At 40.0% G+C, this 139,897-nt stretch overlaps 11 protein-coding genes across 27 annotated transcripts in view; 7 read left to right on the top strand and 4 right to left on the bottom strand.

Annotated features, from left to right (window-relative positions):
• Positions 1-624, bottom strand: part of LOC147319287 (uncharacterized) — a 3,512-nt gene extending 2,888 nt beyond the window's left edge. The window contains exon 1 of the mRNA XM_086311784.1: positions 43-624. Coding sequence (XP_086167910.1) covers positions 43-333 — 291 coding nt within the window. The 5' untranslated portion in view covers positions 334-624. The remainder of the gene's footprint in view (positions 1-42) is intronic.
• Positions 625-997: 373 nt separating this feature from the next.
• Positions 998-3,588, top strand: LOC147319286 (uncharacterized). Its single transcript, XM_086311783.1, has 4 exons — positions 998-1,478; positions 1,681-1,735; positions 2,069-2,186; positions 2,327-3,588. The coding sequence occupies exons 1-4, from the start codon at positions 1,182-1,184 to the stop codon at positions 2,358-2,360; spliced, it is 504 nt and encodes a 167-aa protein (XP_086167909.1). The 5' UTR covers positions 998-1,181; the 3' UTR covers positions 2,361-3,588.
• A 3,576-nt stretch (positions 3,589-7,164) lies between these two features.
• Positions 7,165-11,729, top strand: them4 (thioesterase superfamily member 4). The gene is made up of 6 exons (XM_086311782.1): positions 7,165-7,597; positions 9,306-9,498; positions 9,608-9,770; positions 10,003-10,113; positions 10,623-10,747; positions 10,882-11,729. The coding sequence occupies exons 1-6, from the start codon at positions 7,484-7,486 to the stop codon at positions 10,923-10,925; spliced, it is 750 nt and encodes a 249-aa protein (XP_086167908.1). The 5' UTR covers positions 7,165-7,483; the 3' UTR covers positions 10,926-11,729.
• Positions 11,730-16,493: 4,764 nt separating this feature from the next.
• Positions 16,494-36,905, top strand: rorc (RAR-related orphan receptor C). 2 transcript variants are annotated; one of them, XM_086311780.1, is made up of 13 exons: positions 16,494-16,756; positions 16,866-16,994; positions 21,477-21,506; positions 30,701-30,786; positions 32,012-32,153; positions 32,249-32,599; positions 32,690-32,791; positions 32,880-33,001; positions 33,439-33,571; positions 33,673-33,780; positions 33,861-33,971; positions 35,094-35,203; positions 35,344-36,905. In XM_086311780.1, exons 2-13 carry the CDS (start codon positions 16,943-16,945, stop codon positions 35,506-35,508), a joined length of 1,512 nt encoding a protein of 503 aa, XP_086167906.1. In that variant the 5' UTR covers positions 16,494-16,756; positions 16,866-16,942; the 3' UTR covers positions 35,509-36,905. The 2 variants fall into 2 exon arrangements, with proteins under 2 accessions (XP_086167906.1, XP_086167907.1); XM_086311781.1 differs by lacking the exons at positions 16,494-16,756; positions 16,866-16,994; positions 21,477-21,506 and adding an exon at positions 23,071-23,095.
• A 7,136-nt stretch (positions 36,906-44,041) lies between these two features.
• On the top strand, positions 44,042-49,612 carry ecm1b (extracellular matrix protein 1b). 2 transcript variants are annotated; one of them, XM_086311777.1, is made up of 11 exons: positions 44,042-44,302; positions 44,805-44,861; positions 45,298-45,333; positions 45,461-45,499; positions 46,044-46,067; positions 46,165-46,445; positions 47,145-47,353; positions 48,008-48,290; positions 48,378-48,571; positions 48,759-48,846; positions 49,000-49,612. In XM_086311777.1, exons 1-11 carry the CDS (start codon positions 44,233-44,235, stop codon positions 49,180-49,182), a joined length of 1,464 nt encoding a protein of 487 aa, XP_086167903.1. In that variant the 5' UTR covers positions 44,042-44,232; the 3' UTR covers positions 49,183-49,612. The 2 variants fall into 2 exon arrangements, with proteins under 2 accessions (XP_086167903.1, XP_086167904.1); XM_086311778.1 differs by lacking the exon at positions 46,044-46,067 and having other exon boundaries at positions 44,043-44,302.
• A 2,911-nt stretch (positions 49,613-52,523) lies between these two features.
• LOC147319282 (phosphatidylinositol 4-phosphate 5-kinase type-1 alpha-like) lies at positions 52,524-65,969 on the top strand. Of its 3 annotated transcripts, none has more exons than XM_086311776.1 (16): positions 52,524-52,659; positions 55,979-56,013; positions 56,591-56,677; positions 56,924-57,054; positions 57,148-57,265; positions 57,750-57,902; positions 58,039-58,338; positions 59,763-59,998; positions 60,108-60,191; positions 60,312-60,360; positions 60,465-60,549; positions 60,641-60,811; positions 61,458-61,590; positions 61,671-61,733; positions 61,858-61,957; positions 62,036-65,969. In XM_086311776.1, exons 1-16 carry the CDS (start codon positions 52,614-52,616, stop codon positions 62,036-62,038), a joined length of 1,794 nt encoding a protein of 597 aa, XP_086167902.1. In that variant the 5' UTR covers positions 52,524-52,613; the 3' UTR covers positions 62,039-65,969. The 3 variants fall into 3 exon arrangements, with proteins under 3 accessions (XP_086167902.1, XP_086167901.1, XP_086167900.1); XM_086311775.1 differs by lacking the exon at positions 52,524-52,659 and adding an exon at positions 53,096-53,172; XM_086311774.1 differs by lacking the exon at positions 52,524-52,659 and adding an exon at positions 53,316-54,481.
• A 1,508-nt stretch (positions 65,970-67,477) lies between these two features.
• Positions 67,478-73,114, top strand: LOC147319281 (26S proteasome non-ATPase regulatory subunit 4-like). The gene is made up of 10 exons (XM_086311773.1): positions 67,478-67,632; positions 68,513-68,653; positions 68,738-68,852; positions 69,944-70,030; positions 70,561-70,629; positions 70,716-70,931; positions 71,731-71,839; positions 71,945-72,082; positions 72,512-72,567; positions 72,666-73,114. Exons 1-10 carry the CDS (start codon positions 67,607-67,609, stop codon positions 72,834-72,836), a joined length of 1,128 nt encoding a protein of 375 aa, XP_086167899.1. The 5' UTR covers positions 67,478-67,606; the 3' UTR covers positions 72,837-73,114.
• An 843-nt stretch (positions 73,115-73,957) lies between these two features.
• Positions 73,958-85,804, top strand: znf687a (zinc finger protein 687a). 3 transcript variants are annotated; one of them, XM_086311759.1, is made up of 11 exons: positions 73,960-74,127; positions 76,362-78,310; positions 79,797-80,052; positions 80,143-80,306; positions 80,418-80,602; positions 80,710-80,886; positions 80,975-81,137; positions 81,241-81,465; positions 82,228-82,340; positions 83,763-83,865; positions 83,945-85,804. In XM_086311759.1, the coding sequence occupies exons 2-11, from the start codon at positions 76,367-76,369 to the stop codon at positions 84,575-84,577; spliced, it is 3,963 nt and encodes a 1,320-aa protein (XP_086167885.1). In that variant the 5' UTR covers positions 73,960-74,127; positions 76,362-76,366; the 3' UTR covers positions 84,578-85,804. The 3 variants fall into 3 exon arrangements, with proteins under 3 accessions (XP_086167883.1, XP_086167885.1, XP_086167884.1); XM_086311757.1 differs by having other exon boundaries at positions 73,958-74,127; positions 79,797-80,306; XM_086311758.1 differs by lacking the exon at positions 73,960-74,127 and adding an exon at positions 74,151-74,293 and having other exon boundaries at positions 79,797-80,306.
• Positions 85,805-86,784: 980 nt separating this feature from the next.
• Positions 86,785-106,066, bottom strand: riiad1 (regulatory subunit of type II PKA R-subunit domain containing 1). Of its 9 annotated transcripts, none has more exons than XM_086311760.1 (32): positions 105,389-106,066; positions 105,231-105,307; positions 104,328-104,359; positions 100,254-100,280; positions 99,406-99,480; positions 99,182-99,243; positions 98,575-98,596; positions 97,137-97,185; positions 96,083-96,224; positions 95,731-95,808; positions 95,439-95,632; positions 95,227-95,360; positions 94,710-94,828; positions 94,492-94,613; positions 94,029-94,134; positions 93,689-93,904; positions 93,439-93,609; positions 93,173-93,313; positions 92,949-92,998; positions 91,652-91,772; positions 91,445-91,563; positions 91,213-91,354; positions 90,923-91,116; positions 90,508-90,598; positions 90,222-90,342; positions 89,815-89,996; positions 89,149-89,298; positions 88,932-89,074; positions 88,349-88,485; positions 88,127-88,224; positions 87,523-87,676; positions 86,785-87,237 (listed from the first exon to the last, which is right to left on the bottom strand). In XM_086311760.1, the coding sequence occupies exons 1-32, from the start codon at positions 105,470-105,472 to the stop codon at positions 87,155-87,157; spliced, it is 3,636 nt and encodes a 1,211-aa protein (XP_086167886.1). In that variant the 5' UTR covers positions 105,473-106,066; the 3' UTR covers positions 86,785-87,154. The 9 variants fall into 9 exon arrangements, with proteins under 9 accessions (XP_086167886.1, XP_086167887.1, XP_086167890.1 ...); XM_086311761.1 differs by lacking the exon at positions 105,389-106,066 and adding an exon at positions 103,328-103,371 and having other exon boundaries at positions 105,231-105,305; XM_086311764.1 differs by lacking the exon at positions 105,389-106,066 and adding an exon at positions 103,328-103,371 and having other exon boundaries at positions 100,254-100,373; positions 105,231-105,272.
• A 133-nt stretch (positions 106,067-106,199) lies between these two features.
• il6r (interleukin 6 receptor) lies at positions 106,200-115,842 on the bottom strand. Of its 3 annotated transcripts, none has more exons than XM_086311771.1 (11): positions 115,544-115,842; positions 112,830-113,462; positions 111,681-111,804; positions 111,108-111,286; positions 110,836-111,005; positions 110,559-110,703; positions 109,665-109,837; positions 109,427-109,565; positions 108,411-108,449; positions 107,896-108,001; positions 106,200-107,756 (listed from the first exon to the last, which is right to left on the bottom strand). In XM_086311771.1, the coding sequence occupies exons 1-11, from the start codon at positions 115,749-115,751 to the stop codon at positions 107,495-107,497; spliced, it is 2,178 nt and encodes a 725-aa protein (XP_086167897.1). In that variant the 5' UTR covers positions 115,752-115,842; the 3' UTR covers positions 106,200-107,494. The 3 variants fall into 3 exon arrangements, with proteins under 3 accessions (XP_086167897.1, XP_086167896.1, XP_086167898.1); XM_086311770.1 differs by having other exon boundaries at positions 109,427-109,568; positions 115,544-115,840; XM_086311772.1 differs by lacking the exon at positions 108,411-108,449 and having other exon boundaries at positions 109,427-109,568; positions 115,544-115,841.
• A 391-nt stretch (positions 115,843-116,233) lies between these two features.
• atp8b2 (ATPase phospholipid transporting 8B2) lies at positions 116,234-139,271 on the bottom strand. Its single transcript, XM_086311755.1, has 29 exons — positions 138,354-139,271; positions 134,411-134,469; positions 134,199-134,312; positions 132,927-133,025; positions 132,788-132,849; positions 132,583-132,655; positions 132,147-132,217; positions 131,954-132,033; positions 131,308-131,466; positions 131,141-131,229; positions 130,750-130,946; positions 128,972-129,092; positions 128,800-128,887; positions 128,674-128,708; positions 128,427-128,586; positions 128,125-128,313; positions 127,066-127,181; positions 126,636-126,800; positions 126,133-126,244; positions 125,489-125,594; positions 124,432-124,690; positions 124,092-124,275; positions 121,630-121,853; positions 121,460-121,543; positions 120,784-121,029; positions 119,496-119,634; positions 119,036-119,166; positions 117,638-118,240; positions 116,234-117,496 (listed from the first exon to the last, which is right to left on the bottom strand). Exons 1-29 carry the CDS (start codon positions 138,463-138,465, stop codon positions 117,398-117,400), a joined length of 4,176 nt encoding a protein of 1,391 aa, XP_086167881.1. The 5' UTR covers positions 138,466-139,271; the 3' UTR covers positions 116,234-117,397.
• Between the last annotated feature and the right edge of the window lie 626 nt (positions 139,272-139,897).

Raw genomic sequence — 139,897 nt, 5'->3', positions numbered from 1 at the left:
TACAACTGTGTGAACCTAATAATTATAAATATTTCTACTCACCAGGTCTCCCTGGCAGGATTTCGCATCTCCCTTTGACTTGTCCCCGTCGGTCTGGAGCTCGTTCACCTCCTCCTCCAGCGCTTTATGCGCAGTGCTGGCCTTTTCCAGCATGTTCTGCTTCTCTGCCTTATCGTTCTGATATTCTCCCAGCACATCATAGGCAACCCGCAGTCTGACATCCTGAAACTTGAACTGCTTCTCGTATTTTTCGTGCTCACCTTTCCGCAGTTTCATGATCCCCACTAAAGCGACCGACACCACTATGGTCGCAGGTAGCAAAAATGACTTCATTGTTTGCCCGGCGTTGAGAGCCTTCCTTTACTGTGGAAAGTGAAGAGCGGATCTTCTTACAGAGCGGCCTCTTCGACGTTCACGAGCAAAGTTGCTCTGTGCGTGACCCTGGCAACACCGTGAATGAATTAGTGAGTCACCTGCTGTTACCTGGATTGGACTTTAATCATTGTGGTTGTTCCTGAGCTCGTCAGTAAACACGCCCTCTCCTAGCATGCCGTGTCTAAAGATAGACAGGTTGGGCCTGTTGGCTTTGAGCAAACTGGTTTGCCATAATAGGCATGTGGTCATGCATGTAGGCCTGTATACACACACACACACACACACACACGCACACACACACGTATATAAATTAGTAGGCCAAATAATAACCTCCATAATTCAAAAAAATATGTACGAAGGTAAACGCACATATAGTTCTGTAGAAAATATAGTGAACTGCCTTTCTTTAAAATAAATAAATAAATATGTGTGTGTGTGTGTGTGTGTGTGTGTGTGTGTGTGTGTGTGTGTGTGTGTGTGTGTGTGTGTGTGCTATGTTGAAAGCAAACAGCAGGTGTTAGGCCTATAAGAGAAAGGCTCGAGATAGGCTGATCATGATGCAAATACATCCCAAGTGTTTGTTTAAGTGACTGCCAACAAGAGCAAGCGAGAGAGAGGGAGTGCCACAGGAGGAAACAGGTGGTTTGTCACGCCCATCCAGTTCAGCAGGTAACGCAGCCTGCAAGTTTCCCGTCACACCGGCGGACTGGTAAGGAGACGCGTGCGCAAGGTCGGAGACCTGGGATGAACAAGTGACCCTCAAGAGTTCTTCATCGTGTATCCCGTGTCTCCCCGTCGAAACCAAGATGAAGCTGGCGATGGCGTTAGTTGGCCTGAGTGTTGTTGTGATGGGTGTCTTGATTTTCCAGGTCGTGCATCAGGAATTCCGCCTGAGTCACTTAAAATTCCGCTTAGTGGAGAACTCGGCGCAGGTTACCAGGAAAGAGCAAGGCATAGTCGAACTGAAAGCCAAAATCTCCGAGCTGCAGAAATCGCTGGACGACGTCAACACAAAGGTGGAACAACTGAAAAAGAAAAAGGCAGAAATTGAAAAGTCATCGGAGGACGCGGGTAAAAGTCTGGCGGCCTGTACCACGGAGAAGGCAAGGCTCGCGGGCGCACACACGCACACAATTGCACTTCGACTCTCCACATGCTCGTGCAGTCTAAACATTAACAAAAAGAAAAAAAGAAAATGATCATGTGACTAACTGTAATACATTTAAGTATTTGCTTGATTGTCTCTATTTGAGCTTCATTCCGCAGTAAACCGTAACTGCTGACTTCCACTTGTTTTCGCATTAGGAGAAGGCGGAGAAGACGAGGGATAGTACAACTGGGGAAATAGATAAACTCAAAGGTAAGCCAGCTTTCTGTTTAAGTTCTGCTTTGTTGTTATGAGCTCTGGACTGACAGATCTACAAATATGTTTGCTTCTATACAATGATATGGATCACATAGGAGAATAAGACAAGCATTTCTCTGTTTGCATTTTTAAATGCACTGGGTGTCGTCCCCCCCAATTGTCTACAAAAGCAGAAAAAGAACTGTTTCATTTTTACATTCCTTTATGAAAAACCTGTAAAACCAGCTGTTGCAACACTGAGCCACACGGGCTTACTTGGAACGCAAAGCTACCAGTTTCAAATAATACATTTACACTCTCATATGTTATTATCTTTTATTGTCTCAGACAATCATGAAGCGGCTAAAAGTAAAGCCCAGGAGAACATTCAGAGCTTGAAAGAGGAGATTTTTAATAGAGATAAAGCAGTCTGTGCCTTTCTTGATACAACCAAGGACAAAGGACGGTAAGATTTTAATCACCAGCATGCATCGTCAATAATAAATTGGATTACCATAGATCACTACTGGGGGCTACTGTACAAGTCTATTTAACACGCCTCTATTGCAAAACTGAAAACTGTCTTTTGATTTCTTGATTTTTCAGGAAGTTGTGTGAAAATCTTCAACAATCACAGTGAAGTCACCTCAGAACTGTTCAACAATGACTACCAACTTTTTCAGAAAAATATTTGTGCATCCAAGTTTTGTATCACCTCTAAGGTTATTATGGAATAATAACAAAAAAAGAAAAGAAATTCTGTGCATTCACTCAGAGAACAAGTATACAGACATGTGGAATAGAGAAATAGAATTCATTTCATATCATAAGAAGGCAATGAAGGTTGTATTTGTAATGTATAATGTGGGGATCATCCGACAAAAATTCTATGTGCTCAAAATGTTGCGCCTAATATGATGATATAACAATAGAAATAAGCAATGTAAATAATAGAAATAACTATTTGGTTAGTTATAGGGAAAGATTATGGTTTGGTTAAAGTGACCCTCGTATCAACGTTTGCCACGTCTGTCTGAGCGTTCTGTGACAGTGTGTTCGAGCTGAAATAACCCCTGCAGAAGCTGTTTAACTGCTATGGTTGGGTACCTGATGTGAAACACTGTAGTGTCTCCTTTTATCATATTATGTTTTACTATTTTTTAGTTATTCTTTCGAATGTAATAAAAAATAGCAAACGTTCACTTATTATTGTAACAATGTACAACACTTTCATTTTAGCTCAGGCAGTAATGAAAAAGCGACCTTGCAGTTATTTTGCACTGGTTTTATGATCGTGGAAACAATATTTTTGCTAAAATAGTTCCTGTAATTTCTTGTAGTAAAATAAACCAGATAGTTTTTTTAAAGGACACACGGACCCAGATTTTATTCAGTTTCTGTTTGGTTTTTATAAATTTGATGTACTATTAATGCTTTGGGCCATAAACAGCAGACCTTTAAGCAGTCTAGAAAATAGATGCAATGTGTGTAAAAGTGTAAAAGCATTGTATATATCAGTTAATACGACTCTGAATATAAAGGAAGCCAAAATGATAAAACATTTTAGATTTAAGAGGCAAAACCTAAATTATCACGTCTGTTCAAATTAATGCTCCTTTAACTCCCCCTAGTGCAGAACCTAGGTTAAGACAGAGCATGTTACTGATATTGTGCTGATACAACTGAGGAAACACTTTCTTACAGGGGATCTTGTTTGGAGGAAACTATTAAAAGTACAATCTGAGTACACTGAACTTGTTACAAAACGTCTTGTATGAAATTAGATTGCCAAAAGCATTTATTGTGGGTTTAATGAGTGCTGTATGGATGTACAATTACTAAATAAAGCGTTTTGTGTTCCTAAAGTTCCTATAAGTTAACAAGCGCAACCTTATTATTGCTCATTTCTAAATATTGTTTTACCTTTACCTTTGCGTTCATGCAGTTCCCTTTACCGCCTTCAGCTAATCTGCAGGCAAGATGCCTTTCCTTATGGTTTCATGATAAGATAAGATAAGATAAGATAAGATAGAACTTTATTAATCCCTCGGGTGGGTTCCTCTGGGAAATTCGACTTGTATAGCCTTGTATTGAAAATAACCTGTATTTGTAAAGTATATAACGACACTGAATCAATTACAAACATATGATAATCACAAATTATTATTATAAATAATGCATTAATATTCTAAATGTTTTGTTTTGCTGTTGTTGTTCTTTTGAAAGTTGTTACAGAAATAATTGCTACCTCTCCTTCAACCTCCACCCACTTGCAAACTTTTAAAATGTCATCTTATTATCTTTTTTATTAATATCCGAATAGCTAATCATTTGGCACCAACTCAAAACATTCTGGCATGTAAACATTTAAATGACCTGCTCAAGTTAGAACTGAGCATCAGAATGAAGAAGGAAAGTGATTTAAATGACTCTGAAGGTGGCAGGGTTGTTGGTCCCAGACAGGCAGGTGTGAGTATTTCAGAAGCTGCTGAGCTGCACTCTTAGAAGGGATGTGTTAAAATTGACACATCATGTGTTAAATTTTAACACATGTGCTGCATCATATTAGGGACAACACATGATGTGTCAGTTTTAACACAATTAATGTGTCTGCTCCTTTAACACATCTTCTGTGTTAAAAAATGTAAACACAAGGATGTGTTATTTTGACACAAAGATGTGTTAAAATGTGTACATTTCAATTGTTTTTTTAAAAAAGGAGAAAAAAGATGGGTATATATTATACATTTATTGAATTCCATTTTTTATTTGGCATATTATAAATCATTACAAACTGAATGAACAACAGCTGTCAGAATCTTTTCAATTAAAATGTTTTAAATTAAATTTTAGCCAAAGCTATATCACAATTTCTACTTGACAAAATCAAACAAAATTCATATCCGACTAGCTTTCTATCTCTCTAGATCATTAAAATGTCAAAAAAATTGAAAAAAGGGCAATCATATATATATATATATATATATATATATATAATGTTCTGATATAATCCAGACAATACATGAATTAAAAATTTTAAAGGTAACAATTGTCATCTTCAACAAATTGTCAACATTTAACAAATGTGCAGTTGCATGCGAACAGAAAAACATACATTTTGGCGAATATAGCATCCAGGTTATACAATTTTGTACCTTGGGTTTAAATACGAAAATCAAAAATTTCAGCCAATCAGTTCATATTGTCTGTCCTTTCCACTGCATAGGTATAAAAATGGTCAGTCCTGATAAGCAGTGTATTTGACAAAGATGCCAAATGAGGTTTCTCACCTCTGTGAACAGAGACTCTCTACATTTTGGACAGGTGAACATTTTACTTGCATCCTTTAATCTGTGCAATCAGCTCCAGTACTTTGGTTTTCCTTTGGGTGGACAGCGGCAGGTCATAGACAAACTCAAAGAAGGTGAAGACGGAGCCAAGTGGTGCTGGATAGGACAAGTTACATACCCAGTACAGTTTGAAAAGCTTATCCACAGCACACGTCAGGCCATCATTCAGAGAAATGGTTACTCTGTCATTCTTAGCAACAATGATGTACTGCCTGGTTGCCCTCTTTAGATCACCGATGCATATCAGCTGGGGTTGGTGTGTTGTGGATGATGCTTCAGGATCACTGCAAAGCGATGCAATACTTGTTCCAGGCTTGGAGATGGGGAAGATAAAGATAGATTTTTAGAGAAGTATTCAGTGAGGTGTAGACAAATGCTTTCCTCAGGTAAACCGTAAGAACTTTACTGAATACATACCAGTGCAAAAAAAGGCTGCAACGACTGGCACCAACTGGTGGGAGTAGGTGTGTTAACACACGGCGGGGGGGGGGGGGGGGGGGGTGTTCTTGTTTCCAGGGCAGCAACTGATTTGAGCTTCGGAATGATACTGGCTTCCCATTTTCGCAAAAAGAGGTCCACCTTTCCTCCTGTAAGATTGCCAAACTCCAAGTCCAGCTTATGGAAATAAAAGAAGTGTTTAAGTTTAAAATGAAGCATTAAATACATTAAATCAAAAGTACATTCTGTCCATTTGGTAGCTGTATGGCTAAAATCAAACTTTACAGTATCACATTTCTGTTACCCATTCCACATCAAGCTTACCTACACAGTGAAACATAACAATTTACTTGGAGTGGTATTTGAATACAAGTCCATTACTCCTTAATTTTAGCTATGATTTGGGTTCCATCAGACCCTGAGGAAAAATTAGGACTTTTTAGTTGATGTGATATTGTTTTACCTTTACCTTTGCGTTCATGCAGTTCCCTTTACCGGCTTCAGCTAATCTCCAACATGCTGGGATTTTCCCACACAAACTATTTCCAGTGTTTACAGAGAATAGTCTTAAGAAGAGAAAAGATTAGCCCTTTATTGTCACTGTACACGTACATCAAAATATCACGCAAGCAGCAGTTCTCTGAGTGAAAATGTCTTGTTTATGCCAGAGGTCAGAGCAGACTGACCAGGCTGCTTGACCATACTGGGCTTCACAACCCTCAGCTAAGAACAGGACACCGAGGCTACAATTTGAACCAAAAATAGAACGATAAAAGACCTGGTAAATGGTGCTTGGTGTGATGAGTCTTGATGTCTGCTGTAGCATTTCAATGATGTGGTCAGAATTTGGTGTTAACTACATGAAAGTTTGGATCAATGAAAGCATGGATTCAAACTGCCTTGTGTCAATGCTTCGGATTGGCGATTGTGGTGAAATGTTTATTGGGATACTTTCTTGTCCCATTTTGGGTGCCTTAATACCATCTCTTTGTGACTAAAGTGTAACCATCTTCTGAAGGCTGCTTCCAGCAGCATAATGCACTATGTCACAAAGTTCAAGTCATCTTTGTACTCAAATGGCCTCCACAGACACCGGAGATCAATCCAATAAAGCACCTTTGGGATGTGGTAGGACAGTAACAGTTGCAGATAGTAAACTATTATCTATTATCTTGTCTCTTACGTTTAGATTTTTATTTGCACATTACTTTTTAAAATTGCGTTGCATTAGCTAAGTTAACAATATAGATTAAAAACTTTATATGTGCTATACCAGAAATAAGTTCCAAATATTGCAATATGCGTAAGTAAAGAAAGTTATATTTCTAATAAAATAAATGTTACGTACTTTAATCTCTAAGCTTTATGAGTAAAAAAGCTACAGAAAAATAATAATATATAATAATAACTCTATTAATTTTTTTATTGTCTAATCCCCATGTGATCTAAGTCTCTCTTATAAAACTATTTACTTGTTTTCTACAAATGTATAAAGTTTTTTTTTTTTAACTTAATCACTATTAAACTTAAACTTAATCAACCATTAAAATCTGTCTTTTTGTCTCGGAAAAGTTAGAAAAAATAATGGTGGTTACCACGGGAACAGAAAAAAAGTTCTATTTGACACCCAATCATATTGGAATCTGTACGGCACGTGACTGTACCCAAACGACGCAACGGCAGAACTCCCTCACGCCGGAAGTTTACAGCCTGATCTTGACAAATGAAAGTCACCGGTAAAATAATAGCAGTGACACCCGCCATAGGACGTATTCCTATTCTGTGGAACATAAACACGAGTCAAAGATGGTTAAGTCGCTTTTATTTTAAAACAGACCAGTGTTTACTGCAGCGACCGTAGTGTGTTTGGGCGCTAACTGACGAAAGCATTTGCCAGCTAACTCTCAACGACCAGTTACAGGATCATTTATCTACCTCAGAATATAGAAGATATCACCGCGGGGACAGTTTACAGATGGCAAGGAGACTGGGTCGAATACTCAGGGGCTTTCAGAGCCTCGGTTCACTCGCATTCATGAAGTCTGAACTCAGCAACCTCCCTGCCAGCGTTTCATTGAAGAGTATGGTGGTAGGTAGATCTGTGAGCCGTATTTTATGAAATACTTTTTCATGCTGTATGTGAGTTGTTTGCCGTGTCATGTTCTCCTCACTCCTGCCAGATGTTTCTCCAGTGTTGTGACTGTACAGCTAAAAAACCAAAACAAAACACATGGCCAGCGTGAGAGTTTGTTAGCTTGTCGCAAAAACAACAACAACAAACGAACACATTTATATAAGATGACTATAACGTAGTGATTACAACTTAAAATAGCAGGCCATGTCACTACAACACGACCACAGAGGTCAACATCATCACAGATAACATAAGAAACACTTTATCGAAGAGTTGGAAAATGATTTTGTTAGCACAATTAAAAATGAAGTTCATTCAGTTCTTTTTCTTTTTGTGTTCTGCTTTGTTTTTGCCCTCCATCTCCCCTATATAACGTTTTAAGAAAAACAATAAAAAGAAAGTGAAAAATGAAGTTCATTATGACAAACATGTAAACAGTAACAAATAATAGTGTTGTAGCTAAATATAATAACATACAATCATGTGAAGAAGGTTTTCCGTACTTCTTCCTGTTAAAAAGTACTACTAAAATCTACGTCCTGACTGTTTCCATAGGAATTAGGTATTCGAGTTTATATGAGTTAGAATTTATAAGATCATAATAATCTCCACATTTACATCAAGAAACTTATCCTGTTCTAACTCTTTACTCTTTGTGCTAACAACTAGTTGGCAATAAGGTCATTTACAATAGCAGAATGTCTCTATGCATGCAAGTGTACATATGCACCTCAAACACACAGGCATACAAACAGAATTAGGAGGGTAAGTATCAGTCAAATTCTCCTAATGGAAGTAAGACAACAGATTTATTCGATTTTAAATTATCAGCAATTCCTAAGATCTTTATAAAGGCAGACGTTTTGGCATTTTGCTGGTTAGGAGTATCCAGTCTTCCCAGGAGTTGACATCACAACAAATTCTCCCCAAGGTCAGATTGTGCAATGCTCAGAGAAATTGCAACATCTCAGACTCTACAGGCTTCAGTTATAATGATAAATATTAAAGTTCATAACAGTGCAGTTAGAAAATGGCAAATAGGGTTTGCTTGGAAGGGCTGCCAAGTGAATGTCTCTTCCTTATAAAAAAGAGTTTGGCTGCATGGCTCAGGTTAGCAAAGTACCACCTGAACAAACATATCAGGAAAAATGTCCCTTTGACAGATGAGACCAAAGTGGAGGTGTTTGGTAAAAACGAAACAGAGCATATGAATACAAACACCTCAAACCCACAGTGGTGGAGCGGTGATGATTTGGGCTTGCTTTTCAGCCACAGGAGCTGGGTACCTTGCAGTACCCGTATTAACAATTCAAATGTGAGGACATTTGTCTGACAGCAAAAGTGGAGCTGACATTGAGTCATGCAACAAGACAATGATTTCAAACACAACAACAGTAAATCTACAACAGAATGGCTGAAAAAGAAAAGAATCAAGGTGCTGCATTGGTTTGCCAATATCAAATATAATAAATATAATATCCAATATCAAAATATAGCTATTTTAATACTTTTCGCTCATTTGGAAAATGTTTTCATGACCCCCGTTGACTTAATAGAACCACAAATATTAAAGCAGCATCCATATGGTATCTATATGAGACATCCACACTTTGTCATTACCCTTTCGCTACTAACAGACATTGTAATTCATTTCTCTGTTTAGCGAGCGCTTCCATCACTCTTTTCATCCAACCCCCGGGACTTCAGTCTTCCTAACTCCTCATGGGGCACAGAAATGAGGCAGCTGTATGAACATTATAACAGCCAATGTGAGGCAGTGACAGATGGAGGAGAGGAACAGGGTGGACTATGGAACAGACTGCCAAGCTACAATCGTTCTCTGAAGTATGCTGCAGGTAAATATACAGACCCAAAAGTTTACCTGAAATAAGAACAAGAGAATTTCCAAAAGCTCCAAAAGCTTAACGTGGCTGCTGAATGTTCACTTGTGTTCTTTCCCATCAGGTGGAGTATACCTTAGCAAAATAATCCAGGCAAAAGCTCGTCTTTTCACCCGCAACATCAGAGACCCGGGGGCAGCATTTGAGTACGTTGTCTTTGCTAACAAAAAGGAGCAAAGGTGTGTGTGCATTTTCCAGGCTGGACACCTTCTGGAGGGACCACCAGGGTGAGATAACACACTCCTGTCCAAGCTTATCGAAGTCTGTGCTTTTCACGTTGTTATACTCCATTCTCTTTGTCATCCTCTCAGCCAGCAGCTTTCCAGTAAACCCAAAGTGGCAGAAATAAATGGGAAAAAATAAAGGAAGACTTGTGAATTTTTAGCTAGACTTAACTCTAAATGTTCCGTCAAATCTCATAAGTTTTACTGTCTCATGTACCAATGTCTGTGCTTCCAGAAATGTCCACGGGGGGGCGATAGCCACTATGATTGATACCGTGACAGGAACTCATGCTTGTGTGCATTCTGGACCTGTTATGACTGCCAACCTCAACATCAACTACCGCAGGTACAAGAACAAAAATCAGCAAATTGTACATGATAAGAATATTTATTGAACATGTAGCACACCTTACAGAAATATGAGGATTAAACTGTTTAGTATATTAAAGGAAAAAAATGTTAGATGTTTTCATGTGTGTTGTCCTGCTTGTTAACATGGAGCATATTTAGCTGCTGGGCAGGGTTTATGGAAGTGTCACTGAGGCGGTCATGCAGAAGTCATGAAGGTTTCTCCCTGCTCCAAGTCAGTATAATGAAGATCGACTCTGAATGATGTCACATAGATAATTCATTGTGGAAATTAAATATGCAGCATCGGTGTCACCGAGTCAGCCCAAACGGTTCACTTTCTTTGGTCAAGCACGGACCAACAGACATTTTCTCGGCTGCCCAGTTGTTCTGTTTAACACATAGCAAAATATGAATAATTACACATATAATTAACACAAAGTAACACCTCTTAGTGCACTACTTTGATCATTTACTGTGAGTTTGATCATTTTGTCTTGTTCCAAGTCCCATCCCGCTGGGAAGTACAGTGTTGATCGAATCCTCTCTGGATAAGAAGGAAGGCAGGAAAACGTTAGTTTCGTGTAAAGTGACCAGTGCTGACGGCGCCAGATTGCACACAGAAGCAACAGGTAAAGCAACAGGTTTTCCCCCTCCCACACACACACACACACACACACACACACATACAAAATCTCAGATGGACATGTTACTGTGAAAGCTGCTGGTAAGTGGTACATCTGCTTGTCTGTTTTCTTCTCTGCAGCACTGTTTGTGTCAATCGGCGTCAGCCAACTAATGAAAGGGTGACACGAACACGCCAGCCAGCCATCTATGAAGAAGGAGACTTCAGAAACAGTGTGCATTTTTTTTGTTTTGTCTAAGTGGGCCATTAGTTTTTTTTTTAATTAAAAGGATGTACATATTTTATAGGTGATAGAAGGAAACTCTTATATTAAATAAAAAAGTTAACCTTCTATTTATACTACTAATATGTTGCATTTGATCTGATACTTAGCTCTACTTGACTGCTGCTCCTTCATGTTACTAACTCATGAACAAATTTACTGAACTAATTCAGAAGTATTGATGGTATTGATGCAGTATTGATGGTTTTAATTAAGACTGCTGTATTTGAGAACAATGTTATTGATTTAAATGTACTGTTCATTTATTTATCATTTTATTTTCTCCAAAAAAGCCTTTTCTATTGGTATTGCGTTGCTCATGCAGGTGGTGTGTTTGTCAGAGTTAAATAATCTGCATTGAGAAATAAAACGTTTTTTGGGGATACTTTGAAACTGATGATCTTTACATTTGAGTAGATACCGTCAGACTTAATCTTGAAATAATTCTGTGGTAATCTGCTGAACTTAATGATATTCATAGGTTAATACTATTAATAGTAAACACTGTGTAGTAAATGTTGAAAGGTTTAATTAAGGGATACTGAAATATATGTGATACAACATCAGCTTACTACTTTTTGTCAGTAAATCACACAACTGAAGGACGAATGGGTTCTAAATTTATTCTTGAAGTTTTGTGCCCCTTACATCACAAATGTTACACAGTTTTGTTTTTCATGTGTGGGTTGTAAACTGTTACCCCCCGTGTGGTGGTTGTGGTTTTATTTGAATGTGGGGTGTGAATTTGCATGCCATGAGAAATTATGACATACAATGAAGGCATGAGGACTTCAAACCCAAAATCGTCACGACAACTGGCTGTTTTTTACACGAGCTGGTTATTCTCGTTCACTCTGACACTTTGAACGCGTTTCTACATTCAGAAACGGCTGACGGATGCCGCAGTATGCCATAATAAGTAACACAGTCCACATCACAGAGATCAGTGCTGCTCTAGCAGCCACTGCAGACCACAGTTCTACAAAACATGACACCTGAGAGTATGTAGAGTACTGTTTTTGATTAAACCCATACTGTACTGACTATAGGTTGAGGACAACATACCTCCCGAATAGGCTGGCATCTTGTAACTGAGGAGCAATTACAAAATGACTCCAAAACATAAAAATATTATATGTGGGATTAGTTTTTTTTAGGGAGGTAGCAGGTTCACTTTATATATATATATATATATATATATATATATATATATATATATATATATATATATATATATATATATATATGTACGATGACTACCTGACCTTTCAGAGCTAAGTTAAAGTCATAATGCACCATGTCCAACCAGCAATATATAAGAGCAAAGCCTTCCTGCTTGTAACTTTACATAGACTTTCAAATGGCTTGCTGAGACCATGACATCAAATGTGAATGTTCATTATGCAGTGCAACCCAATTAAAAAGTATTAGTTTAGCTATATTTTCATTTCAGATTAGTTTTTACCTTATAGTTGTTTTGTCACATTTAAAGTCACATGAAAAACAAAGATTGTATTGGTGTCTGTGTAGCCCTGTTAAAAAGCAGAGTACACCCCATAATTCATCGTCTTGTAGAATCAACTACAATAACCTGAAGTATTTATTCTCTTCTTGCTTTTGTCAGTCTCTCACGTCATGGTGGAGGAATTTTGGCTCACTCTTGTTAACAGTGTTCCTTTAGTTCATTAAGGCTCATTCATGCACACCTCTCTTAAGGTCTCACTACAACATTTCAGTCTTGTTCAAGCCTGGACTTTGACTCGGCTGTTGCAGCACCTTGATTATTTTTCTTTTTTCAGTCATTCTGTTTTGCTGCTGTGGATCTTTCTCCTGTCGCATGATCAAATTCCATCCAAGCGTTAGCTGTTGGACACATTGGGATTGGAATAAGATAACACAAAGATAAGAATCTGGATGGCCCCTATACTCTTTTGCCTGGAAGACTTGCAGTTTAATATTTAACATCTTGATTTCTCAGTCCACAGGCTGATTTTCCACTATCCCACACTCCACCTTAAATGAGCTCAGCCCTGGGGAAGGTACAGATGGTTTTCTTTGCGTGGTACTTGTTTGTCTTTGTCCTGTCTTCCTCCCCTCACCTTCAACCAGTGAAAGATGATGGCTGCTGTCCCTCTCTGAGCCTGGTTCTGCTGGAGGTTTCTTCCTGTTAAAAGGGAGTTTTTCCTTCCCACTGTTGCCAAGTGCCTACTCATAGGGGGGTCATCTGATTGTAGGATCTTTACCTTACAATGTAAAGCGCCCGGAGGTGACTGTTGTTGTGATTTAGTGCTATATAAATAATAATATTAATATAAATGAAATAAAACTGTACATAATTTAATTTTTGTAAGCAATGATAAAGTATGGTTTTCAGAAATGTTCTATATGTGGCTCTATAATATAGTGGTTTGCACATTTGCCAAACAAGCAAAAGATTCCTGGTTTAATCCTGGGAGGAGACTGGGTTGCATCAGAAAGGGCATCAGGTGCAAGAATATGCTGAATGACCCCTTGCGAATTAGAGTGCAGCCTTCCTGGGCTCATGCAGTGATTTCCACTACAGATTTGTGTGTCTATGTGTTTTTAAAATTCAGTGCTGCTCAAGGGTCTGAACATCGCAGTCAGTCTATTAAGAGAGCGTAAAGAGATTTATAAATGTGTGTGTATATATATATATACACACACACATATATATGAAGAACCACAGGTCATGAAATCTTAAAAATTCTTGGTCATTTAGGAGAATATTTTTAAACCTTTAAACAGAGTGCCTCTGTTGTAAAGAGGTTTTATGCACAACTGCAAAAAGTGACTGTTTAAAGTTAATATGAGAATAATTATTTTCAAGAAATTTTTTTTTCTGTTCTGCTTTTTAGTAGATCCTGTCAAGTAAGTTTTTATGCAGCAGTCAATTAGTGGTTTAAGGTCTACAAGCCATACAGACTTTCAACTGCCTTTAACTTTAGTTCTCACACAGTTTGGTCGAATGTGTGGTTTCTGAGTGTATGGGCTCATCACAGTACAGGCCTGGTGGTCTTTTCAGGGCCCCTCATAGCTTTAACCTCAGTAAAATTGAGATGGAAATGCTACCAAAGTTTTTTAAAACCTTAATGGTGTGTGAGCATCTGTGTGTTTGTGTGTACGTGTGTATGTATGAGTGAGTACAGGACAAGTGAGCACTAGCAGTGTTTTTTTTTCCTTTCCCCTGAAGAGCCATGTGGTCAAGTTGGGTATGAGGAAGCGGGTGGAGGTGTTTCCACTTTCAGTTAAAACCACCTGCAGCATGCTCTGTCCAGTAGCATTTTAGTCTTCAGTGCTTTTTTTTTGAGGGGCCACAGTTTCACAATCCCACGGCCTTGTCATGAAATGTTTTGGTAGCTCTGAAGAGGATTCAGTGTTTTAGTTCTCTAGTTCACAGGTAGATTCTCAAATACTTAGACATTAACACATTTTCTCATAATTTAGTTTCTGTACACCTCCAACAATAGATTTTAGATCAAAGGTCAGTTCAGTTTTTATCTTCAATAAATAAAAAGCATGGCCCTGTTGGGTTGAGATCAGGTCATCAGGACATGGCCACTGAAGAATATCCCACTTCTGTGCTTGGAGAAACTCTTAGGGATGTTTCCTGGAAAAGTCTAATCTGGAAGTGGCTTGCAACTTGTGAAGCTGTTTTTCTTAATTATGGAAAGAATATTTTGATCATCCAGTCTTTCAGGCTTCTTGGTATTACTGAGCTGACAATGCATACCTGCTGTTTGAGAAGGAACCGGAGTTTTGATTTGGACAGCTAAAGATTTTTTTGTTTGTCCTCTTTTACTCGCATGGCATCTCTTTGTTCCAATGAACAGCTATCAAAGCTAACAAAATGACTTCAACACATGGGATCAACTCCAGATCCTGCTGAATCTGTTCATGGAATGACAAGGAACAGGCCTCACCTGGCCATGCAACTGCTGGTCAGTCAATTACCCCGTTGCTTTTGAGGCAAATGGGGGACTGTGTATAAAAATAAACAATTAATTCAAAATTGCAGTTAAACCCCTTCAGTTAAAGTGTGCACATCGATCTAATCTTGATTGTTTGATTCAAAATAATCCCCTGTGGTGGAGCACAGAGGCAAAACTAAAAAAAAAAAAAAAAAAAAAGAACAGTACAAAATTAAACCAAAAACAAACAAATCAAAATCCAAAACCTTAAGCATGTAAATATGCTTTGTATTGTTCTTTGCTGCAGTTATTAGCAACATTTGAAATGAAAATACTCACTTTCTCACAGGTTAGCTAGCCAACACATCACTTAACTGTTTTTACAGCATGTGTGTTTGTTTGTTAGTTAAAGCGAGCCATGCAGCATTCACTCCCTCACTGCACCTCTGAATTATTTTTTTTAAGTACTTTTAGCATAAAAGAATCAGAATCAGAGTCAACTTTAAACACAGGAACTTTAACCCTAACAGCCTTTGAGACTTGTAATCTGTAAATGCTGGTAAAAGTGAAAGGACTTGATAAGACCCTGAAGTGATTCTTGGTGATTTAGATGAACTCCAGTGTTTTGAGTGAGTGTTGGATTATGAGGATTATGATTTATTATTGCGAGTTAATTTTTGTAGTAAAATGATTTTAAAATATAGCTGAACAAATGATTAGTAGTTTGACACACAATTATTTATTTATTTATTTTGATAATTAATATTATTAATAATATTAATAATTAGCAGCTCAGTTGTTGTGTACATAGTAGTTCAACTTAGTTGTTAAAGTAGTTAGAACAAATTATAATTGACTGCTCAAAGACATGCTGATCTAAGGACATACTAAGATTTTTTTTATTGACGTTTAAAAACATTGTTGTCGTGAAAGAAATACGTCCTTACGAAGAATGAAAAGTGTCACTATCACGTGGCAAACATTAAATCAAGATAAGATTTTGCAGCCCGGGTTCATATGAGTTGTCTGCTACAGGCTACTTGAGTAAATGCACTCGGTTACAGTCTGTTTCCCTCCTGACATGCATGTGTCTGCACCATGTCTGCAACCACTGTACGAGCCATGTCTTAGAGGATTTACCACAATGATGTAAACCGAGAAGACGTATCGATTATTCATCGTTTTCTTTTTGTCCTCCCACCCGTGTTAAAATGGGGCATAAAATAACCCTTCCGTGTATGCCATACTGTATGGGCAGGGCCCTACGAGTAATTCTAACAAAAATGACACCAACCCACGAAAAGGGATTTTTAATTTAAGGATGTTCCATTTCCATACAGACTGAAATCTAACTCTCCACCGTGCATTTTATTTTCTCGATTGGTGTGGCGGAAATTTGTGGCAGCAACATGGGATTATATTTCTCAACCGAGCACTTCAAAGCAAAACCCGATCCGGTGCTATTACGTAAGAGCCGGTGACATAACTCTCTCCAGCCTGGGACGGCTAGGGCGCACTGTGAGCGCAAGGGGAGGGGGGTGGCGGGCGCGCGGCCGGCCGGTCCAGCTGCACTCTCCGCACTGCTGCTGCCACAGGGGGGAACGGGATTATTTCAAAAACAACCACACAAGAGGAGGAGTGCTGTTGAATAAGGGACCCTGACACACAGAGAGAGAGAAAGAAAGAAGCCAAGGAAGATGACTGCCGATTTTGGGGAGCCACTGTGAAGACTCTTGAAGGAGGCGAGATGGCAGTGCACGTTTTCAAATGCCTGCGCCGGCCTGGGCGCTAGAGCGACCAACAGGTAGTATGAGTCTCGAGTTTTGCTTCGTTTCTTTCTGAGCACTGCAGTGTCAGCAGATAGATTTGAAAACTGACTGACCTTACAGGACTTTGTGGTTTGTGTGCGCCAGAGTGCGTGAGTGAGAGAGCGAGTGAGTGAGGGGAGAGTGTGTGCAGGCCCACCTACTGGTGTTTTGACAGGAGAGTTATGGAATATGAAGAGCCCGACGTGCCCTCCGCTGACACCCCCATCAAGAGAGGTGAGATTTTCCCTCTCCAGGTTACATTTACACTGTGGCAGGTGCAGGAAAACTGAACTTTAAAGTCACAGCAAGAAAAATACAATTTGTTTGACTAGTTTCAGCTCACTAAACAGTGTGCCTTGACATTTTATGCCCTCATGTCCCTCGCTTATTTCCCAGCATGCCTTTGTGTGCCCACTCACTCCCATCCCCTCCTTTCCTCCTCACTTTTATCTCATCCTGTTGGCCTCTAGTGCACCAGCTGACTCCCTATCTCTCCCTCTCTGTTCACTCTTAACTTCTCCCCCTTCACTCTCATCCATCTTTACCCTAGTAAACCTCCTCATCCCTTTAACTGGGGTATGGTTAAGGTGCTGTGAGTGTGTAAGAATGGCAGTAAGCCGGAGTAATCCATGGGAATTAGCTCTAATTTTTGCCTCTATTACTGGCCAATGCCTTTCTGTTCAAAGCCTCTCCCAGGCCATAATCAAACTATTGGCAGTGACTGGAGATAAGACTGTCTCTCTGTCACAGAAACCCATAGCACACCTTTCCTACAGGATAGCAACACAGCTTGTCTGAAGTGCTGCAAAATGTATTTGTGTGTGTATGTGTGTGCCTCCATTTAATGCATGTAAGAGGCAAAGCAAATAAATAGGTTCTTATTTCTAAAGAGGTGAAACAATAATGAGGCCTGTCCCCTTTTCTCCAGTAAATGTAGGAGGATCATAGCAGCAACAGTTTACATTCAAAGTCCTGAACTTTGTATTTTACCTTTGAAAATTTCACCACACTGCTGATATAGTTTTTGGTTTTCTTGACTTAAGTTTTTCGATATTTGCCACTAACATTGACAGATTGATACTTTTATCTACCCCCCTAAACTCCCCCAGAAACATAACATAAACAATTTGCTGGTTACCCTAGATTACCTTTAGACCGCAATGCCAACAGTTTTAATTTGGAACCATTAGTGATTTAATAGTATTATGTAACCATTAGAAAGAAAGCGACCAGCAGGCAGGTCAGAGAGGAAACAGGCACAATTTAGTGTCCATTATAGATGTATTATAGATGCCCAATTATAATTTAAAATGGGTTTTGTTTATGTTGCAAAGTGTCAATGGTAATCAAGGGAGGAAAATAGGGTAAGATTAAAAGTGAAAAAAGAAATGCCAGTATCAACAGGGACACTGAAATGGCTCTTAAAAGTTTTATGTCCTTCTGTTCTTCTTCTTCTTCCGGTTTTTATTTGCAAGTGACAATACAAACAAATAATTCCAGAGTGGTTTCCTTTGGAGATAGCTTGCCTTGGGTAAGTTAAAGTCATGTCGTGCAGAATTTAGTGTAAAAATGACAACGTTTGGGGTAAATTTGTTAAAATGATGCACAGCTGAAGCTTGAACATTATGTGCAGGATACCTAATGCATCTGGCCCTGGAGCTGATGCTTTATTCAGGTTAAACTAGAGTGTGGTTGCACTGTTTTATTTTCATATTTAGTTTCCGTACTGCTGAGACGGCTCTTCTTGACTTGATGAGAGTCTTGGTTTTAGCGGCTGTTGTGGGCGTCACTCACTTTTCTCAAGCAGTAGTTTTAGTCTTGCTCCACATTTGGGGTTTTTTCTCCTGTCTGTACAGTATAGGAAAAGAGAAAAACAAAACAAAACAATCTCCTGTTCATTATCCAATAAACGCCCATTTGTGGTGTTCCCCAGGGACCTATTGTAGGTCCGATTAATTTCACCGTAAATCATTCTGCAGCCATTTCTGAACCAAAAACTGTCTTCACAGCAATGACAGTATATTATTCTTTTAACCAAAATGCATCTGGCCTTCTTCAGCCGTCTGCTATTTTCTTGGAAATCAATGCAGACAAGTCAAGAAATACTTTCTGTTCTAAAAGAACACTAGCCTTGCAGCCGTCCTACTGATGTTTTCAGAAACTCTTTGAAGCCAACATGTTCAGATGACTCTTTTTACAGAGAGATTATCCACAATTTGTGACACTGTGAGTGCTACTCCTTTTTTTGTCACTCTATACCTTACTTTTCTTAAACTCCTGCAAAGGTTTGCTTCACCAAATTGGCAGCGACATTTATTTACAGACTTGTGGTGAATTACTTACGGTGTACTTCTGAGCTACACGACTGTCCTAAAATTTTCAGCTGTGTAGATGTTTTGGGTTTAAGATTTTAGAGAAACTGCACGTGTTGGCACATTCTTCTTGAAACCTGGCGAACAGCTTAACCATCCAAATCAGACTTGCTTTTAACTTGATTTGTACATATTTCTTTTTGTTTCAGCATCTAGCATATATTCCTTTTCATATTTTATAGTTGTTATGGTACTATATGTTGTAATTTTTTTACTTGTTTTAGTAATCTTCTTCTCAAATGTATGCTTTTCTTTTGCTTACTGATTAAGCATTCTACCTAAACCTAATTTTTAAAAAGCCCTTTTTTAATCTTGTTTACTGTATTTGGCACCGGTCTTGGATGTTCACATGTTTTGTATGTTTTCTGTGCTAGATGGGTCGTGGTTTCTATTCAGACAAAATCGTCGCCTCCTCTCTGGGTTCAGTGGTCTTCGGTGCTGTTATGTAACACAGCAACTGTCACTTCAGCAGTGAGCTTAGATGTCAGTGCAGAGAGTGAGATTTTGCCTGATGGGTGGTGTTGATTTTTGTGCCTCCGCTGTCACTTTTGGGTGTGTGTAGATGGTTCATGGCCTGGCTAACAGGTGTGCCTTGCTAAATATGTACATGCTGTGTCACATTTAGTTTTCACAGGTGCCATCGACCGCATGTTTATTTAATTCTGCTGCAGCAATATTTTAAGCATTTAATACCATTGGTGACACATTTCAGGAATAACAGCGGTGCAAATAGTTGGCGTCAATTCTCGCTCATTTTCGATCAGCGTATCGGGGTTCAGCATTTTATTTATTTTTTAAAATCAGATTAGTCGGCCTTAAAATCGTCTCCGTAAGGCGAGAAGCTGCTGTGCGTTTCTGTAAATGACTATTCAAGGAACGCAGGGGAAAGCATTGATGTAACACTAATGTAAAAAACACTGAAAAAAATTCAGGCCGTCCTCATTTGGAAATGATGCTCTAATAAATGTAGCTGATTTTTTGTGTGTAATTAATCAGCCTTTTCTTAATCGATCACCTTTAAAACAGTTGCTCTGTGAGTGTTGAAATTTTCTTTTCATTTTCCGTGCGTGCACTGCTGCGCTTTCATTCCATATATTCTGCTTATGAAGCAAAACTGATTTGATGAGGGTAGGAAAACAGAGGAAACCACAAAGGGCCTGATCTGGCGCCAGACAAAGACCGGCTAGCTCTACGTCTTCCATTGATACTTATCTGCCCTGCATTCAAACCTCTGTCTAACACACACAGCCTCTCACACGCAAATACACAGAGAAAACGCACACATACCCTCACACACATGCGTATACATACACCCACAGCAGTAAACCCCCTGCTTAAGAACTGACCCTTAGTCGCTCTAGCTGCACTTCAGACTTTCTCACAATTGCGGTCACAAAGGCAGACAAGAAAGAGGACCTATTGCTTCACAGACACCCACCTTCCTCTACCTTTATGTCCTGTGTGTGCGTGCGCTGAAACACCACACAAACATATCATAGACCCACACTAGTGTAAATAGGAATCCTCTAATTTAGCCTCTCCGCTCTCACTGAGGCTTCTTATCTGTCCACATGCTATTGTACACTAGAAAAGAAGCCAAAGAAAGTGCTGCCTACTGCAAACCCCGTATCAAACTGCCATTTAGGAGCTGACAATGGCTACAGTGTAATTTTATGCCGGTTTTACTTTCCCTCTCATTTCAGTCTATTTGAAAGTCAGGATTTTACTTGTTGTTACAGTAGTAACATGCTCATTTGGATATTTGATTATGATTGGTGAGTATGATATGTATTTGAATATCAAACGTGCTTTTGTAATCCATTCATTGCACTACGAATAGCTCCTGTGTAGGTTTCAGTGGTATTTAAATTGTTCGCTTAAGTAAAAGTAGAGATACCGCACTCTAAACATGATCACTTCTTTTTTTAGTAGCAGATGTAAAGGGAACAATAAGTTAAGGTATCAAAGGTATTCATCGAGCAATCAAAGATTGTCTCATCTAACTTTTGTGATGGGGTTAGCTGTCATTTGTAACTCTTTTTTCTTAAAATGTTATACTGTACAACATTTATCTCAAAAATGAAGTAAATCCGATGCCTAATTTATTTTCCAGTGGCTATCACATTTTCAATTCAAAGAGATGGAAAACTCTATTGGTAAATGTTTACTCCTGGATTCAATATGAAGCTTAGATGCCACTGTGTAACGCCCACCATGTATTCATATGAGTATACAGCAGGTTGAGTTTCTTTCACTAAAATGCGCTTTAGGATGCTCGTACAAAGCATAGACTCACAAAGTTGTTTAGTTTGAATCCACTAACTACCCTTTTTCCTCCCTTTAGGAGGTGCCGTGTCCAAGAAGAGTCATTTGAGTAAGTTGTCTACATTTGTGTGTGTGTGTGTGCAGTAATAACTTTGCTTGTGTTTGTGCTAGATATTTGTGCATGCAATGTGGTTAACTTCATAGTTAGTGAACATGCAGCATGCACCTGTACAGCAAAACACACATACACACAGTAGTGTCGACGGGGACGGGGCCATTAGTGACACACTCGGCGCGCGGCGTGTCGCACCTGTGCTACCCCCCTCGCACAAACACACTCGCAGACAAACAGTGATGAAAATACCAACCACTTTGGCATCTGAATGCAGATGAAAGCGATAACATCTCGTCTTTTTTTAACTTTTTTGGTTTAACACCTTCTGCCACAACTTTAGCACACCTGTGTATGTTATCGAGAGTGAAGGTGCTGTGTGTAACACACCACCGACCTTCATATTAGGTGGCGTGATGATAAACCAACTGAGACTAAATAATAATGGTTTTCATTCATCACACGTACCCAAAACCAGAGAAGACAAGAAAGGAAGGGCAACGTTTGGGGGTCTTCTGTGGTTCTGTGTGGCGGGATGGAAGTGGAGGGAAATATGAGTGGAGAATGAAGAAGCTGTGGTGGATTGCAGCTGCAAGTGTTTACTTAAACACAGCACTGAAGACATAAAATAGTCTGAAATACATTTTTCAGTTAAGTTGAAGAGCTCACATAAAAAAATAACAGATCTCAAAATACGTACCTTTTTTTTAGCTACATCATCCGAACAATTTTTAATAAAATGCAAACTTAACATTGAACACATGCAGCATAATAATTAATTAAGGTAATGTTTAACTCGCTGTACTTTTGAAACCTAATTGCTAATTGTATGAAAATGATAAATATGTAGATTTTACTTGGAGCATTTTCAGTGGAGGAGATCTGTAAGCTAAACTCAGATAACCTGAATCAAGTGTGTAAATATGCTACATGGAGAATAAATAATTCTTTAAAATGATTTTCTCTCTCTCATATACATATATATATGCATTATTTGAAAATATCTGAAATCTCCAAACTGAGTTTCCCAATAACAGAAATGTAAGTTTGTGTGACTTACATATTTTTTTTAAGTTCATCTCCAGTGATTCCTGTCTGCTGGTTTGACTTAAACTCTCTCATGGACAGTCTCAAAGGTGCCAGACATTATAAAGCATTTTTTGACATATGATACAGAGTGAGGGGGTGAAGGATAACAACAAAGGTATAAAGAAAAAGTACCTTGAGAAAAACGACAGGGCAGGGGACGGTCCCCCCTTCTTTGTCTTGATCTCTCTCTCTCTCTCTCTCACACACACACACACACACACACACACACACACACAATCATGCACACGCAAACAAGGAAGGTGAGGCGGTGACTGACACTCAAAAGTCTGAATATGTATGCTGAAGCTGCAGTGAGCACCCGACCCAGCTTGATAAAGGACGAGCAAAAAAAGGAGCAAGATTAAAAGATATAGGTGGTTCCAAAAAACGAGTGTGTGTCAAAAGAAAGACTATTCTTAGACAAAGTGAGAGGACAAGTGAGTTTGTGAAAGTGGGACAAACGTCTGACACAAGTGGAGGAGTGAGGATGATGCGAGGTAGGGATGAAGCTCTTCAGCGTGTGTGTGTGTGTGTGGGCACTTCAATCAAAGATATTTTTTATCAATTAAATCAGTTACGTGCTTTTTGATGACGTTTTTCTCCAAGCCTCCCATATTTCAAACTTTACGATTATAAGGTAACGTTGCGACTGATGCCTCTGATGGTGCGCGAAATCGGTATCGTTCGATAATAACGTCACCTTTTGGTTAAAAGTAGCTGTGTCTTTTTAAACCTTCACCAAGTCACCCTGAAATATCTGTGCTTTCATGCAGACTCAGACACCTGTGGCTTCAAACACATCAACTTTCTCAGGGTGTGTCATTAAGCTTTTTGTTCAGGTTTGCACTTTAGTTTCTGGTGTAATACTTCGTTGAACAGGAAAACGCCGCTCAAGTTTCAAGTGCCTTTATATTTCACAATTTTTTCTCGTGTGCTAACTAGAATTTTACAGCTTTACAAGTTTTATTGAATCCCACCGACGGATGTTTTTAGCAGCATTGTAGAAAGCATGAAAACACACACGTGTGTTCCTGTGCTTATGGTTTTCAGCGAGTAAAGATTATCTAATCTGTTTTGAGTCCCTCCATTGGCTGAATTTTGAGTACCTTCACAGTGATTGATGTGTTTCAGTTTTACGGTTTGGCAATATGACTCAATTTTGAGCTCTCTTTGATGATTTTAAGATTTGAATCATGTCTCAGATATTTCTGCCCTCTGATACTCCCACATATACAGTATACCTCAGGCTAGGCTAATTCTGTAGAGTGAAAAGGTTGTATAAAAATGTATATTTCTGGAAATAATACCCATTCATAACATTGTAGTAACACCTTTTGTCAAGTCAAGTTTCCATTGTAAGTAATTCTTTTAATGAAGCCAGTGATTGGTGGAAGATCAGTGTGACCAGGTTATAATTCACACACACACACACACACACACACACACACACACACACACACACACACACACACACACACACACACACACACACACACACACACACACACATATATATTATATATATATCATAATCAATCATCATAGTCTTGCACTTGAGTGCGGAAAACAGGATGTTTCACTACCGCAGTGCGTTGCTTTTAAATGGACCGACTCCAAGCACGTACAGGATGCAGAGGAAATGCTAAAAGTGTGATACTGAAAATGATTTCTCACACAAATAAGTCCCAGATTACCTGAATAAAAATGGACAAAATACACAAAGAGGTGACAAGGGAGAAAAGGCAAAGGGAACAATGAAAATTGATTAATTTGTTTTTGCTGCGTACACACTTTTGCCGTTGCAACTTGCAAACACTTATAGACACACCAGCACACGCAAGCACAAACACGCATACACAGATGCGCAGCTGCTTTTTAGATGGCGGCTAGATGCAGCATATCTCTGCCCTGCAGCTGTGCTGTGGATACTGCCTGTGTGAACAAAACGAGAGCAGCCTCTGATGAAAAATAACTAACTAAATATATTTGTGTTATGACCACAGCTGGGAGACAATGAATTATCTCTGGTGTTACACACTTGATTCCATCAGGCGCACTTGAGATGGCTTTGTTGCTGTGTTTGGGGGGATTCCTGTGTAGATTGTTACACAGTTTCTTTATCAGAAAGGATTTCCTTGTTCCTCTGGGTGCAGAAGCCTGCAAAAGCACTTCCAAAGCAGCAGAAGCGGTTGGCTACAGATCAAAGCAGACATGAAAATGGCAGGTGACACATTCCCCCCCAAAATTTGGTAAATGAAATACACAAGTCGAGCTGATTCATACCCTTTGCTACTGTCAAAACATTACCTCTTTCAGACACCTCCGAATTCAGGAGCAACTTCAAAGTCAAATATGTGAAATCTGATGCTAATTGGTGTTCAGATCTGCTTTGAAAAATTCCTCAGATAATCATCTCTCAGTAGGTTTTTCCATCTGTTTTTTGTTATTGCAAATTAATGAAACTCAGCGAAGGAGTTCTTGCATTTATTAAACGACCACAGTCTGGCTCTGAAACCTAAAAATACATTAGCAGTGAACTATTTCTGAGTGAAAATGTTTAGTCCAAAAAAGCTGACGTGAAATGCTTCTTATTAAACCGCTCTCTGGCACTAGGTTTTACTTTATTTCCCCTTTTTTAAAATTAATTTTATTCAGTTGCTGCTTATTTTGTGTTTTCTTGTAACTCTTGGTTTCTTTTAATGGAAAAAAAAGTAACCTGACTTTTTATTGTTATTTGTTTGGATTTGCGCTGCAAAGTATTGTATGGTATGATGTGTAGCAAAACATTCATCTTTTATCTAATGTATTTAAATGCAGTACTACACATGCAGTTATTTGTTTAAAAATAAAAAGCTGTGACAATCTGCTTTTTTTTTGTCATTTAAAAATAGTTTTAAATGCAGCAGAAAAATAGTGGTTTTAAGCTAAAGTTCCAAAAGTCTCAAATTTTACTTCAGGACGACCTTAAATTAAAATCATTAAGTGTGTTTTTATGTATTAGAGATAATAACAGTACAAATAAAATTGAATTTAATTCGCCATGAGTCATATTAAAGTAAGCGGTTAAAGAATTTGTCTTCACTGGTGTTGTAAACTCAAAAAATGATCCTACATTAGGTACAGCCCTCCTGTGCTGAGTGTTAATGTGCTGTATGAAGATAAAGAGTCTGTGCAAGTGTGTTTGTTTGTGGATGCAGTCTGTATACAAAGCTTGTTTGCACTTTTGCTTGCGTATGTCTCAAAGGTAAGCTTCCGTCAGAGGAAAGATTGAGGGTTTTTTTGTCCGTTTACAGTTCATAGAACAAGCTGCTGACAAGGTAATTTCAGGCACAGAGAAGAAAGTGTCTGGTTAAACGCTGCAACAGTGGAGCTGGTACAGTTTTCACCCGTGAGTCTGTCTGCCTGTACGTATCATCATGGTAAAATGGGATTCTTTGCCCATAGCGTCACAACCGTGAGAGACACGGTCTCAGAACTGGCGTCTTTGTGAGGTCAAACTGAAGGCCGAGTTCAGAGATTTGGGGCAGTCCGATGTACTAGTTTGCTGATAGCGGCGATGTGAAAAAGGACGTGAGTTTCCACGATAAACCCCTGTCAAAAAGTCTTTTTAAATACCTGCAGTGACAGCGGTGCCGTTAGTGTTTTGACTTTACGAGTCCGTTTTTCTGTCTGTGTCACAGCGTCGTGATTGAAAACCTTTACAGGTGAGAGTGCAGTTCAGAAGAAAGGCCTCGATTGATGGTGGTTGTAGTCTGACTCATGAGTGCTGACTAAAGGGAACTAAGAGTCGAGGGGCTAATCCCCATTGTCCCTCTTTTAGAACAATTTTATATCACAGGTGTTCTGATCCCATCATAAAACTGGTGCTGGTTTGCATCAGTATTCACACACACACACACACACACACACACACACACACACACACACACACACACACACACTTGTGCTCAGTTTGACTTAAACGTTGTGAGAGGACTAATTAATCTTTTTTTGATTTGAAATCCAGGAATAAAAAACTGTCCTTGATCTTTTCTTAATCCTTTTTATTTTTTCTAAATGATTTTGAAAACGTTCCTCATTTTGCAGTTTGCTTTATAGCTTTGTAAATGTTTGAGGGTTTATTAATTTCAGCACATTTAACCTCATCATTATTTTTTTTTTTTTTTGCTTTTTCAGTTTCCCTAAAAAGAGATTTAATGCTTGCACCATTATTATTTTCCTTAATGACTGATATTTATTATCCAAATTTCACTGAAAAGCCATTACAACGTCATCTCTGCTTACAGCTCTAAATGAAAGCCTATATATTATATTATTATATTTAATATATGATTTTTTTTTTACTTTGACAGCAATCCTGCTTTGTCATTTAAGTTCTCAGTGAAAGATCTCAATACTGTTTTAAAGATCATCAGATCATCTCTGTGTGGCGGCATTTAGGTGTACAGTGCACTGTGTGCGGAAGCGTGGGAGGTGGCACGCTGTTGTTTGTACTGACAAATCAAAATATCTCCACCACTAGTGTACTTAAACCCCTACACTTGCCAACAGCATGTGTCAGGCAGTTTTGAATAACTTTTCAGGCGAACGGTTTTTGTGTAAATGATCTCATTTCATTGTTCCTCAATCATTAAGTGGTTGGTATAGGATTAGTTTCGCACTGTATGTCGTCACTTGTAGGTTGTGATTGCTTACGTAAGGTGTTGGCAGCCATGACTATCAAAAGAGACTTTTTTGAGTGGAAAAATCTGTGTGGACTGCAGAAACATGTTTAAAAGTCTCTATCAATATGAGTTTATTAGCATTACTGCATGTGATTACTGTGCAGTGGGAATTTATAACTGTCTAGCACTTAAGCTTTGCATTGTCATTAGCATACTGTCATGTTTATGTTGCAGTTATGAACTATAAAGCCTTCAATGACTAGAATGACTCATTTTTCAATGTGTTTTATTGCCACTAAAACAGAACAAATCTGAAATGGAGGAAGAAAACATCTACTCGCCTGCTGAGGCCTACTTTAAAATAGAAGAACTGCGCTTTGAGTTCTTCTGTGTTTGCGCACATTAATCAAATGAAAAGAAAAGGAAACCTACACTCACAAAATATAATGAAAGAAATAACACCATACCCGCTGCAAAAACAGTAAAAGTAAAGCAAATAGTACCAGTTTAATTCTGACTAAACTTCGGTTACATATTAAACACTGCTAATTACTTTTATTTTAAAAAATTTGGACTCCACAACTAGGAGGACTCAGGTCATGACATTTATGTGTTTAGGGTGCTAGGTGATAGACAAAGACTAGGTATTAAAACATTTATTTTTTTATTGGGTCTATTGGCTGCGCCGTGTTTTTACAGCTGGAGAATGTAAAGAATCGCTAACAGCACTGATAAATAAAAAAACAAAATGCCAAAAAAAAATTAAAAGTCAGATCAAACTGAAAAAGGTTACTGTTGCACCCAAAGGCCTTGTGGTTGCTTCACTGTTGCCAGTTGTGACAGCATTTTAGCAGTTTTCTTTTTAACGTACATGTATTTGTAAAATCTTATTCAGTAGCGCAGATTCCCAACAACAGTTGCCTCAAACCGCTTTATATTGCAAGGCAAAGACCAAAAACCATTAGAGAGAAACCCAGATAATCACAAAACCCCCGTGTGAGCAAGCACTTGTTGAAGGCGGGAAGGAAAAACTCCCTTTTAACAGGAAGAAACCTCCGGCAGGGCCAAGATCAGGCAGGCGCAGCCATCTGCAGCGACTGGTGAAGGGTGATGGCAAAGAAAAGAAGAGAAGGAGACAGGACAAAAGGCAAAATAACTATAGTTTAATTCTGTATTAGCATCTGTTGTAGCGACCCCTAAAGGGAATGATCAAAAGAAAAAGATGAAGACAGTCATCTAGTTTTTAATAAGGCCATTGAGAGTCACTGGAGCTTAAACAGATCAAACTGAAAAAGGTTACTATTGCACCCAAAGGCCTTGCTGTTGTTTCACTGATGCCAGTTATGACAGCATTTTGGCATTTTTCTATTTAACAAACATGTATTTGTAAATCAAGCGCTGTGTTTAGCTACAATGCGCACCAGACGCAATCGCTCGTGACGGAAAAAGACACAAATGGAAGAAATAATGGTAGCTCAGTATTTTTATCACTCTATCTCACACAACCATACAACCATGCAAGCACGCACACCAGGAGATGCTGGGTTTGATTGGTCTGTGCCTGTGGCTGGAGATAACCAGGTGAGACAAAAATGGCTATAATCTGCTGATAGAGGGCTGTTCGGTGGCTGCCTGGCGTTTATTTCTGTTTGGCAGTCGGGCTTTTAAAGGCAGATTGATTCTTGTTTCTGTGTGGCACCAATAAAGATGTCACAGTTGTGTTGGGCTCATTTAAGGTGAGCGCAGGTACGACTACATGGAAAGCTGTTGGAGGAGCGGTGTGCGTGATTGCCATGAGTTTGAGTGTGAGATTGCATGTGTGAGATTGCATGTGTGAACAGCGAAAAGCTTGTGGGCCACGGTGGATTTCCTGTTGTTTGAGGTTGACAATCAGAACTGAAATAACTAAAAAAGCAGAGACCACTGATGTTCTCTCTGACTATCCAGCACTACCAACAGGAACACAATTTTAGTCACAGCTCGGTCTCTTTTCTTCGTTCTTTTTTTTTTTACATGTGATATTCAGCTGGCGGCGAAAGGCTGCTGGTCAAGCTTAATGGTTAATTTAAAGGGACAGATTAATGTGAAATGTTAAGCATCAGAGTTAAACTGGTGAAATATTCTTATCATGGTCAATCATGAGGTTAATCAGACAGTTCCATTAGTAGAAGCTGCAGTCTTATCAGATTTGTGGCTCTATTATTTTCAGCTCGATTGTAAATGCCTTTGCTCTGTGTCTATATTTATTTTATCTCAGACTGGCTGTTCTCAGAAACCTTCTAGTGATCCCTGTGGCACCAAATAAAGAGGGCACACACTGACACACTAACACACACTCGTGAAAACAAATCTGACACAGTTATGCACGGAAACGTAAATACTCCCGTATATTGTCAAGTTGCAGCTATAAGAGCTTGTCTCGAAGAATGCAGTCACACTTTCTAATGAGAGACGATGGCGGGAAGAGATAGCCGCCTGCATTATTTTAGGTTATTTGAGGCTGGAAATGCCTCTGCATCACCACACGGCATAATGCGAAAGAAAAAAAGCCCACTTCCTCATGAGCTTCTCAAAAATATTTTTGTCAAGGATCCGTGATACAATTCATCTTTTTTAATGAATCAAATGACATCTGATTGTGACAGAAATCGCCACTAATCAAAAGACTGGGGGGGTGTGAGAGTTTCACAGTGCAGTGGCATGGGGGGAGGTGAGAGGGGATGGCCATTACTGGCAGTGATGAAGGAGAGCGCATTACTGGCAGCGATGTCCTTTATGAGCGAGATAGAGAAGGATTCACAAAGAAAGAAATGACATGAAAGCAGGAAAGTCAGAGTGAAAGAGAAGTCACGCAACCACTTGAAAGCACTCTGAGGTTGACACCTTCATATTCGCCGCTTTTCTCCATTTGCAAATATTCCATGTCCTCAGAAGTCTCTCGGCTTATTGCATTTGAAGGTATTTTGTTCATTATTATTAAGGCAAGAGGTGCTTGAGAGGAAAATACCTTTGGTCTACTATGGTCACACAACAACTGATAGATGCTTAAGGGAAAGTACAGAATAAAGCAAAAGTTGTGGGAATCACTTTGCAGTTGAATTGTTTAGATAAAAATGTGCAGTGTCATTAGAATGACAGTTGGTATAGTTTTACTTACACTGCGATGAGCTCTGTGCTGCAAATGTTATAAAGGAATGATTAAAAATGCTTGCTTTTAATATTAATAACAGACTCGTTTATTCTGCTATTTTGTTTTGTTTTGTTTCCATCTGTACTGTAGATGTGTGTGCATATACAAAGTCTGAACTATTGAGCTGACATTAGAGCAACAAAGGTCACATTAAACTACACTGATCAAACGTAAGAACTGTATTTTATTTTCTATAAAGTTAAAGTTTGGATTTAACAAACTTTTTCTCTCCTTCTGTGTTTGTTCAGCCCAGATTGAAGTTATCCCATGTAAAATCTGTGGTGATAAGTCCTCTGGAGTTCATTATGGAGTCATCACTTGTGAGGGCTGCAAGGTGAGATGGGCCACAACAACCTCATTTCCACATCATTCTGATCCTGACCTCATATCACTCCACTCATTATGAACCTACAGCCAGAAGCCTTTAAGGTTTATGCCATAGCTGCCTTAAATTAACAATGTCTGTAATTTACAAAAAAATCCGTTTTTATATTTCTGTAATGATTCATCCATCAGTATGTGCAAGCTCTTTGATCAAAATTATATTTTTAATGCAAAAATATAATGAATGTTGTCATCCATGAATTTTAAAATGACCTTTATTACAAATAAGCAGAAAGGAAATGCATGTTCTTATTTTGTGATGAAGATGTCAAATTACAGTTTTTAACTTCCTAAACAGAAAGATTCGTTTTTGCAGTTGAACATTACTCTTGATTAACTTCTGACTTTCAGTGTGCCGCGCCACATTTGGATATAAAATCATGAATTCAGTCATTTGAGCTTTTTAAAATTTCTAATACATTTTTGTTTTTATAACACTTGGTTTAAATAATTTGTCAAGCAATGTGCAGGAAACAGGAAACACTTAGCTATGTTAGCATAAAACAAATCTAGTTATCAGTGTCTCTTAAGCGTAATAATTTAATATGTATTCATGTTTTATGTTTAACTCATTAAAAAGTGTCTTGAAAATTTAGCCATGTGAATCTACAGAGTTACTTTTCTCATCCAGGTGCTTTTATTTTTGAAGTTCTTGCTAGCAGGCTAACTGGTTTCAATCAATGAACATTTCATCTGTTTTTCTACAAGAAAGCAAGTCGATATTTCCCAATACTCTAGTTCCTAGAAGAATTCCTTTGACAATTGGTGACCAATAAATTTTCCCAATAGGAAAAAAAAATCTGGGACTGTTGTGCAGGGCCGCACCAAAAAACTGTTGAGCAAAACGGAGGTAATCTTATCGGTGCGGCCCTCCACAGCAGTCCCAGTTTCTCACTAACCTTTCACTATTACAGTTGGACTGTTGAATAGCAAGTTTTAGCTTATTTTAGATATTTTGTATCACTTATACCTGACAGATTACAGGAAATATGAGTTATACTGATTTAATTTAGAACTTGTCAGATGATAATAAAATATTTTGGCCACCAGAGAACATTTCTGCTCATTAACAAGAGCAAATAAAAATGTTTCTCTTCTGACTTTTATGTGTAACTCAAAAATCACTATTTCCCAGTCAAAAATTGAGCTTTTGTTTGACTCTTCTAATCCCTCAGGGATTTTTCCGGCGCAGCCAGCTGCCTACCGTATCTTACTCCTGCTCCAGGCAAAGTAACTGCCAGATCGACCGGGCCAGCCGCAACCGCTGCCAGCACTGCCGTCTACAGAAGTGCCTGGCCCAGGGCATGAGCAGAGATGGTGAGAGAAAGCACACATGCACTGACAGGCAGACAAATCTATTTACTGTTAATTCGCAGCAGCTGCTTAGTCATTTGTTGATTGTTTATTTCCAGCGGTGAAGTTTGGACGGATGTCCAAGCGTCAGCGCGACTCTCTGATCGCTGAAGTGGAAAGGCACCGGCAGCAGCAGCAACAGCAGCTTCAGGGAGACGCCCAGACCGTGTTGTCCTACCCCACCAAGAACCGCCAGGACCGCTCCCCCCAGCTTCTTCAGCCCATGGCCCCGACCTACTCATACAGCGGAGATGCCGAACTGTTGACCTACGCCGCTGATATTCACCCTTACCTGATGTGCTCCCCGAACGACTCACAGGTGCCTGCTATGATCTACCGCACCTCTGGGATCTCTCCCACCTCAAGATCCCAAGGGAGGGGAGACAACGCCGGTCATGCTGATATAAGAGGTGAGGCTCAGATGTGGGAACTTCACCATGCAGGACGAATCCTCCTTTCTTTGTTACTTATTTGTCTCTCTTCTCTGTTCTTTATGCAAGGATTTGACTCCAGGCAGTCGTCTCATGATATGATGGGGATTCATCCTTATAGTGGTCTGGAGGATCCATACAGCCTGTATCCTCACTCCCTGCGAAACATAGGTGAGCAAATGAGCACAGTGAGCCAAACTAAACATGTAATTTTCTCATATTTATAGTATTCATAAGTGCGTCTTCTTCCTTTTTTTAGATGAACTGTGTGCCAGCATTGTGCGTTCCCACAGAGAGACCAGTCAGTACAGAGTGGAAGAGCTCCAAGCTCTCAGGTGGAAACTCTTCAGCAGAGAGGAGATCCAAGCATACCAGAGCAAAGTATGTGCACTGTTTTCTCTTCATTTTTTATTTTTATTTTTTAATTTTGCGATTTCTCCTTCATGTGTGTGAGCTTACTCAGACAGTCTCAAAACAAAACATGTCATTTCACATGCTTTACGTCTGAGGCTAGTTTTGTTTGATGAATCAAACAGGAAACTGAGAAAACGTCTTTCATCGCTTCCCCCTCCTCTTCTTTCTTTGATCTTTTTTTTTCAGTTGATCAGAGAGAAAACAGCAGGGTAAATTGAGTGATAAAATACAGAAACTTGAGCAGCAGACTGAATTGTTGGGACACTGAGGATGAGTTTTTGTGAGACGAGTGAAATGTTTTGCCCTTTAGAGCCCATTTTAAACAATCTATGGTGAAAGAAAAGGATTAATGAGAAACAAACTGAGCGAAGCAAACTGAGCTTCTGTCTGACTCTCTTTCCCAGTCAGTAGATGAGATGTGGCAGCACTGCGCTATCCGACTTACTGATGCCGTCCAGTTCGTGGTGGAGTTTGCAAAACACATCCCGGGTTTCCGTATGCTGAGCCAGAACGACCAGATCGCCCTTTTAAAGACTGGTGATTTTCCCTTTTCTAGAAGGATGTGCTTAAAACACAATATATATAACTGAACAGGTTTGATCTTACTCTCTTCTGACCTGCCTTCCTACTCTTTTCAGGCTCCATGGAGGTGGTTCTGGTCAGAATGAGCCGGTTCTTTAACACAGAGAACAACACTGTGTTCTTTGATGGGAAGTTTGCTGGAACTGAGGTCTTCAAATCTTTGGGTGAGGATTTATCTGAAGGTGTGAAACCGTCTATCTAAACACCATAACTTATCAATGCTCAGTGGTTTCTTGTCTTGCAGCTTGTGGTGATTTAATCGCAGCAGTATTTGACTTCGCACATGGCATGTGTGCCCTAAAGCTGACTGAGCAACAGATTGCTCTCTTCAGTGCCCTGGTGCTCATCAACGCAGGTAAGCCCAGCTCAGTCTGTCTCACTCGTACTGCGTTCATTTTAAGCACATCAGGAAGGAAGCGGTCTTTTCTTTTCTCGTCCTCCATGATGGCGGCACATGGTGCGGTCTTGGGTTCGGCCTTTATGTGTTCATTTGGCGTTCTCCCTGTGCCTGTGGGGACTTTGTCTTGATACTCTGACTTCTTCTCAAAGACATGACTGTTAGGCTTAATTGGCAATGGCGTCTATGAGTTAGTGTCATAAGTACCTTGAACTGGAAATGCAGTTACAAAAATGGGTGGATGGATGTCATAGATGAATAAGCTTGACCTTACTGTCAGATGTGCATGAATAAATCTTGTAGGTTTATCATATTACTGCCCAAATATAGATGACAGATATGTTTTGTGTCTGTGTCTTATCCAGTTTGCCTCTTTTCCATTTTGTCTTGTGTAATTTTAATTCATTCTGTCCCATTAAGTTAACCTTTCTGCCCCCTAGTGGCCGTGAAGAGACATAGTTCAGTTAATAGGCCGCAGTGAATGAAGATGAACTGATGAATGAAGGAAAAGACACAGAAAAGGAAAAAACAAGAAAGACAAAGAACACTTTCCAAAAAGTGTTCTTAGGTGTTGTTGGGAAGGTGCGACAATGTTTCTGGCCTTTGAATGAAGTCCTTTCCTGTCTCGTTGTTGTTGCGTGAATTTTAAACTGAAATTAAAAGGAATCAAAGAGAATATTTTAACAATGGACATTCAGAATAAGGGCGTGATAAATATCTGGATCCTATCACCTCATCGCTTCAGTCCTTATTTTTACTGCTGTGCTTTATGGGTTCCGCTGAAGATTTTAATGTCATTATATGTCTAAAGTATAGAATTGAAACAAACTTCTGAATGTATTTGTTAAAAAACTCTTTTATGATTTCAACCCTGCTATTTTTGCCTGCCAAAATTGACTAAAGTTCACTGCTGAGAGCATCAGCCTGCTGCCAGGGACTTAACTTCCATGCAGCAAGTAATGCTGTCTAGCCTGTTCTGCAAAATGCTTTACTTTATGATTTTTGTTATGTTTTTCACCTTTAAAGGGAGCAACCTGAAAAAAACTCAATCCTTCTTTCATAAAACATCTTTGTGTTCAGATCGTCCGTGTCTGGAGGACAGGAGCAAAGTTCAAAGAGTTCAAAGAAGCGTGGAGTCGGGACTGACACACATTTTGCACCGAGACAATCAAGAAAGTTTGATTCACAAGGTAAATATCAGTCACCTGGGTGTTCAAACACTAAAAGGCTTGTATGCTCCATGTTTCATATCTGTGAGTACGCGTAAGATCGCAGGCTTTCCTCGCTGCTGTAGAAAGCTGACGGCTAAATGTGTGTGTCCTCCCTGCAGCTGTACCAGAAGATGGGGGTGTTGCGCTCGCTGTGCAGTCTGCACATGGAGAAGCTTCACTGGTTTAGTCAGCGGTACCCGCTCACAGCTCACTCTCTGTTTCCTCCGCTCTACAAGGAGCTGTTCGCATCAGAGGCAGAGCTTCTGCCGGGGACCACTCACTGATGATCTACGGGAATATGCAAAAACAGTCGCGCACCAACGTACAGAGACTCCTATTAGTTTGAGTCTCATTACTTTCTGGCAGATTCTATTTTTCTAATAATAAAAAACACACAATAATTGTAGCGTGTGTTAAGTGTTATATGACTTCCAGCAGAGCTTTTCTTTGTTAGATGATGTCAAGAAGAATTTTTTTTTTTTTTTTTGATAGCTTAAAATTATTTTGATGATGCCAGAGAAACATATTTTGATGTTCTTCGAGAGCACATTGTCGGTGGAGTAAGAGCTTCATTTTCTCTCAGGTTGTGCTGTTGTGATTCTGTCCAGTTGTAGCTTCTGTGTGTCACGGTGTCTTTCAGACATACAAATTCAAAAAGGCAGGCCACTGTTCATCATTAGTTCGAACTTTTAAGTGTTAGTCCACAGAAAGTCTGTCTTTCAAGCAGAAAACACCAAACTTCAGAGGGATTCAAATGTGACTTTATAAAGTTTGTATCTTCACCTTGTAGTGATTTCAAGAGGTTTCTTGCTTGACTTTGTCAAAAAATAAATAAAATTTGCGCTATATAAGTTAAAGCTAAAGCCAACCAATGTGCTTTCAACAAACTTTGCAAGACAAACAACAATATCAAGCACTAAAAGCAACCATATGCAACTACAGATGTTGGTCTAAAAACAGAAATCCACTTTGTCTTTAGCTTCCATACTCATAATAGGGTTTAAGTTTTGCAATGCTCCTTAAGGATCATGCAATGCCCTGTTGAGCCTGTGCATGCTAGCTTGCACAAATTACATCCTGTTCCTGTTTCTTCTCGGTTGTTTTTGCCCTCAGGAGTATTTAATGCAACACTGGCTTAATGCACCTGGAAGCTGAGAAAGTCAATCATCTTGTCTCTTCACATCAGCAGTTTCAGTCACACCCGCCGGCCATGAAGAGCGGAAAGTGTCATTTAGATGCTGAATACTAAATTAAAAACTTGCCTCTTTGCGTCTGTATGTCTCCAGAGAAGTTTCTCCTCCTCAGGCTGGTGTCTGTCATAGACTGACCAATAAATACTACAAGGGCAGCAGTACCACTGAAATGGTTCCCTTTAAATGAATCCTCACATGCTTTTATATTGTGTGAGCTGTTGCATTAAGTGTAGAGATAATACAAAAAGGTGCAAGCGTGTAAAGTAGAAATCTCTTCCCGTGTGTGCTAACTCTTCCTTCTTTTCCCCAGATGAACTTGTTTTGTTTTCTCTACATATCTTTGAATAGAGCGGCGGGTGAATGAGAAATGTCGAGATGTTTCTGCATTAAGTATGTCTGTATGTAATCATCTCTGTCCCTGGAACAGCTGGCATTTCCCTCAAGATAATTTGCTGTAAACCTTCTAATAAACTGCTGAAGCTGTGACACCAAGCAGATGTTTCACTTTATTTGACTGCTTGTGAAATCACCATAAATATTTATGCAAGGCTGAGACAAGGAAGAAAAATTAACCGAATTATAGGGAAATCCCTATCAAGTCAAACACCAAAGTTTATTTGTTGCAGTCAAAGCTCTATAGCGAATATACTGAATTTGCAGCTGCAGCAAAACAGAGGAAATATTAGTCATTGTGGGTGACTACCAGTGGTCTGTGGAAAGGTTTTTTGAGGTTGTCACACATCGACACACGCACACAACGGTTGCTAGCCAAGTTAGAGAGGAAGCAAATTAAAAGCTTCTAAATCCATGGGATGTAATTAACCCAGCAAACAGATTTTATGTTAAAGACAGCTCCGATCAAAGCTGCTCACATTTTCTTTAATCATCTCCTGCATGCAGGTTTGGGCAACAAAACTCTCTAAACTGCTCTTGTATGTAGTGGTCTTTGGTTTCTTTAAATATTCTGTTATGCAGAACAAAAGAATAAAAGGGTCATTTTTGCCTTTGCTTAAATACCATTTCCACTCTTCTTCCTTTTGCTTAGATGTTTGTAAGAAAACTGACTGTGTGGCTGGATTTTAGTAAGCGGAAGGAGAGTGGTTTAGTAGTTTATTACCTTAAAGGAATTTCCAGTTTCCACCAAGTTATTTCACTATTACAGATGAGTGGTACACATGACTCGAGGTCATGGGAAATAGGAATATTTGGTCCTAACTACTGTAAATCAAAACACTAGTTTACCATTAAACATAAAGGCAGCATTAATTATAGCAAAGATGCGCATGCTTACTTACTTGTCCACTCACAACTGTAACATTATAATAAAAACCTAAAAGACCCCCCCCAAAAAATACTTACATGGAGAGGATGCTGCAACAAAGGCCGAGGGGAAAGCTGGACTATTCACACAAAGTGGGTAATGAGGGAAGTGGAAATAGCTGAGCAAATGAGATACAGGTGTAGACAGTCCCGTGGGGGGAGTAACCTGAAATAACCAAAAGGTAACTACTAAACACAGAGATGTGAACTCACACTGAAACACGATACAGAAAAAACACAAAGTCAAAGACAGAAATCCAAACACAAGAATATTACAAAAAAAACTCATAACACACAAAACTTAAAACTCAAGTATTACCAAAACAAAGGTTTAAGAGGAACAAGCAGGACACTAAAAATGTAACAAACACGAAAATCTCCACACAGGGGAATAACTAAAGAACCAAAATGGAAACTCGAACTCGAAGACTTCAAAACAGAAAACTGTCAGATAGACACCGACTCTGACGCTTATCAGCTCACGTCAGCTGGCTGTTAAACCAGAATGAATAATGATTACTTTGATTTGTGTTATTTCTTACTCAGGTTTTCTCATTTTATCTTTTCTTTCTTAAATTCTGCCATCTTGTCCTATGTTTTTATGTCATTTGATTATTTTTGTTGCGCTTTGGTCGGCAGCTGTTGTTTTAAATGTGCCACAGAAATAACTTTGACTGACTGGATGAAGTCCCACTCCCAAGTCTTGGAAAGCAGATGGGTTTTTCAAATGGTGTAAAGCATCTAAGAAATAAACATTATCAGTCTGGGTATGTCTCTGTCTTTTGCAAATGATAACATGTGAATCTCTTTTCCCTGCCTGTGGAAGGGAGACATCTAGTTGCCCAAAGAGGAGCAGATTTGTGGTCATGAGTCTACGATTAGCGAGCTTTAATGACATGTTCCAGGAAATTTGAGTTGAGTATGTGTTCAGTAGTTATCAAAACAGCACCAAGAATGTCTGCAGTAGCTATTTGACCATAATTACTCTGGAAAACGGACAAATGAGTGATTTGGTGAAAGAGAAGAGTTATTTTCCTTAATGGAAGATAAAGTTGTGGGAATTCTGAAGTTTCATATGGGTAAGCTCGAGAATTATTTTGCCAGGTATTACACTGACTTACTGGTTTAGTAGATGTGAGTGCTTATAGGTTGGTTTGAGGACTCAAAACAAAGGATTTATTAAGTCAGGAAAAGGAGCGTGAGGTGGCCACAGATCAAAAAGCAGCAGCAAGAATGCTGAGCATCTGTTCCATCTGCACCATTTGGTCCCATCTTTCACGGCCTCCCTATCCTGTTTGGATCAATGATTCTTGTTCTTGGGGGGAAGAATGTGCATTTAGTTCTATGAGTATCGGGATGATAACACATTTGTTCTTTTTATAATTTTTCCTCTATACACATCAGTTAAAGACTTGAGTGTATACTTTGTAGTTGGCATGCAGCATGTACACACTGGCTTTTTGTGGGATTAGTAGCTTCATAGTCTGCCTCACATAACTTGAGTGATAAGAACAGCAGGAAACTGTAATTTAGTCATTTGGATTATGTGTTGTGGGTGGGCTGGAGAGTCTTTTGTTCATGGGCACAGCTGCGTGAGAATGTTCTTGGAGGTGGGTGGGTGGGTGCATGGGGGCCCAGCCCTGGAGCAGGGTGCCGCCGGTGCATCGAGCCACCTGGGGGGCTCTTCAACTGGTGGGGAAGATTGTCACATCTTGCAGGAGCTTTCCTCTCCTCAGGGGCTCTCTCTGCAGGAGGGGGAGATACAGGAGAGGTGGAGGAAGATCTCAGCCTGGGTGTTTATTGTCTTATGTAGTCTGGAAGATGAGTGGATGGTGGGGTGGGTGCAGTTTTCTCTGTGGTGGGGTTGGGTGGACTGTCCCGGGCTCTGTGGGGCTGGGAGGCGCTGCTGCGCTGGGCCCCGGTCTGGATGGGCCTGGGCCCCCTTTCCCTGGCGGGTCGCAGAGTATGGGTGTGCCTACTAGGGTCAGCGGGGGAGCTGGCCCCAGGGAGGGGTCACTTGCCCCTCCCTTCCTTCCCTCCTCATCTCCAGCTGCCTCCCTCTTCCCGCTCCACCACAACCACCCACACATGCAGGACCTTGGAGTAGGGGTATGTCACCAGGGTGCAGAGGAGGCTACCCCCCCCCCCCCCCCCCGGTCCCCTTCTGGCTGCCTCTGCCTCAATTTTATCCCACAACTTAGACATTCACATTACTCACACTCTCATTACACATACATATAGGATCTTGGGGGTGGGCACGATACACGGAATCCAAAGTACCATCAGGGTGTACACCCCACCCCTGGCGTCGTTGCCCACCTCTCAATTTTAAATACACGTAGACATTGAGGGCTAGCAGGAGGGACCATGCGCTTACCTGCTGCTCTCTGGCAGGTAGCTCCAAGCCCTCCTGGGTTTTAAATGCACCTTAGCACACACATGCATCAACACTACAATGAGCGGGTGGAGGGAGGTTTGGAGTCTTCTCTCACCCCCATTCTCTGCGACCTGCTGGAGCGGGGGGGCTAGGAGGAGGAGTTGGCCGTCCGACTGCGGTATGGAGTGTGGGGCCTCCCTGTCCCTGCTGCTGCGGAGTCGGGGCGGTCTGCCTCCCCCCACCGCAGGGAAAAGGGTAACACCACCTGGGTCTGGGTGCAGTTCCCCCCTCCAGGGGCAAGGGTACCTAGACGTCCAGGTACACACCGGCTCACTCCTTGGCGGCCGCTTATCGGGGCGTGAGGTGGCCACAGTGAACTCATGTTCAAGAAAACAGTTTGAAATGATTTGAGTTTTGTGACATGATACGTTATCCTGCTGGAAGCAGCCATCAGAAGAGCACAGTGTGGTCATAAAAGTACGTACGAGCCCCCGGCCTCTCGGCCTGGGGCTCGGTCACTCAGGCACGGCTGGCTGCCGGCGGAGCTCACGGGCGCGTCACTGCAACTCCCCCTGGCTTCTGCTCCGCGGCTGCTGAGTGAGCCCTCATCTGGGACTCTCCTCAGCTCTTTCTGGGACAGTGGCGCAGCTGCCCCTCTGTTGGTCTTCCTTGGTCTCTTGTATTCTGGGGGCCTCTGGATGTCTGGAGTTTTGATCTCCACCATACCTGCTTCATGCCCTGGAAGACAGGGCTGTGGCCCCCCCACACCCTCTAGCAGATCATTACATGAAGGAACCTTTAAAAAAAAAAATCAAGCGCGTCCATGCTCACAGGTGTACACACGGGTGATCACACCCACAAACTACACCCTTTTTGGCTCCTACCTCAAAGCACACTGTGTTCTGTTGATCTTATGTGCTGCACAATAATGTTTAATATTTAGTATTTACTGTCATATTCCCATATATCATTGTGATGTTGTTTATTCTATTACTCTCATTCTCTTCTGCTTGTTTTCTTTTTTCTTTCTCAGCAGGTGATCCAGGTGATTGATATATGCATTTTTTTCTTTTTTTTTCTGCTCATTCTGTTGGTTTTTGTCTTTTGCCCTTCTCCCCCGTCCCTCTTCTCAGCTGTTTCTCTTTCCCTCTTTCTTTCTCCCCTTCTTTTCCCCAGTCAAGTCTGTCCCGTATTCAGTAAGTGAAAATAAAATAAACAATAAAAGGTGAATCAAATGGACCATTACGGCAAGGCTGGGATGGTCCATTTGGTAAAGTAAATCCGTTGGGCATCTTTCTTTGCCTTTAGACAACAATTCTGATGGCAAAAGAGCCAAACGGGACAGGCAAAAAAAAAAAAAAAAAAAAAAAAAAAAAGAATGTTCTTGGAGGTGAAGAAGGATAAGAGACTTTATAATACTAACAGTCCTGTGTGCATGAGGGCATTTTTCTCAGCTGAGCTCCCCTCCTAGGTCTCTTTTTTATTATTGTGAACTCTCTGATCTGCATCCAGTGTCTAAGTGCTCCAACTCAACTCCAGGAACCATGCAGAAAACAGACTAACCTGGTGTGTAGGCTTTAGTAAGCACCTCTGCACTGACACACCAGTGAAACAATGAGAGTGAGCAGTTAAGTGGTTTAGATGAGGTAACTGACTGGTACAGATGACTGCTGCAGATGACTAAAACAGAACTTTTAAGAGTCAAATAAAAAAAGGAGGGTTGTACTTTAATAAGGAACTAATTTAACTTTGAAATGATGCAGAAACAAACATAAGAAAAATGCGAAACCTTACTTAGAAAACATATCAAACACATTTTTAGTGTCGTTTAAAAAAAGACATCATAGCATGCTTGCTCGCAGGCTGCAGCACGCAAGACAGAACAGATGTCTGATCCAGGCTTCTGATTGGGTCCAGTGCCACCCCCAAAAGCTGGGCAGGGCGTGGGATTTTCAACAATATTATGATGTTTTTGCAGTTCTGTATATCTCATTTCCACTGACACATGACTTACCCAAAACTCCTTTTTACCAGAGAACCATTTACTGTTAGAGGCTGTCAAAGCAAAAAAAAGAAAAAGAAAATTGTTGCCTTTAATTTTCTTAAACATCCATGACAGGCTGTGATGTATCAGCGGGGCTTGTTTATTTTTCCATAACCCTGACCTCCAAGAGGAATTTCAGCTTTTTCGTACAGCTCCCGGCACTCACCAGCACCACCTTTAATACTCGTATTTGTTTGACTCGACAAAGCTGCAGCCAAAGCAGCAAAAGAAAAATACTCCTCCTGGGTAAACAACATATGTCCAATAGTCAGTATTAAAGTTTATTTGAACTGCAAAGGAGAACTGAAGGAGAATTAAACTGGCTGGAGAAGCTGTGTTCCAGTCATTCTTTCATACACTGAGGCCATGATGACCCTGGACCTAATCTCTACAGATTACAGACATAACAAGGACAGCAAGGCTTTTCATATCTCTGTCATATAAAGTTAACCATCACATCACTGCATTACCTTGATACTGAATCCTGGTGTTATTTTATGAAGTGTCTTCATATTCCAACTTCTTTGATTTGATTTCAATTTTACAACACCAAATCTAAACAGCAGCTGCCTCAACACACTTTATATTGTAAGGTAGAGATCCTACAGTAATAGATTGAAAATGTCAACTATCAAATGCCTCCCTGTGAGCAAGTACTTGGCGATAGTGGGAAGGGAAAACTTCCATTTTACAGGAAGAAATACCTGGCAGGATTCTGGCTCAGGGAGAGGCCATGATCATTTGGGGGTGAGGTGTGGGAGACGGGACAAGAATACACACTGTAACACAAAGTGAATGACAATGAAACACTCAGCAGCTGTCACGGCCTGGGGGTTCAGCTGGTCGCTGATCAGCTGTCTCCCCCTCTTTCTCTAAGCCTAAGCTTAAAAGCAGAGAAGGTGTCTTTCTCCCAAATCTAGTGGCTGGTTCAACAGAAGAGGGACCCGAAAGCTGAAATCTCTTCCTCTTGTAAATATGCTTCTAGTTGAGGAACTTTCTAAAAATGGTTGACTAAAAAGCAAACTCGCACATCTATTACAATAAAACAAAAGTTGTGATGATCAGTTTAATCATCACAGAGATAAATATTTAGTATTGTGTGTCTAGACAGGCCTCCACAAAGTCTGACAAATAACCCTGACGACTGTGTTTGCGGTGTCGATGACAGCTATGGAAACTCATTCTCATGAGGCAGGAAGTTGCCATAATCCAGAGCATAAACTCTGGATGGAATTTGTCATTTATCAGGCAATAAGCAAAACAATCACTGAGCTAGGAATGATTCGCCGATTATTAAAATAAGGATTACTCAGGCTCTGCTGCTTTGTAAAAAAAAATAATTTAAAGGATTTCTTTTCAGTCAGCCAGCTTTAATGGGAGTATTGGCATTTATGGTCTCACACTGTGGTATTTCAATGTAAACACAGTATATAGGTCAAGATAACATCAAGACCAAGTAAACATCTGATACATGATAAGGACAAGCTTCTGATCCTTAAGAAAAACAGACTGTGTTGCATTAAGTTCTCAGTAGCCTTGAGAAATAGGAAAGCATAAACATACTTTGTTTTAACACTTTCTATTTAACAAACTGTATTTTATACGTTATTTTACAAGACATATTTGTATTGCTATTCCAAGATTGCCTATGTTTTTGTTTGGTTTATTTTCGTTGAAAAGTTTTCTCTTTTCCTCTCCATGTTAAGTTTTTAAGCAGGAAAAAATGCTAAAGCTGAGCTTTTCCACATAAGGGTTCCATACATTCCCATTAAACAGCACCAGGAATTTGAACGCATCACCAATGAGTCATGTCAAAAAACTTCCTTCCCTCCCACCTTTTTTCCGCTCCCTTAAATCCCACAACAATCGTAAAAAGTTTTTGTCCTGTTGCGGGCTTTTGCTCCTCAGACAGACAGCGCAGCGGCTTGTGTTGGACCAATTAACGGGCCCGTCTGTGCGCTGCCCCGCGGAGCGTGCTTTCCTGGGCGGCCTCTGCGCACTCTGCCAGGACAGTCAGCTGCAGCTGCAGAACATAAAGCACGCATAGCACGGCACGGACACGATCAGGTCCAAAATGGGTCCGACTTGGGCGCTAATCTGTTCCACCGCTTTGCTCTTGGTTTTACTGAGCTCAGCATCCGAAGGTTGGTACACTACTTTTTTGTTGCTTCCAACTAGAAATCCACGCAGGGAATTCGTGTTTGCTTCATGGCCGATTGCCCAGCTCCATGTTTGATCGCTCCTGCTGCAGTGGGAGCGTCTATTTTGCAGTGATCTGGTGCCAGGTAGACTTTTATACAAAGCAGTCTGCTCTGAGCACTTTGATTCAAGTTCTTCATTTCAGACATGTCTCACGTGTATTTTTATAGATTACACACAGATGCACGTATAAAATAACATTTTTATTTGTTTGTTTGTTTATAAAACTTCCAAAACTTCTCTTATTTTGTCCCACTCTACCTTTTACAGTTTTTTTTTCCGATGAAGGATCTGACTTCTTCAATACTTCCATCATTTTTCGCTCTCAGTAGTAATAAACAAACAAACAATAACAAAAAAAAAAACATGCGTAGTTATGGTTATGTAACTTTGTCTCACTCTTTTTTCTCTCTGTCTCTCCTTTGTGTGCCGCCTGCAACATTATAGATGAGCGCTTCTTTGAGCAGCGCGAGGTCACCTTTGACATTCCCCAACTGATGCAAGGTGTGTGCGCGCGCATTCACATATTAGCGCAGCATCTCCACAGCTACCAATTATAACGTCACATGCTCATACTTGTATTTGGCCAGCTCTCACTTCAAGAGGAATGTTAGGACTTTGAGATGAAAGTCTTCTTTTAACCGGTTTGTTTTATGATTGCAGTGAAATGTCTTCTGTGGTTAGAAGGTTAGAAAATGTACTGATAGTCTTGTTTTTCTTCTCTCTTTTTATGGAAGTGACATTCTAAACCCCGAAAGAGCCCACCACTCTTGTTTTAAGGTTATTTGCAGCCAGGTTGAGTTAGTTGTGGCCCAGTTTGAGTACAGAACTAAAATATAATTAAAAAAAATATAAAGCTGTGTCTTTCTGTCTGTTTTAGTGTTTTACTTCATTTAAAATAATGTATATAAAAATCTGGTATTATGTTTTGTATCTTTAGAGATGCAGAAAGAGATGGACTTGAGAGATCACTTTGGTATGGGCACCGTTTATCGTCTTACCTCTAGTTATAATGTTTTGGCATAAATGCACTACATACCCCCCCCCCCCCCCCCCCCCCCAATTAAATTAATATATTTTGTGGTTTTTTGCTGTTTTCCCAGATTCACAGCGGCCAGTGCAGCCTCAACCAAGGCAGAGAGGTGAGCAGATATTCACAGTAGTGTGCAACACCATGGAATGTCTTTAAGTAGTCTTCGGGAATACTTTTCCAGGCTTCTTAAAAGCACACTCAAAGCTTTTCTTTGTATTTTGGCTGCCTTTGGTCCATTCTCTGTTAAGAGTTTCTTCCAATTCTTTAAGGACACACCGCACACCATGCTGAGATATGTCTCCAGTTTTCAGCTAATAGCTCTTTGTGAATCAGCTTATTAATGTAAAAATACAATTTTATGCCTTTGTAACCTTTGTCATTTTTTGTAGAGCCTGTTTATACTTGAATGATTCCCAGGTCAATGATTAGTGGCATAATTTAAAATTAAAAAAAGACTGGATTGTGATTAAAAAAAAAAAGGCAGCTATGGTCCTAAGAAAAACTTCAGAAGGTCTGCAATTTATTTTTCAAGTGGCTCAAAACTTTTGCACAGTACTGTACTTACCTACTCATAAGTACCACCTGGGTCAGGGAATCTTTCTTGCCTTCTCTTGTTTGATTTTTAAAAAAAAAAATGTTATTTGTTTTCTTAGGTTTCAGACCAAGACCAAGAGGACGTATGCATCTACTTTACTTACATTTTTTTTTTTAAACTTGCTCCTTCTGTACTATGTTCTACTGCTAAAAGTGCCGACTGTGGTCTTTCCCCTGCAGGCCCACCAACTGTTGGTCCCCGTTCTTACAGCGGTCCTCTTCCGACAACTTATAACGTTCAGTTTCCTCTCGGTCGGCCAACGTCAGAGAATCTCCAAGCCATCTGTGACTATAGCGACCTTCGTCCGCGCTACCCATCATCCTACTTTCCTGACTCAGGCTACGGAGTTGACAAGTTGAGGGCCTCTGCTGTGAATAATGCAGAGGCCTGGCTGAGCACATGCTGCAAAGACAACCAGATGTGGGAGAGAGAAGTGACCCTGTGTTGCGCCACACAGGCTGTATGTTTTCACAACAGCTCTTATAGCTAATTCAGCAATACTTTTTTAGCTCTGCGTAAATATAAAGTGATGTCATGGTGACCTGTGTTTGTTGCTTGAGTTCCTCTTCTCTTACTTTTGCTGATGATTCAGGGGTTTTTTTTCAGAATAGGGAAGTAGTGTTTTCTCTACATCCATGTAATAAAAAACACAATTTGTGCTGTTTAGGAACAATGCACTAATAATATACAGTAACATATACAGTTTTTTATTGCACTCATATTCTTTTCATTTTTGAGTCTGTAAATGTAGAAAAAGCAGCATTTTTTTCAACCACTTTATGAATTGGACCTGAACATAATTGGAGCATGAAACATTCTTCACATTGCAGAGGTGATGGTACTTGGGTTTTGTTTTTTTAAAAACAAAGTTGAAAACCTTGAGCGCTTTCAGTCGATAAGCCCGTTTAATCAGCCCAGGCAGACATAACAGGCGGACAGGCCTTGGCACGAGCATCAAAACTATGTTGAATTCCTCAGTGAGCGTTACCTTAGCAGCTTCTTGTTTGTTTTCTAATTTGTCTCTTGACAACATAACTTCAGGTGGTGAATTTATTCAATAAGTAGCAGACAAGGTGCAGACTTCATGTTATTATTGAAGAATTTCATTCACACTGTGCACCCTGACTGTCTGTGTTACTCTGTTTTGTGCTTACTCAAGTGGGAGCTGTCAGTTGAAAAGTACTGTGAGGAGGACCTTTCAATAAAGCATCCTTGGTATCACTGCTGTAAAATAAACGACAACAACAAAAGGCTCAACTGCTTCAGCAATGATGCTCCAAACCCAAACTACGGGCCGACACAGGGGCTGCCAGTGGAACCTCTTCCCTCTACCGCTGAATTCACCTTTAACCCGAACACTTGCCAGAGGTGCGTAGAAAAGCAAAAAAAATGATTATCAATATTTTTGCTCACTCGGATTAAAGAGGATAATGCATTTGTTCTCCGTCAGTCTCAATAAACAGTACCAAGGTTAAACCATAAATACTTTGCTGCCTCAGCCACTAAAGGCAGTACTTTTAAGGTACATTAAGTAATTTTTTAGATCGTTTAATAGAAAGAAAATATTGTACTCATAAATGTATATTGATTTGTGTGTAATTATGCCTTTCAACAAATTAATAATTCTTATAAACTTAGAATGAATCCATTAAAAATGCATAGCAGCAGGCACCATTTTTAATACAGTAGCTGAGATGGTTATCACTACATTGCATTTATGTTTATGTATTAATCTAACAATACACTTTACAGCAAATGATAGTACTAATGATTCTATTACTGTGGAAAGATGTTATTGTGCACTTGCTTATATTGATTTTGTTGGGCGTGCATCATCTGTCAAGTTCAAAAGTTTAATTGCAATGAAGAGAAGAGTCCTGTAGAAGAAGTAATGTCAGGTTATCATTTAAGGCAAAGAGAAAAAGTAGCTTCATATTGCAAAACACATTTCCGTTATGCTGAATTCATCCTGAGCCCGTAGGAGGCATGTCTGTGTCTGACCTTATGCCTCATGCATTGCAGGACACACGGCCCTGTTCCCATAGCCCTCATAGAAGGGAAGACCAAGAAACTATCTACTCCCCGAGCTGCTGACATCAGCTTTCCTCCTGGACGACCCACCGCAGATACCATTGAATCCGTGTGTCACAATCAGAGGCTTCGCCCCATCTACAGCATCAAGTGCCTCCCACGTTCAGGCTATGAAATGGTGGCTCTTCAGGCGAAGACCGTTAATCTTATAGAGAAGGGATTCAAAAGTTGCTGCAAAAATAAGAAGACTAAAGTCAACTGTGCTGACCAGAAGGTAAAAGAATAGCAGCTAAAAATACACATTTTTGCTTAACTGAGTAGTTTCCATGTCGTGACACTTCATTCTTGCTCTCCATTTCAGTGGCGTGAGGAACTGAACAAGTTCTGCTTGCGTGAGAACAGAGGACGGGTGAATTACCCCTGCTGTCTGAACCAAAGTGATAAATACAGCTGTTTCCAGCAGATGTCTCCAGACCCGTATTATAATGTGACTTCTGCTCATGAGGAAGTGTCGCTGAACAAGATATGTGACACTCACAAAACCATCAAGAAGAAGTAAGACACTATTTATTGCATTTTTTCTTTGATCTGATCTTCCTATAATTTATTTTTGTTTCTTTTGATGTTTTTTCCATTTTTTCTATTCATTTTGCTCTGTGAAATGTCAACACATTTGTTTAAGTATATAATCTGTGGGCAGTCTAACATGAGATGCATTTGCATCAATGTGACTGTGTTTTAGATTCCCTGTTGGGTTTCCTCTTAAGGACTTTGTGACACAATGCTGCCCCCTGCAGGAAGAAGAGAAGACCGCTTGCTCTGCGCGACTGGTAAGTCCCATTAAAAGCCATTAAAAGGGAAGTTTGTCTGCAAAAATAAGACAAATTGCAAAAAAAAAGTTTGGCCTAGCAACATTTAAAAATTTGAACAGAGAGTTCTGATTTCCCGCTGCTGTTCTGCCTTTGATCTCTCCATGACATCAGCTTGAAGAAATGTCACAGAAGCTGTGCGCATCAAAGAGGGCTGTTCCCAGTACTGTCCGCCGCTGCTGCAAATCGTCCTCACAAGAGACTCCACAGTGCATCTCCAAAATTATCATGAGTGCCATCACCAAAGCAACCAACTTCTCAAGCCAGAAGAAGAGGAAAAGGTGCCCTATCTCCTAAGCTTGTATGGCCTTTCGCTGCTGACCCCACTGTCGCTGGGCTGTTCGGGATATTGGTGAGATAGCAGCAGACGTGGCATTCGGTCACTGAACAGAAACGATTCGTGCAACACTTAAATGTTTGTAAGACAAAATGAAATGTAAAATGTTGACCGAGTTTTCTAGCTTCAACTACTGCCGGCGTTCTGAGACCAAATGAGCATTTCTACCATTTATACTACACATACTTAGCATACTGTTACATGCATAGTTGCTAAAACAGACTATTGTCTAGGACACTGTACCACTATTTTTATAGGCTGCTCTTTGCATACTTGATTATTAATTTCTTAATTCTTTTGGAAATTCAAGATCTTTTTTTTCTCTTTTATATGGTTTCTAGTTAAGATCTTCTCTGAAAAAGTGATAATAAACACATTTTTAAAATCTTCCTTTCTGTCTGGTTTACTGTGTGACACTTTGGATACAAGTCCGTGCTGCTTTAACCACAGACCACAAAATTCCCTTGTTACAGCAGCACAAGGTAGAAGTTGAAAGGATAAATTAGGGATGTATTGGAAAACAATAAAAAATAGAAAAAAGAAAAAAGGTTTACAACAACAACAAAAAACCGCCTGGCCAGAGGATGAAGCCTGCCCTGCCTTCTCCTTCTAAATGAAGGTAAAAAAAATAAATAAAAAAAAACCTTCTGTCCTGTGAATAGGGGTCTTGTTCCCTAGAATAGACCCCTCCCCTCGGGAACAATTATTTTTCACAGGACGGAAGTGGGTGCTCTGGTTTCATTTGCAGTTAATCTTCTGGACAGGTTGCCAGTCCATCACAGGGTTCATGCAGAAAGGCCCCAGCTGACCAAGAGGCTCATAAACTGCTTGAAAAAAGTTTTATCTCAACAGCTCAAAAAGGTGCTCAGTAGTTTGTATGGCTGGGCACTGTCATGCACCAAGAGGATCCCAGGACTCCCTGTACCAACTGTAGGGTCTGACAGTTGGTCCAAGGATTTCATCCTGATATATTATGGCAGAAAAGGTGCTGTCCCCCAGCCTGAGGAGTTAAATGCCAACTGGACTCCACAGTACCTGGCAGTGAGTTCAGGGACCAGTAAAGGACATCACCTCATGTTATCAGCAATTACAGCCCAAAAAAAAAACACCTAGAAAAAAAAAGTCCAAAAAGATGATGAGGGACAAATGTTTTTACAGGCCTCCACCCGTGATTATTCAGCCCCCTGAGTCAATACTTTGTAGAACCACCTTTTGCTGCAATTACAGCTGCCAGTCTTTTAGGGTTTGTCTCTACCAGCTTTGCACATAGAGACTGAAATTCTTGCCCATTCTTCTTTGCAAAACAGCTCCAGCTCAGTCAGATTAGATGGACAGCGTTTGTGAACAGCAGTTTTCAGATCTTGCCACAGATTCTCGATTGGATTTAGATCTGGACTTTGACTGGGCCATTCTAACTCATGGATATGTTTTGTTTTAAACCATTCCATTGTTGCCCAGACTTTATGTTTAGGATCGTTGTCCTACTGGAAGGTGAACCTCCGCCCCAGTCTCAATCTTTGGCAGACTCCAAGAGGTTTTCTTCCAAGATTGCCCTGTATTTGGCTCCATCCATCTTCCCATCAACTCTGACCAGCTTCCTTGTCCCTGCTGAAGAGAAGCACCCCCAGAGCATGATGCTGCCACCACCATATTTGACAGTGGGGATGGTGTGTTCAGAGTGATGTGCAGTGTTAGTTTTCCAAGCTAAAACTCAGTGGAGATTTCAGCTGTGTGCCGGTGATTGGACATCAGTCGCTGATAAAGTGGGTTCACCTACAAAGTGCTCTGTAGGGAAACAAGCTCCAGCAGCTCTGCACTCAGGAAACAAACTATATTTACTTATCTTGTGCAGAATAATGCGCAGGCATTGCGTTATATCGAGCACCGGCTGTCCAGTTAAACTGTGACTATCACCAGGTAACGTGGGCGTGTTTCTTGAATTAGCAGCAGGTGTTAAACAGCTGACAGGTGAGCAGGATGTATGCAGGTAACTCGAGGGCCGTTGAGCTGATCGCGTCCTGAGGAAAATGTCAGCTCGTTATTTAACACAGAGACACAGAGACACAGCCACAATCATCAAAGCTTTAGATGATTAAAAAGTTTTTTTAACCTAAGAACAAGAAATGGCAGATTCCCAAAAACTGCTGTAAAAAAACTATGCAATAATGTTTTTTTCCACTTTAAATCACTCAGTCTTTTAAAAATACTTCAGCCTGAACTGTATATATTAAATATTAATTACAGTTTGGGGATTTTAACCCTTTAAAGGCCAGTATGTTTACATAACTCCATTGATTTTTATTGAATCCCCCCAGCCAAACAAAAACAATTTCCATAAAAAACATTTCAAGATGCATTTGATCATTGTTTTTATTAGGCCCAGAGATGGGCCAATGATATAGCAGCGACATTCATTTTCATGCATTTCTATTTTTTCTGCAGTGTCAGATTTTTGTTTTACAAAAAACGATACTCCAGGTCCTAACAACAAAAAATGCCACCTTCCCAAAAACTATTATATTGTATTTTTTCCCCCCCACTGACACAGTCTTTTAAAACTTCAGCCTGAATTATAAGTTTAAAATATTAATTACAGATTTTGGATTTTAACCCTTTATAGAAGAATTTTAAATTTAAAAGAAATTCTCTGGCAAATATGGGATATATTCATTTAGCACAGTCAAAATAGCATGAAATGATCTTCTAATGTTGTCCCGATTCATTGTTTCATTCATTTTTCTTCTTATCAACAGAAAATTTGCAGACATTGAAGCATCAAAACACCAGCTTTGGCATCCACTCTTTATTTTAAGGATGAGGACAAAGGCATGTCCTCTCTGTCATCACACAAGCCAGATTCACCTGACCAGTCTGGTAATCCATCTAAAAGTGGTGGTCCACAGGATGCCGATAAAAGCAGCCTTCGAACAGGTACAGATGGCACCTCAAAGTCTATCAGTGTCACCACCTGACTTACATGAAAGTCAAGTAAATACAAAAAGGAAGCAGACTGAATCAGGGCATCTTTGGAAACATCACTCCAAATCGCAGTCCTCCACCTGCAGAGCTACGGCGAACAAACAGAGCAAGAGGAGGCAGGAAAAGGGAAGCAGAGGTCATAAACCGGTGGAAATGAAACCTATTAGCTCCCCAAGAAGTTTTGACTTGTACCACGGGGCTGAATTGTTTTATTTTTACAACAAGAGTCAGCCGACAACTTCTTTTTTGAGTAGTGTATATATTCAATTGCGGGCGCCTTTCTGTCGCACTACAGCAAACTGAAACCGTCCCACGTCCCTCCACTGGAGGCGCTGTGGTGCTGCAGCAGCAGCAACACGAGCATCAAAATTCAAGTGTCGGCTCTGTCTATGATGTTAACAGTCAGATCGTAATGGCGACTGCTGGAACAGCAGACATGGGATCAGCAGCCCCGACAGGTATCTAGCTATCAAATCTCATTCCTTTCTCGTCTCAAAACTAGCGTAAAAAGCGATATCTACAGTGTTTTAAAGCATTGAAAACGATGCAACGCTGGAGCCCTGGCTGTAATTGAGCCTTCGTTAGCCGTTAGCTAATTAGCATCGAGATTTTCCACCAAAGAAATGAACCAATCTGTGGTTCGCTTATTTAGCTGGCTCTTTAATAAATCCTGGTCTTCTCGTGTTAAAACACAAGAAGATTTTGTGTGCAGGCCACTCTTAAATATGAGGAACAATCTATTGATTTTATAGCGTGCTATAAAGTAATTCCCGACACCACGTTGACCAAACTGTTTTGTTATCAAACCGGCTGTCTTGTTGACGCTTTATGGTGTTTACACGCAAACGAAGCAGGTGAAGGCGAGTTGAGATTTTATAAATAAAGATCGCCGTTGCTTGGTAAATGAATGGGACGTGTGTAATACTGCTGGTGTTAACCCCCCCCCATCAAGCATCTATGGGAAGTTAACGGTAACTGCTCTCACTCACGTCTTCCTCGCCTGTTACATCCCGTTTCCTCTTCCTCTGAACGTTTTGTGATGTACATGGATAAAAAAAATCCGCTTTCACTTACCTAAGGGCTTCATTAAACACCTCCCAACTGTTACTGTACAAATATTTTCAGTTTAGGTGGTGTATTGTCTTTTTCTGCGTTCCTTTGTCACGCTTATCTAAGTCAATAAAGCAGCCTTAATTTATTTAAGCACCTTTGTTTAGGATCACCGATATCAGACCTATGCACTGCACATGAACTGGTTCCACTTGCTTCACAGATATAGATTGATCATGTGCTTTCAGAGACTTCTTTTCCCCCAAGATAAAGCACGCAATGGGGAAGATGCATCTCTCTAATCCAGTTAGTTGTGCATCACTCATTAGCTTCCCTGTATATGTTTGAGTTGCTCTGCTCCTGGTAACCACCCAGTCTGAATCAGTGAATAAAAATAGTTGCTTTTTAAAGCACTCCTGTGGCTCCCAGATGGCTGAAATCCAGGGACAGCACAAGCACAAGATGTAGCATTCACGCTCACAGACACTTCAGTGACAGTAACTCACTGTGGTTTCCCTAATGGCTTTTATCAGCGTCGTTTCCAAATCAGGTCAAGAAACAGTATATTTGTGGATTCTTCAGAAATGACCTTAAAGAGTGTGTCCATGGGTCATGGTATTGCCGTGCATGCTGTGGGCTGTGCGTAAACAAGGCTGGCAGGGACTTGTTTGGTACACAGAGAGGAACAGATGGTTTGCCTATTGTAGTGAGGCCTGCCGCTGATGAGCTAAAGTCATTGTTAGGGAACTGACTTAGTCTAATTACTATCCATAGTCTGATGCAAAATATATGCCATTAACTGGTTGTATATTGACCTTAATAAATACAGATGGTAGTAATAATAACAATCATAGCTGAAACCGGGCCATCTGGGGTTACTACACATGCAAGTACGCATGATCCAAATTTAGTAACAGTCTGTGTTATCTACCTTAAACAAAATTGTCCATTTCTAAGTTATTTTTGGTAAACAATATTCTATTTTACATGTTGAGCACATTTAATCATGTTTGTTTTGTAAACGGTCCTGATGGTTTTCCTTTTACAATAAAAGAAAAGTAGCAGTTGCTTAACTGACTTAATTATTTAGGCCATGCTTCCTTTACTTCTGTGCACACCTACTTTAAATGAGTTCAGTGTGGCGCATGTACTTGGTTAAGCCAGTTAGCCTGACCTTGTCCTGCTCCGCAGATATCAGGACTCAGTTCTGGAGGAGAGCGTTGCAGCGAGGTATTCGCATGGGTGTGCTGTGTTTGTGACTGTGAGCAGCAACTGCATGAGTAGTGATGATATAGTGTGTTGTTTTACATAATGAGAGGGAATGTGGGCAGAGCGATGCTCATTGTTTCCCAGCAGATTGCAGTGTGTCCCTGCTAACTCAGGAGAGATGCATGGCATTCAGTGAGTCTGTGTAATTATACATAGTCTTGCATTTCTTAGGTTGAAAATGTTCATTTTCTGTGCATTGCCAGGTTTAGATTTGATGGGGGCAGAAAGACAATTTTTCAGACTCACTTGTTACTACAGATGTAAAAACTTTGTAGCCTTCAGTCTTTTTTTGTGTGTATATTGACCTATGGTACTGCAGTGGAGGAGATGTTGCCATTGGTTACAGGCTAGAGGTGATTGCAGAGTGGGCGATGTAGTAAGTGTATACACCAAGTTTATATAAGGACAGGACACAGGAACTCATTCGCTGTATTTATTTTGTTGCACTTGAGTGCCTTTCTTACCAAACATCTGTATGCTGGGATTTAATGACTTATCTTTGTTTAGCAATTAAGCAAAGGTCTTGGCTTGGTGTTTGCATTATTATTTTACAGGCACACAAACAGAAGCTGTTGTGTTTGAGGTTTCATGCAGGCATGAAAACCCTCCAGTGTTCCTTCATATCTCCATGCGGCATTAGCTTGTCACATGGTGAAATAAACATTGAATTACACAGAATTGAACAGAATATCAGTCTCATAGATCTCTAGTCGGATAACAGAGTTTACTAAATGGCCTAATTTAAAGGGGACCTGTTACCTCATTTCCTGCTTCATATTTCATTCTTGGGCTACAAGAGTAGCTTTGCGTGATTCACTGTTCAAAAAAAATCCCTATTTATCTTATACCAGGCCTTTGTGCTGCCCCTCAGTCCATCACCGTTCAAAACAAAGCATTTAAAGAGTTGTTACGTTGCCTTTAGGAAACATCTGAGCATTCGTGAGCATGCTGGAGTGGATTTCAGTTATAAAATCAAAGTTAGTCTGAGGCTTAAAGTAGGCTGGGACAGCAACAGCTAGAAATTGCACCATTTTTTGAAAGGAGGTGGTGATGTTGACACACATCCTGGGGGAACAGATGAATGTGGAGCAGCTAGCTCATGGGAGAAGTAGTTCCAGTTCACATACTGGGTGCAGCCGGTGGTAACTGTGGCCACATTTAGGTTTGGGTTCATCATCGGTCTTATAGTCATCCGTCAGTGCTGGAAATAGCCTAATTAACCAGCACAGGGATTCATAAACAGTCCCTAACAAATTCGTCATTGGTCAAAGCCTTTCCAACTCAAACTCTTCAAATTTATTTCAAGCCTTGACTTTGAGTACTGACTGCATGGGTTGGGTTTCAGAGTCTCAACAAAGGAACTATACAGAGTGCTTACTCTGTATATGTAGGATTTTCCTTGCAGATTTTCGAGCACTTATCTTCCTCTCAATTTAACTTTTTCTGTTTTCTTTTTAGGGACCAGCAGCATTCGAAAAATGGCCCCCGCCGAGGTAACTATGGCAGATACTGTAAATGTAACTACTCTCAGCTCTAAGGGGAAAAGGAGAGCAGAGCAGGCTTATAGGGCTGAACTTTTTTTCATCCAGACATTGGCAGTTTGAGGCATCGGTCACTAAAAGTTTATTATGGAAGTGAGAGAGTGGCTCTTGTAACGCAGGAGAGCCACATTGTTGTTCCTCAAAGCTCTACATAGATTAATATTTAAAAGTTTTCTTACTTTGAAATATGAATAGTTACTCATAATAATACTGTAGGTTCAGAAACAATTATGACATTTTTGTAGCTCCAATATCAATAAAAGGAGGAAGTGCAGAGATAGTTTTTTGGTCAGGAATAGTAACATCAGGCTGATTGCTGTTTGATTAGTTTCCTGTCTTACAATTTGACCTTCCTCTGCAAGTTCAGTTACTTGTGAGCCCAGTTGATCGCTTGGTTAAGGCTGTCATCCATCTGGCCTAAAGCTTGCATACTACAACAGCTAGCTCATTGTTTTCTGCGTTTACCAGCACAAACACACATCAAACTGTGTTTGATTTTCCTTTGACAGCTTTCTGCCTCTCTCCTCAGATGCCCGGCTCTTCAGGCATGAGTATGAAGAAGACCATTGGACACCGGGGCGTTGAGACTACCACAGGAGAAACTACTTACAAAAAAGTAAGGGCAGGGGTCGGGGTCAGTGACAACAGTGATTTGTTGACACCCGCAGCACTGAGCCGGAGTGATCCAAGGTGTTTACAGTTCAGTGGGTTGGCCTGCATGTTTTGGTGTCTGTATTCTAAAATTAGTTTGGAAGTTCCTCTTGCTGGAAACCCAAGAATAGTGAGTGAAACAGCAGAAGTCACAGGGGTAAAATGCTGTTTGTTCCAGTGCTTACTCTCTTTTCCTCGCTGACCTCCCTAGACTACGTCATCTGCCCTAAAGGGAGCAATCCAATTGGGCATCGCTCACACAGTTGGCAGCTTAAGTCAAAAGGCGGAGAGGGATGTTCTCATGCAGGACTTTGTAGTTGTTGAAAGCATCTTCTTCCCGAGGTTTGTGATACGAGTTGTTTGAATGCATGAGGTGAACTGTTATTTTTCCATTTTGCATAGTTTAATGGTTTATCTGTTTCTTGCTCTTTCCAGCGAAGGCAGTAACCTGACCCCTGCTCATCACTACAGTGACTTTCGCTTTAAGACCTATGCTCCTATCGCCTTTCGTTACTTCAGGGAACTGTTTGGCATTCGGCCAGATGACTACCTGGTCAGTATTAACCCCAAGGCTTATTCTGCCATGTTCACCACAGCTGTGTGTGAATCTCTACATGCTGCATATATATTTAGTGGTTTAAGCAAACATGATCCCCTTTTGGAGAAATAATGAACAATAGCTGAAGGTTTTCTCCTTTTTTTTTTCTTTTTTTTTTCCTCAAAAATGATGATGCTTTTGTCTGCATCATCACCACATTTGCTGACACAGTGGGCATGGAGCTGCGCCATCTCAGACAGAATGATAAGCTGTGGTCCAAGTGCTTTTTGGCTCCGTTTTATTTTCCTCCTGACTCTTTCTCTGCTGTCTGTTTTTACAGTCAGCACTAGAAATACTGATAATCATGTCTCTGTAGTTTAAATCGATCAATTGTGCAATCAGGAGCCAGTGACCCATATATCTTACTTCAGAAACACAAAATCTGTTTTGTTTTTTTGGATTTTATATTAATGCGGGTTCATCTGTCTCTTTCTGGAAGTATTCTCTGTGTAATGAGCCGCTGATCGAGCTGTCGAACCCCGGAGCCAGCGGTTCCCTCTTCTACGTCTCCAGTGATGATGAGTTTATCATCAAGACTGTCCAACACAAAGAGGCAGAGTTTCTCCAGAAACTGCTGCCTGGATACTTCATGGTGAGTGTGGATAGAGTGGGAGGTGGGAGTTTGTTTAGAATGAGTGACTATTACTGCAACAATTCTCAAGTAAGGGGAGGTTTTTCTTCTAATTTCAGTGTCTAATTTTTTTTTGTCTGTTCCCTCTCCCTTTCAGAATATAAACCAAAACAAGCGCACCCTGCTGCCTAAGTTTTATGGACTGTATTGCGTTCAGGCAGGCGGTAAGAATATCCGTATTGTTGTGATGAACAATCTCCTGCCCAGAATCATCCCCATGCACCTCAAGTATGACCTGAAAGGCTCCACCTATAAGAGACGGGCTTCCCCTAAGGAGAGAGAGAAGGCCGTCCCCACTCACAAAGACCTGGACTTCATCCAGGACATGCCTGATGGCCTGCTGCTGGAAGCAGAAAACTACAATGCTCTGTGCAAGACTATACAGAGGGACTGCCTGGTGAGTTACAGAGATGTGGCGGGTTTGTATAGATTGTTTATTGAAGTACTGAGCACTAAAGTGTATGGAGAATGGCTTGGCAAGCTCAAATAGTACACCACCACCACTTTATATTGTTGTTATCCTCTTGCATAAAAGATACAAAAAAAATGAAATTTCTCTACATACAGCATAAATGTGAAGAAATATCAAAGACTTTTTAGATTCATTTAGTTATTTTAGGCTATTTTTCCATATAATGAAAAGCCCTTACATTGTAAATGGCCTGCAGATGGCTTGACAGATTGTACAACACATGTAATGTCGACATGTAGCGCACTGGCACTTCATTAAACTTTACATTTTACAGAGACTACTATAATTTCCAATTTCTCCAAAGTCGATTAGTGGTTGTTGATAGTTGGCATTGGTTGTTGTTTGCTGTCATGCTCCAGGGTCATCAACAGATGTGTGTAGTGTCGGAAAGATGACTCAAGCTTGCATGACACTGCAAACTAATACCTTATTTACTTTGAGGGATGGTATCTTTTGAAATGATGGGGGTAGACTGGTGCCAATCTGCACAGACTACCAGAATGTTCTGTATCATTTTTCCTTTTAATCAGCAGCTGCACATGCTTTATTGATTCGATCCATTTCCATTACCTCATTGTTCCAGGGTTTTCAGCCACCAGAGGTTCTGGCTTTCCACCAAAGAAAAATCATTAGGACTGTCATTTGTATTTTTGTTTGTTTTTTGCTTTTTTGATTTGGGTGTGTTATTTAGTTAAGTTTAAAATAGATTTTCTGATCAGATGACTTTTTTGTTGTGTCATGTAAAGCAGATTATTTGAGTTATATCTTTTCACCTAATGACTGTGACTAACATCTAAATATTTGAATGCAGTTTGAAAGTAAATCACAAAACCCAACTCAAGACTTTTAAGGATTCCAAAATAATTTTTAAATATTTTTTTTATGTAAGAAATTACCTCTTGTGGTCCATACTTTGGAAATAACTGTATTAGAGGGTTACCTAGGCAACTGCCGCCTTGAAAAATCTCACTTTGATCCCTGTGTAGATGGGATGTATTTCAACTTTGGGCTCAAACTTTGTTTCCAGGATCAAGATTAAATCAGAATCAGTGGTCACATTACAAATATTTTTGTTCTTAACTGTTGCTGGATTGAACACTTAGACCTGTTTTGTCATATTTTAAAACCTTGCTGCTGTAGCGTAAGGAAACAGCAGCAGGGTTTTTAAATGAGCGTAATATATATGACAGCATGTCACATTTATTATTGTACACTCGTATCATGTTTTATTGTAGTGTTGCCAAAGTCTTTGGCGCCTGTTGTGAAACAGTGTGTCTTTGCATTGATTTACAGTTGGTTGTTCCAGTCGTTGCCAGACGATTCTCATTGCACTTGTTTCTTTGTTGCAGCTCCTGCAGAGTTTCAAGATCATGGATTACAGTCTGTTGATGGGCATCCACAACATGGACCAGGCCAGCAGAGAAAAGGAGCGTAGTGGAGGCAGTTTGGTCGACAATACGGGGTCTGAAGGAGCAGTGACCCCAGATCAGCGCCGACCACAAGCCCAGAAAAGTCTGTATTGCACCGCCATGGAGTCCATCCAGGGGGAGGCTCGAGGGAAGGGAGCTTTGGATTCAGAAGATCAGTGAGTGTGACCATCAGCACACCTGTATCAGCCTGTATTTGCTTGCTGGGGAAATTGTAGCTGTGAAATAATGGTGAATGAAGCAGTTGTTCTTTCTGTGACCTTGCAGCATGGGTGGTATTCCTGCTCGCAATAGCAAAGGAGAGAGGTTGCTGATCTACATCGGCATCATCGATATTCTCCAATCTTACAGGTATGTGTGTCAGAGCAGCAAAATCCACTCTTTATATATGCATTTATGCTAATTCATAAGCAAGATTCACGCCACTTATGTAAGTTGCACTAAATAGTTTCATTATGTGATATTATTTAGGTTTATTAAGAAGTTGGAGCACTCCTGGAAGGCGCTGGTCCATGATGGGGTAAGTCGTACACTATACATCACAATATGTATTAATAGACTTTTGTTGCTAATGTTGCTTTATAAGGTCTGTCAGGTTTTAATGATCCTTTTCCTGGTACTTAGGACACAGTTTCAGTTCACAGACCTGGCTTCTATGCAGAGCGCTTCCAACAATTCATGTGCAACACAGTGTTCAAGAAAATTCCACGTACGTCTGTCTTTGTAATTTTACTGCATTGAGAGCAGAGGTGTGAAAAGTCCCGATGATTGCACTGATCATTTCCTGTTGTCCTCTTCAGTTAAACCATCACCATCCAAGAAAAGCCGCGGTGGAGGTCAGGCAGGGCTAAGGAGGGCGCCCACTCTTGGAGCACCCACACCGCTCTCCCACGCGACAGGACAGTCATCTGTGGATTCCAGACTAGTTTACCACTCCCATTTTAAAAGCACAGAGTCCGAGGCGGACAGCGGTAAGAGCCAAGAAGATGAGGTCACATTAAGTAGATCTGTGGTTAAGTGGAGTGGTCACTGATGTGGGAACAAGTTCAGGCCCCAAACTTTTGTCAAGCATTAAAAATGAAATTGGTGGGGGAAAAATTGAGATAAAGTTCAGCAGATAGCATCAGCAAACTACACATTGTAGTGACACTCAGTGACATTTGAAACACTAAAATGATGTTTCAAATGTCACTGAAATGTTTGGCGCTTTGTGTCATCTGATGTCACGCACACACACGTGCAAAGTCAGACCTGTTATGGTAGTTGTAGTTAATGTGAGCAGTGAGTGTCCATGTGTCTGTGCAGAATGTGATTTGTTAACTCTGACTGAGCCAATGTACAGTCACAGAGTCCTGCAGAAGCACACAGCTGTCGTGTGCTTACTTTCCACCTACTTTTCACCTGATTACAACTTCCCATCATAGAAGGCAAGAGAAAGGCAGTGCGCAGCATCAGCCTTGGAAAGACTAGTCAACTAGTTGCGCTCATCCCCATACTGTATCTGCAGCAGCTCCTTGCATTCCCCACAGGCTTAATTTTATTCTAAACTGCACTCAGCTTTGGATAAGCTTGTTAAACTCTCTGTAATTGCCATATTAATATCTTTTTTTTCCTCAGGTGTGCAGTCAGGAAGGCCGGATCTGGTTCCTCGGACTCCTCCGCTGGTAGACAACCCTGCAGACTGCGAGGCCAATCTGTCCACCTCATCACAAGGCAGCACAGGAGTTGTCTCCACCTCTCCTCCCCTGCGGTAAAACCTCTCATCTTCCTTCTCGTGCTCACGCTGTGTTTTTTCATCTCTTCTGGTCTGACTCTGACTTTCCTCTGCAGCTCTGTAGGCGTGGAAGTGCACAAATCGGCAAACACTGACTGTGACCAGGCTGTTTCCCACAGGTACAGAGTACAGCCAATGATAAGTCTGTTTAAAAAAAACAAAATCAATAAATATGGGGTTTTTTCTTTTTTAACTCCTTATGTTAGTCATTGTGTCTCATTGATTGCTTTTTCCGCTTTGCAGTTTGGGAGTAGAAGGGGCTGCAGATAATTCAGGCAACCTGTCTGGAAATGAAGATGTAGTTTCTCTGTCGGACATCGTCCCTGAGACCAACATCTGTTTCGTAAGTGTGTTCATTCGCTAGTGTTTATGCATGGTGTCAGAAATACAAAACAATCTTAATTACATTTTTTCTTTGCAGTAAAAACACTCCCAGCAATGAGAGACTTCTGGAAACGGCGAGGTGGGTAGAAGAAAGGCAAAATGAACTGGAGTCAGTCATCCACCGCAGACCCTCCATCGCTCCTCTGCTGTTTTGTGACCTCTGCAGTTTATACAGTAGCCACCGAATAAAACAGCATGGTTTGTGACCGTGAGGAAAGCAGTGATTTGGACCATGTTGTGCGGTAGGCTCCAGACTTCCCCAGCCATCAGCACTGTCACTGTGTGTACATATTTGTCCACACCTATCCAAAACTGTCCGATACACACTCAGAAAAAGGCGTTCGGCCCTGAATTGAAGATTTCCCTTCATGTCCGTCTGCAGCGATGATATAATAAACAATATAATGAGTTGTATATTGTATTGAAAGAGAAATAACAAAAAAAGAGGTCATCTTCACTATCACCAGTTGATCATGGAAGGCAGTCAAATTATCCCTTGAAGAGCCAGTCATCCTGCCCACTATCCACAGCATGAGGAGATGTGGGTAGGAGTGGGCAGGGACGGTTCAGCAGGAACACACACACAAAAGCACATGAAGGGCATAGCCTACATAGGAGGAATGAATGTTACTGTGCGTTCGTGCACAGTCTAGGTGGGTTCACATTTCCGTGACTCCCACTCCGGCGTACCTGTTATTGCACATCCATCTCCCCTCAGCACTCTAAGCTATCCATGGCTCTCTCACCGCCATCGATAGAAATCCGTCAAATCAACACCTGCTGCTGTCGACTCTGTAGTCATGTTTGCGTTTTTCTTTACCGATTGTACAGTATTCATTTAAAACAGCAGAGGGATGGGGTTTTAACCTGACCTATATGGTCATTTTTTTCTTATAAGTTATTTTTCTGGAAGCCTCAGTGGTGCCACATAGATCTTCCCACTGCTGAATGTAAATTGTAGTGTTTTTCCGCATAAAAAAACGTGTCTTATTTAGGGATGGGTATCGATAAGATTTTCACGATTCAGATTCCATTTTCGATTCTGTTTAACGATTCGATTCTTTATCGATTCTCTTATCAATTCTTTTTTTTAAAAAGGAGAACACTAAGGTTGATTAGCTTAGAACTTTGTTTCTTCTTTTTGAATAAGATAGAAATTTAGGAGTAACATGGCCTTACAAACCCAACAGTGAGATCTTAAGAGATCCAGCCTACGGCTCTTCAATGGGGTGTCACAGGGTCCCCGGGAAAAAAAATTGTAAATGTAAAATAATAAAATAAATATTCTTCTGTAGCAATAACAAAGTATAACATAAATTATTCTGTAGCAATTACACAAGAATATCCAGTAATGTCCCTGCCTACAATTAAACACGTTCACTTACCGAAAATCGGGGCATCTGCTGTGGCAAATGAGTGCAAACCTTTTACCACAAACTTAGTCACTGCTCGGTGACATTCGTCTATCCTGGCCTGAAAGGAGACGCTACCGGTAGACTGCAGCGAGAACTGCCAGCATCTGAGCCAGACTCTGTCTGTCTCTCTCATCATGGTCACCTAAATGCACAGTAATGGCAGGTTTTGTAATAAGGCAGATCGCACTAACATAATATGCACTGTTAGTTGATTATTTACCTGCCGCATTAACGGGAGAGGACGTGCAAACGTTACTGCTGCTGCTGGGTTGAGATTCACGAGTCCGGAGCGGAATTAAAAACACGACATTCATTTAAGGTCATCGCGTGTTTTGTGAGCAAATGCTTTTGCATATTCGTAGTGTTTCCTCCCTTAAATGAAATATCTACTTTTCAAGTATTGCAAGTTGCCCTGTTGTCATCCGTTCTCGTAAAGTATAACCAAACTTTTGAGCGTTTGAGCCGCCATGTTTCCTGCCAGGTAAATGACGCTCCGCAACGTGGTGACGTCATTCGGGGCGACTGGAATTGATAAGGGAATCGTTTGCAAAAATGGCAAACAATTCCAAGGAACTGAAACAGTGGGAACCGGTTCTCAACAAGAACCGGTTTTCGATACCCATCCCTAGTCTTGTTACCATGGCAGATCACATTTATACTAACCTGAACATCTCCCCTCTCTGTTTATGGCCGTATGTGCTGAAGTATAAGTGTAACAGCATTGCTAACCAGTAGATGCTGTTGAGTTTTTAATTTAAAGTTGCCGTGCATCATGTCTGTGCCTTTCCGTGTTTGTCCCCTTCCCTTACATGCGATGAAAACTGACACTTTTTACAGGTGAGTGCACTGGTTACACAGAAACCTGCCTTATCACTACAGCTGAAGTCCTCAAACTGCCATTTATACGTCTCGACCAACCAGTGAGTCAGTTTTCAGACTTTCAGTTTTAAAATCTATTACAATCTCCCTTTTTTTGATTACGTCAGGTATTCGGTCACTGCGGTTTTTCATCTCAGCCAATCACATCGCTCCCTGTCACAGCATACATTGAAGGATATACCGGCCTCCTCATTTCTGCTGGTTACAGAAATGACACTCGCTCACATCCACTCAGACCAATATTATTAACGATAAGTAATTTTTGTATCGTGTTTTTATGAAGTCTTGCTCAGCTTCAATGTGGCTGTGTTTATTCTACCTAAGTGATTTTTTTTTTCTAACCCCAAGAGATATTTCTGATAGAGAAATCACTACAAAGTGACTGAAGGAAAACTTGAGACATCTCATTTAAAGAATCGTTATTTATGTTTGTTGAGCACATGTGGTCTATGCAGCAGAGAGGCTTGGGAAGAAACATGAGCTGTGACTAGAGAAAGAAGGAAAATTACTCATGTTCATCAATGCACAGCTGACGATTTAAGTCTTTTTGTATTATAAGCAAGTCACCAAAGAGAAGAGCAGAGTAGACTGAAGATTTAGTGCAGTTAACGTGAGGCTGAGGGCGAGGGCTTTAGATTACTGCATGGACTGATGGTTTCTGTATGGTAATAACACTGGGCTGACCTGTGTTTAAGGATTTATTATTAAACTGGATGTATTTTGTTTTTCCTGACATTGAAAGTTTTATCTGACGTAAAATCCAGAGCCTGATAACATTTCTTTGTCAATTATTTCTTCATTTCAAGATTTATCTCCACATTCCTGTGAAATTCATTCATTTGTGGTAGCGTTTAGAACCTTTTAGTTGTACTTGAAATGAAATAGTTCTGGTAGTTTGCTGAAATGTAAACTAATCACAGTTATAATACAAAAATGAAATGCCACAGCCAACAGAGTAAACACTCTGACAGTGTCTTCAGATCAGAACGAGTCCGGGTTTGATTTTGCGAGAGCTGCATTTTGATGTTTTTATGTGATGAATTGGTTGCACTGGTTAATTGCTGGCTGCACACCTGTTTTGCTGGAGTAATGTACTACACCGTGACAAAAGGAAAAACCTCCTTTGGTGCTTCTAAGGCAGTACACTCAGTAGTAGACACTACAATGAATTTGAAGTAATGCAATATGAACCACAATCTGCCACTTTTCAGCTCTAAGAAGCATATTTATTGATACGACTGATTGCTGTAGGTTGAAGTGATGTGTTATGTACCTTTTTAGATGATTGTAAGTAAAGTGTATACTGACAGAAGGATGTCTGAAACTTTATAGCATGTGTTGCCTATAAAGGGAGACTGTTTGACAATTTCACTTTTTATATTACATGTTTGGATTGTGATACGATAGATATATTCTCTCCATGATGATTTTCTCCATGCTTTTTTCTACATGAATGTGTTATACGGCTCTTGAGCCACCGTTGCTGGTTGTCCTATATGCTTCGATTACTATATTTTTACTGTGTACAAAATGTGTATATGTACATATGAGTCACGGAAATGCCTTCTCATGCGATATGTGCTGCCTGTCCCTCCGGCCATGTTTCAGTTATGTGGTGGTGGTGGTGATGTTTTCATGTCTGATTTTAAATGAATAAACACATTTTGTAAGTCTTCATTTTGGTTGGTTGTTGTTGTTTTTAAATCTGAGCATCGCAGTGAATGCTGCAGTTACTAAAATTGATTTCTTGTTTTGCACCCTATTATATCACTTCCTGCATGAAAATATGCACTTTGGTTTCATACTGAGCTGGAAAGGATTAACTTTACTTTTTCCACTTTTTGCCATGTTACAGTTTATCCCAAAATGGTTTGTGAAGGAAAGATTTAATCTGTTTTTGGGAATTCATATGACTGAAAGTCTTACTGGTGTCACACTGCCCACTGGTGGGGTGTGAGATGCTCCTTGAGTGGATCCTGATGGTAGGTGAATCTCATTAAAATTAGCTTGCCATCCATCCTCAGGTGAAATAATCTGCTGTCAGAGCTCCAGGTGATGCTTACAGAGTAACGAGTGTTTGGAGGAATGACAGCAACAGGAACTGGCTTTATCTTTCCAGTTTAAGCCAGTCGACATCATCCAGGTGCAATGTTAAAGACCAAAAGTTCATTTATTGTTTTGTTCCAAATTGGGCCAAGAGTACATTGTTCCTGGTAATATCAGTGAGGGATCTAAACAGATGTTCCAGATGCTAGGAACTGGGACAAACTGTTCTTGAAACACTGAAATGAACAAACTTTGTTTGCACTGTCTGATCAGTTACCGCAGACAGGAACTCAGAGAATTGCAGCTGTTTTTAGATGTAAGGACTTTCACATGACCTGTGTTGGTCTTTTCAAATTCAAATTCAAATATTTTAGGAAGACCAAAACTTTCCCTTAGAGATCTGCACAAGTGGAAGATGAAATAAGTCACAAGTGTGTGTGTGTGTAGCATGTTGCAGACATTAAGAGTACAGTTATTTTCACTTAAAGGTTGAACCGTTTAGTATCAGTGAAGATAGTGAGTTCTTTTGATAACATTTCATGGTCATTCAGTCACTGTCAGGTGAATAATGTCAAGGTTTCGAGCTTCTAAGTTTTTTACAGAGAAATGCATATCTCATACCTTCCATCCCAGTTGTGAAATCCTCTGCCTCTGGATGATTTGGCCCCCACTTTAGGATGTTTAACCCACTTTTATTTGCAAGGCCAACATCGGTTGACCTGCTTTCTTTCCACTGGACTGTGGATGGTTTCTTTTTCTTTTTTTAAACTGAAAATATGAACTAATGGGGGCTTTGATGTGTGAGTGTGTGTGTGATTTTTTTCCTATTACATATTAAGTGCGATTAAGAAAACCACAGCAAGCTGTTGCAGCATGTACATTGAAATATGATGTAAAGCCATTATTGCTTCTTACATCTTTTCTAAATTGTATGCAATGTAAATATTTTAATTATTTCGGTATAATTTAACCTGTTTTCCTTTAGTTTATAACAGCTTATAACAGTCAGGCATTCCAGCTCACTGTACCAGCAATTGAAATTGAAATTCTGAGATAATAGCTTAAAATTTCTTTCTGACTGGCAATTTTATGTATTTATTTTTCAGAATCGAAAACAAGCTCCTATATATACCTATACGCTATGGAATCCGTAGATTGTACACAGCAAGAAATATAAAATTTAAAGATTTGGCTTTATCGGAGAAATTTCGATTTAACTTCATTACCCACAAAGCATCACGATGACGTAGTAAACGGCAGACGCCAAGATGGTGCTTGAAAGCACTATGGTCTGGTAAGGAATTTGAATTATGTTGAAAATGAACACTTTTGAGTGCTAGCTTTGTTTAAATGAACCCGTGACATGAAAAGCTGAGTGTGTTTCGTTTTGGCGCTGTTTAAATAAATTATTTTGGACGTGTTTGTCTCGCTTTGTTTAGGAAATAATGAACTCCGTCTATTCCCTGAGTCACTCCACAACCTAACGTTAGCCAGCAGCTCAAAGCAATCATCGTTAGCTGAACAGCAGCTCTTTAATCGGGACCTGGTCATGCTACTGCTTGTATATTTGTAGTTTAATTCATATCGTTTCTACCAAACTTGAATTTAATCTAGCTGTAATTTTTAGGTTGCTTCTGGCGGTAGATTAAAAGCAGTTTGATACGTTAGCATTAGCCCGCTAACAAATCAAAAGGCTACTGTCAATATGAAAACATACATTTCACCAACGCAGTAAACAAAGATGAATGCTATCGCTTGCCTTAAATTAGACCTATATCTATCTTTTAACGTAACATAACTCATCCTTTGAGACAATAAAAGGCTTTCAAACATTGTTATTAAAACATTGTATTTATTTCTATATGAAGTCGGTAAAATCCTATTTTTACAAAGCCCAAATTGTAAACATTTATACAGTAGCTGCTATGTTCAAGAAGCTGCCTAAAAATTTTGTTTTTATTTTTTTAAGGCATTTTTTTTAAATAATTTGAGTGGTTTTAGATTCGTTTATTTGCATAATCAACCTTTAAATGCCAATTTTGAGTAGGAAAAATCCTGATGATATTTGTTTTTGGCCTCTTTTCACAAGCAATATTTATATTATTTGACTTATAGCATTCATTTACATTGAACAAGTGCTTATATTTTAAATAATCTACTATAAATTTCCTTAGTGTGGACAACAGTGAGTACATGCGAAATGGAGACTTTCTACCCACTCGGCTGCAGGCTCAGCAGGATGCTGTTAACATCGTATGTCACTCAAAGACTCGAAGCAACCCTGAAAACAACGTGGGCCTCATCTCCATGGCAAAGTAAGCAGCAATCCACTTCAGTATACTGAGGTTTAAGATGGGATTAAACCTATGATAACACAAGTGTTGTGATTCGCTCTGCAGCAACTGTGAGGTGCTTACCACGCTGACTCCGGATACGGGGAGGATACTGTCGAAGCTGCATGCTGTGCAGCCATGTGGAAACATTAGCTTCTGCACCGGTATCAGGGTGGCGCATGTGAGATTGATTTTTATCATACAACAACTGCTATCTTGGTCTTATTGCTGGACACACAATAGACAAGTAGAAATGCTTGAATGCAGTGAAGTTTTAAGACATGTGGATGGATCATTAGTCCAGAGTTTGATTAAAAACTCTGGACTAATGGTGTTGTTGTTGCTCTCCGCAGCTTTAGTGAGGTCCTTTTAAATTAATGGATACAGTAGCAAATTTTGTTGTCTAAGCGAGGAGCTGCTGGGTTTGCAGAATTGCAGAATATTTTGAAGTAACGGTTCTTAAGCCCAGTTAGTGTAGTAAATATTAGACGAAACAGAGCCTAGTGTTTCAAAAAAAGGAGGAGGATGTGGCCATTGCAGAAGAAGTTGTGGGTTCGACAGTGCAGGAAAGGCTAAGTTGTACTCTGTTATTTAATTTGTACGAGCAAGAAAGCAATCAGGAAGAACGGACGTAAGGAGTGAGCTCGACTGCAGTACAAGAGCTTGACTGGAAAGGCTAAAAGTAACAAGAAGATTGTGAGAGAAGCAAAACAAACAAACTGGGGATTTGTGTTAATCTATGTCGTAGCTACGTCATAATGACAAACTACTTTTGGTCACAGTCTTTGAACTTATTAGTGAGAGAATAACGATAATCGTCTCAATATAAGGAATAATGATCATAGCATCAGTATAAGTATCAGCAAAAACGTGGGCCACTTATTTAGGTTATGCCACAAACCTCACCTGACTCAGTGCCGAAGTCTGAATCCAGCATAAGTGTTACAGACTTGTGAAAAAGGGCAGCTTTCCACAGGTTTCCTTGAAATTCCATTTGATACTTTCAGTGTAGTTTGCAACTTGAAATTGTTCCTTAACTTTGGATATTTCAAAAGGTTTTTTTTATGTGTTTGGTTGTTTTTACATAACATACATTTGGCTGTATCGCTAAAAGTTCATGCAGTTGTTATCAGTGGTACTGATTGTATTGATGTTGGTAAATGCTATTCTGCCATTTCTGTTTTTATGTTCACACACAGAAAATCACACAGATGCATTTTATTTTGTATGTGTTCGTTTCTCTTTTTTAATGTTCTGTCTTTCTGTCTGTAGTTGGCGCTGAAGCACAGACAGGGCAAAAACCACAAGATGCGTATAATTGCGTTTGTTGGCAGCCCAGTGTGTGACAACGAAAAAGAAGTAAGCCAAACTCTTGTTATTAGTTATTATTATTATCTTATTAGGGTTCATGTATTGCTCAAAAAGTGTTACTTTCCCCCACCTTGGTTAAGATAACCAGTGAGAAGACTTGCAGCTGTTTCAGACTAGCATCTGGAAAGCAATCAGTTTATTACAGTTAACTGAGTTTACTCTGAAATCACTAGTTGGACGGCAGTGTCGTATCTTAAGGTTACAAAAGACGTGACAAACTTGACATTACTATCTCACAGCATGCAGGCCACAATCTCAACGTTACAGCATCGGTTGAATTGTTTACAAAGGAAATGTACCTCACAGAGCGATTCTGTTGCTTTAAAGAACATAAAGTCTTCAAATCTTGGCCTGGGAGCTGAAGCTGCTTCAACAGCTTCTTTAGTATTGCTGTTTCCTTAAACAGACACCAGTTTGTTAGCTAAGTGGTCTCTGATGTCAATGTTGAACTTATAAATGTATGACGCGCCTGATAAATTAGTGTTTGTTTTAACTCAAGTGTTTCTCTCTTTTTGTAGTTGATCAAAATGGCAAAGCGTTTGAAGAAAGAAAAGGTCAATGTTGATGTCATTAACTTTGGAGAGGAGGTATTTTTATTTTTTTAACCTTCTGAGCTTATAACCCACTCAAACATTTTTTTACATGCACCCCTTAACTTCTGCTCTGCCCGCAGGCGATGAACACAGAGAAGCTGACAGCCTTCATCAACACGCTGAATGGCAAAGAGGGAGCAGGTTCCCACCTGGTCACAGTACCCCCGGGTCCCAGTCTTGCCGATGCCCTGCTGTCCTCACCCATTCTGGCAGGAGAGGGTGGTGCCATGTTGGGTCTGGGTGCCAGTGACTTTGAGTTTGGAGTAGATCCCAGTGCAGACCCTGAGCTAGCTTTGGTGAGTGAACACAGGACACAATTTTTGTTTTTGTTTGTATAGTTTGTGCAGTTTAATATAGCCGCAACTTTTTGTGACTACATTAAAAGTTCTTCAAATGATCTATTTTAGGCTACGTCCACACGTACACGGGTATTTTTGAAAACGGAGATTTTCCGTTTTCGTTTTAAAAAATAATCCCGTCCACACGTAAAGGCAGAAATGAAGGAAAACGCTGCTATGAACATGCCAAAGCAACAGGTGGCGATATATTCCTAACCATGCAGAAATGTTGGCCAATCAGAAGTCTAGAAGCCTCGGTGGGAAATAGTAAACAAAGCTGGGGCATAGAAGCAGAACCGAGTCGTATGTGTGGAGGGACAGTAACTGTGTGTAAGCATTTAAACACTGCAGAGAGTACAATTAACAGTAACAGTATTGTAGAAATTCATTTCACCGAAACAATAACGTGGCGCACAGTGTGACGTCAAAAAATGCGCACACCTTTGACGCTGCGTTTTCTCAGTTTTTCTCATCCACACGTAAATGCAAAAACGGAGTTTTCAAAAATATCCACCCTGGCCGGAGTTTTTAAAAATCTCCGTTTTCAGTGACCAAAAACGCCGTTTACGTGTGGACGAAAGGTGCAAACGCATAGAAAAATCTGCGTTTTCAAAAATACCCGGGTACGTGTGGACATAGCCTTAGTCTTTCTTCATTATATTTTCTGCCTTTTCTTTGCTTTTTTCTGCACAGTTGTAAGACTCAACGTGTTTCATTAGGAAGTAATTTTTGTTTTGTCTCCTGCTCTTCTCACTAGGCTCTGCGTGTGTCCATGGAGGAGCAGAGACAGCGACAGGAGGATGAAGCTCGCAGAGCCGCTGTTGCATCAGCTGCTGAAGCTGGCATTTCCTCCCCAGCTGCAGATGGTGAGAAAACATTGTATTCATAGATGCCCATTGCTGCCTGTTTTCCCTCAGTGACAAGTGATCTGAGTGTATACATGCAACATATTCTTTTTTTGCCTGCTTCAGAGTCTGAGGATGCCTTGCTGAAGATGTCTGTTCCACATACAGACTCAGCCACACCTGCCCTACCAGACTTTAGCCGCATGACAGAGGATGAGCAGATCGCCTATGCTCTGCAGATGTCCATGCAGGGAGCAGGAGCAGGTTTACCTACATTTTTTTTCTTCTTCTTTTACTACAGCCAGTCAGCAAATTATTATAGAGGGTTCATAACTTATAAGTGCTCTGTATATGTTACGTGCATAATTTGTATTAACTTGTATCTAGAGTTCACCTGTAAATTTGGGGTGAAAAAATGGCTACAGCGCTGGATTACTGTACGAAAATACCAAAATACCAGATTTGGCTTGTAGGTCATCAAGTCCCCAAAGAGTTTTAGTTAGATATTTATGAAGGTAGTGTTAATGTACAACTTGGGTGTAACTTGAGCTAACTGGGGGGGGGGGATTCAAATTTTAGACCTTTTTTAAAAATTGTTTTTTCCTATTAAAAATTTCAGGTTAAAACAACTACAATTACTTCCAGTCCCCTTTTTGTTATGCACAGACATCACTGCTTTCATTTGTTCTGCAGAGTTTGGTGCTGAGGACATGGATACAGGTGCTGACATCGACTCCAGTGAAGCTAAGGTGAATATAAGCAACTGTGGTTTGAAATCAAAGTTTTCATCACACTAAAAACAAAAACCTTTATATATTTATTTATTTATTTAAAAACCTCTACTCAGGATGAAGAGGATTATGATGTTATGCAGGATCCGGAGTTCCTCCAGAGTGTTTTAGAAAACCTTCCTGGGGTCGACCCCAACAACGAGGCCATTCGTAATGCCATGGGCTCTCTAGCTTCCCAAACGGGCTCTAAACCCGACGCCAAGAAGGACGAGGAGAAAAAGAAATGAGCATAATGCACAGTGTTATAAATAAAGGATGAGAATTGCCCTGTGTGTGTCATTCACCATAGCGTCATTATTCTCCTCAGAACAGGAAACAGTTTGTTCACCTTTTGTTTATATAGCTGTGTAAACTCTAAACATTTGCCTTTTTTATGTACTTATCTGATGTTAACCCTTCTGTGTTCAGGACTTGTGTTATCTTGATTTTTTTGTTTTTAATGTAACTAAGTTACATGGTTACATGGACAGATTTCCTCAATAAATTTCCAGAATTCAAAAGTTTATTTACAGTTTTTAATTTCCTTGCACAAACTAGAAAAAAATGTTGGCCTGATACTTGCATACACTTCCATTTAAGAATATAATTGAAATATTTATTTATTTATTGTACAACTTATTAGTACAGGTTGGATTCCCTTTTGCAGGAAACATTCCTCAGAGATTTTGGTCCATATCAAAATGATCACACAATTGCTGCAGACTTGTAAGCTTCACATCCATGATATCAATTTCGCATCGGTGCATTGCCCTGCTGGAAGCAGTCGTCAGAATGGAAATGTTGGGGTCATAAAGAAAATATCCAGCTCATCAGACCAGGCAACGTTTTTGAATCTGTGCTTCAATTTTAGTGAACCTGTATGAATTGAAGCCTCAGTTTTTTGCTCTTAGCGGACAGGAGTGGCGCCCAGTGTTGCTGCTGTTGCCCATCTGCTTTAAGCTTTGGCATGTTCTGTCTTTAGAGGTACTCTTCTACATATCTTAGTTCTAAGGATTGATCATTTCTGGTGTTGTTGCTTTCCTACAATCCCAAAGAAGTCTGGGCACTCTGACATCAACAAGACATTTTCACTCAGAACAGCGGCCCACTGTGAACCCTATGATTGTGCGGTAAATCTTAGTAGGTCAGCAGTTTCTGAAATAACATTACATTTCTTCCCCAACCTAATGGTGGGGTCGAACTCCAGCGGGTCGTCTTGAACCTGTCTACGTGCCTACATGCATTTAGCCGCTGCCATATGATTGGCTGATTCGATATTTACGATAACAATTACCTGAACAAGCACCTAATGGACTGATGATACTGTATGTTAAAATGCTGTGAATCACATCATAGTGTGTAAATAAGACGAAGTCGATAACCGAATTATTTTTTAGTTGTTTTCTTTTGTGGGAGATAACAGAGGGCACTTTCTGACGTCTGCGTTTTATTTGGTCCAGTAGCTCACCGTCGCATTTGATGACGCAAACACGTATGACACCAAGTGCAAAGTGAGGAACCAACTTCGCTAACTTGCAGGTAACATAATTAAATTGCAGTTCTCGTGTCCTCTTTAATGCTAGCACACTTAACACGCAGCGGATAAGATGGATTAGAGCCCGCATACCCGAGTGCTGCACTGCTCCAGTTATTTGGACTGCTTAAGGAGAGTTGGTGTGTTTTCATTAGGAAGGCCAGCTAGCAGGTAACTGCTAAAGTAGCTAGCTGTTAGCAGTAGCACACACTTGTTGCAAAACGACTGTGAAGTTTGACTTGATGGTGTGAGAATTGTGCAGTAGTTTCCGTGTTTTTCTTTTTTAAATGTGCTGTTCTGCACCGGTAGAGTCTCTCCTCTTGGAGTTTTTCTTTGACTAACCCCTTTTCACGCCAACTGTTTTCGATTTTAGTCAGCGTAAACCTGCAAGCTGTTGTGGACAAAACAGAAGTTTGCATGTTTAAAGCAAGTAGAAATGGTATCCCAAATCTTTGACCTAAAGTTTAACGCTGTTTTGGATTTAATTGCTTTATACTTTTGAGATTCTGAAGTGAATACGTACAGTCAAACCATGCATTCATATAAATGTGTAATTTGGACTTGGTGATATTGAGATATGTGAAGTACAGGTAAGTGTTTATACGCTTTTTATTGTCTAGAAGAGCAGATAATTCATTCATTAAAATTGCAATCAAACTTTGGTCAATACTTTAAGCGCATACACTTCGACCACTTCATTAGGTACATCCGTTCTACTGCTCTTTTATGCAAATAGCCATCTAGCCTCTCACGTGACAGCACTCAGCACATAGAGGCACGCGGACATGTTCAGTACGACCTGCTGAAATTCAAACTGAGCATCAGAATGAATTGATTTAATAAGTGACCTAGCATGTAGCGTGGTTGATGGTGTTAGACAGCATGCTCTGAGTATTTTAGATGATCTGATTTGCTAGGATTTTTCCGCGCAAAAGTTAAACACATTTGGACAGTGAAGGAATGTCAGGGTTCTTGCTCAGAAAAAGGATCAACATGCTCTGAAGTCAGAGCACAAAAACCTTTTTTGTAACAAAATATCGATTTCTGCTGTCCCTATATCGATACATTATTAGCAAACAAAATATCACGATACTACACAGAACCATTTTTCCCCCCACCCCTAGAATGTATGCGGAAGAGCATCTCTGAGTGCACAACAAACTGAACCTTGAAGCAGGTAGGCTACAGCAGCAGAAGACCACTCTGAGTGCTGCTCTGTCGGCTAAGAAAAGGAAACTGAGGCTAAAATCGACCACCAAAAATGGACAACACATTAGAAAAATGCTGTCTGCGTCAATATTTAGTTGGTTAGGTCAGAATTTGAGCTAAACAACATGAAAGCATGGATCCATCCTGTCCTGTATCAGCAATTCAAGCTACTGGTAGTGGTTTAACGTTATGGGGGATATTTTCTTTATGCCCATCTGTTGGTGGCTGCCTCCAGTAGGACAACCACTCAGATCATCTCAAACTGGTTATTGAGCAGGATGGGGAGTTCACTGTGCTCAAGTGACCTCCACAGCCAATCTCAATCTAATAAAGCAACTTTGGGATGTGGTGGAACAGGAGATTCAAATCATGGATGTGCAGCTGACGAATCTGCAGCAACTGTGCAGATTTCTTTTATTTTATTTTTTTACTTTACTGGGAGTAACTGGTGAAACGAATATCACATATGGGATTTTTCTGGTGGCAGTGCATTTGGTGGTTGAGATTTAAAAACAATAAAAATTCCAGAGAGTATTACACATAATCTGTAGCTTTTACATGGACATTATACAACCAACACAAAGACCTTAGAGGCATCGAAGCACTGCCAACAACCAATTTCCTGTTTTTCTCCCTTTTTGGTAAAGAATTCTGCGTAAAATGTTCAAAAAGGGTACAGAAAAACAAAGAAACCTTCAGTATTAAAAAAAACAAGCTGTATTATTTTTTTTCAGCTGAATGCTACGTTTAAATGCTTTAAACTTTCATTTTACCAGAATTAAAGTTACAGTTTAATGTGGATTAGGGGTATATGTGGAATCTAACAAACACTTAGGGATTCTCTTCTGATTAGTAAATATAGAACATGTAGTTTATTAGAATTTTATAAGGAGCAGCTTTATCAGTGTATATTAATATATATTCATCTTCATAAATGTGTAACCTTTGTAGTTTATCTGTGTCAGCTTGTCCTGACTAAATTAATCAGTTGTTCCAACTCATTTGTTGCTTTAATTGGTTTTTCTTGCAGTGGCAATGGGGGATATGAAGACCCCCGACTTTGATGATTTGCTGGCAGCGTTTGACATTCCTGACATTGACGCCAAAGAGGCCATTCAGTCCAGTCCAGACGAGGAACGGGATGAGGCCCGGACTAACGTTCATGGGAGAGAGAGTGGATCTCCTTCAAGGTTTGCCGACCCTCCTGCCCCTCAAAGCGAGCCTCCTGTGGTCAGTGTTATTGTTAAGAACACAGTGCGGTCAGAGTCTTTTGAAGAGGAAGAGAAGTCTGCCAGGGATAAAACAGACAATCCTTCAAGCAGTGCCTTAGCCTCTCCTGTGCACGTTAAGTTGGATGACATCACTTCACAGCTTTGTCCCAGACTCCCCTCCGAGTCTGCTTTGGAGGGTGAGACGACTAATGGCTTTGAGGAATCTCCCTCCAGCCGGCAGGGACAGTCTAGCACAGAAGCATGGCACCAGGCTTCACCTCTGAGGTCCACACTGAGTGAAAGTGACAGTGAAACCGATAAAAGGCCTGAGCCTGGATCTTCCCAGCATGCGGTTGATGTTATGAACAGTTTAAGGCCCCTTCTCCACCTCAAGTCGCCAACCGCTGGTGTTCCCACCCCATTATCTCCTCCTTCCCCAGCCTCTGTCAGTGATCACCTTTCTCCTCACTCCCCTCAGCAGGATGAAACTTGTCTCAGAGATAATACACTATCATCACCGTCACTACAAAATGACAGCATGGAAACCGGAATCAAGCATGTTATGCACACAGATGAAGATGACTCAGAACCAGAGCTGGTGATCCAGGAGAGCCCAGAATCTGTAATGGCCCCACCTCCTAAGTTTAAATACAGAGCAAAATTACCACCTACTTTTCTTGGGTCTCCTGAAACGAGGCCTTCTGATCCTCCTAAGCTCACTTTTTCCAGAAAACCAAAACCCCAACACGAGGAGGATGGGCTGCCTACCACACCAAGCTCTCCACCCTCACCTCAAAGTTCCCAGGACCGCCTCCCACATGTTAGCACCAGCTCTTCATCAGTCCAAGAGGAGAAATACCCAGAACATGTGATTGATGAGAGGGAGTCGCCTGAGAGCCCACCACCCAGTGAGACAGGGTTTTTACTCCAAAATAGAAGCAGCAGCCCTGATCCCGGCTCAACAACAGCTCTAACTGCAAACCATGACGAATTCCACCATCAGGAGGAGCACATGGAGAGTGAGGACTGTCAGCAAGACAAGCCGGGTAACAGTGAAGGAATGGGTGAAAAGGTGGATGGGGAAAATTTAGACACGGAGAAGTGTGATGCTGACACTGAGGATGCTGCAAGCGCCACAGAGACGGTTTCACCTCCACTGCGACCACTCAAAGTTAAAATCAAAATGCCCACAGGCAGCATCACAAGGACTGTCACTGGTGTGGCGCCTAAAAGAAGCGGAAGAGCCACCAGTAAGGGTGTGACTGCTCTAAAACCATCACCACAGCGTCATAACACAAGAGCCAAAAGGGAGTTACCGCAAGAAAGTCAGCTGACTGCAGTGGAGATGCTGCAGGATGCTTGCGCTGCCACACTAGAAGGTGCGAGTACAGTTAGAGAGAAAACCCCCGCTGACGCCAGGCCTAAAGTTTCCCCCACAGCAGTGAACATCACAAAAACTGCAGCTCTGCCCTCTATTACTACCTCCTCCTCCAGAGTCAGTGCGAGTACAGGCAACCTGCGCACCTTGGGCCAAAAAACTCTCAACAGTGGGGTGACACTACCTGCTTCTTTACCTCTGCTGCCCCCTCAAAGCAGCAGCAGGCCAGCATCTATAGTCAACAGCACTGGGGCCATCATATCAAAGAGCCAGACCAACTTAGTGGAAGCCTTCAACAAAATCCTGAATAACAAGAACCTGCTGCCCAGTTATAAACCAAATCTGAGCGCCCCTCTTCCTGCAGCGTGGGGCATTTCTCTACCTGCGCAGGTAAGCTCTCTTAGAAATTAAAGAATTAGTTGGTCAGCAGCTAAATGAAGCATTTGATATTTTTGTAAATCATTCGAGGTCAATAAGCTAAGTCTAAAAGCGGAACTCAGTTCTGCACAGTATTAATTTGATCTCTTTTATAAATGGTAAATGGCCTGTATTTATATAGCGCTTTTACTAGTCCCTAAGGACCCCAAAGCGCTTTACATATCCAGTCATCCACCCATTCTCACACACATTCACACACTGGTGATGGCAAGCTACATTGTAGCCACAGCCACCCTGGGGCGCACTGACAGAGGCGAGGCTGCCGGACACTGGCGCCACCGGGCGCTAAACAGCTACTGGTAAGAGTAGATGTTACAATTAAGCAATGAAAGTGTCAAAAAAGTGGAAATTCAACATTCCCAGAAACAACTGAAGGTTTTTGAAATTTTGCAAAAACATGAACATTTTATTCACAAAGTAGTAATGCTGTTTGCTTGTAGTTGAATCACTACATCTGCAGTTTTTCAGCTTCTTTTTCTTATTCAAGCCCAAAACAGATTAGATTTTTCTCATTGAAGTGCATTAAAGTCAGATTAAATGTCTGAGGTGGAAATGCAAACAACAACAGAGAGGTGATTGTCATTGATAGAGGATCTGGAGTTAAATGTCGTCACTGACTGTTCACATATGAGAGTAGATCTTCTGAGGATGTGGAAAGTTCTTCTCCGTGAGGGAAGACTAAAAATCCAGCAGGGACATTGACCTAGAGTGCTCTGCCAGCAGTTAATCAGAAGTGTAGCAAACTCTTATTCAGTGGTTTTACCCTGAAGAAGTTACCAACTTTAGTTACTAATAAGCAACATGGTTAATTTTTGTCACTCACTTACACAACACCACCTGGTGTATAACATGGTGAGAGAATACCAGTTTCACTTCTTTACAGTTTTGTCAGAATTCAAAAAGCTGGTCTTGAATGTTCCCTAGATGTGTAAAGCTTGATGCTTGTGACGTCTGGTTTCAATACAAAAACAAGGCAGCTAAATGCTAAAGTTCAGGCTTGAAAACAAGACTTCACAAAGCAACGGGTGACATCACAGTGACTATATCCATCATTTATATACAGTCTATAGCGCTAAGCAATTAGATTAAATTAAGAAAATCATGATTGTTTCACCGTTCAATCACAGACTGCTAATCAAGGGTTGAAAGTAGTTCTTTTAGTCATGTTATGTAAAGAGGCACGTTATCAGGTTAACACGGCTGAAAATGAAGATAAGCTTGATTAAAGCAGGAATCCTGACATTAGGAGCGTGTTTATATTTTAAAAAAAAAAAAAAAAGGACAGAAAATGTGGGCAGTATATCTCGCAATGGATTATTTTTCATACTCTGACATGTAATGCAAAGTGAGTATTTTTTTCATTAGAACAAAGCTGTAGCATTGTTTAATATTATAGCTCTATGTCAGTTTGAGAAAGAGGATGTTTGATCCCCTGCAGGGTTACCGGTGTCTGGAGTGCGGTGACGCCTTTGCCCTGGAGCAGAGTTTAGCACAGCACTATGACCGGCGCTCGCTCAGAATCGAGGTGACCTGCAATCACTGCGCCAAACGGCTGGCCTTCTTCAACAAGTGTAGCTTGCTGTTACACGCCAGAGAGCACAAGGACAGAGGCCTGATCATGCAGTGTTCACACTTGGTCATGAAACCAGTGCCTGTGGATCAGATGATCAGCCAGCAGGAACCAACAGCAGCTGGTATGGGAATGTTTTTGTCTCCACTCCACTGTTTTGATTTTTGGATGTGCTTTAACTGCCTCTTCCATCCTTTCAACACCATGCTTTTAGGCCAGACCAACCCAAAGGCAGCACCCCAGGCACATCAAGCAGTAGCTAAGAAAGCAGAAGCAGTGCAGTACACAGGCAACAAATGTCCTGAGTGTCAGGCTCAGTTCTGCAGCAAAGAAGAGGTAGCCGAACATTTCCAGGAAATCAAGCCAGCACAGAGCACCGTAAGTCTCCATCGTGTATGGAAGAGGGTCAAGTAATTGAATTTAAATTTCTTTGACTTGCTAAATGGACTCAAACTTAATTCTTTCCTTTTTGGCTTCTCCTGTTTCCAGTCGTGCTCCGAGTGCTCGCCTCCCATGCTGCTACCCAACAGCTGCAGTGCAGCAGCTCATCAGCGCATCCATCAAGGCTCCTCTCCACATGTGTGTCCAGAGTGTGGGGGCACAGCCAAGCAGGCACAGTTCAGAACACATGTGGACGAGACCTGCTTGCACTTTTCCCGCCGTATTGGCTACAGGTGTGACGTCTCCCCATGTGATTGGTTTATTAAACCACTGCTACACCAGTCATGATTCCACTCTGCTGATTTTTTATTTATTTATTTTTAACTTTTCTCTTCTCCAGATGTTCTAGCTGCCTGGTGGTGTTTGGAGGTCTGAACTCAGTGAAGTCTCACATCCAGCAGGCTCACTGCGACATGTTCCATAAGTGTCCCAGCTGCCCCATGGCTTTCAAATCTGCTCCCAGCATTCAGAACCACATCACTGCCCAGCATCCGGGGCTCCCTGAAGGACAGCCAATGTATGTGCAGCACACAGAGTCTGAGTGTTCACGCTCGGATTTATTGCATCACTTTCTGTTTCTTTACCCCGAATTTCTTCCTTCACAGGCTGATCTATAAGTGTGTCATGTGTGACACAGTGTTTACCCACAAACCCCTGTTGCATGCCCACTTTGACACTCATTTAACCAATCAAAAGGTCCACGTGTTTAAATGCCCCGCGTGCACAAAGCTGTTTTCTCAGAGGAACTCACTGCTGGACCATTTCAAGGTATAACTGTTATAGTTGAGGTAGTGCTAAAATCTCGTCCTCTACTTACTCATTTTTTAAAAAAAAACTTTTTAAAATCAAACTTTATTCTTGTTTCCATCAGACCCACAAGACTCCCAAATCAAAAGGAGAGCTACCTTTGCTTCCAGGTGGTGCTTCTCTGAAATTAGAGAGCTCTGATGGAGATGAATGGATGCGTAAAGACAAAGAAGAGAAGGTGAAGCCAGAAAAGATGAAGACCCCTTCAGGGTGGAGGTGTTCATCTTGTAACACGCGCTACACGGACCGGGAGGACTATATTACCCATATGGGTGAACTGCACGGCAAGGTTTGGAAGCCTCAAAAATCACAGCACCGTGTGCTGATAAATATGCAGATGAGTTCATTTATAATCACATCTGAAATGGTTACAGATTCAACATCAGTTAAGCATTTATAAGTTGTTGTTAGCTTTGTGGTGCAGTGGTTACTGCTGTTGCCTCACAGCAGGAAGGTTGTGGCTTGAAAGCTGCTGGGGGACTGAGGGTGTGGGTGCTATGCTTTCCTCCAGCAGTCCAAGGATATGTATGTTAGGTTAATCTAAACTGGCCATAAGTGTGAACATGAGAGTGTCTGTACCCCTAATTTGTTTATCCACACTCCTGGATACAAAGTACTGATTCATACATGAGCACATTATTTTGACAGTTTTTGGTTTTACATATGCACTTGATTGACATAATAAAACCTTTCAGCTTTTCATGTATTTTCAAACTGGGTTTTTGGAGACCTTGAACCTTTCTGTGTTGACTGTCACATCTATTTTATCTATAGCACATTTAAACAATAGAAGCTGATCCAGAGGTTTTTCACAGTTCATTTTTTTGGAAAGGAAGAAAAAAAACATGATTAACACAGTTCAGTGGGATACATACTGAACCAGCGTTGACATTAATACGATCGATATGTGAATCGATCAGCACGCCTCTGTGCATGGCCATTACTCATTTATTTAAAACATTTCTGCATTCTCTCTGTTTCTGCACCCCTGGCTGTGAATCACTGGTTTAAAATGTCTGATTTAATCAAATCCTTTAATTTTTTTGTGTAGATTTTGAAGAAGTTTCCCTGCAACAAATGTGAGAGCTCCTTCACAACCACCTCCAGTCTGAGGCGTCACATCAGAGATAAGCACAAAGCCATGAACCGCAGCTTTCGCTGCCAGTGAGTAACTTCCCCACCCAACCTCTACTTCCAGGGAATTTTTTCTTTTCTGTTAAATGCACATTATAGGAATGGAAAACCCCGCTGTTCAGTACCAGTGAATCCTATGCATTTCTGGTTATTTTTTGACCACAGCTTTTGAATTTATTAGTGAAAGAATAACAATCATCACCTCAGTATAAGGAATAATAATCACAACCTCAAAATAAGGACTCACAGATATCAGAAAATTTGTTTGCCATAGCCTTCCTATTTTGTTTGTACTTGCTCTGCATGTTAGACTGGGAACAACCAACAACTTTTACCCCACAACGTTTTTTTTTTTGTTTGTTTTTTTTGTGGGGCGATCGTGGCTCAAGAGTTGGGCGTTCGCCTTGTAATCGGAAGGTTGCCGGTTCGAGCCCCGGCTTGGACAGTCTCGGTCGTTGTGTCCATGGGCAAGACACTTCACCCGTTGCCTACTGGTGGTGATCAGAGGGCCCGGTGGCGCCAGTGTCCGGCAGCCTCGCCTCTGTCAGTGCACCCCAGGGTGGCTGTGGCTACAATGTAGCTTGCCATCACCAGTGTGTGAATGTGTGTGTGAATGGGTGGATGACTGGATATGTAAAGCGCTTTGGGATCCTTAGGGACTAGTAAAGCGCTATATAAATACAGGCCATTTACCATTTACCTTTTTTTTTGAAGGATTAACTAGCATTTTATTGATTTCTATTGTGGTGCACATCAAACACACCCCCACTAGCTGGTAACAGTGTTGGTTATGTTGTAGGCTTTATAAAGATTCACCATAGCCATTACTCCCTAATGTGGGATTTATATACTTGTATAATGTCCACTGTAGGTTCATCCTAACTGTAAACTCTACACTGCTTAATGTTTCATTTATGGTACCGCAGTTGTGCCCATTAGTGTACGTATTTGCAAAGGCAAGTGTGCTTCCCCGCAGACTCCCAAATTCCCAACTGCATCCTGCTTGATGTGAATAAGGCTGACTTGTTGAAGTAGGCTGCAATGGGGAAGGAAGCAGGTGAACAGCAGAGTTCACCAGGAATTGGATAAGCATGAACAGACTCATTTTAAATAATGCTGCCATTGTACTTTTTCCAGATGTTGAATCTAAAGGTGGTATGTGTATGAAGCAATGTGAGACTTCACTGATTTCATGTGGTGACACAAAAATTGTTGAGCAGAAGGTTTAATTGTTCCACAATTATGAAAGCTTACAAGCCTGTAAGCTTTCATGTTTTGGGCACCTCATATACTTTTGTCAGACCCTGGTCCCCAGTGCAAGTTTTGGGAAGCTCGTTGTAAACTCCTGAATACTAACTTTAAAAATTCTTAAATGTATGAAGTCATAACAGAGGACAGTTATGACTGTAATTTGGTGTGTGTGTGTGTGTGCGTGTGCGTGTGCACGCGCAGGTTTTGCACTGAAGGTAAGAAAACCTTCAGCAGCAGAACGATGTTGGAGAGGCACCTTCAGCTGAGGCACAGCACAGAAACTGCAAGCCAGAAAACCACAATGGTAAGCCAGCAGTAATCCGATCACACAAGAAGTCAAACAGTAAGTATTTTTTACTAAAGTTTGTATCTTGATATCTCAGAGTGGTGAAGATGAAGCTGACAGTTCATCGGAACAGGACAGCAGTTTGGGGGCTCGCAAGAGACGGAGAGGAGCCGTGAAGGTGGAGCAGAATGAAGAGTCCACAGACAGAGTTAGTCCGGGGAAGAAGCTACGGTCCTCTTCCTCCTCAGCTCTCGCTCCGTCCTCTCTTCCCGAGTCTGGGTTTCGGTGTGCCGTCTGCGGCTTCACCTCAGAGGAGAAGGTGGCGTTCCTGGAGCACATCAGCCAGCACAGGCGCGGAGGCATGGACGACGGTGGCCTGCAGTGTCTCCAGTGTGGCGCCTGCTTCGCATCCACCTTCTCACTGTCACGCCATCGCTTCATCACCCACAAAGTGAGAGATGTGGTCAATGACAACCAACAAGCACCCAGTGTGCACCTGTCACCCTCCGTTGGAAATAGTAGGCACCACGAGGAAAAGAGTTCTCTGAATGGCTCTGCACCAGCATCACCCTCCACTCAGCCCTCCACAGGAGAGGGGAAAGAGGAGGAGGGAGCACTGGCCTGTAAGGTGTGTGGTAAACACTTTGACAAGGTCACAGATCTGAATACACACTTCAGAACTCACGGTATGGCTTTTATCAATGCGAGGAACGCAGGAAAAACGATCTGAGATGGCAAACATGAAGAATATGTCATGATTAAGAGTACTCACAAGTGCCTTTCTGTTACCGAGTACCGGTTAAAGTGCGAGTTCTGCTCTGATTTTACCAAAAATTACCAATATAGTCTGAAAACGTGAAATGTTCAGATGCGATTCTCATTGTTCCAGACGAGCTTTTGTGACACTCAGGATCTGATGCTGTGCTTCTGTGTTTAGTTAATGTAATGAAATTAGAGTTTAGTCTGTTTCCCTCACAATCATGTGCCTGCAGAGGCCGGTGAACACTGTTCTAACCGTGCTGTGATAACGATGGCCGTTGAATGAATATGCTTTTTTTTTTTCCTATTTTTTTTTTTTTTAAAGCAAACTGTTGCAGTGATTTTGATGCGTTTCTTTGAATTTATTGCCAGTCATTTTTCAAAGCATGCTGTCTCTTTCAGTTCATTCCCAGCTTAAACTGCAGCCGCTGGCTTCTCTACATTTTAGTTTCAATTTACAGATACTTAAATTTCGCTTTTCTTGACTATTTTCACTGACTATTTCTGCACTGAGCTGAAATGGAAAAGTACACGTTTGTACTTTTAGAAGATTCCCCCTGAATTTTGCTTTGAGTCACACTGCTGAAAGTTTTTCATTAGCTTTCGCTTAACTTTGCAATATATGCTTGCATATAGTGGAATCATGGTGGTGTCATCCCTGAATGAAAGCAGCAATAATTAAGGCCACCAATACTTTACTGCATATGTGCAATAAAGCATTGGTGCTTTGGGATTAGTTTTGAGAAAAAAAAAAACTTAACTTAAAATAATGTACACTTAAAGGCCACATATTACCGTTATTGATATTATCCTTGAAGTCTTTACACATTTAGATGCTGAAATAAATGCGGACCAAAAATTTCTGGAAATTTTTCTAAGAACTTTTGACTATGCTTTGGAAAATGTTAAGCAATAATCTGACTCGCAGACACACTATTTGTAGGGGTGCAACTTTCTGATGCATTGAAATCAACGTTTAATTCCTTATAAATTGAATGTATTTATATCAGATTGAGTAATTTATTCAGTGAGCAAGAGGTGGAAAGTGAAATTGTTTTTTGTTTTTTGGTATGCGGGCCATATGTTTACCTAAATCTTGCTTTATGGAATTACTGTAAATGGAAGATTGTTATATATGCATTTTGTCTAAAGTCCTTGGAACGGCTAAAAGATTAAAACTATTGTTCCCCATAACCGACTACACGTTCTCTCGTGGTTCTTTCACCTATAGGTGTCAACGTAGCTTCCTCATCAGTTCAGAGAAACTGCAAAATCGGCATGTTTAACACAAGTGTTCTAAAAAAATCTGAAAGGAGGAATAAGTGCCAGTTTGATCGAGACGCCTGGTTATCTTGTTTAGAGGATGTTTATTCAGTACAGATGTAATGCAGATTTATTAATTTGGTAGCTCAACAAATGTTGCACCACCTCAGGTTTTGTCACTACTGAAGAATACTCCCAATAAATTTAATCCTACCTTAATCAAATAGAGTTCACAGCTGAGGTTTGTAGGGTGGATTTATGAACTTTCATGTATTAAAACCATAAACCATAGATGGATGTTTGTATTTTCTGTCCTGATGTTTTGGTTGGATTTCATTTTTGTTTTGTTTTGTTTTGTTTTTAAAGGAGCTGCTATACTTTTTCAGCTGACCACTCTCTTGTTGAGGCTGGCAGCTCACAAAGATCAAACACTTGCTTTTAACTGCAGACTATTTTGCATATTTACATTTGCAAAGGTATTTTTATTTCTAAAACATGGGTATTTTTTTGTTTTAGGTTTTTCTTTTTTTTTCTTTTTTTCCATTTTCTCGAAAAAATACAAATAACTGAATTTAATTGGTTTTGGAAAGGTTGAAGCCAAGATGTTCAGCCATAAAACAAAATTGTCTTCAAATTAGAAAGGCTGAATGAACATGTGGGTGATTTCATAATGTGATCCTCAGTTGTAACTTTGCATTAACGTTCAGACAGGCTGCAAGTTCTGAGCTATTTCTCACCACCATCCATGAATAATATCAATAGACAGCTAACAGTTTTTTTAAAAAAAAAAACTGTCAAAGTTAGCTCTCCCCTGTGCGTGTTTAGCATTGATAAAACAATTTCAAACCAATCATTTCAGAGAAAGAGGGAAAAAAAGTCACTTGGTCATTTCTTTCAACAAACTTCACTGTTGGCTGCTGGCGTAACAATAACGTTTATTAAGTTGAATCATTCTTCGGTTTTTGTCAGTAAATATCAACTTTTCAAAAAACAGTCTCATACCGAGAACATCTGAAAATTAAACATGAAATATTTCTCTGCAATTAATAAAATATATTTTCTTATTAACACATAACACAGTAAAGGAACTCTAACACATCTCAGAAGGTCATCTAATCGTGTGAGCTACAGTCACAAACATGTATAGATTATCATAAAACATCAATCTGTGCAAATGTCTTCAACACTAAATAAACCTGAAGAATTGCTGAACTGTTGTTTATTTTTATTTTATTTTATTATTAATATAGGTCTGTAATTAGCTTAAGCAGATGGATGTGATGACTCACAGCAGGAGAAACCCAATGAGAAGCAAGAGAAGGGGCTTCATGAAGGCTGAGAGCCCCTCTGCACCCAGCGATGGAGCTCCTGGACATAGCAGTGAAATATAAAGATTTCTCAGTGATAATATTCAAAGGTCATTAAAACTAAAGTCTAATATAAATATATCATAATAATTGTTATTATATTGTTAATAAACAATTTAAGTCATATTTATGTTGAAAACACTCTGAAATTAGGTTTTTCAGAATAAGCCAAGCCTACATGGCAGCGTTTAATGGCAGGATGAAATTTAACTTGTTCCAAATACTTCAAAATATTTAGATGACGAAGAACGTGGGAATTAAATGCTGTGCAAATTTGTGTTTTTACCTGATTGAACAGCTCTTTGTGCCTGGTTACGAAAACCAGTTAGAGCCGTTTCAACTGTGTCAAGTTGATCATTATTCAACAGATTTCGCTGTTCAGTGGTCACCATTGCTGCATTGTCAGGCCCAAGGGCCTCCAGCTGAGCAGCAGAGAGTACCTGCAGGGAAAACAGGCATACAACATTTAATAAAATAAAAGTCCTGCATTTAAAATTTGTACTGACATATATTCACACACGTAGAACAAGCGAACTTTAATTTCAATGTTATTAGTGATGCATTTATCCTCTTCATAATGACAATATTTGTTGTCTTTCACTGTACCCTGTGAAAACCTTTATCTGCCTTATTGTAACTAATTACATTTTTATGATCTGCTTTGAAATGGAGTGAGCCTAATAAAAGTAAAACATAGTATACATTTGAGCTCAGTCCACCTGAGCTCAAATTTTCTCTTATAAAATATTGGTAAAAATATAAATTAAGGGTTTTTGTATGTAGGCCTATTTCGGCACGGCCCAACACTCGAGTGAATGTATTTGTTAAATCTGGCCTCTAGGTTTGGCTTCTAGCTTAAAAACAATAGTAGGAAATAAAAAGCTGCTTACAGCAAAATTGTTTGGAGGGATGAGTGGGATACACGTCCTGCTGACAAATGGAAAGACAGATGGGTCCAAAGAAGCCAGCTCCGATGCATCCAGCCCAGCTTAGGGACACAGATGAAAACATTACCAAAAGTGAAAGCTAATTTCTCTCCCAGGTGACACTTTACAGGTATTTCTATGAAATATTCCAATGGGGTTTTTTTTTGTTTGCAGATATTATCTTACCAAGTATGTTGCCCAAGTCTGCAACCTGTGGTTCTGTCCAGGTGCTGGGTTTCCCAAATGCAGCCACAGCTAGAGTTTTTAATTGCTGTAAAATCTGAAAGGAGCACTTAATACCATCCATCGAGCCCACAGCCCTCCTGTGACAAACACAAACTTTCACACATCGTGCAATTGTGACTCTGTATCATTGTGCAGCTCTTTAAAGTTAAAATAATCTTAGCATCACTACCTGTGAACGAGTCTACTCTAAAAAAAGGTTTGTTTATGCACCTGACCAGAAAGAAAGTATTTATGAACTATTTATGATCACTGCTTCAGAAATAAGAAGACATCACAGCTAAAAATTAAAAAAAAAGAAACTTTTAAAAAGTCTTGAATGAGTGGCAGAGGTTAAGATTTCTTTTATCTGCATATGACAGGATATCACTTGAATTTTCACTTCTCAAAAGTTGCAGAGGTGGGAGGAGATGGGCTGTGGGCAGTCACGGATCATTAGATTAACAAAAAATAATCTGTGAAAATAAGAGCCTGGAAAAATGGGTGACTTAAATAAAATGAAAAGTGAGATGTGCGGTGGACAAACTTGAAGGCGCTGATGTTGAGCTGTTTGATCTCGCTGGAGCTCAGGCCACAGATGAGCCGGTTCAGTGATACCATCTCTGCAGCTCCCAGCTGCTGCGCTTTCAGATTGTTATATTTGGCAATTCCCCTCCACAACGACTCCATCTATTGGCACATGAGTCATGTCATGTGTGTAATCGATATAGCGGTGAGCATGCAATGCTGTTTCTATGCTTCACCTGTGATTGAGTCCACCCACAGCGGGAAATTCCCTCTACAATATCCATTGGCAAGGGGAGATTCTCCAGGTCAGAATTAGAAAGACCCTGATTTATACATTCAAGCTGTATGACCACGCCCTCGTTCATCTGTGACACGGGGCCAAAAGCCTAAAGAAATATACAGAAATATTCACACTAACACAAAATAACTAAATATAGGATTTCTACATACAGACCAGCAAATGCAACCTTAAGAAGTTACAGATTGCGTTTTAATTTTGACACCAGAAGAGTGCAGCGTTTTATTTGTTTGGATATTTACACAGACGTTATTCCTCTCTAACTTCCATTAAGCTGCGGAGCAAATTATACCTAGGTCAGTTTATCAGTTAAGACAAACAGGGATAATAACTGCTCAATTGGATCTTGGTTCAATAATATTAAAATATTGATATTCAAAATGTACACCTTAACTTTCATTAGTGAAGCTGTATTAATTATTATTAATTGTGGGAAAGTGGAAAAAAACTTTTATGTTCCACCTTGATTTACAATAACTTTTTATTACTGTGGCAATCTCACTGTGAGTGCCCGAATCAAAGCCAACTGTTCAAACTAGAAATGCTGGAAAGAAAAAACAGACTGGCGAATGAACGAAACCAAGATGACTGTGTCTCACTGTACCTCAGTAGCTTTTTTGCTGAGCACAGCCAGTTGATCTGCACTGTAGTTCGGGATTTCTCCAAGTATTTCTACAGTGGCCAGGAAAGTGCTGTTTGACATCTTATCCAGCTCTCCTGCTGACCAGTACACATTATCCATTCCCAGTTCTTGAATCAAATTCTCAGTGGGTTCTCTCAGGATCTCTACAGGTATAGACAATATAATCATAAGGCTTTTTAAAAACTACTTTAAATAAAATGTATTTTAATTCAAACTAAAAACTAAACTGTGGCAGAGATTCAAATAAAAAGTTACGCTGCTATTACCATGATCAGTGTTGCTCTTGCTGTTAGAGACACAAGAACTACAAAAAACAGAAATATAAAACTGAATTGTTGCAAAACAGATAAAGCACGCCTCCTTCTCACCCCTCTTTTTACGTGTTGCATTTGATCTAGTGGTGGTAAGAGCAAAGATTTTCTTTTTCAGGGCATCTGAAGGATCAGAGGACAGTGACTTTATGTAACGAAGAACATCCTTCATCCAAGGCTAACGGAGATACAGAGAGGGACAACATCAAGAAAAACTGAAAATATATATCCATTTTTAATCACAAGCAGGAGAGTCACTTCTGAGTTCTGAGTGACTTAATAATGAACATGACAAAAACAAACACAAGATGAGCTGCATGTAATGGACAAGGCAGATACGCACTTTGTTGGGTAGAGCAGACGTGGCAACCTTATCACAAAGAAGAAGGGGACCGACTGATTCCACAGTGTCCTCGGTCCAATCAGAAGAATTTCTACAGATGTTTTAAAAAAGTACACAAGACTACTACTTTAGCTTTTTTGTTTGGCTCTATACAAAACATGTATGTATGTATGTATGTAAGCTGGATGTCACACACACAAAGCACACTGGCTTTGTTCCCCTTATTCACTCAAAAAGAAAGCATATATATATATATATATATATATATATATATATATATATATATATATATATAAAAACTTCATGTTATATTCAGTAAGAACCATAACTTTTCTGGAAGCCTTGTGCATCTTTTATAAACAGTCTATGGTCTTTCTTTGTGTTAACTTTAATGCTCATTAGGAGGGTGTCCTACCCAAAGGTCTGGTGAACCATCTTAATGATATCTGCCCTGTATTGTTGAGGAATATGTTTGCAGGAAGCCATCTCCTGGAAAGCGGAGTTGAGGACATCAGGGTTCATTAGACGCAGCTGGGAAGGCTGCAGCTCACATACGAGGGGCCCTAGCTTGGGCAGATCACCACCGGTGAGGCTGGATAAATCTGTCCCCTACAAAAACACAGCAGACATCTCTAACTGCTGTTGAACAAGCGGATCAATTTATCAGATAATACTTATTGTTACTATGTGTATCCTTGAGTGTACATTGGTTAGGCAGAACAGGGCTTTCTTGGTGAGTGCAGGACGAGACGGGGAATTAAGAGGCAAAGAGCTGATGTTGGCTTCTTCCATCTTGTCAAGGAAAATAGGACAGACAGAACTAGGCAAATCGTCCACATCTGAAGGGCTACGATAAAAGGAATGAGAAAACAGATTTCAACACAAACTTAAAAAAATCTAAACAAACTTTAAACTAGTAAATACACCATTTGCTTACAGCAGGTGAAGAAGCAAAGCTGAAGGAATCTTATCCAGTTCCTGTTCAGTGATGGTTTTGAAATAGTCTGCTCTCTTTTTCACCAAAGTTGCAAAAAGTTTTTTGGCAGCACATCCTGCCTAGAAACATGTTTGTTATAATAGTTATTCTGTGCGGACTGCACACACTATGTAAAGACAAGATGTTTATGTGTGAGTAAATACCTACCTGAACTTTGGAGAGCCACTCTGGAGACTCTGCCATGGCCAAAGCCATTTCCATTACACCGCTGTCAGGAGCTTCATTAATCATCTTACAGGTTATGCCCTGAAGGACCGAACGCATCTTCCTGTGTTAGACAACAATGTTTCAGATGAAGGAGCAACAAACACAGTAACAAGAACATGACAATAACTTAAGCACCAAAGAAAATTGTAAACCTGCATTAAAGGCTTTGGTAAAGATCACACGATAATCTTAAAGAGCTTCACAGAAACAACTAAATGAATAAAATTAAGTAGTAAGGAAATTTATGGTGCAGTGAATTAGATTTTATAGTAGTCTGCAGAAAAAAAAACATATCAGTACTGGGGGCTCTTGGTCTTAATGTGGTTGTACTTTGCATTCACACAGGTGCTCCTAGATATGATCAAATAAGTCACAAATGTAAGTGAAACACTTGCGTTTACATGGCAGAAAGTGAGGGCCAAAGAGCTGTAGACTAATGCGTTAACGAGCTAACTGTGCCAACACACTGATGCCGTGCAGCCCCACGCACAGGGCGATCCGCAATAACTCGTTAATGGAGATTTGCCGCAATAATGCAGTTATTTTAACAAGATTAACGCTGACAGCACTAATATGTATATATATATATCTATATATATATATATAGATATATAGATATATATAGATATATATATATATATATGCATGTATATTCTATGAACCGTTTCTGTGTACAAATATTTGTCAGACTTTGCATAAACATAAAAACTTGGGTCTATTCTTATATTTGCAGTGACAATCTCAGCAGCATATTTGTACTATTTATAAGCTCTGCAATCTGTTCACGTGCATTACGCATTCAATGAAAAGCAATAACATTGACAGGTTGCTCTAAGGCAGTAATGTATTCTCTCTGTACTTGTAATCCTTCAAAAAGGTCAAAGGACTGCCAATAAAAATGATCCATGAGGGTGGCAGTGAGTCAATAGGCCAATTCAGGTGCTTCAGCAAGAACCTATATGGACAAGTTTAGACAGAGAGCTCTAAATCTTAAATGAATACAATGTTTTCTGTTACAGTTAAGTCATGTTACCACTTGTGGCAAATATCCAGGTATAGAGAAATATTTCTGAGATTTGCTGATGAATCAAGTAATAAAGTCAAGTGCTTTAAGCAAAAACTGTAGAAACGATTAGGTGAATAAATTCTTTGGATGCACTTTCTGTTTTTCTATTAGAAGGATTTTTTTTTGCCAAAAAGAGTTTCAGATATTTTGTCAGCAGCATACTTCTCTCACCTAAATTGAAGCTGTTTTAGGTCAGCCATCTTCTTTGCCAGGTATGCTGCCTGAGTAAGAACACACCACAAGTGGCACCATTTTTTGAGTAAAAAGAGAAAATCACAAAATCAGTCATATACTTACTACAGCAATGCATGGATGGTAACGGTAACAGTAAATAAATTAGAAAACTCAACAAAATAATACAAAGAAGCTGCCTAAGGCATACTTAGCATCACTACCTGTGACCGAGTCCAAGTTTTGTTTGTCACTTGGTCCAAAGAGGTGACATTTGCATCGGCCAAAATGTTAATAGAAACGACGTTAAGTAACTGGGAAGACAACTTTGGCACCAGCGCAGGAGGATGCATTTCCTTAAGCATCTACAGGAAAACATTTAATTCTTTTAAGAATATGTTTAGAAATTAAATCAAAGAAAGAATACATACTTTTTGTTTAAGACACAATGTATTTGGTGTGATGAAATGAAGAAACATGAAGAACTCACCCCTACCAGCATGGCCATTAGCTGTCCCCTGCTCAGTCGTTTGGAGATGTTCTTTAGGCCCTCTGGCTCATTCAGGACCTCTACAGCTTTTACCTGTTTCAGTATACAGTTTGGCAAACCTTCTGCAACGGGCTGAAGTTTCATCAGCTCCATCCCGGATATCTGTTTACACTGAGGCGGAACAGAATGAGGTAAGTATCAAGCAATGAGGACAGCTATCTGACACAAGCCGTCAGCTGAATCCACCCACTTTCTTTTCACCCAAATGTTTCTCGATAAGAGCATGCAGCTGGCTCCTTGTCCATCGGATGTTGGGTCCCAGATTTTTGAGAGCCTGTGTGAGACTGGTGGCAGGGATTGCAGCAATTTCTTTGGCAGACAATGCAGTAACAGTACTGCTTAAGTCTCGTATTATTTGAGCAGGGCTTGACAGTGACCTCAGAGAACTGAGAAGCCGTGTCTTCAGCTTGTGTTTTGGGAAGGATAAAAGAGAGAACGAGTAATTATGACACTACTGAGATTCAAGAAACAATTCAAATCTTTGATCAAAGAAGATAAATGTGGTTTGGGTAAGCGTAAGTGAAAAATACCCCTTTGATTTGGGAGCTGTCACACTGGTCCAGTTGAGAGAGGAGTTTCCCACTGAAGTTAGCATTCAACTCTGGGGGATCATAATAGCAAGCCAGTGGGCCAAGTCTGTGGAGATTCAAATACCAGACAACGTAGTGATTATTTCAAATCCTTCACACATTTTTGTGTGAAACCTTGTGTTTCTTTCTGTCCCTATAAGATCTAAGATCAGAAACTTCAGTGATGTTGTGTTATTTTGGTATGTAGCGGGTAAAGTAAAACCACTCGGCAGTCTTTTAAAAAATGACATGACATGTTATGTACAACTAGATCCTTTTCCTGAAATGCTTCTTATCACTTCTTTCACAGCAGACATGTTAGAGCAAAAAAGAAGAAGACTCTGGGCTTTCCCCATAGTGACAAATCAATATTTTTACTGTTAACACCTGCACCTGCTAATGTACATCAATAATGTATACACACTTTTCCACATGTTCTGGAAACTCCTGTGAACTGAAGCACTCTTGGATTCTATGGAGCAACTTCTTACTCAGAGTGGGGTTCATCGTGGTTTTGAACTTAGCTGAAGAGAAAAACTTGCATAGCTAGAAGACAAAGCAAAGCAGACCAACCAGGAAAAAATTATAACCTTGTTGTTTTTTTCTCTTCCATGTCTTATTTCTTCTTTATCCTTCTCTTACCTCTACTTTAGAAGAATAATTAACATCACTTGGTGGTAAATAGGACAGGTAGGGTCCCAAAATAGTCAGTGCTTCCAAATTCAGCCATTCCAGTGAAGGGGAGCAGATATCCACATGCTCTATTAATAAATCAAGGTTTTACAATGCACATTTATACTTATCAGAAGCGCAACGAGAGAAATGAGGTAGAAAACAAGGCATCTTAATTGCCTCTTAAAATGTATTTGCGAGACTGTGGTGTGTTGGTGGATCTGTCTGTATGGTCATTTAAATTTTACTAAATTGAAACAGAAATTGTTCAAATGGGATAAAACTACAAATTAAGGTTTAACATAGATCAGAGTCAGGGTTTTGCAGGTTCTGGGTATAATGGAAGTCCCAACGTAAGTAACATGAGTCAATTTACAGTTTTTCTCACATAAAAAATGCCATCAAACTGTAATAGCCTCTGAAGTTATGCTAACAGAACTGTATGTGTGTACATAGATTTTATCAATTGATTTCTGACTTTTCTTACTTAATGTTGCGTAAACCCATGGCTTTATTGAACAGTTGAAGTAGTTTTGGGTGATCTGATCTTTCGCCCATTCAGCCACACGAGTCCTTTGACCAGGAGGTATGCGATCATACATACTCTTCAACATGTCCATCCTGGAAACAACACCAGGTTTATTTATAGGAAAGGTTATGAAAAAGCCAGATAATATTATTCCATAAAAGCATACTCACATGTTTTTTAGCTTTGGGATATCTACGTTCATCAGAAGTTTTGTTTTTAGGAAGGGCATAAGCCCCGCCATAGGTGTAACAGCCCACATCAGTTTTCTGTAGTCATTTGAGTCCATGCTGTTTTTATCCTGTGTGGTCAAAGTTGCCCAGGAAAGAGGGGCTGCAAACGCTTGCATATAACATCCAGAATCCTCCTAGGAGAAAAGGATAGATGGCAGACATGATAAGACTGTTAAAAAACAGTAACAATTTATCCATTGCATTTAATTTTTGGGGGGAGGGTTTCCCTTGCCTTTGATATGCCACCAGAATAGTTTCTCATCACCTCAATCATGCCTGGAAGATTGCTGCAATTCCACATCTGGTTAGTCTATTAACAGACAGACAGAAAAAACATTAACGGTCAGAACTGCACAACAAAAAATTCATACTGACTATTAATAAGACAATAAGCGCTGCTTTAAATAATCAGTGACTTTAATGACTAACCTGGTACTCATAAAAAAATGAATTACATGTTTCAGTTAATACAGAGTGCATCAAAAAGAATCATCCGATTTCAAAAGGCTATATTTTTTAAGGAAATGGAGATAGATTATACAGTATGTGTGATTATGGGTGTATGGATGTTTATATTTTCAAACCATTTTTTGTGAAATATCCACGGGGAGTTGACCAAATGACTTCATGTTTGTTCCTGTAGTGACTGAGGTCAGGAGATGACGAAAAGTGGAAAGGAGGGCGTTCGACTGGTTAGCATCTCTGTTCTGCACAGAACCACTAAGGCTAATGAGAGAGCAAATAAAAGCTGATGAGAATAAATGTTTTCACATATGAAATATACCAAATATCCTTTGATTAACTAGACACATTTGACCAGGCAAAACCATATTCTTAAGATGGAGTTAAATACCAATGTCATAGCTTATCAATAAGTTATTTACTAACATTTTGCAGCAAAAAGCAAAAGCAAATCTTTTCTTTACACTTATTTATGAAAATACTGGCAACCACCAGTGTTACCCCTCAGCCTCCTCGTAGACACATGTATGGTACCAATTTTAAAATCTTATGTCACCTTGTTCTGAAGTTCACTAGCTGGGACCGAATCCTCATTTTTAGGTTTAACGGCAGATAAGCGTTGAAGGAGTATGTCTCCAAGTTTTAGACTAGTTGGTTAGTTACATTTCTTTTCCTTGTTTATGCACAAAATTGATAAAGAATAACTTGAGGGACAAAAAAGACAAGAGAACTAAATTATTCCCAATTATCACGTTCAAAAGACTTACAGAAAACTTACTCTGACCTCGGGGTCGAGATCACTCAGATTCAAACTTGTCCAAGATTTATAGTAGATGCACCTATGGTATCAGTTTAAAAATCCCACATTGCCTCGTTCTTGAGTTATTGCATTCACAACATTTTCAGAAAACTTGACCTCTGGCCTTTGACCTTTAAGTCGAGGTCACTGAGATTTGAGCTTGTCCGCAATTTTTAGTAGATGCATCTATGGTATCAATTTGAAAATCTACGGTGACTTTTTTCTTGAGTTATGGAAATCACAAAGAGTTTCAGTGGGGTGACGACAAAAAGTGGATAAGCATAAAGAAAAATATTACACAACAGTCCAAATAAGTGTGATAACTGAAGTGACCACTTGATTCTTCAGGACAGCAACAAAATACAAAAACGAATTACCTGGAGTTGAAGACACTGTTGACCTGCATCAAATTAGGCTCTGGGTATCCTGTAAAATCAAACCATTTGCCACATATCAGTTGTGGCTCATATTACAGAATGTGGTCAGGGTACTCACACTCTCACACTGACGCCAATTCAGCATGGTGACTGGAGTTACATTACAATTACTCCAACAAAACATTTTAAGGTTCAGCTTCAGTACACCCTGTGTCAGTTCCAAGATTTTATACATGTTAATTTTTTAATGAAGCTATTCATTTTGCAGAGGAATTCACTCCTGGGACTGGCAACTATGTTGAACGTACAGTGGTCCCTCGCTATAATGCGGTTCACTTTTCGCGGATCTTTTTTTGGCATGATTTTTTGTTGTTTACAGCGCTTTGTGTTCTGCGTCCTGGTCGGCTGTAGACCATTGTCAATCAATCTCCTCCGTGCCGTGTCCCCTGTACAGTACAGAATGTGTTCAGCTTGTCAAATTTATATAAATCTTCTATCTCTAGCAGTGTGACTGTGAAGTGCTGTACTGTATGTTTGTAAGTTTTCTCCCTCACAAACACAACAATGCCGACGAAACGTTTTTTTCACTATCAAAGGTACCTGCGCTAGCACCCAAAAGGCAGAGGACGATGCTAACCATCGCACAAAAGGTTAGCCTTCTAGACATGCTAAAGGAAGGTGGAAGTTAGCGTATTTTTCAGACCATAAGGCACCACAGTATGAGACGCATTAAGCAACAAAATAGTCAGATCAGTCAAACTTTACTCAACTCATTCTTCTTTCTTCCTCAACGTCCATATCATTGATTTGTTAATCTTGAATTCTCTCACTGAGGCTCTATTCCCATGTTCTGGACCTGAAAACAGGGTTTGATCTTTGGTTTCATTATATAATACTGGACTTATTTTTCTACGAAGGCTTAAACTGTGAGGGTCTTTAAACAAGAGAGAAAAGTGTGAAAATCTTCGAGCCTGTCTGAGAAAACTGTATAAAGTGTGTAGTGAGGGGTTTTAATGTAAAAAATAAAGTTGGGATTTCACAGATCGCGGGTTATTTTTAGAACGTACATCTCACGATAAACGAGGGACCACTGTATTACACTTGTGAACAATGTTTTTCACAGAAGAATGATCGGTTTGCTGGTTCGATTCCAGTCGGAGACACGAATCCCTTTTTGGGGGTTGCGTCAGTAAGGGCAGCTGAAGCACCAGGCTGGTAGGACTTATCCTCTTAATTCCTATGGAAGCAGTAAGGGTGTACTTTTGTAATTAATGTGTCATGCGTTGCTGTACATATGAGGTTGTGTTTGCCTAACTTAAAGACTCTTTAATGAACAGATTATTTTTATTACGCAGTGATGTATAAAAATGTGAAAGAGGGTGTACTTTACACACATACACATTCTTCTCTTTAAAAAGTGTATTGAAAGTTTTCTTACCTCTATAGTAGCACTTCTTCATCTGATGAAGAAAAAAAATAAAATAAAATCACTGGCCCCAAACTGAATATGAACACATTTTATTCGCTTTGATGCTTTGTTTAATGCATGACTCTATGATTCAATTGTCACTATGTAAATGCCAGTGTTTCACCCGCTCCATTAAAGGCTTTACTGGGGAAAAGCTGATGGGAGGTTGACGAAACCTCAGCCCTCAGAATGTTGATATGCGCACTTTTCTTAATGCTCTTTTAAAGGCTTACAGACACACAAACACTCATTTATTAGCACACTAAAAAATACATGCAAAAAAAAAAAATACGCATGAAGCCTCCTACTAATGTAAGAAAGATCTCTAAGAAGACAGCGTAAAGGCTCTTTCACTTTTTTTATCTTAGTTTTGGCTGCATTTATACCTATTTTTTTACCGTGATTATTTATTTATTTTGGGATTTAAGAAAATGTTTTCTTTATAAAAAATATTCAATATCGGATTACTCGATAAACTGATGAGAATACTTAATTATTTAATAATCGACAGCTGCAGCCCTACTCTTAAGCCTGAAAAATAAATTTCTACTGACGTGAAATTCAGAAAACACCTTACCAGTTTTTCAGTCACTTTTTCTAACTCAGCTTTTTCTTGAGGCCCCATATGTGGAAGTTGAGCTAGGCAGACACGTAAAGGTTTGTATTAATGAACACACACTTTTAATAGCATTCATACATGTATGTTTATGTGCCTATGAGAACACATATTTACATTAACAAACATATAGTATAAAAAAGGGGTAAAACGGGTATACTGAGTGTGATGTTTTTGGAGCTTACCGAAAACTGCAGAGGCCAAGATGAGCAGAACCAAACAGGCTCCTCCCTTCGGAGCCATGTGGATAGGCTGTGCGTCTGTTCGACAGGATGGTATTACATAATGTGTTAACATGAACACAAATGACATGTTTGGGACAGATCTTCTTTCTTGGGCTTTAATTTCACTTCTAGTTGCATGCAGTTAATCCTCATTGGTCTTCACTTGTTGTTGAAACTGTCTCTATGTGAGCCACCTCCAGTTTTGTGATATACTTCCTCCAGTGAGGATTTATGATCACACTTTCCTAGTAACCGTGTGAGCTATTCATCCTTTGGGAATCTCTGAGGACTTTGGAGGATAACTTGCAGTGAAAAACAGGTTTGGTAATGCACGCAATGTACTGTGGAACAATATTTTAGCACCACGTTGTTGTCTTCTCTTCTTTTGTCCTATCATTTTTACCTTTTTTTAATGTATTTGGTTCACATTCATTAGGATTTCCCTTCACCAACATTTGTATACTGTTATGTTGAATTCACTGTTTACTTTACAGAGATTTTTCTTCTCATTTAAATATTTCAGCAGATTATGAATAATAAAGAATGAAAAGAGTATTAGAACAAAAATGAGTGTTTTAACCACGCAGTCTCAACAGTGTGTATGTAAGAGCAGGATTTAGAGCATATCTTTTCTTTACTATTATATCATCTATTAGCGAGAAAAACAAAACATTAAAATATAAATGTTCATCTGTGGCAGATCTGTAAAGGTTTACAGTTAAATTTAAATAATAGTATTACAAGAACTGAGAAAGAAAAAAAATAATAACTTTTGCAACTTATGAATATATAAATTAGTTGTTACTTACAGATTACCAGTCTTCTCCTTGGTAGATCTGAGAAAAAACAGGATGCATAAGCATAAGAGTGTTCGTCCTCTGTGCCTGTACTTCGTGACTAATGTGATCTGGGAGGATGTCCACCTGTAACTGACACAGTCAAAGCAGGGGGACGGCATTAATACAGCACTGTGTGTGTGTGTGTGTGTGTGTGTGTGTGTGTGTGTGTGTGTGTGTGTGTGTATTTGCTTTTTTTAACAATCAAAATAAGTTTCACGTTGAATTCACAAAATTTCTGATTCTTCAGGCAAAACCTCAGTAATAAGTCAAAACAGTTTTGTCTTTACTCATTGCTAACACCGCTGAGTATTCATTATTACATTCATGTAACTCAGATTTTTCCAATCAATCATGTGTGTATTGCAGTTCTAGAAAAAATAAGAAAACATTAAGCAAAATTAGAACTGTCACCCCACAGTTACTACCTCCTAACTATTTTACAACGTGCTACGGCGTGTCTGGTGCGATTAAGCTCTTAAGTTCCTCCAATCACACAAGAAAAAGAAACATCAACTTTCACATTTTATATATACACAGTATATCTCATAATTAAATCCTATATCACAGCAAAGCATCTAATAGACATGCTGGTCCACCATGTCCATTTCACGCTTTGCCTATTCTAAGTGTGAAATGGACACACATGCAGAAATTGCAGTACCAGCAGGGGGAGATACTATATTCAAAGCCAAGAAGTCGCTGGCGAGCAAGGAAGGTATGAATCTAGGGTCCTTGAACAATTAAGCTAGGCTACTAGTATGTATTTACATGTAACTGTTGGTAATGTCTATTTAAACACTTTTCTGTGATATTTTCATGTTCAAAATAAAATATCTCTCTCTGCTGGTACTGCAGCTTACTGAAACTTACTACAACTTTTGCATGTGTGTCTATTATTGTTTACTTTGCCATTATATTGAGTTGCATAGTTATTATCAAGTATGAATCAAACAAACATCGTGCTACAGAAGAAAAACCTTGAAAGAGGACACTTCAATGGGTAAATTGTGAAGTGACATATAAATCTGGTCTTATAAAATTCTGTTATTTGTTTGCATAAACTATATAGAAAACCGTATGTGGACAAAATCAAGCATTTAAACACTCTGCTTTAACAAACATTTGTTTAAGAATGGGTAATTAAAAAGAGCTCATTGAATTTGTGTGTGGCATTATAATACAATGCCAACATTACAACAAGTTTGCGAAATTTTCTCTCTCCTAGATACTCCTCGATTAACGATATGTGAAATTGCAAAGTGGAAGCATTTAGGAACCACAGTAGCTCAACCATAAAGAAGCAAAGTTGCTGCTGAGGTGGCTTAAAGTTTCAGAGCAGGGCTAACAAGTGCGTGCCTATTGCCTAACTGCAGACCTCCAAACCTCCTCTGGAATAAGTCTAATGTGTGAGTGGTCCAGGAGCTTTGATCATATCATGTATGGGCATGTATGTATATCATGTAATTCTCATCTGCTGTGCACGTATACTAGTTAAATTACATTAGTAGCAAGTGTCAACAAAAATTAAGTGCTGTAATTGCGTATAAGGTCTGGTGAAGAGAACATTAATTCACCTAAAAGTTATGAATAAAATCATTCACAAATCATTAATAAAAGTAATAATTGGTAACTCTGAAGCTGTTATTCTAATAAATTCAGTGAAGCACAATGTTTATTTAGAGTTTATGTCATGATAATATCTCAGTTAAATTGTATTTAAGATAAACATACCACAGCTCATATACAAGTATTTTTCATATAAAAATGTGAAGTCAAAACAAAAAAAGACTATTTACATTTTCCAGGGCGAAAGCACATAAATATGAAACAACTGCCACTGGTGGGTAAGGCTACTATTAAAAAAACAGTAAATAGCTCACCCATCGTACTATTAAGTAATTAAAATATCTGACAGGACACTAGAGCAATAATATTTTTTAAGATTGATCATAATATCTAGAGCACTGAGCACTGTGCAGTTGCCTCACTAGTTCCTAACAAGCAGTATTCAAAGAAGTCCATGTAGCTGAGCTTAAATAGCTCAAATGGGATTAAAGCAAATCACACATGGGGCACAATTAAATCCTTGTCTCTTTACAATAATACATCAGATGGACATCCTTTTCTCGTTAAAATATAATTACACTATTACCTAACTGTTATGTTAAAATCAATAAAGAAATTAAATTGAATTCCTTCTTAACTCTTCTTCAAATTAGACCAAACTAGAAACGGAAATAGACATCAAAATAAAAACACACCCCAACCAAGTAATCGCACTCATGTCAGTTTAAGTCTGGTCAAGTGTTAAGCTCAAATTTTTTAATTTAACATTTACTAATATTAAATACTTACTTACTAATATTTCCAAACATAACATAAGCTAAATGAGCTAATAGTTACGGGTTAGCAAATGTTTACTCATTAGCCTACTATTACCATTAGCCGTTTTCCACATACACCTAAAAAGACTGAAATGGTTACAAGAACAATAAAGAACTTATACGGATGTTTTTATTTCATGTGTATTCAGCTCACATTGATCCATTTACCTTCACTATTTCTGTGCCACCAGCTCCTTGCCCTATGTTAAAACAAATTTCTGTTAACTTAGCTAAGTAAGCTAACGAGCTATCTTTTACTTATTAGCCTATTGTTACACATCAAAAAATGCCTGTAAAGATTATAGGAAGGTGAAATAAGTTAATAATGCAAATATTCTTGCTTAATGTCTTTTACCTTCAGCTGTCCAACTTTTTTCTGCTTATGGCTGCCGAATTAATTCTTTACTTTGCTTGTTTTTTTTAAGTTAGCTAATATTACCTTTATTTATTAGCTTACTGTTACTGGCAGTACCATTCAAACAATAGAAAATCTGTCTATAAAGATTTAAATAATCACAGAGAATAGTTGCCAAAAAGAAAAGAAGCACCAGATAAATGCAGTAAGTTGGCCTATACTTTTTTACCTTCTGTAATTTTTTGGTTTAGCCAAGTCGATCCTATTTTCACTGTAAAAGGATTATCATAAACTGGCCCGCCTACCTGGAAAGAGTTTCTGTCCACCTCCAATGCACATGGAACTTACACTGTGAAGGAGGAAAAAGTGATTCTTTAAATTTAAAAATGGTTTAGGTGTCTGTGTTTGATTCCTAATATCCACGACCCCTTGCTTAACCAAAGGTTTACATTAATTATATTAGTGGTATTAGTGCTTTCTTTCTGCTTTCTAGTCTAATAAACAACCAAATAACTAAAATTAAACTAATTTAAACTTATGCTACAGCTGTAAAATTTAGTTAGTTAGGCATCTAAAGATACTTGTATTTAAACACTTATTTTTTGAAAATGTTTATTATGTTATTGTTAGGCAGGTTGTGCTAGATCTGTGTATTCTGCTAACAACTATATGACAAGCTTATCTTAAATTGTCTTCAAGGGTTAGACTGATAAATAATTCCTGTATATCAGCCAGGTTAACCAATAATTTGCATTTTCTTGTCAGTATGGCTTTCTAGAGTGTGGATCGTGGCTTTAAAAAACATTTTATTGTGTAATTTATATAAATACTTGTGGTGACGTGACAAAATATTTAATACCACTCAAGGTATATCAAGGTAATTATACATTTAAGGATTTTGATTAATAAATAAGCATAAAACCCTTTAGGACCCTTGTCCACAAACTGGACAATGGAGCAACTGAAGCAGAATCATTGTTCCAAAAAACATAGTCCATAAATTTTTTTTATCAATATAGAGAAAACATAGGTGAAGTTGTTGGAAGTGTTTTAGTTTGTCTCGCTGTTTCCTTCCATTTTGGGGAGAATAGTTTCTTCAAGGTTTGGGTTTGAGAAGTGATCTGAAAAAGTCCAACAAAAGAGAGAAATTGTAAAAAAAACGTGGCAGACTTTAAATATGTATTTATATTTATTCACTAACTAAACACTGGGCAAAAGGATGAATGTGAAAATAAATAATAGTGACCAACTGGCCATTTTTGGTGTTGATGCACACTGCACACAACTCACCTGCAGCAAACTCACGGATGTCAGCTGGCTGTTTGTGAAGCACATCCCTGTGAGGAGAGGTGGCAAATGACAAATTATTGCTCAAGTAGACTTGAGTGATGGTGCTTTAAGCTTTGGGCTGTTTGGAGGCCTTTTAAAATTATTCTTTGGACTTGGGCTCATTGTCAGTCCATCAAAAGAATGGTTATTTTAAGTTTGTTTGTTTGTTTATTTGTTAGTTGCAAAAGGCAGACAATATCTAAAGTAGAGCTCTGGGATGTCCTAAAGAAGCCTCGAAAAACTATTCCTGAATACTACTTAACAAAATTACAAGAAAACTTTTGTAAAATCGTTTGTACTTTGCTCCATACTGTATCCACATGCATGTTTAAATAAATCACTGCACATATTTCCCATTTATTGCTCGGATATTAGATTAATTATTCCAGAATTATTGAATTATTTTTTTATTTTTTGAGGCTGTTAAAACCTTTTTTGGCAGCTCCAAAATCAATTTAAGCAGGGAAAACTCAGATTTTAATACTGAGGTTGTAACATGTGTTAAAAATATGATACAGAGACTAAGCTTGAATAGCAGAAACCATATTGCAGTACATATATTGGTGTAAATCCTTTTCAGGGTATACATATATTGTATTATTATATTGTAAAATACATTGTAATCTTTCATACATTTCTTTGAAAGGGTAGCTGGTTCCACTGAATGTACAGAGGTTATTAATATAATATGTTATACACAGTGAAAATAAAATGAAAGTTTGCATATTACCCTAGAAATGTAACATTTGCTGTAAGATAAATAAATACAAACAAAATTAAACTTAAAGCAGACAGTGTTAAGTTCAACAATAAAACATCACAAACATTTTTCCCCATTCAGCATGTATTTTTGTGATATTAATGTGAACTTGAGCAGACCTTAGAAAGTCGCCTATGAGTACGTCTACTTCGGGATGCGACCTCAAATACCTCTCGTTGTCGATTCTCGTCTTGATCTGGGTCAATGCGAAAAGCATTTCAGGACATAGCTTACAAATAAAGGTGGTATTTTAGGGTTGAGAAATGCAACACGTTACCTTAAACTGTCGCAGTTTCTCTTGCTGCTCAGCGTTTAGTACAGAGACGTCTAGCTTGGTCACACCGCCTGTCTCAGCCATCATTTCTCTAAGAAAATGCTATATTTCTGTCAAAGTGCGAACCCTGCAGTGTTCACTGACTGCAAATCTACAGCGAACCCTGAAGTCACGATAAGCACGAGTCAACCGTTGCTAACACAGTGGTTTGGCAGTAACGGTTGCTATGGAAACGAAGTACCGTACACAATGAACGGCAGTGTCCGCGAGGTGGCGGCATACGTCAATACCACGTTTGAGCCGTTGCTGTGCAAAAAAGTGATTGACTACTAAATAACGATTTAATTCTCTCTCTCGCTTTTGAAATCTGTGATCTATTTGCTTAAATAGGCTGCAGTAAACATGATCTACAAAGGGGTTATATATTAAACGAAGAAATATCCTGCTTTGAAACCATCTTTATTACAATCCATCCAGCCCTTTTTGGCCACGTTACAGAACAGTGACACTATGTATGTATACCTTGCAATTTCTGTTGCCTTCTTGGCCAGATTTCTCTTGAAAAATACTTTTTTTTAAATGCCAGTGACACTTTTTATTTGGAACCCCCTGGAAAACCGATTACATCTTCTATCTTGTGACGACTATTTTTTTCTCCGGCTCAAAACGAGTTAGTATCATTCTTGACAGATCGATATGCTTGACATATTATATACCCATCATTTGGATATGAAGTCACCAAAACTGCCCCACTGCTCCTTGGCCATCTCATTCTCACAATTACGCCTTCACAACATCTTCTGACAGGCAACCGTTTTCATCAACTGTTTATACATTTGTTAAGCACTGTATATGTTGGCATTGCCTACATATTACATATATATATGTAAATATTTATATCTCTTGGCATGTTACTGGGGTTACAGAACCAAATATATGTGGTAAAATGTAAATAAGGATTTGTGGTTGAACAGGATAAAAAACAAAAACGAATCCACACATGTCCTCCTCCTCCTCACTTTATATAAATGTCACACTATTAAGCATTAGTAAGGTATTAGCAAGTGCCTGATTTATCATTTATACATCATTACTCCCCCTTAGTATGCCATTTAGACTTGCTATTAATTAAAAAGTGCTACTAATGTTATTTATTCTTATGTTTTATTGTTGTTTTTGTACTATTTTAACATGTTTAAAAATCTATCTATCTATGCTGGTCTAGAAACATACAGCTTATTCAAAAAGTAGCTCACATTTGTTTATTTGAAAGGTTCCCTTGCATTCTTATAACAGCAGGTGAACCATTTAAAGTCCACCATGTCACTGAAAAACTATACAAAATAAGTTGTTGTTTTTTCACTGTGCAATAACTACAAAAATCAAAAGCATGTTGGGGACTATGACTGTCCCAGTCTAAAATCCCAGGCAAACAGATGAAGTATTTACAAGACCTCAACCACTACTTCTGCAAACCCTGCATACATTATGAACACCCTGAAAGGAAACAATGTGATATATTTGATAACCTTTAGCAATATATACAAAATTCAGACAGGTCAGGTTGCTCAAAAATTGTAAATTATTTGACCTGCATAACACATATTTTAGTTGCTCTGATGCAGGACAGTAAACTCTACATAGCTTCAAACCTGGGACCTTCTTGATACGAGGTGATGGTGCTAACCATCAGACCACCATGCTGTGTGTGTGTTCTCTGACATGCATGGCAGGCTAGGTGGTGATTCTAAATTGGCCGTAGGTGTCAATGGTTGTCTGTCTCTCTGTGTTAGCTCTGAGACACAATGACCACCTGTGCAAGGTGTAGCCTGCCTCTTGGTTGGATGGATGATGTAGGATAGAGAAGGTAAAGGGCAACTCTTTGGACCAGTCACACAAAAAAAGTGTTTAAGAGGTATTTTAGGTATGAGATAAAGTTAGATAGATAAAGACAGATAGAAGCAAAGTCAGAAAGCTGCTTCTGACTTTGCTTCTTAAAGTTCAGTGGAGAACATCGTGCCATCTATAAAACTGGCACGGAACTGGAAAACAGTCCAACAGTATAAGTTGCCACATTTTCTGCCTATAATTCTTCTTTCTGCACAGCTCTCATTCCCTCTGGAGGAAGAAATAACTTGTGTTGTTGAAGTACTTGGCGTCTGTCATCTCTCTCAAAGGCTTTTGTTCCTCATTTTCTTCACTTTCGTTTTCATCACTTGGTGGGTGCTCTTTGTTGCTCTTTGTAGGGACAAAGGTCACCAAAGCTACTCCTTCTGGGGCAACCGGGACAGAGGGCGAAGGTTGAGATGAGTCATCACAGAGGGTGGTGAAATAAAGACTGTGCAGTTTAGAGATAAATCTGTCCTTGTGCCTGAATGACAATTTAAAAAAAGAAAAAGAAATATGAAAATGAAGGAGCTGACCGTACATCACATCTTAGAAATGACTAATGTTATGTCATAAATCTGCCCTTTTTTGAAGAGATGCATTGAAAGTGCCAATGTCAGTACCCGAAAGTGTAGATGGCCAAAATGACAGACAAGATAGCGAATAAACCAAATATCCACAGCAAATGATGTGGCCACTCTTTAGGTTTTGGTGGAGGTTTTGTGGGATCTGTGGTAAAAAAAGAAGGGTAGACTGTGATAAATCTTAACTGAGCAAGACAGCATCCATCTAAATACATCTGAGTGCAACTGAACGTCTGTGTTTGCGTGTAGGTGTGAGGAACCATAACTCCTGAGGCCTGTTTTTGTTGCAAGCCTGAGTTGTTATGATGACATGGTTTCCTGTTAAAACCCAGGGGGCAGAGGGGATTTTCAGCACTAACAACATTTAAGAGTTCCCTCTCGTCTTTTGGCTCTCTCGCACACACACACACACACACACACACACACACACACACACACACACACACGCACACACGCACACACACACACACACACACACACACACACACACACACACACACACACACACAACGCATAAGTAACTGTAATATTTCACAGTTTGCATGCCAACTCACCATCATCTTGATATTGATCACCTGAACCTGAACCTGAACCTACGGGGTAAATAATATATTTTAAAAACATATTAGTAGGATAATAATAAATGATAAACCTGAGATAACAAGGCAAAGTTGTATAAGGCAATTTTAAAAAAGACTGAAATTGTCCATTTCCTAAAGAACTATGTCAGACTGCAATAAGACATAGTTTAAGTGGTCCCAATAAGCAGACAAGGAGATGTTACAGCAGGGAGGAATAACTCCTGGGGGAAAATTATTCTAAACTGAATTCTGCAAACTTTTCAGGTGTTTATAGCTATGTTAGTTCAGAGTTGCCAAGCAGCAAGACTTGCTTCTTTGGTTGTAAGAAGTTTTGGGTAATTTAGCAGACAAATTCTTTACCAATTAAAAGTCAATATGGCCTAACACTTGCTTTCAAAATAAAAAAGACTATAAATAATCCAACATGATAGTGCCTAATCCAGCAGAATCTTGTTTCTCTCTTTCTCTCTCTCTTTTTTTGGAGGGCTGTTTCTTCCTTATTTTAAAAACAGGCTGAAAGAAGTGACCATTAAAGAGAACAGAGAGTTGGACTGATGCTTAAAAAGAAAGGGTTTTTTCACCACAACGAGGGGAAGTGCACTAATGGTACACGGTCAATATCTTGAACCCCTAAGCCACTGAGAAACTTCTTAATAATAATAATAATAATGGATTGGATTTATATAGCGCTTTTCAAGGCACCCAAAGCGCTTGAAAAGCTATTCATTCACTATTCATTCACTCTCGCATTCACACACTGGTGGTGTAGCCACAGCTGCCCTGGGGCAGACTGACAGAAGCGCCCCTTAAACATCTGTCACAGGATTTAAAGTTTATTTTCATTCAGCACAAATAAAGTCCACTCAGCTACTTCTGTGAAAACTTACACTCTTGTACTGTGCTTTAATTGAGCATATAGAATACTTACTGATAAACTTAAATATACTTATTTATTTTATTTTTAGAGGTGTGTGTGCGTATTTATTTACCCGTTGGGGGGCTCACAGGATAAGGTCTACTCCACTCACTCCACTGACCATCATGTTCTGCCTTATACCTCAGCTGTATCAGGAAGTCAACGTCAGGTGTAGGAGTCACTACGATGGTGTAGGAGCCCTCTCCTTCAAACTGCTGTACCAAGATGGACATATACAGGCAAACGTCTCCATTTACTGACACAACAGAGTGTTCAACTTTTCACAACTAAGTAAAACCTTGTCTACTTACGTTTTCGCTGTGAAAGGAGAGGTTTGTTTCCCCGTATTTGATCTCACAGATGAGTCTAAAATTGTGTGGCTCCTCGAAGTTTGTCGGTAAACTCCAGCACACCGTCATCATCGTCGTCATATCCTGTCTTTCCTCCAACGTCGCTGACACGATTGACGGAGGCTGAGGCTTCTCTGAGGGATCAGGGACGAACATGTAAAGGTCTTGTATGTGGAATAATATGACTAGTTTAAAAGATGACGAATTTGTCTGTAATTTACTTGAATATGAAATATTAGTCAGATACATTTCACAATTAAATGTTTTGCAATTAGGAGCATTACAACTTATCCAAAGGTACAATAATAAGTCTTTAAATCATTACTAATGTGTTTAATATAAACCAGAAGACTTTCCTAAAAATGAAAATATGCTTATTTGTTTTCTTCTTGGGAAATTAGCTAGTATTCCTCTTTCATGTCTGTAGAGCAATTGTGAAAATCAATCAGAAGGCATCTTAACTTACAGACGGGCAAGATTAACCGATAAAAACAGAACAAAACAAAACATAGACCACAAAGTGGTTTCACTTTCATGTCTAAACTTCGACTTTAAAGGGAATTTGAAGTATTTAATCTGGGAAGGTGCAACAGGACACTGTTACTCATAAACCTTTTCAACCACTTCATCAACTGGTATCCTGAATGCTGAGCCAATCTGCACATATTCAAGTCATTCATAGAGGAAGAAAAATTGGAGGCTGTATAAATGTACATGAGAGGATGTTTAAGCAAAGTTTTTCATGAGAAAGTCTAATCATATGGCACAGAAACAGAAATACTACCTCGTCATGACTCTGTGTCTAGGATGGATCATTTTTCTGATTTTTTTTTTCTTGGGTTTGTGTAAATTTACCTGTCCAGCTCTTAGCATAGGTGGATGGACTCCATTCACTCCATTGTCCATCAAATTCCTCTTTAGCTCTGACTTGTATCAGGTACTCAACACCAGGCATTATATCAGTGATGGTTGCTTGCCGCTGGCCATTAACTGGCAGTACCTGAATACATACATATAAGACAAAAATCTCTGAAACAAAACTGCGTTTTCTGTTTCATGCCAGCGTAATGAACATTGAAAAAAAAAAAAAATACACACTTAGTAGTTTGACAACAGGTGTCTCAGCACTGACCTGTTCGTTGCCAATTGACGGTTTGACAGGGTTGTATTTAACTTCATAGATCAATTTATAGAAGTTATCTTGCACCTTCCAGGATGTCGGTAAATTCCAGGAGACCGTCAGCCTGTTCTTCTTTCCTTTCTCCTGTCGGACTGACACATTTGACGGAGGGTCTGGTTTTACTGAGGAGTGGGAACAAACACAGTGAGCACAACTTTAAAGCACTTCAGAAGGCCAATACTCAGTCCTGTCATGGACACATGTACTTTGACTTGAGCACTTACAAATTTTTAATGGTGTAAAGTACTTAAGGGGGCTGGTGACATTGCCTGTGATGCTTGTCACACACATGTAGACCAGGTGAGGGGTTCTCCGATCATCCTCAATGTGGTCCAGAGCACACCAACAGCGAGAGAGCCGAGATGAGTATGAGCATGACACTCGCTTGAATTTCTCTCTTGGACTGAGAGAAGGAAAGGAAAAGAACAGTCAGTCACACAAAGATGGACATAAAGGAAAAGAGAAAGTGGCCTACAACAACATTTCTACTACATTAGGCCCATTTACAACTTTCACACTTTTTTCTTTTTCATTTTTGATCTCAAGTAGTTTACTGGAAATAGTATTTATTTATGTAACAGCAATGTTAGCATTTTGACTGCACAAGATTACAGAAGTTTTGCAACATACACCAATATTGATCGAGAACAACCACAGTATGCACATTGTTTTATCCATGGCTTGCACACATCAGTTTTCCTGTATGTATGTAAATACAGGAGCAAAATATTACTTGATGATCCTTTTAAAACACAACACAAAGCACTCATGGGGGACTTCAAGTGCAATGAACGTACTTTTTACTCAGCAAGAGGTAACAACTAGGCTGCTTTATGGCGGCTTTCTGAGGCATTCCTTCACAGCGGATTTTACTACTGGGCGACTTTTTGTAGCAGAACAGACTGGGAGGCTCAGGAGAATCTAAGAGATAAAGAAGACATGTAAACACACTGTTCACCCATCCATTTTTAAAAATCAATTATCTAAATAGGGTCCTCTCAGGCTCTACAGCCCTCAGGTAGTTTGTTATATTGTTGGCCTTCATGACAGCACGATTAGAAAAAGACTGAACTATGTGTTGTTTTAATGGCTGCCAGGAGAAAGCTTCTACTCTCTTAAAAAGATCATGGCAGCATGACTTAGATTTGCAAAGTGGCATGTAAACAAACCAGAAGAATTTGGGAACAATGAACTTTGGACAGACGATAGTCACAACACCACGTTTGGTGATGCATATCAGCAACAGTCTGGCACAACAGTGGAGTGATGATCTGGGCTTGTTATTTAGCCACAGGACCTGGGTGCCTTACAGATATTGAGTCAACCGTGAATACTTCTATGTAAAAAAAAAAGTATTCTAGAGGCAAATGTGAGGCCTTCTGTTTTACAGCCAAATGTTGACCCATACTGGCTCATGCAACAGGACGACGAGCAAGCACAGCAGCAAAGCTATAACATATCTGAAAAAGAAAAGAATGGATGTGTTACAATGGCCCAGTCAAAGTCCCGACCTCAGCCTGACTGGTATGCTGTGATGGGGCTTCAGGAGAGCTGTGCATTAGCAGTTCAGTTCAAATCAATTTTATTTATATAGCACCAAATCACGGCAACAGTTGCCTCAAGGCAAGCTTTACATCGCAAGGTAAAGACCCTAAAACTGCTAAACTGCAAAATATTTTTGGTGTCACTATTTAAAATTTGAAATTTGCCCAAAAACATTTAAAGTCACAGTTCACCCGCTGGTTTGTTTACTGATTGTCTATCAGTGAGTCGTGTGTACAACATCAATCCTGACCCAATGATATACAAGTTCTGAGCTGGATTTAAAAGATGGATTTTAAAGCCATTTGCCTTCCACCTATAGGCTTTTTATTTGAAAATGAAAGCATGGATGGAATTATATAACCTTCCTCCTCCATCACAAAGTCCTCACTATGAGAACTCACCTGCAACGATCACCTTTAAGCTAAACTTTTCTTTGCCTTTGTGATGACAACTGTATTTTCCAGAGTCTTCCATTCTCAGTGAGGCGAGAGTTAGCGTTGTCCCACTCCTCCCAAATTTAATTTCACCCCAGTCCCTGTCTTCTGTCCCCACTGTCATCGTGTTCCACTTCCACTCAGGCATCACTTTTATCCCCCTTGTTACCCGGTTCACTCCTTCCCCCACTTCATCCTCTTCATCCTCCTCATAGTCATCCTCAACATCTGTTTCTCCAGTGGTCCAATGAGATTCGTCCTTCAGCGATCGAGTGGCCCTGGTTGGCTGGACGATGTGAGGAGAAGTTGTGTACCCTGCATCTGAATATATGAGGCTTCTGTTTCCTCCTGCCTCCGTGAAATGAGGGCTGTAGCCCTCACTTACATTCTTCAGAGAACTGTCATCACTTTTGACTGAAACTGCACTGTTTTGTATATCATTTGGAGCGGCTGGTGTCCCGTTCGAAGAACCATCCCTTTTGTTGATGTTTAAGCTGCTTCCCTTCAGACTGATCTTTACACCATCCACCCTCACATGACCGCCACAGGTCAGAAACAGCTTACAGCCCGGCGATAAGACCAACACACCTGGAGGAGGGTCTGCAGAAAAACACACAAACACAGAATCTGTAGAACTAATAAGAACCAGAATCATTTTTGATGTACGTGTGTGTGTGTGTGTGTGTGTGTGTGTGTGTGTGTGTGTGTGTGTGTGTGTGTGTGTGTGGAATGTTTGTGATTTGATTGTTCATACAGTGTTTTGTACAAAATGTTAGCTTCTCATTATTTTCAGTACTGGTTGTATTTGACTAGGCACAACACAGAGCGACACATTGCATAACCTCCACCCCAACTTCCTCTTTTAATGTGTCTCTCATCTTCATCATTTCTTTTCAGTCTTGTATTATTTCTAACATTCCCCGTAATGTTTCAGATTTTCTGCTCAGACCTCACACAGTCACTTATAACCTGACATGTTTTGGTTTAGTATGACTTGCCTGAACTTGACTGGGTTGAAGTCATAGTTTCATTCCCCTTAGTCTTTAGTAAAACAAATCTTTTTGCTCTTGCCCAGTTAACCGTTGTGTCTTTTTAAACATCTGATAAGACTTTATCTGATAAATCTGATGGAGACTGAAGCTGAAGCTGATAAGGGCCTGATGTAGAATCAACAGCCACTATGTTATATGCTGGTACTGGGTTAGTCCTTCTCTGTTCATACTGACATGATAGCATCACACAGTCGCTATAGAAAGTTATGCTTAATTCAAACTAACTTAAAAATAAAAATAAAACTCGATGTGAAAAAAATAGTTACTAATAAAAGTAGACTTTGAAGAAATTGAAATGAGCTTAAATGATTTTGTAAACTTGGAAAACTAACTAAAATAAAGTAAAATTGGAGAGAAAATATCCTTTTAACATTTGTTAGTTTTGTAAAATTTGTTGTCACAAGTTTCCTAATGAGGCTTTGAATGACTTTTTTTTTTTTTAAACTTGTTACTTGTTACTTTTAAAAAGCTCTCTCTGTCTCTGGTATATGGTTTCCAGACAACAGTCAATAAAGAAACTAAAACTGACATTGAAACTAATAAAAAAATAAAATTAAAACAAAACATTTTCAGTAAACTGAATTAAAAACAAGAGGTCAAAATAAGATCCACATAAAAACTAAGCTTTCATGCTGTTTATGTCTGATCCTACCATCCACATGTGCAGCAGAAATTGACACATCACAGCAGCCAATATTTTCTGTCCAGTTTTAATGAGCCCTGTCAATTATAGCTTCGCTTTCCTCTTTTTAGCTGACAGATGTGCTGCTGCTATAGCCTATATATTTCAACGTTCAATGTGTTGTGCATTCAGAGACCTATACACCTTCATGCTTCTGTTGTAACTAGTGAATATTTGAGTTGCTGTTTCCTTCCAATCAACCTGAAGCAGTCTGGCCATCCTCCTCTGACCTCCGGCATCAACCAGACATGTTCACCCAGAGAACTGTCGCTCACCTGATATCTTCTCTTATTTGAACCATTCTCTGTTTACCCTATAGACAGATGTGTGGGAAAATCCAGGCAGATTCTGAGATACTCAAATTAACCTTTCAAGAATCACGCCACATTCAAAGTCAGCTACATCATCATCTCACATTCGGATGCTCAGTTTGAACTTCGGCAGATCGTCTTGACCACGTCTACACGCGTAAATCCGCTCAGCTGATAAGACCGGCATACTTGAACAGGTGTACCTAATGAAGTGGCCGATTAATTTTTGTTTGTTTGTTTTTATATGAATTTTCCTGACTCTGTGCCTATAATATTTATAAAATGTAAAGTTTACAACAAAATAAAAAAAAGCTTGTAAAATTAGCTGCCACAACGCGTCATAACATTTCCCAACAGGATAAAAACGCATTTTCCCCGAAAGAACAAAAGCGGAAAGAGCAAGAAAAAAAGCTTACTTTATATATTATCCTGTAATAATACAGTCAACTTCGATGAAGTAAATATTTTTAAACGCTGTGATTTTCAGTTAACTCCAAAACTAGACTCCAAAAAATCCTAAATTACAATAACTTTAACTTTGTCACTAAATTAGCCTAAGTTTTTGTTATTCTTAATAACAAAGAAAACAGATGAAGAAAAAAAATTACATTTAGACAATATGAGAGGAGAGGTTACCTTTTCTGGGACATGTTCCTTCAAAAACTCCGCTGACCGGAGCGAAGAACAGCAAAAGGAGAAAAATCCCCATTTTTACCCAGAGATCCTCCTTCCAGCGGCGGGTCCTCACACCATCGCCGACGGCAGCAACTGTACACTGACCCCACTCAAACGTTTTACACCGTGAAAACAAGACCGAGCTATTTACACCACGAAAACCGCTCATGCAACACCAAAACCCCCTGTGCAGACAGCAAAGTTAAAGGCGGCTCTCTCTGGTTGGCTCAGTCTGCTGTCCATGAGACCCGTTATTGTGAAATCCCTGCGCTCTTCCCCTTGTTCAGCGCCGTTACACAGAGGAAATCCTCCTCAGCATCAAAATAAGCCCCCCCAACCCAGCGAAAGCTGAATATAGCTCTGCTATATTAATATTCATTTATGAAAAATCTCTTAACTTAGAAAGTTCCTTAAAAATATTTTCACATATCCTGTTTTCTTACTGTAGTGTTTTTAGTACATACACCATGGCGCACGAAAGGAAAATGGCAAATGTGGCAATACAGACTGAAGCTTTTAATATTTCATATATATATATATACTGGGAGTCATTTCCACCTGAAACTTCGTTTGATGAGTAAATCATTTGCACAGACGCAGCATGTTTCCCTCATGTGAAAGACAAATCAGATTTTTATTCAATATCATTCACATCCACACTTCCACAGAGACCTGCCTCCTGCTAAAACTGTACAGTACATTCATTTAGACCAGATTTTGCAGATCACGTGAGCTGTGTTTCAACTGCCTGTTGCTGACCGTAGTACAGAGAGATGTCCAAGAGCAGGTCAGTGTTCCTTTGGTTACCCTATTTAATGATTATCCAAGTCTGAGGTGCATCAACACTTGGATTAGTGGAGGGGTGGAAAAAATAAAAGAAAAAAGGGGGCGATATCTTGGCTTTGTTAAGGCATGATTGTCCACAAACAACTTCCTTTCTTTAATTCATGAACAAAAATGAATATAAAGCACTTTACTGGAGTATATGTTTACAGTACGGATAAGCACTACTGTTCACAATGACAACAATCATGATTAGGAATTTAACAAATCACTTTTTTTTTTAAAATTTATTTTTCTTCTACCTTTTCTTTTCTGCAGAACTGGCCTAAAGTGAAGTCTTTCCATTCTGTTCTTACGTCTGCGTTACATCAGAGGCACATTAACATGATCTGGCCTTTGTTAGACCAAAAAAAAGGCCTAGCTTTAAATCACACATAAACACATCAATGTGATGCAAAAAAAGCAAATGTGGGAAGAGTTACAGTATAACAAGTAAGAACTAAACAAAACAGACCTTTGGGAGAATACTTTAAATTAAAATACCATTCTCATTGAGAACCTTTGCAGATAATACAGCTTGCACTTCACTGGTTAAAACTGTTATGATTCTGCTTGCTCATTCGTCTCATTACTGAGAGGCGCTGAGTGGCTTAGTTGTGAGTGAGGCTTGTGAAATAAGCAGAAACAATCTTTCAAAGGCTACTTTGACATTTGCTTCTGCACCTGCTTCTGTCCCTCAGTTATGTACTGTAAATCTCAAGCATTCATTAACATAACCACCACACACTGTGCACTCAAATATCTCACCAGTAAATCTTAATTTATGGCTGAGAAAGTTCATGTCATAAGACGATATGTCGCTTCCTGCAGAGATCCGGATGTAACTGATGCATTTTGAGACACTGTGCGGGTAAAGTTTTTTTTATTTAAATAACAGTCTTTGTGTTCTCTCCAGAAAAGCACACAGTGTGTACAGTTTGTGTGTCTGGTACACGCAGTAAATATAGAATTCATCCATCAGATGTTTACGTTTCACTTAATCTGGTTGTTTTCCTTGGCAATAGAGGTTGGGCCCGGACTGTTGGATGAACTGGCACGAGATGCAATAACCTTCCAACCAAACAGAGCTTCCTGTTGGACAAAGAAAGAAAGGTTATGTTTTAGCTTGGTGTTAGAAGAGTTGCATCACACAGATATAAAAGTGCTAGTGTGTATTGTTGCATTTGTTATATAACTGTTGTGTTACTGCTACATCATAAAACCTCAAATGACCTGCACGGTCCCCAGAGAAAGGGTCCAGCCTCCAGGTGAGTCTCCCCCCTGGGACTTTGCTGCTGTGGGGGTTAAAACGCCAGAACTGGTGGCCTGAGCTGAAACTTGAGACGCAGGAGCTTCTGCATCTGGTGCCAAAGCTGGTAAGGTTTGTGTGACTGAAGCAGGGATCATCTGTGTGTTCTGAGCTGGTGCCGCAACCGTTTCCTCTTCGATCGGTGTTTCTTGAGAGCCGCCCAGAATAGACGAAGAGTTTGAAAGTGGTGGAACCGACACAGAGATGAAACTGGGTGCTGGGCTGCACTCCCCTGAGGTGCTGGGGGGAGTGTGAGTATGCTTCTTCCTGCGGAGCGTGTCAATCCAGCTGGAGCTATGTCTGGAGGCAAAGGATGCCAAGGCCAGAGACGAGAGCCTCATATTTTTCCCTGATGTGATTAGCTCTCCAAAGCCTTCCTGATGGGCGAAGGCATAGCCGGATCTCCTTGAACCACCACGGGCGCCCAGACGGCCCTCTGACACACTGCCGGTACCACGCCAAGCGCTTCCAGTGTTACGACCTGGCGGCTTTCGTCTCTTCTGCCGCACCAGCTGAGTGTAACGAACCTGGAGAACGATGAGACAGGAAATGGGACATCGTTTCAGCTTATAGGAACACGGCTAGTTCACCATAGCCGCACAAATAAGATCATCCAAAAATAAAAATAAAAACCAAAACAAAAAAAATTCCCCCAAAACAAAACAAAAACTCAAACTAATATTTACGCCATTTGACAACAAAATAAAAACTGAAAGTTTCAGTGAAACTTTCAGTTTTAGGACTTCTAAACCATCACATTTTTTCAAACTTTTATGCATCCTGCCTTATTTTTAGTCTTTGTAGTCTTTGCATCTATCCAGCAGTTCATCAAACTATTTCTGCTGCTTTTAAACTCCTGTTTTAGGTCATCGAAACCCAGAACATTTTGCACTTAACTCAAAATTAACCTCATCATAAAAAAAATCTGTAATAGTGACTGTTGAGAAACTACATGCAAATCAAAGCAGGAACTTCTTCACAACATCTTGACATCGGCTTCGGTTGGATGCACGGCTAAGCTCAAGACATAACGTCTGATAAAGCCACACACTTATGTTGGATGAATTTACTGAAAGCAAGTCATGACATTAGGGGAAACTGATTAGGTCAATATTTGCAGGGTATTAAAGTGCACTGTGACGGTTAGCAATTAGTCCCGACCACCCCACACAAAGACACACAAAGATAAAATGTTTTTACACATGCAGTTAATCATTGCACAGAGTTCAAACTGACGTTCTAGAAAGACTGTAAAGCATGTTGCAAGGAAGAAGATGGAGACATCAGTGTTAGAAACGCTGTGTTTTTGTGTGTTTTCTCACCGTGTCTGAGAGCTGAGGTTTGAGGTCCAGCTTGAGGAAGCGGAACGCCAAAACTGGAACTATGCATATTGCTGTTGCCAGTGCAATCGTTAACCACACGACTGGCTGCAATAATGTGCTCTGGGCACTACCTGCACTTACAAACAGACAGAGAACAGACAAATGTGTTTTAGACATGTCTTACTTTTCACTGTGTACACATGATTATTATTATTATCTCCAACAGTAATGCATTTGGTGCAATGAAGTGATATCAGATTATACAAAATCAATCTATTCTCAGTACTGAAACTTACTTGTGTTTAGTTTTTAGACTCACAAAATAGATTTTCATTACAAAAAAGTATGTAAATTATGGATGAAAACAAATCGGTGTTGGCAGAATGATATCGGCTAAGAAGAATTGCAGTATTTGATTTGCTGGTACACATGTGGCTGAGAAATGGGAGCAGGGACGAACCTACAAAGTGGAACTGATTAGGAAAGATCCTGAAGAGGGTCTGACTGTGCAGAGCAAACATGATGATGAAATAGGAGCCCAGAGAGCCCCACACAAACACATGGTTGAACACTGTCCAGAAGCCGGTATCGAGAACAATCTACAAACACAGACATGCAAACAAAACAAAAAGAATAAACCCCCAGAAAACAGCAGATGCTCACAGTTAATATGCCACTCCTGAACAATTAATTGTTATACAACGCTGAGCTTGCCACTTCCCTGCATTTCTTTATATTTTGCTAGTAAAATGGGAAACAGGTGCAGCGGTTTATTGAAATCTGTGCAAATATACATGGAAATACAGGATATAAGCATTAATACACAATTCTAATGAGTTTGAAAATTAATATTGTGTATGACCATCTTTAATCTTCATCTCAGCCTGAGCTCTCTTAGACAAGCTTTCTTGTAATTTCTTTAAGTAGTCTTCAGGAATATTTCTCCAGGATTCTTTAAGTAGAGCCTCAAAGCTCTACTTTGGATCTTGGCTTCCTTTTGTTCTGTTCTCTGTCGACATGATCCCACAATCCTTCAGTAATGTTGAGATCTGAGCTCTGGGGAGGCCAGTCTTTTTAGGTGCACCTTTACTGCATTCCCAGTGTCTTTGGGATCACTGTCATGCTGAAAAATGAAGCTGTTGCCAATCAGATGCTTTCCCGATGATACTGCATGGCGGGTCAAAATCTGATGGGACTTTTCTGTGTTTCACCAATTTTGACAAGTTCTCCAACACCACTGGCTGAAATGCTGCTATAAACCATGACAGAGTCTCCACCGTGTTTTATAGATGACTCACTGTTCTCCGTACGTATTGATGATGATTTCAAACAAAAATTTCACATTTGGATTCATCCTTCCATAAAGCCTGATGCCACTGATTATTTTAGTTCAGTTCATGTGTAATTTGGCACACTTCTTCTTAAGGAAGAGAGAGTTTCTCATCCACTGAGACCACCTTTGATGAACAGTAGATGGCTAAACTGCAGCGCCAGATGCATCTCTATTTCTTCACGATGTTATTTTCAATACAAATGAAAAATAAAAACCTTCTCTGAAAGTGATTAAGTACAAAGACTAGATGAGAAGAAACTGGGAATGTAATTTAAAGAAAAACCTTGCAAGACCAGAAATGACAGAACGTCTGGCTCCTTTGAAGTAAAATATAAAGAAATGAGGGGTGGCTCAACACTTTTGCACAGCACTCTGTGAGGCAGTCGCCTGCTTAAAGCACTCTACAGTTCCTCACCTGTACACTGACCACAATAACCAGGGCTGTCGCTGTGGTGACTGCAAAGGTCTGGTAGTCAGCGAGGGGTACTCCGTTGCTCTGAGTGGCATTGGACAGGACAGCATATGGAACAAAAAACAGCACCACTGATGTGTAGATGCCCTGGGCAATGCAGATGAAGAACTCTCTCTTGTTGAAGAGGAGGTTGAGCTGCCCGGGCTCATACAACTTTGGATATTCCAAACTTCTGTGATCAGGAACATCCTGCATTCATAGAGGAAGTGAGATGCTGCGTTTACTAAAATAACATTATATAGAAACTACAGCCAAAACTTGTGGCTTGGTGTTCTGAGCAAAATGCTAACATCAGCATGTGAAAACAGTTCCATATTTCATGCTAATCCTGAGTACTGTCACCTCAGTTAAAAGGATGTGGTGTTGAACTTGATTGTCTGGGACCTTTTTGTGTCTGTTCTGGTTTTCTCCCACAATGTGTGCAGTATTTTTAGCCACGGTCCAACAGACTCTGGCCAAAAACGTGTCTTATATGCATTTTTTAAAAATTCACGAGACAGATTTCAAATGCAAAAGAAAATTATTTTCTGATTCATGAAACTTCATGGAGTTTTATAAAAAACGAAATGTAAAATAAAATCTTATGAGAGCTCAATACAAAGGAATAAATGTGAAAGACCTGGTCAAATATCCCCATGGCCAGCACAGGGAGGGAGGTGTAGACAATGTTGAAGAGTGTGATGAAGTACTGATCGTATACGGTCTACAAAAAAAACACACACAAACAGAGTTATAATCATGACTGTAACCCTTTACAGTATGCTTTAATCATAACCTCTACTCTCTGACCTGGGCAGAGAAACCACAGAAGAAGCCAAACCAGAAGTGCACCATGGTGAAGGCAAAGTTCTTGTAGAAGAAGTAGCAGAGGAAACGGCACATACGCAGGTATGACCAGCGGCCGTGGACCAGCAGGAGGCGCTGTAGAAAGCGGAACTGGGAAAAGGAGTAGTCACTGGCTAGCACAGCCTGGATGCCCTCCTGACCTGAGATACCAACTCCAATATGAGCACCTGGAAGCGTGCAGATGAAATGAAAAGACAAATTCAAGAGATTTTTCCCCCCCAGTTTTCTATACAGACAGTGCTGGGAAAAAGGATTTGACCCCTTCCTGATGTCTTAGTTTTTATACATATTTGTCACACTTACACGTTTCAGACGATCAAAGAAATTTTACTTTTACTAGACAACTCTAAATCTTTCATTTTTTTGTGTGTTTTTTGAGCCACTCAGAGGTGGACTTGCTGTGTGTTAATTGTCCTGGTGCATAACCCAAGTGAGCCTGAGCTTCAGGGCACGAACTGATGGCTGGAGGTTCTTCTTCAGTAGAGAGCAGAATTTATGCTTCCATGAATTATAGCAAGTCGTCCTGAAGCAGCAAATCAACCCCAGATCACAGTACAACCACCATGTATGATTATTGGTATGATGTCCTTTTTATGAAAAGCTGTGTTCGTTTTATGCCAAAGGCACTCAAACCTTTAAAAAAGTTCAACTTTTGTCTCACCAGTCCACAGAATATTTTCACAAACATCAAGATGTTTTTGATAATTGATGTTTGTGAAACAAGCCTTTGTGTTCTTTTTGGTCACTAGTGGTTTTTTAACTTTTGAATTCACCCATTGATGCCATTTTTGTTGAATCTCTTTCTTATTGCTGAATCACAAACTCTGATCTTAACTGAAGCAAATGAGGCCTGCAGTCTCATATTGAAATTTCTTTGATCCTCTGAAACATGATGAGTGTGACAAATATGCAAAGAACTAAGAAACCAGAATGGGGCAAACACTTATTTGCCCCAGTGTAGACAATGGTAAAAGTTTCACACTGTTTTTTTCTCAGATGTGTATGATATCAATGAGAGGGGAAAACCAAAATGGTGCACTCATCTTTGACACCTCACACGCCTACTGTTCAAACCTTCTGTTTATCAAGGGCAGACAGTCAGAAGAAAGACTGAAATAAAACAACTGTTGCATAAAGGACCAGAGCATAATAATAAATAAATAGGATTATTATAAACTGTGAATAATATAAAGCTACTTGCAGAGTCCAAGAGTAAAGAAATAGAGTACAGGGACATATGGACACAACAGGTTACCTTTAGGCCCTGCTGTCTGTATTTTACACAATCTAATAAGTGAAAACTGTGGCAAAAGCTAACTCTAGCTAATAAAACTTTATCATTTTCTAACGGAGAACCTTTCCTCTCGGTTATGAGCTATAGTTAATGCCATGTTGAATAACTTAGCAACGTTAGCATGCTCATTACCTTCCTGTCGAGAAGACTAATGCCACATAACATTATGTGGAGGAAGAAAGCGGTAGCCAGAAAATGTTTTCACAACTTGGGAACCCAAGGTTCCCACAAACTTCCCACAAACTTCCCACTAACTGCTGGTAACTGATTGGGAAACCAGCATTACCATCAGCAAAACCATAATCCTCAGTTTAACTTGAGTATGTGTTCCATTTTCAATAGCTGGACAAAAAGAGCACAGAAGGGGGAAAAACATTTGATTGTTTCGAGATTTTTAAATCAGAAATTACAGGAAGTGAACCAATCCTTCTCCTCACTGCTGCACTGATTGCATTTCTGTTTTACACTTGCATGCAGATATGTAGACATGATGTACATCCACAGACAAACACACACAGGCTGATGCACTTACAACACACTGATTACAAGACATGCAGAGAAACAGAGCACTGAGGTATTAATAGTTTTCTCTTTTAGTTTGCCTTTAAGCTTAGAAATAAATATTATGAAGCAATGATTGACAGTATAGTTCAGTCTTAGTACAATTATTTGTACAGTGAACAGTTCAAACACAAGCCTCCTTTCTATTAAACACAAATACGTTTTCTTCTAAACATCTTTTCAAAGCTTAACAGGACATATTTGGTGTTTTGGGATTTTAGGAGTGACACTAAAATTAAATGTGACTTCTGTCGATTTGTTTTGTTTGTCGGCGTCACATCCATCTATAAGCAGTGAACAAATAATTTGTAAATAAGGCCTAAAAGAACACTGACAACCAAACCTTTACCTCAGGAGGACTCCTGCAACACAGATTTCCACATGACCTACATCACTACTAGGAACAGCGTGCAGATAAACAACTTCTACAGCCGCACTTCTGCTTAGGATTTCCATTGCTTAAAAGTAGACAAGCCACCCAAATGGCTAAACCCAACTTCTCTCTTCTTTTCTGAAAACAATATTTCAGTTACACTTTTGCACAACTCACTTTTGATCATGCTGATGTCATTAGCACCGTCTCCTATAGCCAGCGTGACGGCCTTCTTGCGCTTCTTGATGAGCTCCACCACCTGAGCTTTTTGCAGTGGCGTGACTCTGCAGCAGATGACCGCTTTGCACGCGCACGCTGTCGACACAAACTCTGCCTCCATGTCTGCTTCGAGAGCGTGGGCCTACCACAAGACAACGGAGAGAGGTTTTAGACGTTCAGGCGGTAAAAGGAGTCCAAGTTGCTGCTTTGAAGAAAAGTACTTAATGAGAAAGAATTGTTTTTATGTAACTAAGCTTAAATTTCCGTGACAGATATCATGCAGGAGTGTTATTCATACCAGACTGTGACCGTTGATTACGAGGGCAAACTCTCCTGAGATGTTGTCCATTAAGTTAGAGAGAGGCAGAGGAGGAGGAAGGGGAGAGCCATGCAGCTGCTTCCCCACTCCTCCTCCACTTCCACCTGCCGTATCACCTCCTTCTTGTCCTTCTTTGAATCCATTTCCATTGAAACATGGCTCCCTCCATCCCTGCATTCCCTCCTCTTTAACTCCATCTCTGGTACGTGACAGCTCAATCATCCTTTCCCTCGCTCTTCTAGAGAGGAAGACAAACAAAGCCCACATCAACAGTGTCTATCTGCATCACAGAGACATAATTACATGACAACATGATCATGCACAGCAAAAAAAAAAAAGAGATCTGAGTGTGGGATAAGGAATATAGACTCACAAAAGCAAGTACATAGGGGATAGTTGGAAAAGTAACATGGATGTGAAGAAGATTAGTGATAATGGCAGGTTTTATCCTGAGCCTGATATTCCAATATAGGCTCTTTATAACTTGAATAATTGCACTTTCCAAGTGAATTTGAACATTGCACAAAGAACATCAAAAATACCAGTTTAGAGTTCTTCTGTCTTTGAAAGATAATTTTATTCTTTTGCACCATTACACTGGATTTGCTCACTTTCTAAACTGACTTCATAGTTAAGGGGTATGTTGCAATGCTGCTCATATTTAACCTTGTGAGTTCTCAGCCATAATCAGTGATGACTGGAACTCTAACCCTTTGCTATCAGTTCATGTCATGATGATCACTGAAGTCTGGGAAAAATCTCTTTCAATTATTCCTTTTTGCTTTTATCTAAAATGTCAGGGTCATGAATCAGTCCTCACAGGGTGAGCTGGATGATTTGACTAGAAATGAGTCAAGAAGCTCTGGTCACTGTCGAGTGATTCTCACAGAGTAGTTGGAACATTTTGCTACCACACCTACCGACTTCAATCATGCATACATTTCTTAGTTTCTGCCCGCCCGTCATCTGGAGTTTGGCATTTATTCTCGATCCCACAGTGTACAGTCTAGTACAGTGTGCACATAACCAGACTGACCTGAGTTCTTGCCGTACGCTCTGGACGGTGTGGCCACTGATGATGAAAACCTCGGTCATATCATCTGTCAGCATCTTGCAGGAGTAGCCTATGTTTACAGCCGTTTCTGTGTGAAGGAATGGGAGAGGATCTAACAAATACAAGTGCTGTTTCAGTTAAAAGCTATTTGCTAATGTACTGCTCGTCGTTTCGGCTACTTCTCCCTTTGCAGGCATGCCTCTGGCCTTAAACTATAATAGCTGCTGCAGGCACGTCAGTCAACATGTCCCTTTATTTTTCATTCACTGCACTCATTCCTACAGCCTACGGTCCTTTGGTGATGACAGAATACATGATAAATTTCCAGAAATTAATTTTTCCAGTGCTAGCCCAGTAAATAGGTTCAGACTACAAAAGCAAGAGGGGTGTAGCAGTACTGTATGTTTACATGAATGACAATACACCCACATAGTCAAGGTGCAAATAGATGCACTGATGCTTAAAGTTTTCAGTTTCAACAACCTCCTCATCACAAGGATGCTGCTCTATAATTAGTTTAAATTTTGCAGATTCTTTTGCGTTTTAAACCCTTGTCTAAACGGTTTAAATGTTTTAAACATGCACACTAAGTTCTGAAAGCTGGTGCAAAACTGTGTGCATCTCACCCTGTTTATCTCCAGTAAGAACCCAGATTTTAATGTTAGCCAGAGAGAGGACAGCAATGGTCTCTGGAACGCCTTCCTGCAGCTTGTCCTCTATAGCAGTGGCACCCAGAAGCTAGAAACACAGGCCGAGAGAGAGAGAAACACAAACAAATAAATTGCATATTTAAGGAAATTTAAGACGGGCTTAAATGCAATTGTTGTGTTAACACTATGAGTAGAAAACCCAAACTCAAAAGCATACGTGTGCTCCAAATATAGAAAGTAAAAGAAAGGAATTTCCCTCGAACTGCTTAAGTTTCAGTGATCCCAACAAGTTCCCCTTGCTCATTGCAACATTTTTACTTTATTTGAACTTTTTACATGAAGGGCAAACGGGCCTACACACACACACACACACACACACACACACACACACACACACACACACACACACACACTTGCAATAAATAAGACACATTATCTTGATACAGATTCATACATTATCTGAAAATAAACTCACTGACCATCATATTTTGTTCTACTTCCTCATAAGCTGCTGCCAGTCTATCCTCCCTGCAGTCTGTGGCCTTATCAGCAAAGCGGTGGCTCTCTGACCAGGCCTCCCATTCATCCTCTGACAGGTCCCTGTAGGCCAGAGCCAGGGTCCGTAACCCATCTGCTGCATACTCCTAGCACCAAAAATATACACATAAACATGTAGAAAAACAAAAATATACAGCAGGGACATTAAGAATCACATGACTAAGCATTAAGTAGTGTTGTTTGATGATTTTTAACTTATACTTAATCTAAGAAATGTGTCATGCCATGATGAGGTTGACTGTCTCATTAGGAGAAGGTAAATAAAAATGAAGTGCTGTTAAAAGTTGTTTTAAAGTGTGGAGACTCTAGATGGCAGTGCAGCTCAAGCCATCCGTCCAAGAGCTGACTTACATTGAGGTGGTCTGAAGTAATACTCATTACTTCCTGGTTACAAGGGTGGAGTCTTTCCAACAGAACAGTGTCAGCTCCTTTACAGTAGAGCCGAATCCTGCCCTCTGGGTTACGTACTGAAAATAAAAAAGAGAGAAATGAAGAAAAAATAAATCTCAGCAATTCAGACAATTTTTCCATCACCTTTACAATAACGGAAGAACTCTTCAACAAAGGCCACCGGTAGTCTTTATAATTATGGGTGTATGTGTGTGTCCTCAGAGCCTGGCAGCAGAGGTAAAAGTAATTTATGACCAGAGGTCAAATTTACAGCATATTCATCCATCCATCCATTCATAGCATATTTCAGCTGTAAGGGGTCTAGAGGTGAGATACACCCTACACAGGTCACCAGGTTATTGCAGGGCTGCCACAGAGAGAAGGACAATCATACACGTTCACGGGCAGTCCAGAATCACCAGTTAACCTAACATGCACGTCTTTGGACTGTGGGAGGAAGCCAGAGTAACCCACTTCACACAGAAAGACCAAAAAAAACCCCGAAAACAAAGGTTAAAACCCAGAACTTTTATGCAACAATGTGGCAACAAAGATAAAGATTGCACCACAATGCCATCCTGTACAACAGCACTGTACAGCCATACCAGTTTCTGCTATGGCAAGCTGTTAAGTGATTGTCTTGTGACATTGCACAGATACACGTGGCCCTGAAAGGTCAAATGCACTGCAACTTACGAAAACACAAATAGAAAAATGCTGCAAAAGCGCACAATGCACAATGAAAGTTAAAAAACCCAAATCTCACAAAACAAGACAATAATGTGACGTAAGTGACAGAAACCAAAATATGTGGAGGATTGCACTGAGACACGCTTGAAAGAAGCCAATGATGTATAAGTGTTGTTTTTGCATATTTGTTTCCTTTTCCATTGTGTGCTTTTGTAGAATTTTTCTATTTACTGGTGTTTTATTATGTTGCTGTGCATTTGACCTCTCGGGGCCACCATACACAGGTTTTTTGTAGTTAAATCAGAAGAAAAAGCACGGATTGCTGCATACCTATAACAGACATTCGCTTGCGTATGTTGTTGAAGTCCAGTATGGCGAGCAGCGAGTAGGTGACGGTGCGTCCCATTTCTGTGGTGGTTATCGTCCCAGGTGTTCGGGAGCGAAACACAAAGCCAAAGTTTCGAGCCGCCGTCACTAAAGCGCCCTCGTCTGGAGACTGAGCCTTATAAACCAGCTCTCCTGTGCAGGCAGGTAAAACAGTCGTTAAATATTATACGATAATGAATGAGCAGATGTTGAGTTTTGATGTCATTATTTGCTGTTTTGCAGTTTCTCTCTTTTTTTAAGCTCACCCTCACTTTTCTCCTCACTCATAACGGTGTGACAGAGGGAGAGCAAGCGGAAAAACTCATGAGTGCACGAGTCTCCCACTTTCACTGATTCCAGCAGCTTGTCATCATAGAAGCAGAAGTCTGGGTCCGCCAGCGGGTTGAAGGGACTGAAGTCCAGCCTCTGAAGACAAATGAGTGATAAATAAAATCACAGGTGATAACAGACATGCATGTGATCTATGATTGATCAAAAAATACTCATACGCACCTTTGGCTGAGTTTCCAGTGGGTCTGTTAGATCACCTGACAAACACATCGGCACCACATGTATGAGCTCTGATATACACGTACATACGGTCTCGGCTACATGCACATGTATTGTGTGTGTCCTTACCGTAACTCTGTCCATTGATGGAGCACTTATTGAACGTCATGATGTTCTGAGTGAGCGTTCCAGTCTTGTCACTGAAGATGTATTCAACCTAGGATCATTTTAGGAGTATATAACTACTCAAAGCAAAGCACGATGGATGGATTTGCAGAGTAGAGTGAGTCTGGACACTTACTTGTCCCAGTTCCTCGTTCAGAGTGGTGGTCCTGGCCTCAGCTGCTGTGTTACATTGTGAGCAGAACATCTGTTGGTCCCAGTTAATGAAGTAGCTGTGACCGAGCCTGATCACCTCCACACTGAAGCAGGTGAGGAAAGGGAGAGGTTACAAACTCCGAGCCGTTCACAGTTTAAAATAAATGTAACTAAGTAAGTAACAGAACAAGTAAGCACAGAACAATACAAAGATTTTCTGGCCAAATACATTTGGCATGCAGTCAGTGCAGTTCACTGACTTACTGATTACCAAGGACCAGATCTCTTTGCACACACAGTAAGATTGTGTGCATGTAAATACAGAAAAGCATGTAGCGATTTTTGAAAATTACGTTTATACAGCTGTGTGCATGTTCCTCTTTTCTAAATCTCAGTCATTATGAAACTTAAGCATGTGCACAACTCTCATTTCCACTTCTCTGACTGGATATAGACACCAATACTTTCAATACTTGCACTCCTATTTGCACCTGAAGCTGTCTGGAAAACAAAAGACCACAACTGGCTTGACCAGAGGAATGAAGAGAACAAGAAAAAAGAAATGTGGGTTTTGTTTGCCTCACTTCTGGAGACACAAACAGAAGAAAAACTCTTGTAAATGAAAAATAATTGGGGCCATTGTACCACTAGGCACCAGCTTTTTACAGCACTAATATTACCAATGAATGACTGTGATAAGAGGACTGATAAAACCAAGTACACGATAAATTTTCAATGATGTTTGCAAATGGCAAACACTATCTCCAACTGCCGCTTTATATTAATCGCTGTCTAACTAATCTTTATCTCTACTTCCGAGTATTGTGGTTGACTTTCTATGTAAAGTTGGGAACACGCATGGTCACAAGTCCAGTATTATGCAAATTGTTGTGCAACCCATCATTTCTTGATATTTTGAAGTACAGCAATCTATTGACACACAGATTGCAAGATATAAGGAAGAAGTAAAGCTTATAAATGTTTATATGTGTGTGTGTGTGTGTGTGTGTTTAAATCCAGGTATGCTTTAACTGCTTTGGCAGTGTGTTTGGGATCAAGACAGAGCCTCGGCTATGTTTTACAGATGGCTGTAGACGCTGTTGTATCTCTCTCTTTACCTCCTGTGAACATCTTGATTTCAACGGTCACTAAACACAAATGTGAAAATTTCATATTTGGATTCATCACTCCATCAGACTTGTTGCCAGTTCTTAAAAATGGCTTCTTAACAGCTGCACTACTATTGAGGCCATTTCTGATGAAGCTTCAGAGAACAGAGAACTGCCTCAGGTCTTTGCTTTGTCTTTTCCAATTCCATAATGACTTTCAGATGCTATTTATCTGTTGTAGATAGTTCGTTTTAGTTGTTGAGGTGTTAGGTTTTGAGTTAGTCTTCATTTTTATGTTTTAATGATTAACAAACACACAAAAACAAGCAGTCCTACGAACATTGTCAGGTACACGGACTGGACTGAAAATGAGTGAAAAAGAAGCTAATGTCCAAAGAAACACTATAAATGATTTTCAGAAAGTCTGGAGCACTTTTGCTCAAGACAATTAAAAAAAGTATGAAGTAAGCCTGAAGTAAGCAAAATATGAGGAAATGAGGGTTGGCTTAAGACTTTTGCACAGTATTCTATCCATGAGGTCCATACATTCTTTCTTTATAAACACCAGTTTATATGTGGGAGGGGCAAACACAGGGTTTTTGTCTGTAAGCATCATTTATATATTCTTATAGAACTATTGCTTTCTTCCTACCTGACATATAGAGAGATAGGCACGACGGTATTAAGAATGATGACGTAGGACCAAAAGGAGAGGAAGGCCGAGAACAGGAAGTTATTCACAGGAGTGTCCCAAGCCAGGTAGCTCTGGAACAAGGACCCCACCTCTTTCTCCCACCCTGCATTACCCACAGCCAGGATCATACCCATGCACACCAGGAAGCCAAATATCTGACAGAAAATGGACACAGGCAAAAAAGTAGAGATTAAATAAATGAATTTTACAGTTAGATCTATAGTAATTTAAGCCTAAGTTAGAACAGAATACATCAGTAGTGTAGATATATGAAACTAAATTCAAGCCAGTGAGATCATGTCCTGAAATAGTTATGAGCTATGAAAATGAGAAGTGTGGGATGTCCTACCCAGAGGACCAGTGTGTTCATCAATCGATCGATACTCGTACGCTTAAACTTGGTGCGACCGCTGTTCTGCATTAGCTTGGTGTCTGGGCCTGGCAAACAGAAACAGGGTAAGACTTGCAACATACAGCAAATGCATTATTTTTCTGTGCAAACATGCACACACCTACCTGCAAAGATGACCAGGCCATAGCAAGCCTCTGTGTTGCGGAGCACGCATCCTCGGAGGAGCATGTTCTGATTGGTCAGGCTGTATTTCTTCTCTCTCCAGTACAGAGTCCCGGAAAAACGATCCAGCTTGTTGTTGGGAGGCTCACACACCACCTCTCCTTCAAACAAAGAAGAGTGTGGACAAGCAAACACACAAATGTAAATTAGATGCTCATTCATAGTCATCTGAATCCAGTCACTGCTATGTTTTTAGAATTGAATTAATCACCCGGATGACATCACACTGTTGTCGTGCACCTGAACACGTGCACAGAGGGAGGATCACACACCTTTTGTAAGCTGATGTGAGGCAAAACGTGAGCAGATTTGCTGCAGTAATGCATTTTCCCGAGCAGGTGAGGAGTGTGTGGGTGTGATGTGCTGACACAGTGATGCGGTGGCTGTGTGACAGGCTGCCATTCACTGGTGGTGGAGCCGTACAGAAAGTGTGTGTCTCTGTTTGTGTGTATGTGTGAATTTTAGTGTGAAATGTGCATTAGCATGATTGAGAAAACATTTGATTCAAGCTTCCTGGTGCATGCTGAAGACCGTTAATCCTTATTCTGCAATGCAAAAAGACAAAACAAGTTTCTCCTCCTAACTCACCGTCAAATGAAGCCAAGTTGTTCGGGTCTCCAAGTTCAGATGTCACTGACACAGACTGACGCACCTTCATATTGGTCTCTCTGCAAGATAAAACCACACACAGCAGTTTAGATGTAGTGTTGCGTTCCTTCTGCAGATTTTAGGTTTTTTTTGGTCACGCGAACAGATGTTGAGGTGCAGCGTGTTTTCTGACCCGTCTAGCTCGGCTGTCTCGATGTAACAGAGACCATGAGGTTCAGTGCTAGACAACAGGAGCAGGTCAGCCTGAAAATGGATACAACAGCTGAGATTAGCATCAGCACGGTCAACATGGACTGAACTAGAAAAGCGCTGATGACACAGCAACGACTGTTTGCATCTATTACAGCTACAAGAAAAGGCAGAATAATTGCAACTGAAAGCATGTTAGTGATTAAATGTAGCACTTCTAATGAGGCACATAATGCATTACAATCCATTTAGCATCAGAGCTTGTGGTCTACTGAAAGCTATTATGATCAAACAGAGGTCTAAAAACACGAGAAGATGCTGGTGCTGAACACTAAGCTGGTGTAATGGTGGATAAATGGGCCTTTTTGGACTACTGATCACTATGTTTTCTTTTGTTTCTGTGCTGGGTGCACACTTACTGCCACAAACTGGTTGTTTTCCAGTTTAATAATATCACCCACTCGAACATTCATCCACTTTTCATTTTGAAGCCTGGAAGAGCAAAACGAAGAGAAACAGTAAAAAAAAAAAAAAAGTAACGGATGCTGCTCTATTTTAAGAAACCTCTTAAATCAAGAGATGGGTAAAATCTGAACAGGTAAGTTGTCAGATGTAATGACTCACGAGCCACGGATGAGGACCTGAGACTGACGATTGTTCACTTGGTTGTCGCTCTTGTGACGAAACTGGAGATGACAAAAGGTAACGTGTAGTAGAAATACAGACTCGTATCTGTGCCTGTGGTGCATGAAAACATACTCACGTAGTCATCCGTGGCATCCTTTACTGCAGTGATGCTCAGCACCAGAGCTAAAGGCACGATGGTGGTGAACCAGGAGAGGGAGGAGATCTGAGGTATCAACTAAACACAGGGAGACAAAGCTTATTATGCAAATTACTTTTAAAATGGAACACAAAGGCAGTGTAAGATAAAGAGATAGCTACGTCTAACCCCAGCCACATCAAAGACAGCTTGTTATGATGGTGAGTGTACCTGATGGTACAAAATCGTGGTGAGACAGTACCAAGGAGGCAAAAACAACAAAGCTACAGTACACTGGTTTGTTTGGGTAGTTTTAAAATAAGCATTTGTTCAATAATAGACCCCTAACTTTACCAGAGTGTTAGGAACCAAACCTTGCTTTTAGTTGAACTATAACATAATATAACATTTTGGGGCTTTGAAATGAGTTTAAAGGAGCTGAGGGGGTATGATTTCATTTTATATAGCAAGGTTTAAGATTGCAACTAACTCAATATCTCTAGCCTAATGAACAGGAGAACTTACAGTGGCTTCTAAAAATGCAAAAACATAAAAGAATTAACAGCAGCTCTGTTAGCCTGGACTTAAAATCAGCATCCTCACTGCCCCACAGTCACGTGCTAATGATGTGCAGGTTTCCCTGCATATCATTTGATTGCACACTCATTTACTATTATTTAAAATATTGATAATTGATAACATGCCATCACTACAATCATACAGTACAGTACCAAAGTATTGCACGTAATGAAATTTTGCTGCTGGTGTGCAGAAAAAGTTCCAAGGATCAGCCTCTGGCACGTGTGTTTTTCTGGCTTTATTGTGACAGGAAAGCTAGAGGAGAGAACAGGGGGAAGTGGCCTTGGGCCTCTGGTCTGGCCTTACAGCATATAGTTTGCCTCATTCACACAATGAGCTAACTGTGTGTATGAATTTTCATGTTACTCCATCCACTAGACATTATGACATAATCAAGAGGCATTTGTTGCCAGTGAAATGTGTTTGAAATGATTTGTTATGAAATAACTGATCTCATATTCCGCATTGATGTTTTTTTTTCATCATATTCTCAAGTGCAGGAAACTGTGAGGCTCACTACTTCCCTGAAAGTCTTTTATTAATAGCTTATTTTCCATTTCTACAACAGATTAGATCAGCCATTTGGAATTTGAATGTACCAATATTCATCTAATTTTGTACCACCAAACTTTAACTAACAGTTACTGATCACGGTCCTTTAAGGGCGTTAACTAGCTGTCTTTGATTTCTCACCTGTAGTATGAGCAGGAAAAGAAAGTAGGTGTTGGCTACTTCCTGGAACTGCTCAAACAGATTGACGGGCAGAAACGTGATGATGTTGTACTTGGATGTCATGATGCAGTTACTCTGGAGGATTAGGAGAGAAGAAAATACCTCTCAGTTAAATTGCTTTACGAGTATAAATATTTTGAATATGTACAATAGAAAACAGCAAACTCTCTTACGGCATACTGAAACTTTTCGTTGTACTCTCTGTCATTGGCTCTGACCCTTCTCTCCTCCTCTGCGGAAACACAGCACACAAGATGAGTCATTAAGGCATCAAAACAAACACATCCAGTAAGTCTGCATAAGGACGAATTTTTAGCATGTTTGGCAAACTGCAGAGTTTAAAAATGTCGGCACTATTCACAGCTTCCTAAAACCTGGAAACAAAAGAGAGGGAATCAAGCAGTGAAATCCAGACGTTTATTGTCATATACACCCCAAAACACAGTGGTTACACTGAGCAATGATTGTTTTACTTTGTGAGTTGCCCTCACAGTAAAATAAATAACTACACTAAAAGAAAAGAAAAGAGTAATAAGCATAGAAAAACAAATAAGATGAATGAAGTAGTATGAACAGAAGGTTTGATTGTGGTTAGAATATAAAGTACAAGATACTTATGGATGCTATCTTACTTACTAATGGTAATGGACATTCAGAATGTATGAGTGTTATTATATAATACTGTATTATATTGTGTGCAATTGCAGTTGTACAGGTCAGTATGGAAGAAAATAGCCGGCAGTGTTGAAGCATGTATTCATACATCAGTGACTGTGCTGTGCATTGGTTGAGTGTAATAGATACAGAGTGTCAGGCAGGAGGCATGCAAAACCAATAAGCAGGCCAATCATCGCTGATGTTTCGTTAGCTGCTACTACTCTTTGTTATTAACCAGATGTGCAGTTGTGGCCAGATACACGCAACCAAACATGAGTTTAGGCACCGATAAAGGCAGATCATAGTATAGTCTCCAAGTTTCAGAGAGTAAAATTAAGACCGTTTCTTTTTCCTGTGCTCAATCTCTTGTGCACCCCTCCTCCTGACCTTGCACTTTATCCTATTGCTGTTTTTAGGTTTCTGTTATGCTGATGCAAAGTAGTTTGGGAGTTCCCCTCCTCATCTTCCTCCAACACCAGTCGCTTCTCTTCTAATATTAATGATGTGGCTTTTAAAATGAAATGACTGGTCATTTTGAACAGGGCTGCACACACACACACACACCAAAGTAATAATATCCAAGACCAAGCGCATGTTTTGTGCACGAAAGCACAGTCCTTAGCATACTTTTGACAGATTTGTGAAAGGCAGTGAGGTGCCACAGGAAGGGACATCACACAACAGAAACCGATAGGCTATAATCAAATGCCGGCACATAAACAAAGACGCTGTGGTTTCCTGTGTTTCTGCAGCACAGTGAAGCTTTCGCACTGCTCATAACCTACATCTTTGTCCCTGCTGTATTCAGCTTCACCAAAAGAGACAGAGGCCACTTAAAGTGATCCCATTAGAGCTGCACTTTACCGTCAGATTATAAGACAGATCTGATGTGACAGATTAGCTCTGGTTGGCTTTAGACCAGTCAGGGTGGTTTTAGTCAATTTAGAAAAACACGTTACGTCCACTTATTGCTGATGGTGTTGAGTGAGACTGACAATGAGAGGGACACTAGCAGAAATGATTACATCATTGTTTGTTATGTTGATAAAATATTGGCATATTTAAATGTATTTTGCTCCGGTTTATTAAAAAGAGGTCAGTTCACAACTACGGTCACCTCATGGTGCTTTACACTGTAAAGCAAAGACCATACAACATTATAGAAATAACCCCAACAATGCAATAATTTCCGGTAAAGTGCTTGTTAGGCTGGCAACTCCCTGTTACCACATAGAGACCTCAAGCAGAACCACGCTCAGTGAAGAGTAACTATCTGCCAGGACCGGAAAAAGAAGGCCGAGAAAACAAAAGCATGGTCAAAATTTGTTGCACAGTGCCCTGAAAAAGTATTTGCCCCTTCCCGATTTCTTTTTTAATATATTTGTCTATCTAACATTCAACAATTTGGGGGTTCAGTATCTCACTCAAAAAGTGCAGGATTGAACCACTGCCCTTCTGATTAATAGACAACCTGCACTACCTCCTGAGCCAAAGCCACAAAACCAGATTGAGATATTTTTGCGTGACTTGTAAAAGATTGCACATGCTGGAAAACCATCCAGTGCGACTAAATTAAAACAATTCTACGAAGAAGAGTGGACCAAAATTCCTCCACAGTGATGTTAACGCAAGTAAATACAAAACTGTAGTCGTTAACTTTGTTCATTATTAAAATTAGTTTGTATGATCCAAAGCATGTAAGTGTGACAAAGCCCCCAGGAAGAGGCAAATTGTTTTTCATTGTTTCCAAAAGCAAGTGAGTTACTTTTGTTTTTAATATTCCTATCTGTCATTGTGGCTGTTGTTGAGTAGCACGATTTATTAGAAAAAAATCTAAATAGTTACATAAGAAAAATTGTTTTAGGCATCAACTTCTCTTTCTTGGAGTTTCTATCTGACAGATGTGAGATTTCTGGGTGCATGCAAAAAGCTGTGAATGTGATTGTGCACAATCCACAAACCTTTCCAATCCCTCTGGCATTTCTCCTCTTAAGACGAAGGTCATCGTGCTGTTTTCTGAGACAAATGTCCACCAGAGAGATCTGTCTGACGTGCAGTGCCAAGCCTGGTGGGAAAAGCCAAGATCCTTGTGCCAGCTAAGCACCAATGTGAAGTCAGGACCAGCCTGTGTCTGTCCCAGCCACTGCTGTGCAAGCTGAACACCTCAGCCTAAATGCATGAGCATCTTTAACAAACTGCTCAGTAAGTGTTTAATGTCTCTGACAACTTCAAGGGCATTAGAAGCCCTGACGCAAGCTGCATACCATACAGTAAACCTGCGTGAATCTATAAAGCTCCATTACGGAGAAACTTTCAGTGGCAGCCTTACTCCCAGCATAAGGTTTCCATAAAGGGCTGAGACACAAACGAGTTAATATATATTGATTTAAACTAAAATAACTAATGTCATATAGAAAGAGTAACTGTAACCTAATACAAAAGCACTAATTTTGTTTCATCTACCTTCCTGTCTCTTTAACACTGTCTCTGCTCATGGCTAGACATGTGAGGACACAATCTACGTCTCCACAAGCGACACACTCGCACAACAGATTTAGTGCAGATTGAATTCGGAACAATAACGACCACAGTCATTCAATGTGAATTGCAGTACGGGAAGCACTAATGTCCCTGCCACGACTAAAACTAAGTCAGGGTCAGATCAGACTGCAGAGAAGTGAGCATCACTCACAGTGGCTGATCTAATTAGGTGAAAAGGGGATAGCGGAGTCGTGTGCAGCCCAGCAAGCGCATACGGTGATCTAATTTGCTGGAAAAAAATGCTAGTGACACAGTCAGAGAATGATAGAGTGGAGGTCAAATGAAGGTGCACATCCAGGGTGATTTGAGATAGTTAACCTAAGGAATAAGAATACAGATGGAGCAGTGCAGAGGAGGGCTGGTGCCTGAAAGATTGATCAGGGACTCACGCAGCAGAGACACGAACATCAGCCACATATTTAGACCGGATCCAAGCAAAACTCTGGTGTTTGGCATGATTCACTGTCAGCATGATTCACTGTCAGCACGAAACACCGGAAAACAGCTGAGATTAAGCAACTAGTTTAAGGCTGTTGGGGTCAACTCCAAAAGATACAGACTGAAGTGTGAAATCAGAAGAACAACAGATATCTCTCTGTTATTAAATCTTAGGAGAATGCTGATGTGTAAAAACCTGAACAGTCATTGATGACACAAAGTGCTACAGTGCAAAAAACCCCAAACAAACCAACTAGGTCTGTGATGCAGAGATGTAATATGACACATATGCAAAAGAGAGTGAGAGAGAGATGAAGCAGCAGGAATGAGACTTGGACTCAGATGGGATGAAGATGAGAGATGATATTTATTAGGAAACAAATAAATAAATAGTTTGCACGATGAACAGCCTCCTGGCGGTGAAGATAGTAAAGACTTCTTCCCAACTTCAGCCTTAATTTTCCCCGCACAGACTCGTACCTGTCCGCCTCTTTTTCGATTTTCTTCCATCCAGTCCTCTCTTTTTCTTTCCTTGCAGGGGGAAAAGAACGACTGGAAACCATTTCTCCGGGATGTCTTTGAGCACTGTCATCTTAAATTTCTTTAAGTCACAGTGTGATGATTTTTTTTTTCCTTAAATCGCTGGCTATGCGCTGTTTCAGTAACAAGTCACAGCCACATCTGACCGTCACGTCTCCGCAAGGACGCGCGCACGAAGCTCCGGCCCCAGCTCAGTCAAGTTAGATTAGAGACTCAGTCCCAGTCCCAGCCTCTGCTGCTTATTGCTCCATCCCCTCCCCCAAAATATACACACGTGCACGCGATGTCCACCCCTTGCTGATTGGTCTTCCTCCTTCCGCGGGATCAGTGATGTCATCTTTTTTTCTAATTAGGAAAATAAAGCGCAGGGCTCGGACCTGTATTTTCTGTGAACATCGTGCTTTATGTCAGCCTCATTCGAAACATAAACACTGATGATGTGTAGGCATTACGCAATCTCAAAGGCGAGAGGCGTTACCATGGAAGCCGCATCACCACGGGTCCTACAGCCGAAACTGGTCGCCATTTTGGATCTAAAGTCGTTTTTTCGTGTGTGGAGTCCAATTGTCGTTTGGAGCCAAAATGTCCGGTGCAGGAGTTCAGTGTCCTGCGTGATCCTAACGTTAGAAGGTGTGCCGCAGTGGGAAGGGCCAGACAGGTGCCCGGGCACGTGCTGAGCGGCGATCCTCGTGTTGAGGCTGAGGCTCTCCCTGATCTATATGTGAAGCATGAGCCTAAGAAACCAAAACAAAGCACTGCGGGGGGCGAACAGGCAACTTCCTCTACAAACAGCAGGTTGTTTTGGCACATGAAGAGTTAGTTTACACCTATCAGAACTGATTTGACGGGGCAGGAATTATGGATGGGGACTGATGACGGCAAGGTACAACAATGACATTATGGCAGTCTCTTTAATGACCTGCAATGCATCACTGATGAAACCACTTCACTTTGATCAGCATCTGCAGGCGTCCTGTATTCAGAGATCACGAGCTCTGATTTGACTTTTTCTTTTCAGAGATGAGCGCACACAGATCGTGTGAAGGCTTAGGGAAAGATAGATAAAAGCACGGCTAATACTTCTGTATGACTCTGAGTGTGATTGGGGGAATGAGACTGCAGTAGAAAGTGATTTGAGAGTTCAAATTGAATAGAAAGGCAGTATATAAATACCATAGTCCACTTACCACCTAATCAATGATGGCAATTCATTAATTAATTTATTCATTCAACATTAGTCAGGTTTTTACCGTGCGTAAACCTCGTGTTTCACCTGTACCTAATCTCTATTCTTTTCTTGTATTCTAATAATTAGCATTTTCTGCTTACACCAGTGCCTCTTCTCCAAACGAGCATCAACTGCAGTCAAAACACACGCTTTACGAAACCGTCAGACTGTGAGAACAGAGAACTTTTCTCATTTCTCACTTTCTATAATCTGTCCCTCCTAGTCTCCCCTTTCCTCTGTCGTCTTGCTTCTGGCC

The sequence above is a fragment of the Aulonocara sp. 'chitande type north' Nkhata Bay genome, linkage group LG11, assembly GCF_057382095.1.
Source record: "Aulonocara sp. 'chitande type north' Nkhata Bay isolate Kocher_YH1m ecotype deep benthic linkage group LG11, A_spYH_male_GT1.1, whole genome shotgun sequence".
In the NCBI taxonomy this organism is placed as follows: Eukaryota; Metazoa; Chordata; class Actinopteri; order Cichliformes; family Cichlidae; genus Aulonocara; species Aulonocara sp. 'chitande type north' Nkhata Bay.
This window is presented reverse-complemented; position numbering and strand designations above follow the sequence as displayed.

Bases quoted from the DNA above. Each gene is read 5' to 3' on its own strand.
- LOC147319286 (XM_086311783.1), top strand. From the start codon at position 1,182: ATGAAGCTGGCGATGGCGTTAGTTGGCCTGAGTGTTGTTGTGATGGGT. The intron at 1,479-1,680 runs GCAAGGCTCGCG...TTTTCGCATTAG, and splicing joins CGGCCTGTACCACGGAGAAG to GAGAAGGCGGAGAAGACGAG. The intron at 1,736-2,068 runs GTAAGCCAGCTT...TTATTGTCTCAG, and splicing joins GGAAATAGATAAACTCAAAG to ACAATCATGAAGCGGCTAAA.
- them4 (XM_086311782.1), top strand. From the start codon at position 7,484: ATGGCAAGGAGACTGGGTCGAATACTCAGGGGCTTTCAGAGCCTCGGT. The intron at 9,771-10,002 runs GTGAGATAACAC...CTGTGCTTCCAG, and splicing joins CTTCTGGAGGGACCACCAGG to AAATGTCCACGGGGGGGCGA. The intron at 10,114-10,622 runs GTACAAGAACAA...TCTTGTTCCAAG, and splicing joins CTCAACATCAACTACCGCAG to TCCCATCCCGCTGGGAAGTA.
- rorc (XM_086311780.1), top strand. From the start codon at position 16,943: ATGGAATATGAAGAGCCCGACGTGCCCTCCGCTGACACCCCCATCAAG. The intron at 16,995-21,476 runs GTGAGATTTTCC...TCCTCCCTTTAG, and splicing joins TGACACCCCCATCAAGAGAG to GAGGTGCCGTGTCCAAGAAG. The intron at 32,600-32,689 runs GTGAGGCTCAGA...TCTTTATGCAAG, and splicing joins CGGTCATGCTGATATAAGAG to GATTTGACTCCAGGCAGTCG.
- ecm1b (XM_086311777.1), top strand. From the start codon at position 44,233: ATGGGTCCGACTTGGGCGCTAATCTGTTCCACCGCTTTGCTCTTGGTT. The intron at 44,303-44,804 runs GTTGGTACACTA...GCAACATTATAG, and splicing joins ACTGAGCTCAGCATCCGAAG to ATGAGCGCTTCTTTGAGCAG. The intron at 45,500-46,043 runs GTGAGCAGATAT...TTGTTTTCTTAG, and splicing joins GCCTCAACCAAGGCAGAGAG to GTTTCAGACCAAGACCAAGA.
- LOC147319282 (XM_086311774.1), top strand. From the start codon at position 54,379: ATGAGTTCAGTGTGGCGCATGTACTTGGTTAAGCCAGTTAGCCTGACC. The intron at 59,999-60,107 runs GTGAGTGTGACC...GTGACCTTGCAG, and splicing joins GCTTTGGATTCAGAAGATCA to CATGGGTGGTATTCCTGCTC. The intron at 60,550-60,640 runs GTACGTCTGTCT...TGTCCTCTTCAG, and splicing joins AGTGTTCAAGAAAATTCCAC to TTAAACCATCACCATCCAAG.
- LOC147319281 (XM_086311773.1), top strand. From the start codon at position 67,607: ATGGTGCTTGAAAGCACTATGGTCTG. The intron at 70,031-70,560 runs GTAAGCCAAACT...CTCTTTTTGTAG, and splicing joins TGTGTGACAACGAAAAAGAA to TTGATCAAAATGGCAAAGCG. The intron at 71,840-71,944 runs GTGAGAAAACAT...TGCCTGCTTCAG, and splicing joins TTCCTCCCCAGCTGCAGATG to AGTCTGAGGATGCCTTGCTG.
- znf687a (XM_086311757.1), top strand. From the start codon at position 76,367: ATGGGGGATATGAAGACCCCCGACTTTGATGATTTGCTGGCAGCGTTT. The intron at 80,603-80,709 runs GTGTGACGTCTC...TCTCTTCTCCAG, and splicing joins TCCCGCCGTATTGGCTACAG to ATGTTCTAGCTGCCTGGTGG. The intron at 81,138-81,240 runs GTATAACTGTTA...TGTTTCCATCAG, and splicing joins CACTGCTGGACCATTTCAAG to ACCCACAAGACTCCCAAATC.
- riiad1 (XM_086311760.1), bottom strand. From the start codon at position 105,472: ATGATGGCTGAGACAGGCGGTGTGACCAAGCTAGACGTCTCTGTACTA. The intron at 95,361-95,438 runs GTGAGTATGCTT...TGTTGTTTCCAG, and splicing joins ATCCCAAAGCTAAAAAACAT to GATGGACATGTTGAAGAGTA. The intron at 90,599-90,922 runs GTAGGACACCCT...AAACATCTGTAG, and splicing joins ATGGTTCACCAGACCTTTGG to AAATTCTTCTGATTGGACCG.
- il6r (XM_086311770.1), bottom strand. From the start codon at position 115,751: ATGAGCGGTTTTCGTGGTGTAAATAGCTCGGTCTTGTTTTCACGGTGT. The intron at 111,287-111,680 runs GTACGTTCATTG...TCCTTCTCTCAG, and splicing joins TACCTCTTGCTGAGTAAAAA to TCCAAGAGAGAAATTCAAGC. The intron at 109,838-110,558 runs GTAAATTTACAC...CTGATCCCTCAG, and splicing joins CTATGCTAAGAGCTGGACAG to AGAAGCCTCAGCCTCCGTCA.
- atp8b2 (XM_086311755.1), bottom strand. From the start codon at position 138,465: ATGACAGTGCTCAAAGACATCCCGGAGAAATGGTTTCCAGTCGTTCTT. The intron at 128,888-128,971 runs GTAAGTGTCCAG...AAATGATCCTAG, and splicing joins TGAACGAGGAACTGGGACAA to GTTGAATACATCTTCAGTGA. The intron at 126,801-127,065 runs GTAAGTCAGCTC...TTTTGGTGCTAG, and splicing joins TTACTTCAGACCACCTCAAT to GAGTATGCAGCAGATGGGTT.